The 144,179-nt window shown below is 41.6% G+C and overlaps 5 protein-coding genes across 14 annotated transcripts in view; 1 reads left to right on the forward strand and 4 right to left on the reverse strand.

The window, feature by feature from the left end:
• Positions 1–7,486: 7,486 nt before the first annotated feature.
• On the reverse strand, positions 7,487–35,694 carry LOC133397328 (alpha-protein kinase 3-like). Of its 6 annotated transcripts, none has more exons than XM_061668082.1 (16): positions 35,611–35,694; positions 34,751–34,889; positions 34,403–34,597; positions 25,819–25,965; positions 24,997–25,118; positions 24,202–24,319; positions 23,189–24,065; positions 16,692–19,422; positions 13,146–13,293; positions 12,941–13,068; positions 12,822–12,857; positions 12,474–12,748; positions 12,307–12,395; positions 10,567–10,784; positions 9,628–9,676; positions 7,487–9,477 (listed from the first exon to the last, which is right to left on the reverse strand). In XM_061668082.1, exons 2-16 carry the CDS (start codon positions 34,885–34,887, stop codon positions 9,180–9,182), a joined length of 5,568 nt encoding a protein of 1,855 aa, XP_061524066.1. In that variant the 5' UTR covers positions 34,888–34,889; positions 35,611–35,694; the 3' UTR covers positions 7,487–9,179. The 6 variants fall into 6 exon arrangements, 5 of the variants coding, with proteins under 5 accessions (XP_061524066.1, XP_061524056.1, XP_061524075.1 ...); XM_061668072.1 differs by lacking the exon at positions 35,611–35,694 and adding an exon at positions 35,537–35,594; XM_061668091.1 differs by lacking the exons at positions 25,819–25,965; positions 35,611–35,694 and adding an exon at positions 35,537–35,594.
• A 2,868-nt stretch (positions 35,695–38,562) lies between these two features.
• Positions 38,563–90,904, forward strand: LOC133415486 (FERM domain-containing protein 5-like). Its single transcript, XM_061701602.1, has 14 exons — positions 38,563–38,807; positions 71,395–71,499; positions 73,644–73,686; positions 74,771–74,849; positions 77,325–77,422; positions 82,607–82,730; positions 83,450–83,537; positions 83,731–83,819; positions 83,918–83,981; positions 84,609–84,700; positions 84,782–84,856; positions 84,944–85,012; positions 85,461–85,567; positions 90,058–90,904. The coding sequence occupies exons 1-14, from the start codon at positions 38,706–38,708 to the stop codon at positions 90,618–90,620; spliced, it is 1,698 nt and encodes a 565-aa protein (XP_061557586.1). The 5' UTR covers positions 38,563–38,705; the 3' UTR covers positions 90,621–90,904.
• Positions 90,905–94,387: 3,483 nt separating this feature from the next.
• Positions 94,388–110,517, reverse strand: wdr76 (WD repeat domain 76). Of its 5 annotated transcripts, none has more exons than XM_061668144.1 (16): positions 110,325–110,517; positions 109,625–109,729; positions 106,510–106,647; positions 103,740–103,823; positions 103,580–103,666; positions 101,281–101,342; positions 100,961–101,078; positions 100,786–100,878; positions 98,353–98,393; positions 98,120–98,273; positions 97,867–98,025; positions 96,570–96,685; positions 96,387–96,485; positions 96,155–96,307; positions 96,010–96,063; positions 94,388–94,862 (listed from the first exon to the last, which is right to left on the reverse strand). In XM_061668144.1, the coding sequence occupies exons 1-16, from the start codon at positions 110,361–110,363 to the stop codon at positions 94,607–94,609; spliced, it is 1,758 nt and encodes a 585-aa protein (XP_061524128.1). In that variant the 5' UTR covers positions 110,364–110,517; the 3' UTR covers positions 94,388–94,606. The 5 variants fall into 5 exon arrangements, with proteins under 5 accessions (XP_061524128.1, XP_061524116.1, XP_061524107.1 ...); XM_061668132.1 differs by having other exon boundaries at positions 106,510–106,623; positions 109,625–109,753; XM_061668123.1 differs by having other exon boundaries at positions 109,625–109,753.
• A 3,903-nt stretch (positions 110,518–114,420) lies between these two features.
• Positions 114,421–123,216, reverse strand: ctsh (cathepsin H). Its single transcript, XM_061701613.1, has 12 exons — positions 123,128–123,216; positions 122,157–122,188; positions 121,795–121,900; positions 121,641–121,711; positions 121,468–121,572; positions 120,247–120,333; positions 119,631–119,686; positions 119,450–119,531; positions 119,299–119,367; positions 117,169–117,275; positions 114,865–114,993; positions 114,421–114,801 (listed from the first exon to the last, which is right to left on the reverse strand). Exons 1-12 carry the CDS (start codon positions 123,204–123,206, stop codon positions 114,726–114,728), a joined length of 999 nt encoding a protein of 332 aa, XP_061557597.1. The 5' UTR covers positions 123,207–123,216; the 3' UTR covers positions 114,421–114,725.
• A 4,898-nt stretch (positions 123,217–128,114) lies between these two features.
• LOC133415497 (ras-specific guanine nucleotide-releasing factor 1-like) overlaps positions 128,115–144,179 on the reverse strand; it is a 46,174-nt gene continuing 30,109 nt past the window's right edge. Inside the window, exons 15-27 of the mRNA XM_061701628.1 lie at positions 140,383–140,756; positions 138,861–138,977; positions 134,712–134,882; positions 134,097–134,203; positions 133,907–134,019; positions 132,386–132,446; positions 132,202–132,308; positions 131,167–131,251; positions 130,883–131,080; positions 130,117–130,196; positions 129,900–130,017; positions 129,706–129,774; positions 128,115–128,731 (exon numbers count right to left, since the gene is read on the reverse strand). Of these exons, the coding sequence (XP_061557612.1) occupies positions 128,639–128,731; positions 129,706–129,774; positions 129,900–130,017; positions 130,117–130,196; positions 130,883–131,080; positions 131,167–131,251; positions 132,202–132,308; positions 132,386–132,446; positions 133,907–134,019; positions 134,097–134,203; positions 134,712–134,882; positions 138,861–138,977; positions 140,383–140,756 (1,693 nt within the window). The 3' untranslated portion in view covers positions 128,115–128,638. The remainder of the gene's footprint in view (positions 128,732–129,705; positions 129,775–129,899; positions 130,018–130,116; positions 130,197–130,882; positions 131,081–131,166; positions 131,252–132,201; positions 132,309–132,385; positions 132,447–133,906; positions 134,020–134,096; positions 134,204–134,711; positions 134,883–138,860; positions 138,978–140,382; positions 140,757–144,179) is intronic.

A 144,179-nucleotide genomic window follows, 5' to 3' on the forward strand; every position in this document is an offset into this window, starting at 1 on the left:
CAAACATTTCCAATCCAAAGAAGATAAAATAATGAAGATTGTGGTGTGTGATTATAATGAGCCAGCAGTATCATAGAGCAAATCTAGTGTCTATAAAAACAACAGTAGTCAAATAATAAATGATGTCAGTTTAATAAAGTGGGTAATGGAATACAGATCATAAATGTTCCTTTATACAAATTTGATCTGAGAAAGGGAAAACAAATGTAGTTGGTCATGTTTATGTTCACTTGTGATATGGTGTAATTTCCTCGAGGGAGTACAGTGAGGTGACTACATTGATATCATTGTTTGTAATCAAGCTGGTGCTCTGTTTCATGGTTTGTCATATATGTCACACCTACTCCCACTGTCATTATTACACGTGGTGTATGTTAGTTTAATATGACTCATGCGTCTCTCCTAAAATGGGACTGTTTTTTCCTCTGATGCACTTATATGAATCAGCATCTTTTTGTTTGCTTTTCTATAGACGTGCGAATGTAATACTATACCTGATGGAAATATATTTTTTAAAAGCCTTCAATATCTAATTATTCACATAATTTCCTTTGGAAAGATATTTATGACTAGTCTATCAGTTCAATTGAATTTTCTCAGTTGCATCTTTTCATTTTTATTTTTTAATTGACAATGCCATAGAGGTTCTCCCCATGCTTGCGTGACTTTTCTCCGGGTACTCAGACTTTCCTCCACATTCCAAAAACATGCATGTTAGGTTTATTGAAGACTACACATTGTACGTAGGTGTGAATGTGAGTGCAAATGATTGTTTATCTGTATCCACCTTGCAGTCATGGCGACCAGTCCAGGCTGTACACCACCTTTCACCTTTTGAAATATATATATATATATATATATATGTGTGTGTGTGTGTGTGTGGACGGATGGAAGGGCAAACAATAGAATGTTTGTATGGCTGTTGTAAATCATTAAGGTGAGGTAATTAAATCAACATTATGTTTGCTCCTCTATTTACTGCTGTCCTATTAATACTGTTATCGTAAATTAAATGTTCTGGAGAGAGTACATTACAACTAATATGACACGTTTGCAATTAATATGATTCATACTAGCCCCCCCTCCCACACATGTAGTGTTACAAGATTAAATTTAATTTGTGATGATAGCTTTCAAGGATATTTTGTGGTGTTAAGCATCTGTTGCCTTTTTTTGAATTTCAAATACATTATGTTTTAGTTGAGCTTGATTACATTTACTATAAGGCAGGTCTTATAGTTTATGCATCATTACAGTCTTATTACAACTCAAAGGAGATATGTTTTTGTCATTCTTTTGTGCGTGTTGATAACTTGGACATTAAAGAACCCATTACATTTAGTGCAGAATGGGATGAACATAATCAAGTGATTCAGAATGTTTTTTTTTAATGTGTGTTAATTGCAAGACCTCCGCTACACCCCAATTTGGTGTGAATAAAACATGAATTATAATGTAAACTTTCCCGACATATGTGGTGGCTTTAGTGTCTGTATAATCTAATGAGTGCATTTACACTACATGTGCTCAAACGTTTAAAATAGCAATTACAGCATTATTAAAATGTTAATACAATGTAATAACATTGTAACTTCTGCCAATGAAGTTATGTTTTCATCATTCAGGGGCCAAGAAACACATTTGTTTTTTGTTGCAGCTTTGGATAAAATTGCAGATACATTTGATACATTGTGCATTTTGCGGAATGATGTATGAATGAAAATCAAAACATTTTATGAGTAGGAGGGGTGTATCAAGGAATGTACTGTATACTGTAAAAAAAAAAAAAAAAAAAACACTTCCAAATTAGAACTGTTTAACCTTGTCATAAATATACCTTATGTAAATGGTTAAAATCAGACATGTCCAGAGATGTATCGGTCATGCACCAATGCTCTTTAAATGCAGCTAATTCCATGTGTGTTTATGACGTAACATCTGTTAAGTCCGGCAATGGGCTACCACATGTGAATGTGTGAACATGACAACGTGAACAGAATTTCACAGTCAGTTTGTGAAAACACTCCATTAAAATCGCTGTCATGTTTCATTAAAACACTTGAGCTCCATGTCTCATCTACAGCATGTCATGTTAGCTGTTCCTCCAGCATCCAACCACAAGCCTCCATTGAGCATGAAACAAAGTATTTGGTCACTGTCTAGCTACAAAATAAAATAAAATAAAAGGCTATAATGGATAATAATAATAACAATCCATTGTTTAATAGATTCAGTTTTTATTTTATTCAAGAGGGCAAAGTTTCGATATATATATATATATATATATATATATATATATATATATATATATTAGAACTGGTTAGAACGTCTGCCTCACAGTCCTCAGGACTGGGGTTCAATCCCCGGCCCCGCCTGTGTGGAGTTTGCATGTTCTGTGTGGGTTTTCTCCAGGCACTCTGGTTTCCTCCCACATCCCAAAAACATGCGTGGTAGGTTGATTGAAGACTCTAAATTCCCCGCAGGTGTGAGTGCGAAATATTGTTTGTTTAAATGTGCCCTGCGATTGGCTGGCAACCAGTTCAGTTCAGTTCCTCCTGCCCGTTGATGGCTGGGATAGGCTCTAGCACTCCCTTGTGAGGATAAGCGGCTCAGAAAATGGATGGGATGGATGGATATTTATATGTATATATAGCGGGTATGGAAAGTATTTAGAGCCCCTTAAATTTTTCACTCTGTTCTATTGCAGCCATTTGCTAAAATCATTTAAGTTCATTTTTTTCTCATTAATGTACACACAGCACCCCATATTGACAGAAAATAATGGAATTGTTGAAATATTTTCAAATGTTATTAAAAAAGCAAAACAGATATATAAGTATTCAGACCCTTTGCTGTGACAGTGATATATTTAACTCGGGTGCTGTCCATTTCTTCTGATCATCCTTGAGATGGTTCTATATAAGACCTTACAGCTCAGAGTGCATGTCAGAGCAAATGAGAATCATGAGGCCAAAGGAACTCCCTGAAGAGCTCAGAGATAGAATTGTGCCAAGGCACTGACCTGGCCAAGGTTACAAAAAAATTTCGGCTGGACTTAAGGTTCCTAAGAGTACAGTGGCCTCCATAATCCTTAAATGGAAGACGTTTGGGAAAACCAGAACCCTTCCTAGAGCTGGCCTTGGTGAGAGAGGTAAAGAAGAACCAAAAGATCACTGGAGCTGAGCTCCAGAGATGCAGTCGGGAGATGGGAGAAAGTTACAGAAAGTCAACTATCACTGCAGCCCTCCACCAGTCGGTGCTTTATGGCAGAGTGGCCCGACGGAAGCCTCTCCTCAGTGCAAGACACATGATAACCTGCATGGAGTTTGATTAAAAAAAAAAAAAAAAAAAAAACATCTGAAGGACTCCAAGATGGATTATTATTATATTATTATAATAAGATTATCTGGTCTGATGAGACCAAGATATAACTTTTTGGCCTTAATTCAAAGCCGTATGTGGGGGGGAAAACAGGCACTGCTCATCACCTGTCCAATACAGTCCCAAGAGTGAAGCATGCTGGTGGCAGCATCATGCTGTGGGGGTGTTTTTAAGCTGCAGGGACAGGAAGACTGGTTGCAATCGAAGGAAAGATTAATGCGGCCTAGTACAGGCCAACCAATCGCATAATATTATTTCAGTATTGTTATTTCAAATGTGTGTGAGTGTGTGTGTGTGGGTGGATGCAGATTGCAAAGGTGGTGGTGTAACCAACATGACAACCACAGAGATGGGTGAAAAACAAGCAATTAGGAAGAGAAGATGTAAAATCAATCATAGCTATTGCACAAACATTGGCCATAGCCACGCCTCACTGGTCAATTACTTTTGGAGGGAAGTATACGTCTCAAAAATAATTTCAAAATGGTTACATTCCAAATTGTGAGACCAGTGTAATTAATTCGTGTGAGAAGTACTAGTGAACGACTGTTGCCTGAAGGAGGTTCATCACACACATACATGTACAGTGAGTGATTAGGCGCTCCATTTGAGGCAATGATGTGCGAATATGCATCAACGTTTTGTATTCACCATGGACAAAAGCGACATTTTGCAGATAAAACTTAGTGGAAATGCCAGCTCGTCTGTGGCATTTAGGCGAATCGTGATGCTTTTCATATCGTCCGCCTAAATGCTTACACCTAGGGCTGATTGAGGTCAGGGATTTGGCAACAATGTGAGGCGAGGCCTTTGGAGAGGTCTCTCATTACAGCACGCTGGTCATCTTGTGAACAGAACGTCTGCTACCTCCTTCCTGTCGGTGAGGCTTCGTGCATCTATTGCTGGTGTTATCTGGTTAAAATAAGAGTGTCCAAATGACATGCAAATAAGCTCAGGGTATTTTCACCACCTCATAACTTGGTATGTCGCAAATGTGTCTAATGATGTGCTCAGAGTGGCCAAGTCCACATTAAGCTTGTTAAACATAGAATGTCTTCAGTTGATGACTGACAATTCATTCATTTGCTGCTCTTCTAAAACTTAATGCTCAGATTATCCCGAGTGATGCCTTTATTGCATTCCGCCAGAGCTGCTTGTGCCACTGCAACTTTTTGCCTTTAATTTCCTCCACTTCACTTACAGCTTCCTACGTAATGGAATGCGGGAAAATTATTCCAGATGTCTCATAGTTTGACGATGTTCCACTCAGACAAATGGGACTTGTTTAAACAAAGACACTGACAATGTGAATAAATCTTGTGAATGGAGTTAGTAGGAAAATATATTTATTATTATAAAATAAGTCTGCAGTTTTGATTGCTAGTCAGAGAGGTATTCATTTAACAAGTTCTGGTGCATGTAATATGGACTACTTCCACGTCTCCTGTGGCCAATAATCTTTTATGAAGTCCTGCTCTCAAAGATGGAAAAGATGGACAGATTGGTCAGCTCATACACAAGGTAGGGGCTTGGCCTTCAGAGGTGCCTCAGCGGCAAAGGGATGTTACACCGGGCCATTTCCGGTCTGGGAGAGGAGTACAAGTGCACCAAATTCAAACTGGAGATAATTCAAACTGGAGATAATGCTACTAGATATGAGCATTGCTGGGATTAGCTGCTGAACCCTCTGGAGGTGTCGTGGGCCTATAAGCGAAAAACCCAAAGGATACCATCACTCATTTGAGCACCCCAAAGAGTCTCATCAATGCTTGTATCTATTGATGGATATAAACATCTAATCCTACACAACAGGTCTTATTGGGGTTGGATAGTTTGTGGTGCACTCTTGTTTTTAGACCCTTAACTCGCTAACCAAAATATTAGAATACACACACACACACACACACATATATATATATATATATATATATATACACACAATTCCAATAATACATTTAATAAAGAATCAAAATGTTATTTACTAAAAAAAAAAACATATGCTCTAAAAAAAGGCAAAAGACTCTTGTAATATTTGTTGCATTATTTTAAAAAGTAAAATTTGTTGTCCCCCTCCCTTGTTTTGGGGGCTTTTTTCCCACAAAATAAATTAGCTTTTTTAAAAAAAACAAAAAAAACTTGTTGGGTGACTGTATAAACAGTAGGTGGCAGGAGTGTCTTATTGTCTCAATCACATTACAATACAGTACTGTATAGTCATGCACAGGATCGTCTTATAGTAGATTTCTACTCCGTTAAAACATGAGCATTTGAGTAAAAAAGACTAAAGAAAAGGTTGTTGTGCCAAATATGAGTCTGTTGTGTTTAAAAGATGTGACACTTATGCGCCTGGACATCATCATAAACGACAACAAATGAACTTTGCTGAACTTTGTTTGTCAAGATAACATTATGTGGTCACTCTGGAACGCTGACATAAAGGATGACTCACTAATGCCCAATGAATCACAAATGATTATCATGATGAGGTTAGCCTTTTGCATTGTAAACACACACTGGACCCAACACCCCAATCTCCAAATTTAGCAAAGGCATGCCACTGGCACAATATTGGTGCATCTTCATTGTCTGGATCCCTATGTGCAAAATATCTCATTCTGACTCATTCATTCCAATCAAATATTCCTGATAATCATATTTTGTTTTAGCTCTTCCACTACACATGAGAGCACACATTTTCTTCATATGAATTGATCTTATTTTCAACAACAGACCTTTATGATCAAATTCAAAAGCTACTAAAAACTGAAAGAACAGAATGGCACGAGTACAGCCCCCACAACCGTAATTTAGGTATGATAATAAAGACCCACCTGCATAAAATTTTATGATTAACTGTATAATGTTTTCAACTTCCTTTAACCATGTAAAGCCTTTTGTGAATAGTTTCCATGTGAGAAGTCATATCCAGTATAAAATGTACTGTAATGACAGTTTACCAAAGCCAAAGAGCCTGTATTGGGAATATCTAATATTTTTGTGTTACATTTGTGAGCTTCTTCAGAGGTGGAGGCATTTTCAAGTAAAGGGGGTTCTCGGTTTTACAACTGAGTTCCATTCCTAAGACACCCACATAACCCGATTTTGTTAACCAGCTAACTTGAGCTAATGATGTAGTGAAGCATAATTACAGTCATGAAAAACACTTCTAGGCCATAAGGAATTAAATGAAAAGCAATAATCAAAAAGAAGAACAATTCCTTGTGTTTACTGTACTGCGTTTGGCTTTCACACTGGCTCATGATACGTTGTTTGTAGCCACGCAGCATAGAATACGTCAGAACCATTGTAAACTGAAGAGCCCCTGTAACATGCAAATTTTTTTGCTAAGTGTGTCTTCATATAAGGGTTTATTAAAAAAAAAAAAGGATTACATATCCAAAAAGTCCTTATCGTGGGCTTTCATATTAGGTGTGACTTGCTGTGGTTTGTTAAAAATATCTTTTGGACCTTGTTTACCAGTCAGGTTACCTTCCCTTGGCTTTTAAAAGTGATTGAATTTTAAATTTTAATCTGTGCAGCACTTTGGTCAGCATCTGTAGGTTTTACTTATAATTATACATACAGTACACATCTAACATGATTATTGGTGACAATTTCAAGCAAACAAACAAACATGTTTTTGGTAAATATTATGGAAACATCTGGAAAGCACTCACTCAGAGTTTATAAATGATCTATGACTTAATGATTGTGTTACAAATTAATGTAAAAAATTACAGCAGCATCTAAATATATTACAATATTGTGGCAAACAATTGTAAATAGTATAATGTCAATAATATTGTAGTTTATTGAGATGCGCCTGTATATAAAGTATAACATTTTAATATTATTACCCCCCCCAAAAAAAAGCAACAAAAAAAAGGAAAACTCCCATCTGCAGTTGGGTGAATACGCCAAACCATGAGGAACTACAATGTGTGTAAAAGTAAAACTTGTAAAAAGTAGGGCAAGTGGTTTATGAGAACTTTAGGACTGGGGGAGTCCTTTTTCGCTGATATTTTCAGAAGATGATAATGAATGAATCCAAAATATGCTCATTTGTTTACATAAAATACATGACACTCCCTCTCAAAACCACTCTTTATACACACAGCTTTATTTTATTTTAGTACCAGTCACATTTAGCATGATGTGGTTATAATATAAAATATGTATGTCACTGTACATCTGTGTCATGTGACCACGTTTACATGTCCGCTTGGTTTGCTTCTTGCGGTTCAAATGTTCACTTTATGCTCATGATGCAAAACATGTTCAACATTTATGAATTTTTTTTTTAATCCAAAGCGAATATACCAACAGACTTCTACTTTAACGGACCTGGAACTCAAAATGCCCCTTTGTAACGGACAAAGTCTGTTCGTTCCAGAATTGACCACTTTTGTTCACTGGGACAATAGACAGGCAGAAACTAGTACCTTACCTGTATTTCTGGGTTGAGCCGCTTTTGTTACAAATATGAAGACTAGATACACGGCCAGGCTAACCGACATTCCAAGTGGGGGCCATGTAGGCAGGGGCGACGTTTCCATCAAAGGCAACCCTTGGACATTAGCTTAGCGTCGCCGTAGGCATGCAGCTCAAAAGGGACGTGTCGTATCTATTTATTCATATCTATGGCTCTTGTTTACTTGGGCACTCATCGTGTACACATCTCTCGAACATGCTGATTTTGGTACATTATACAGTTGCTTTTTGTCAAGCCCTTTTTTATTCTATTAAGTCGTAACAGGGCTGGGAAAAGGAAGCGTGCTAACCTCATGAAAGCGACCCTTGACTCGCTACCACGACAACTTTCTCCCACCAGCACACCATTATCACCCGTCCCAAGCACCAGTATTTGGATTAACTTTACTTACTTTTCACAGCAATGATTAAAGGTCAGTTTAGAAAATCCTTAAAAACTTTTTAAACATTTTCAAGCTTTTTTTTTTTTTTTTTTTTTTTTACATTTATTTACAATAATTTTTTACTCTACTGGGTGTTTTTAGGCCACAAAAAAGTAGAAAACAATAATTTTGTACGGTACTGGGTGTTTTTAGGCCACAAAAAAAGTGCTTCAAAATAACCGATTAACATCTTTAACAGATGACCCTTAGCACCGATAAGTCCATTAAATCGAGGTACCACTGTACAAGCCATTTTACTCTGTGGTTCTCACGTGGAATGCAACGATACTATTACTACTTCTAGTAATTATTCTTTGTAATTTCCAGCAGTCTGCAGTCCCTGCGTCACACTGCTGGCTCTAGTAGGTCAGTCGGTACTACGTTATGTTTGAGCCTTCTGGTTAGGGTAAAAACTCTCACACTCTATAATAGGTTGGCAATTTAATGTCATGTGTGGGTCTGTCACGTTAAAATAAAAACATATATATTTAGCTACAGTATGTACCCCGCTTAAGCCGACGGGACACCTGTACATAAAGGAAGTGAAAATATGGGCTTCTTCTGGGAGGACTTTCTACAAGATGTTTAAAATCTCTGGGCTAGTTTATTACAAAGGTGTTGGATGGGTTTGAGGTCAGGTTCTCCCACATTAAACTCATCCAACCTTGCTTTATCCACTGCAGACAGAAAAGGGCAGTGCAAAAAGTTGGAATCATGTCTTGGTAAGATGAAGATTCATGTTGGATAAAAGGGTCTAGTAAATTGATTCACTAATTTAAATAGGTATAACCCCTTAATATAGTGGACATGTGCAATGAAAAATGAAGGCTTAAATCTACATAAAGGCAAGGAATGGTTACTGGTAAACTCATGATCTGTAATGCCTCACAATGAGACTTCAACAGCGTCCTTCAGGTTCTTTGTGGCATCTTGCTCAGCCTTCCTGGGCACCCGGGGGCTGTTTGCTGCTCTCCTGCTAGTCTGCGGGCTGCAGGATCCAGAAGCCTGACTCTTGCGCTGCAGTGATGGGCTCCTGGAGCCTTTTGTCTTGGCCGGCGCGGTTAAAGAGTCCAAAAGCTTGAGCGATCTCAGGCCCAGCAGACCGCAGAAGTAGTTACACTGGTGCTGTGAGACAAAACCCTCCAACACTTCAGGCTTGCCTTCCATTTGGAGACCTTGATGTCTGCAGTAACAACAACAAAATATTCTGATGAGTCTAAAAGATATATTAGCATTATTATTTTACAGTATCATTATGACCCCAGTGAGGAAAAGCGGTACAGAAAATGGATGGATTTACTGATACAACACAATACCATAGTAATATACTAACCCAGTAGATTTGACTGTAATTCCAATGTTGGTGATCTTTGTATCAACACCTGGAAAAAAAACAACAACAGCACAATGTAGTTTTGTTATTTTCCACAATTTATTCAAATGTGACAGGCTTTATGTGATAGTCTAGATATCAGTGCAACCTATTGTGCAAAACAATATTCAAAATCAAATGAAAGTGATGATCAAAGATGTTTAAAGTACAATTTTATCTGGTGCTGTGGCAATAGTTTATGTATTACTGTAATAAAACTGGGAATCTCAAAGAAATGTTTCTTTTGAGTTGATTTCTTGGAAGAAATTACAGAGAGAAGATGCACATCCGACTAACACAGTAGCTAACAGTACTGATGGATTGTACTAAAGATTGATCCTCCTTGTGATCATAACATTTTCTGTATTTGCTTAAAGTTACTTGGAACAGAACGTACAAGAATAACCTTGGCTAAGGAGCCGCATGCTGCTTCACCAAGTATAAAGACAGACATTATCATCTGATCAAATGTAGAAGCCTGTTTAGATATTTCCATTGCAGGTGGTAATGATAACGCATTTGTTTTGCGGTGTGAAATCCATTTATCTAACATCTGATAGAAGCAGTCTGGATGAGGACAGTCAATTTGGAAGCTGATTGGATGACGATAATTCACACAGCTCGCTTTTTGGTGCTCAATCTTCTTTTATTAACTGCAGTTGACTTCTATATCAACCTCACCGAGGAGTAAGGATGTACAGTATGGACATTTCTTACGTCACAATTCGTAATTTACTGTTGCATGGACTGCATTACATTTTTTCTCTTTGCCGGCATTGGTAGAAGAGGTGTTATTTGGACACTATCTACAGTATTTCTGACTTCAGAACTGGATTCTTATTTGTGGAATTCTGAAATTGTTTAACTGTTAGGTTTTAATGTACCTAGTCCCCGTTTTACCTTCGAGCCGAGTGATGAGCAGATTTCCGTGAGTCCATTGAAAGATCCAGTGCTGCAGTGCGCAACACTTGAGCTCCACCTCAGAGGCCATTCTCATCTCGATCCTCCCCATATGGTCAATCACTACATATTTCTGATAGACTCCTACCAGGTCAGCCTCCACCGTGGCATAGGGGATTGTGTTTGCTGGCCGGTACATCAAGTAGACTGGGATGACCCTGATTTGTTAAAGATCAGCGTTAAGAGAATGACACCCCAAACCAAAAATAATGAGTTAAGACAAATAGAGTTTCCACCAAGTAGAGTGGTTCAGTTCGGGCCATTATGGAATACATTTATCGATGATTCTATTGTCGAAGGTGTACAAATAAAGTGGTACTGTCCTCCTTTGTTGAGGTAACAAACACAGTGGTATAGTACACGTGTAAGGTGGCGCTGAATACACTGTTGTGCAATGATCACAGTAGTTGACAGAGAACGTTACAATAGAATGTGGGAAAGAGTGGAATCCATCGCATCCATCTTCTTCGGCTAATCCGGGGTCGGGTCGCGGGGCCAGCAGCATAAGGAGGGAAGCCCAGACCTCACTCTCCCAGGCCACTTTGTCCAGCTATTTCGGGAGGATCACAAGGCGATCCCAGGCCCACTGGGAGACATAGTCTCTCTAGCGTGTCCCGAGTCTTCCCCGGGCCCTCTCCCGGTGAGACGTGCCCAGAACACCTCACCAGGGAGACATCCAGGAGGCACGCTAAACAGACGCCCGAGCCACCTCATGTGGCTCCTCTCAGCGCAGAGGAGAAGCAGCTCTACTCTGAGCCCCTCCCGAATGACAAAGCTTCTCCTCCTATCTCTAAGGGAGAGCCCAGACACACTGCGGTGGACACCCATTTCGGCAGCTTGTATTCACGATTTTGTTCTTTCGGTCAAGACCCACAGCTTGTGATCATAGGTGAGGGTAGGAAAGTAGATCCACCGGTAAATCCCAGGACTGGTGTCACAAAGGATATACAGGTTTTTCCAACCCAAACTAAAGGTTACAGTTTTCCCCTTCAATGTGGGCCAGACGATTAACCGCAATGTCTATGAACAGAACCTGTGCCTTTTGCTTTGTACAGTGTGCAATTAGAGGCAAGAGTTGTGGCAGGACAATGTGTGGCTGCTTCACCATGACAACATGCCTGCATCAGCCCATAATGTAATAATGGCTCATACCGTAATAACAGCCCATAACTTGATAAAAGCCCTGAACCTATAAAGTAATAACTTTTGTCCAATAACATAATACAGCGCCTGGTCACAATGGGCCTTATTCACTCATAATTTTTTTTGCACAAGTTGAGCGCAAACACAAAATCACCGTCAGATTCATGACACATGCGTACTGGCCAATTTTCTTTGCAATCTGTATAAATATATATAAAAGGAATGAATATAGCCCAGCAATGAGGCATTTGTAGTTGATAAAATTCATGAAATTAGTGTTGGAAGTGTCAGAAAAATAGATGAGACATGCCGATCACAAGCAACCATGCCAGTGGCGATGTGTGTGTGAATCGATCAATTAACATCACATTTGCAAATACAGAATCACAAAAATATATATAAATCAGATTATCATAGAAATTAGAAGGAATAATGAAGCCTTGGAAAAATTAGGAAATGTGTCTCAACTGTGAGGCACTTCTTGTTGAGACCGTGCCACGACTTAAGCACTTGTGGAGACTCCATGGTCAAACTCACTCGAGAGGAGGCCCAAAGTTCTCGGTAACTCTCGTCTCCGCAGAAAATATTTTGCAGTATGCACGAGCCAGATTCTGAATCTTACAGTTCTGTATGCAGAACAATAAAAAATATCCAGTTAGGATTACTTACGACACCAAACTTTTCATGAAGGAATTGAGCCATACCTCCTTGACAAAGTCCAAATTCCTGTCCGTGAGGCAATGTTCCTCCTTGCCGCCATAAGCGATGTGGCGTTGTGCTTTGATGATACACGTGTGACCAGACTCAAACACAGGCTCCAGGCCGTAGATGACTTTAGCCCTCCAGACCTTGTGGGCACAGCCTTCGCTGATACAGCATTTGTGCACCATTACACGACCAAACAATTTGTTGCCCCAGACACTGCTGTCAGCCACGCCCTTGCTGAACATCAGGGGTGCCATTTCTATCTCTTCTCCAACTTGATGACAAGACAAAACAGTTGGAAAAGCATTCAACTTCTGGCTATATTACATGTTAACATTACACCTTACCACCATGGTCCTCACGGAGCGAAATCCCTGATAAAGCTGCAAAACATTGGTAGAAAAAACACAATTGCTTCAGCTAAATAGACTCTAATAAAATATTGACGTGCCAAGTGAGTACATACTGTCTGGACCAAGCAGAAAGTCAGTGGAGTCGCTCCCATAGTCATTTGTGATAGTGCATTTGTAAACACCAGAGTCTTTGCTTGATGCTTGAATCACGGCCAGATTGACCTGGCTTTCATCTGCCGCACTGAGAGACAAATGGGAAAAATTTAAGAGACAGAATCGGCATTTATTTATAAAAATGTATCCATGCTAGGAATTTACCTTCTCTTAATCTGGGCGATCTCCAGTTGATTTCTGTACCAAGCAATGGTCGAGTCGGTGAGAATATTGAAAAACTGGCACCATAATTTTAGGTGTCCTGAGGCATCCGGAAAGCTTTCACTGCGGATCTTACGGATAACTTGAGGAGCTAAAAGTGGAGAGACGATATAATGAGAATCGTGTTACCACAAGGGTGGTAATCACAGAGTAATTAATGACACAACCCTACTATCACAATATTTTGCCAATATTTGTGCAATAACATAACAATGTACAGTGCGATAATACATTTTCTTTAAAAAAACACCTACAATATTACAGTACCAATTTAACTTAAGAGGGAACAAGTTTTTTTAAAATTGAAACTAGAACATAAAGCAATAAGTAAACAATTACACGTCCATATTTGAAGGACCTTTCTTTCTGAAAAAGATGTGCTTTTTAAAAAGCATGTCACAATAAAACTTTTTTCTGGACAATTTTTCATCTGTAACGGCTATAAAGAGATGGCTTGGGGACCCAAAGGTGGTGGCTGAACCATTCAGATGGGACTGGTTTAGGTGTATGATGGGAAAATCAAGTTTCACTAAGCAGTAAAGCTCAGTTTTGCTTGTCACGGTACGGTTCTGAACGGCAAACCTTGACTTGAATTTCTACCACACCGTGTGGGATGATGCGACATAAATATGTAACATTTTAGCAGCAGGACAGTATGTAACTTGCCTATGATTTGAGTGACGATATTGAGTCGTTTGAAATTATTTTAATTGTACAATGGTTGTTCTCTTAACATAGAAGATACAATTTGAATCTATCTCTGTGTTTAAAAAAAATATATTTTTAATATAAAATATTCTATTCTTTTGGAATGGACAATTTGCCCAATCAAGAGACCTAAAAAAAAAGTAGGGTCAGGATATTTTGAGACCTTCATAAATGCTTTGGAAATGTTCCCTCGCTATATGGCGGTTCACCTATTGCGGATTCAGTACATTGTGGATTTTTTTGTATGCTGTAATATTTTTGTAGTAAAATAAACACTTCCTAGCCTAAACGATTAAAACTGTTAAACAAAATATAAATAAATAAATAATTTATTAAAGCACATTCCGTAATTTCTAGCAAATTAAGCAAACGTCCTTGCAGGCCCATGTTGATATTCAGGACAGTAAGATCCAAAATATTGGGGATTTCATTCTAATATTTTCTGATGGGGAAGGTAAGAACAATTAGAGACGTTAAGCTTTTTCTGTATAGTTAGTGGCGTATGGGGAGGAAAACACTTAGCATCCATAACATAAAAAATATAAGGGATTTCGTTCTGATATCCCCTCCTGGAAGCCATCACCTTATCATGGTGGAGGGGTTTGTGTGTCCCAATGATCCTAGCCGCTAAGTTGTCTGGGGCTTCACATCCCTGGTAGGGTCACCCATGGCAAACAGGTCCTAGGTGAGGGACCAGACAAAGCACGGCTAACAGACCCCTATGATGAAAACTATTAATGGATCTAGGTTTCGCTTGCCCGGATGCGGGTCACCGGGGCCCCCCTCTGGAGCCAGGCCTGGAGGTGGGGCTCGAAGGCGAGCGCCTGGTGACCGGGCCTGCAACCATGGGGCCCAAAAGGGTAACGTGGGTCCCCCTTCCCATGTGCTCACCACCTGTGGGAGGGGCCATAGGGGTCGGGTGCAGTGTGAGCTGGGCGATGGCCGAAGGCAGGGACCTTGGCGATCCGATCCCCGGCTACAGAAGCTGGCTCTCGGGACATGGAATGTCAAGCTGAAGGAGTCCTATCGGGCCTTTTTGGCCTGTGGAACTCCTGAGGTAGCTGATGGGTACCGGCTGGCCAAGCGGAATGCAGCTTTGGTGGTCGCTGAAGCAAAAACTTGGGCACCCCCCACACGACCCCCCCGAGGGACACGGTCCCTCGGGGGGGTCGTGTGGGGGGTGCTTTGGGAGTATGGGGTACAGAACCCCCTGATAAGGGCTGTTCGGTCCCTGTCCGACCAGAGTCAGGGTTTGGGCCGCATATCCGGCAGTAAGTCAGAATCGTTTCCGGTGAGGGTTGGACTCCGCCAAGGCTCCCCTTTGTCACCGATTCTGTTGATAACTTTTATGGACAGAATTTCAAGGCGCTGGGGGTCCGATTTGGTGGCCTCAGAATTGCATCTCTGCTTTTTGCTGTTGATGTGGTTCTGTTGGCTTCATCAAGCCGTGATCTCCAACTCTCACTGGTGCAGTTCGCAGCTGAGTGTGAAGCGGCTGGGATGAGAATCAGCACCTCCAAATCTGAGAACATGGTCCTCAGTCGGAAAAGGTTGGTGTGCCCTTGCCAGGTGGGGGATGAGATCCTGCCCCAAGTGGAGGAGTTCAAGTATCTTGTGGTCTTGTTCACGAGTGGAAGAATGGAACGGGAGATCAACAGGTGGATCGGTGCAGGGTCTGCAGTGATGCGGACTTTGAATCGATCCATTGTGGTAAAGAAGAAGCTAAGCCGAAAGGCAAAGCTGTCGATTTACCGGTCGATCTACGTTCCTACCCTCACCTATGGTCACGAGCTGTGGGTCGTGACCGAAAGAACAAGATCAAGATACGAGCTCCCGAAATGAGTTTTCTCCGCAGGATGTCCGGGCTCTCCCTTAGAGATAGGGTGAGAAGCTCGGTCATCCGGGAGGATCTCAGAGTAGAGCCGCTGCTCCTCCACATCAAGAGGAGCAAGATGAGGTGGCTGGGGCATCTGATTCGGATGCCTCCCGATGCCACCGGGAGGAGACCCTGGGGACGACCCATGACACGCTGGAGAGATTACGTCTTTCGGCTGGCCTGGGAACGCCTCGGGATCCCCCCGGAAGACCTGGATGAAGTGGCTGGGGAGAGCGAAGTCTGGGCGTCCCTGCAAATACTGCGACCCGACCTCGGATAAGCAGAAGAAAATGGATGGATGGATTGTTCTGATATTTTCAGATGTTGAAGTGGGTATACGGAGAGATGTCCACATAAATTGTGGTGACGATTGATCACAATTTTGTGACATTAAGCAACATTAATATTTTTTACATTATGTGTGGACTGTCCCGACACAGGGATAAAATAAAACAGAATTATGTCAGCTATTGCGGGGTTCGTCCGGAACATAACCCCCATAATAAATGAGGGATTATTTTATAAAGAACTGAACCAAAATGGAGGATACTGGCCTGTAGAAGTTGTTTTCAAGCAATCACTCAACAAGTTTGATATTGGATTTCATTTCTGTGGGCTGGTAGTGGGCAGATCATCTGTCTCACAGTCTAGAGGTTGTTTACTCCGGCTTCCTCGTATATTCTAAAAAAAACTATGTTTAGGTTCATTGAAGACTCTAAATTCTCCATAGGTGTGAAGGGTTGTTTGTCTTCACTGTATGTGCCCTGCTATTGACTGGCGGCCAGTCCAGGGTGTACCCCGCCTTTCGCCCCAAGCCAGCTGCAGCTCACCCGCAACCTTAATGAGGGTAAGAGCTATAGAAAATAGATGGATGGGAAATAGTTTGGATGTAAAAAGCATTTTACCTTTGCATGGGTCCCATCTGTCCTTCTCACTTTTCTCACTTTGGATGTTCTCATCTGGTGGTTGGCTTGATGCCTTTGTCACAGCGGTTATCTTTTTTCTTCCCACTATTGACGATCGCTTCTCTACAGGAGAATTTCTTTCGTCGTTGGGCTGAAGAAGAGGAGGTGACTGTCGTGAACACTTTGGAGATGATAAGATTGACAGAGGACTGGTGGAAAGTGTGCTGTCTGGTGGAGAAACCTCTTGCTTCTCAGGATGGGGATAAGGTGGTAATTTGGTCTCCTCAGGTTTGTCCTTGGAAGAAAGGATCTTAGGACGGGCCCCTGAGGCCAATTCTCGAGGAGTTGCAGAAGAAAGATAAGAATCAAAATCTCTTTTCTGAATTAATGGAGTTGCTTCGGGACTTGAATTTGGTAATAGAGTTGCTTCGGGACTTGAATTTGGTAATATATTATTCCCTTGAATGTCTTCAACCATCGACTGCCCTTGGAAACAAAGGGTGTTTTCTTGTGTATCTGCACGAAGGACACTGGGCAATCTCAGCACCTCCAGTGAAGAATTGGTTAGATTGTGTTCAACTTGTAGTGTTTGAGAAATGTTTCCAGTAGTTCCGTGTTGCGTTTCAGTGTTGAATTTAATATCTGGTAAGAACTTTTCCACTTGTCCCAAGTTTTTACCTTGGGTCCAAACAGTTTTGGTTCTTGATGTATGCCTTTGAATTACTTCCTCCTTAGGAATAACGGGAACAGAAGGGTAGTAATTTTGAGAACCTGCAAGGGGAATGGCCTTTAGATCTCGATTGCATTCTAAGCTAAGGGAAACAACAACAGATGAAGGACAGGGACGAGTATCTTCTTGAAAAGTCTGACTTTGCTTTATAAGCTGTTCCTTTGGAGAGGTTTGTTGAATACAATTCTTAGGCATGCTATCAGGGACTGACTTCCTCCCTTGAGTTGCTTTCTCTTCAGGATGCATGGGACCAGAAGTATAGTTATTTAAGTAACCTGCATGGGCAATCTCTGTTACGTCTCCATGGCATTCTATGCTAAAGGGATCGATGACAGCGGAAGGACAAGGTCTAGGATATTCTTGAAATGTCTTATTCTTTCCCAGATGACTTTGGTTTACAAGAGTTTCGTTGAGAGAGATTTGATCAATGTGACTCTTAGGTATGCCAACGGGTACTGACTTCCTCCCTGGAGGTGCCTCCTCCTTAGTATTCACGGCAACTGAAGGGTAGTTATTTGAAGGACCTACACGAGGAATGTCTGTGACATCTTGACTGCATTGTGTGCTAAGAGGATCAACGACAGAGGAGGGACAAAGATGAAGATCTTCTTGCAAAGTCCTATTCTTTCCCATTTGACTTTGGTTTACAAGAGTTTTCTCTTGAGAGATTAGATCAACATGATTCTTAGGTATGCCAACGGGTACTGATTTCCTCCCTGTAGTTGCCTCCTCCTTAGGATTCACAGGAACAGAAGGGTACGTATTTGAAGATCCAGCATGGGGAATGTCTGTGACATCTTGACTGTATTGTGTGCCAAGAGGATCAATGACACAGGAAGGACAAGGACTAGGATTTTCTTGAAAAGTACTATTCTTTCTGAGATGACTTTGCTTTTTAAGATGTTCCTTTGGAGAAGTTTGGCCAACATGATTCTTAGCTATGCTATCAGGTGCTGACTTCCTCCCTTGAGTTGCCTCCTCCTTAGGATTCACCGGAACAAAAGTAAAGTTATTTGAAGAACCTGCATTGGGAAAGGCTGTGACATCTCGATTGCATTCTATGCTGAGGGGATCAATGACAGATGAAAGACAGGGACTAAGATTCTTTTCAGAAGTCTTATTCTTTCCCAAATGGTTTTGCTGTACAAGATGTTCCTTTGGAGAGGTTCGACCAACACTATTCTTTGGTATGTCATCAGGTGCTGACTTCCCTCCTTGAGCCGTAGATTTACCTTGATCATTTCCAAGGTTTTGAGATTTGTCTGCAGCAGCAGGACATGCTGCCAAGTCTATAGGGATGTCTTTAGTGGGACTTAATTCCGCGGAATCAAGAGCCATTATTTGGGCTCTCATAAGTTCTGCAACAGATATAACCCTGGACACAGGTTTAGAGGTTTCTTGGATGTTTCTGTACTGCTGCTCATTTAAGCTGAGAGTTTTTTGGGAATGTGGGCAAGCGGTTTCAACTTTAGTCTGTTTATTAGTCTGGAACTGCGAGTTGGCCTTTAAACTAAACTCTTTCTTGCCATTATTAGACACAACAATGGGATTAGTGACAGTAGGTACTTTATCGCTTGTGTGCTCTGGTTGTTGAACCTTTGGTGTAACAGGGGTTACAGTCAGCCTTTTAACAATCTTTTCATTTGGTACTACTGCCTTCCTAACATCACTGTCATCTACCTTTTTATTAGGGTGTACTTCCTGCCCTCCAACAGACTTTACCACTAAACCGGCTTGGCTTTGCTTGTCTGCAGATGAAACGAGTTCCGACTTTTGCGGGGCCATGTGGTTTTGCCTTGATCCCTTGGAATGATGCTGTCTGTATAGCGACGATTCATGTGGTGTGACAAAAAAGGGTTGGGCATCCTCTCTTGTAGCCGCTTGTTTCAGTGGAGGTTTCCGCTGTGGTCGTGCGATCGCCACCGCCAAACGCTGGTCAGGCGGAGGTTCTGGGTTGACAGGTGCATTATTCCCACTCATCCATGTTGGGGCTTGTGTCACCTTGGGAGACAATACAGGCAAATGTTTCCAGGCTGTAAAAACGAATGATACTTTATCCCTAGCTGTACAGGACATGGGTAAACGTATAATTCCAACAACAGCAACAGTGTAACCAGCAAAAAATAGAAAGACTTGGAAATACCTACAGACGCCCATGTACATTCTCAATAGTGTTAGTGGGGCTGTTTGTTTACTCAACTGCAAACCACCAAACATTTATTTCCAGGAGGCTTCTAATTGAGAACAGACATTTATTATACAAATTCTATGATAGTAAGATGAGGCAAAATGAAGCTTTCCAAAGTAGTGAGTAAACCGAGAGGTGTCGTTGAATCACTTTTACTAACATTGATTTAGATGTGAGGTGTTCAGATTTACACTTGTTGCACGGCTGTAATAGACCATCCTTTGTATTTTTTTCTTGTTTGTTTTATACATTTTGTAATTTGTTTATTTTTTAACACAATTGTTGTGTTTTGTCTGTTTACTCGGCTGCAGACAGTATCAGGCGTTGGTTTGAGGGAGGTGTCTATTTGAGAGGAGGCTACCACAGTAAGATGATAAGATTCAGCTTTCCAAAGTAGTAAAAACCCAAGAGGTATGTTTGAGCTACATTTACAGGGTTAGGTATTACACTGATTAAGATGTTAAGGGTTAGGTATTACAGTGATCAAGATGTGAGGTTTTCTGTGATGTCTATTCAAATTTGCACTAGCTGCACATCTGTAAGGCCATGTTGATGTGTATTTTTGTCTGCTATTTGGCATGATGTAATTATATTGATTAATATCAGAGGTTAGGTTCGATTATAAAAAATCTGGTTAATTAAGGGATCTGTAATTCACTAATCTTGATGAATCACGTTTTAATTGTATAATCATATTTGCCCTAAAAAGCAACATGGTTTAAAGACCCCCAAAACAGAGCATAAATATGTCTTATAAATTTGACACATTATAGAAGAGATTCTTGTCAACATGCTGGACAATGAATGATAGGATAAAAAAAAGATAAATTATATGAAATCAGGCTTCAAAATGGTCAAGAATTGAGACATTCTTTAAGCTTCCAGACACTGTGGGCGTGTCGCTGAGAGCTCTGAAAATCCCGCCTTTCAGATGTAAATGAAATACACAGAGGCTACTTCATTCGCTCATGGCTCGTAAACAAATTTCCAGTGACGGAGATAGCACATGTTTTCAAGGACTGCAGAGAAGCAGCCTCTGAGCCGGCCGGTATAATGACCATAAGCCACGCCGCCAGGACAATGTGCCCTCCAATGAAATTCAGCGAGACAATGCGCTTCTGTAGGCACCGAAGGGCCACATCATGCAACGAGCACCGGTCCCTGTGGATACATTTTCCCCCTCCTCCTCCCTCCTCGCTCTGCGGTTGGGCAACTGTGAGGCTGACGGCATTCTCTCCTCATGAGCATACTTTTCAGCCACACTCACAAAATCAGGAAAATTCAGAAGCTGAAAAAGAGCTTTAAACCATATCTCAACAAATCAGTACAATATTGTTCTCAGTCTTTGCACATGTTTTCAGCAAAACAGGAGAAACATTAATAGAAAATATCCCTGGCCAAAATTAAACTGACCCAAAGTTGGTGGCCAGTTAAGGGTGTATTTGAACCTCTCGCCCAGAGTAACCTGGAATAGGCTCCAGCTCGCCCGTGACCCTAGTGAGGATAAGCGGTACGGAATATGGATGAATAGAAGTTCAAATGCCATTTTAGGACAGTTTTTTTTTAGAACAGTATTGCCTTTAAATGGGTTCTGCGTGGCAGTCGAAAGTTGGCTCACGTATCGGAGAGTTGAAGCGCTTCTGTGGTACGAAAACTCTTTTTTTGTACAATTTGCAAAAAATAAACACATTTATCAAGGCTTCCACCGGTTACTTTTTAAAAATGAAATTTGGCTCCCATCAGTCCTAGCAATGCTGTTTCGTCCAATTCCTCTATTTTGGTAGCTGAGCTCTGACCCAGTATAATCGGTGAACCAGGAAATTGTGCACTGACAAAGATTCTGCGTTGTTTGGAACAAAAAAGTGATTAAAATTCATTTATTGAACTAATTAATTTGTTTGTCATTTATTAATCACACAATTAATGGGTTAGAGTCCCACCCCTAATTAATACATATTCATAAAAAGTACAATTTCTTTTTCAACACTGTTCTCAAGGTTTGTAATTATTATACTAAGACTGTCATTCTGCTCTTAATCCTTCACACCCCCTGATGGGCGCTCGTGCACCCCCACCCTCTTTCCAGAGGCCACATATGAACTCGTGACAGAATCCACTCATGTAAACACTGTAATGGAAACATAGTCTCATTTAGAATAGGCCGAACAGTTGGGTTCTTTTGCTGTCAAAGTAAGAGGAGAAAGTGAAGACGGTCCACAAATGTAACTTGTGTATTTAATAGATTAGCATTGGTATCAATGGTAAAAGATCATAGGTTTTATATTATAGTATTGACCAAGGAAATAGATAAAACACTCCTCTTCTGACCCATTATCACCAAACATATTGCTTGTGCACCATTTAAAACACATTCCTGTTACGTTACAACAGGGTGGGGAGTTCACTGTATCAGCTCACTGATTTGTGGTGCAGACAGTGACAAATCCACTTTACGTCTGAGCATGAGCTGTACCCACTTTTATAATTAGCAAGAGATGTTCCCTAAATCACATGACATTCCATAATGGATGAGATAAACTGGGCTAAATATGTTCTCTTTGGCCATTTTGAGCTGCAAAAGCTGACCTCAAAAGCCTTTAAAAACATTAATTTTGTATGTTCAATTTTATTTTGAAAGAAGTATGTTTTAAAGATGACTAAAATGAGCATGTTTTACTTCCTTCAACTCTAATCTGGACAGGCCAAGGTCTGCTCACAAGCTGTGTGGCTATTTTGCATTGACGTGTTGTCACAAAGGAATGTCAATTTTGAGAGGCACTTCAGTCGAGTTGGGTCTTGTCACTGTGATGCCAGTAGCCTTGCACATTGTTGCCTAAGCCCTTGTCTCTAATGAGCATCCATCATCCCACACAAATAAAAACATTTGACTGATAATTGCAACAACTTTTTTGCACCACATATGTGTTTGTGAAGTCACATTTTGACAGACCAGCACGGAAACAAATAAAAACAAATGATTAAATGTCTAACTCACCATGACACTGAATATAGTTGTTAGAATTAGTCAAAACCCTGCATTTGTTTTCTTCAATACGTCTTATCTTGTGTTCCATAGCACAGTGCGTTGTAAAATGTCACATTGTAGCCTAGCTCTAAAAAATGAAGCCTTTCACTGTTTCACTGTTGTTATTCAACTGTTGTTATTATTGTGCTGTGTTACCGGTTTCCTTTTTTGGTCAAATACAGTATTTCCACACGCTTGTAGCATCGTGCGTACTGGAACAGTATCAAAATATGCTCAGTTTTGACTGATGCTGTCATACCCAAATAAGCTATGCAATGTAACGGTTCTCAGAATGATGCAATACACTGTACAATTTATGGTCCCCGAGTTCCTATTTTCACAGAAGCCCTGAGTCTCATTCATTAAAGAGGGTCTCATAAAACTATAATGAGCTTTTTAAATTCATTGCCAGCCTGTTGCATGTGTAAACACGAGGGGCTCATGCAGCTCCAGTGGCACTGCAGTCCGCTGACATTGTTAATAATAGCAGGTTGCTTGTGTTGCCTGGCACGATGCCCCCCATGAGCTCATGGGAGAAGAAAACAAAAGCTCACCTCACAATGAACGGACGTGTTCCTTTGCCTCACTTTCGTTTCTTGTTGTGGTGACTGATCTGAGGTCTGCTCTGGTAACGCAGCCCTGCTCTGGAGGATCCCATCCACTGCTCCAGAGTCAGCCATGTGCTGCATCACTCGGCTTGAGGGCCTTTGAGTTTCTGGGGCACTCGGAAGTCTGGTGGACATGCGAGGATTTTTCTCAAACACTTTCTCATCACGTTTGCGGTTACTTTCCTTGTCTTTCCTCACTCCCTCTGGAGAACGAAGCGCCTCTGAACTTTTTTTCCTGGACAATTTTCCAAAAGGTGCTCGGTTTTGATGTTCTGCCATCTTTCTGCAACGTTCCACTTCCATGAGCTCCTCCGCGCTGGCCTGTCTCATCTCCTCAGGCGTCCTTTCATCTCTGGGGCAAATCTTGATCTTTTTCTTGACAAAGGGAGTCTTGGCAATGCCACCTCCAACTCCGCTTTCATTATTTGTTTTTGCAGAAGTCTTAGTCAAGGGTGTCGGCCTCTCCTCAACCAGTTCCTCTGCAGGTTCCTCCAACCTCACCTTTGAATCCTCACCAACAGATGGAATTAACTCCTCAGTGACCTTGTTCTCTGTGGAGCTGGGCGCACGCAGGAAGGCCTCCATGGTGGAGCGCCGCTTCCTCTGCGAGCGTTCCGGGCTGATGGTACGAAACGGCACCTGGTTCTCCTTGCCGTCAGCCTCTTTGCCTCGGCCCTCCGCTTTCTGCTTGAGCTTGGCAAAGTAGCGCTGGTGGATCTTGTACTCGTTCATTCCGCCCACCTCCAGAACCCCCGAGCACGACACGATACCTTTGCTGTTACTGGCCGATGCCTGGTAGATGGCTGCGTCCTCCAGAGTACAACTGCAAGGAGAAGACCATTAAACATTTTGACAAGATTGAAATTGGGAAATGGGGCCCGATTCAGATAAACTAAACAGATGGCATATCGATGTTGTTAATATCTTATTTAATACTTCAATACATACAGTATACATACTCGTAAATATGCAGGGAATGGTTTTGGCCGTTGCGAAATATTTCATATTTAGGAAGGCCGCAGAATCTGTCCAACTGTTTATCATCCTTATACCAAGTAAGTTGAGGGATAGGATAACCTGAAAGACACGAAAGAATATTTAAAAAGTTAGTATAATGTAAGGTATGTTACCTTATATTCTGAATATAATTTTGAAAATCTAGACACGGAATACTACAACATGAAGTCACTAAAATAGTAGCGATTAAATTCAATTAACTTTCATTTTATTTTATTAATTTTAATTATTCAAAAATAAATTTTCTGCATTTTATTTGTGCTATTTTCTGTTTCTTTATTCATTGTACGAGTTTCCTTGTAAACATTTATTGCATTTACTTGTTGTATGTATATTTTGCAGTATATTTAGAACAATTGCCACTAGATGTAGCCTCAGTTGAGCACAACTTTTCAGGCATTATAAAATGTGTGCATTTTTTTCTGTGTAATTAAAATATAACAAATATTAACTAATTAATAATGTATATTAAAATCAGTAGGCCTACAGAACATGGTTGGATGGATCATTTTAATATACAGTCTATATTCATCGAAAAATGTATGTACAGCTCCAAATAGCACATAAATAGTGTTGATAGTAAAATATCAAGTAGTCTAGTCTAAAGTAAAACAGTAAGGTCCTTGAAAACAGTACAGAGAAAGGTTTTCACATGTGAATAATGTTAAGATCTGACATATTGGAGGTGTGTTTTTGTCCCAAGATGTCACACTTGACAAATCGATGGAGACGCTCACCAGTCACCACACAGAAGAACTTAACGTTGCAGTTCTCTGACACAGCTCTGGACTTGAGAGTGGTCACAAAGGTGGGCTGTGTTTCCTGTGTCAGTTGAGCTATCACGCTGCACAGTGTGCTCCTGCACAGAGAGATGTATTGTAAAATTTTAAATACATTCACTACTGTAGAATGGCACTTAGCAGAGCTCAGACGTCCACCAAGGCGGAGCAATCCTCAACATATCCATCTGACATGTATGATGAGAATATATGATGAGAACACACCTGCTAATACTTTCCACTCCATTCTGTGGGTGACAGTATTGCGCAGTACAAATTTACACAATGGCATTTTTTTCACTGCAGTATTATCTACTCGATCTGGTGGATCACAGTCCCACGTGGCCCCAATGCAAGTGGACCAGGCAAGGACCATAAAATTGAAATTGTGAAAATAAATTCCTCATTCTGTATATTTATGCTTGCCGATTGGAGTGAAACGATATCCAACAATGTGTAGATGGAAGCAAGTTTTTATCTCTACTGCATAATCTGATGGACCTACACTATTTTTTTAGGTTTATGGTGTTGTTGTTCTCATCCAAAACACAACAAAAGGGAAAACAAAATGTCTTTGTTTCAAATAATAATACAAAATTAATTTTAAAAAACTTTTCATTGAACAAAAATGATATGATCACATGCCAAACCTCTCCATATATCCATCCATCTTCAACACCGCTTATCCTGGTGTTTGTGGGGACTAATGTGCAAGACAAATAAGTGGCCCATGTCTCCCTGAACTGATGTAAAGTGCACAATGTCACCATCACACTGTACCTGTTCTCTGGCCTGACGTTGGAAATGTAGCTGCAGCCTCCAGGCCGGCTATTGCCAACAATTCCGTTCCCTTGGCCGGCTCTTCCATTGGCCGATTGGGAGCGTGACGTTGTCCGCCGTGAACCCATTTGAAAGTATGCAAAAGTTCTCAAAGAAAAAAAAAAAAAAAAAAAATTGTATTTAAATTCCTTCAAGCTACTGTAGATGGCGACTGCAAGAGAATAACACACATGCTAACTGAGGCCATCATAATATTATATAACGTAAACTCAGTGATATGTGCAAATATCCTTAATGCAGTGCACTCACCGTGGATGAGGTGATGTTACTCTTTGACAGATGCCCCACAGCTCTGACTTGAGGCGCTGTGATTTCCAATCAAACAAGAGCATGCGTGTACACAGGCTGCTACTGTACTATTTTTAGTGGGGCCCTCAAATAGGCACAAGAGTGCATCACACTCCCCCCTCCCCCAACCTGTCTGCACACTGATTGTGTACAATAGGAAGCACTGGGTGGCCAAAAAGCACGTCAACACTGAAGTAAGATACACTGATCTGAAGAGGAAAGAATGATTTAAGCGTGGAAGTCAAGTAAAGGTCATCACATATTTGGTGGCTCCCAAAATAGAACAATAGCATTTGTAAGCATTCTATGTTTATTGTATGTCTTTAGAAGCTATGGAACCATATTTGGTTGCCTAAAATGGATGCTACATACCTCACTATAAGGAAATAATTTCTCTAAAACAATGAGCAAATATGCTGATGTGCCCGTAACCTGAAGGATAAGTAGGTACAGAGAACGGATGGATAGTTTTCATGTAACATGTATATTGAGAGGTTTTTTGTAGATACCAGGTTTCTATTCAATATATATATATATTTTTTATGTATTTATTTATTTTTCCTGATTAAAAAGGAAAACAAAATGTTTGCAATGGAAAGCAACACAACAATTTTTAAACAGAGAATTCAATAAAGTACAGAGTGGATGAAATTACTTTAAAAGAAAAGTATTTTGTGAAAGAAATTAAGATGATTTAAAAAAAAAAAGATTAACAATGCAGTAACAACAGGCTTCAACCATTATGGTCAGTAATGAATTAAAAAAACATCTGCTCTTTTTAAAAAATGTAAATCTAAGATTTATTTGAGTCTGGGATCGATTAGCTTACCTGGGTCGGTAGATTTTAGACAATATGAGCTGAACTTTCTCTTAGTTGTTGGTTTACACAAGGTATGGAAGTTCAGCACAGTACAGTATACAGTAGAACACAAGTGCGTAATCATCATCATGGGCAAGGCCACTGCGAAGGTTTCATTGTCCACCGACAATCATTTTGTATCCCAAAGGAAAGAAAAGTGGAAATAGAACAGCCCTAGAAGGGCACAACTCACTAATGACTGCATGCTTCTCATCTTGACACACACACTCTTTTTGGACATGCACACACTACATGATGAATCAAAGTCTCCCTTTCTCCCTCGGCCATGTGTGTGTGTGTGTGTGTGTGTGTGTGTTCTAAATGAAGTTGTGCGATATCCTTGTAAACTTACCATTGTCACATGCCAGCATAAACTCTGCTCAGTCATTTTCATTTCTTTTGGGCCAACAATCCAAGTCAGTGGACAGAAGCTCTCAAAATTTGACATGCATATGAATGTGACTATTTTAAAATAATAAGTACAATAATACACTTTATGGCCCAGCTCACAAGGAGTCACAAATGATGACCTAGGACATATTTAACATCATTTTCTGGACTTCAATGACGAGCCCTCACTACTAAAATATAATAACTGACACTAAAATGACAGTGAGTGGTTCACGCTGTGGCAAACAGCTGCCACTTTATTTTATGAGCACAGTTACCTCATCATGGTCAGGATATTTCGGACAGGGTGTGTACTGATGGATCAAAGTCCCCAGAGTGTGGAAACATTATAGATGTAACGTGACCCCCCCCCACCGTTTCTAAACAAGGGTAGAGTACCACAATCTATCCCATGGGATATCATCTGGCTTTTTTTGCAGCGATACATAGCAATCCCCAGATACCAAGCAAATATGCTTCCTCAATTTATTTTGGGGAATTAAGAGTGTATTTGCTCAGGCAGATTTTTTTCTCTCTCTAAAAAAAAAAACTTTTTGAGTGAAAAAGGATATATATATACTTTTTGTTTGCTTAAAAAAAAAAGCATGGGTGCATAGAGAGAACACAGTCAATGTTGCCCAATTAATGAATTAACAGACAACATGAGCGGAATCATTTTCCATTGTTTTTTGTATGACAAGAAAGGATTCTGTTTGAAGGCAATTACAGAGTCAATCGAAGTAAACATTGCCAAAGACTTCGTGCCCATTTATATGTTGCACAAGCCATGCTTTATCGACATGTTGGATTTTTTAAATTTTATTTATTTATTTTACCGAGGGTATGCATTTCCAAGTCGCAAATATTTCATCACCTTGGCTCACCTGCCTGTACAACTCAAAATGAGAAAACGACTAAGAGACCAGGAGAGTGTGTGATAACAGATATACTTTACAGACCAACCAGACGAGCCATGCAGCTTCATGATTCATTTTATGTTAAATAGTTCAACATTTTAAATATTGATTTATTAAGGATTGTGTTTGCATATTTTATGCTTATTCTCACCAGGGTTGCGGGTGTGCTGGAGCCGATCCCAGCTGACTTTAGGCGAGAGGCAGAGTACACACTGAACTGGGCACCAGGCAATATCAAGGGCAGTACAGTAGTATTTGTGCCAACTTCCATGGGTCTATTTAAAATCTGTACTGAAATTTCAAATCATCATATGTAATAAATAATAACGTTGAGATATTGCAAGAGTTCATGAGATACTAAATCCCCTTTTACAGTAACATGAACAATGGTTGAACAAACTATTATGCTTGACTTCTGATTTCAACTAGTTATCCATCATCCGTCCATTGTGATGCAATACTATGATGAGGTGATGAAACATTTATATGGTTTTGCAGTCATAACGGCCCTCTCCGGGAAACCGTACCTACAAGGTGGCCCGCAACAAAAATGAGTTTGACACCCCTGATAGAATCTTTATTTACCCAACATGGATGTTTGTTTTTTTTGGGTGTGGGAGGAAATTGGAGTCCCAAGACAAAACTAAAATGGGTGTCTTTGCTCAAAGTTTGGGAAACACTGGCTGAGTAGGCGCGATGATCTTCCAAAATTCCATGCAATATCCCCCGTAGTGGCTGTGTGCAACATAGGAATGACATTTCAGCAATCTGAGTGGACGTTTAATAAAAGCTGTGATCTTGTGAATGAAGCGTTCAAATGAGAGAAAAAAAATCCAATGAATTGAGTACTTGAACATGTTTTAACATCAATCATCATTATAGGGACTCCCCAGAAACCCTAGTCGATGGGGACGTTAAGTGTATTTTTCCATGTTTCTCTCAATAGAGCTCACAATTTCTATATCACATGGTTGTTGCCTCATGATCTACTATGTATAGCCCTCGCTCCAAATCCCACTGTGGCTTAGCGGAGCAGATTTAAAGGGGAGATGACAGACAAGACCACGTTTGCAGGGACTGTTGTTTGGGATGTGTGCAAAGGTCACATTATCTCTACATTTTGGTGGACACGCCATGGCCACTTTATGAGGTACAGGTACCTGCGCAATATGATGATGACCAAAATGTATCAAAAGACTCTTTTTCGATTGGCCCTCGGTAAAGGTTCACAAAGGAAAAAAATCAAACCACATAGAGCCATGGCTTATATTCAAGGCCTTGATAAGGGCTTTCCAGATATGTTGTCAATCATATTGTCAATTAATCTTGAGATGATGACACAATTAAAGAAAAAGCATGTTTTTCTTACTTGAAAATGTTACTCGTAACAAGGTCAAAAATCAATTTGCAACAACCCACACAGAACCATACCTCGTATTGATTGTCTTGATAAGGGTTTTCCAGATCTTATATTATACTGTGGAAAAAAAAACAAAAACCTACGGTGTCATAAATCATAAAGTTATATGATTACACAATTATAAAAGAACATGTTTTTCTGGTCAAAAATCAGCAACAAACCACATCTCGTCATACTTCATATCAAAGGCCTTGACGTGTGCTTTCTAGATCTGTAAGAATGTTGCCCGTAGGAAATATGTTAACAACACACTGAAACAATCACAAACATCTTAACACTAACTGCATATATCAAGTGTCAACCTGCAGCAAACTAAACTCTTTTGACCTTGACACGTCAGACAGAACGAATGTCAGCGTGGTTTCAGTTTTCTGTATGATTTAAGCGGTCCAATTTATCCTTGTGTTGGACGATTGACTCCCCTCTCTTAATGCAACTTTAACTGAATCAGTGTGATGGACTAGCTTGTTTGCAAATGCATTCATACACTTTAATTTAATTAAATAATTCGATTTTTAATAATTAATTAATTACACTTTATTCAATAAGCTTTAAAACAGTGGTGTCTAACAGGCACTTGGAATTCCCCCACCCCCCCCCCCCCCCCTGTGAGTAATGATGTTAAGAAAGCAGAGGGGTACACTAATCCCAAATGTCTGCCATACACGAAACAGCAGCTGCCTGGGGACACGCTGTCCTGCTGATCCGGGCTGTTTCAGAGCTACACTCCCAAATGTTTGCAATTGTGAGGTGTCGACGCAGATAAACGGGGAGAGCAAAAAGCAGGAAGAGGAAGACGGCCACTCACATGCACACACACAGCTTGAGTGTTTGATGAGTCGCTATGGAAACGGAGCTCAGCTTTGTGCATCCGTCAAGGCTGTTACATCATCTTCTGGAAATTCACACCCGTGTCAGGTCCAAGGAAACGGCAACGGGAGAACGCTTGACTTGCCGGGCCAGCTGACGCACGCATACATGCACACAGGCACGCGCACGCGCGCACACACACACACACACACACACAAGGGATGCCTGCACAGTCCTAATGATTGCCTCACTGTGGTTAAAAAAAGCAACAGAAGTCTACAGACTTTCTACACCATTGCACCTACCTTTCTGACACTGGTACAACTTGCTAGGCTTGTAAGTTGTAACCTAATTTTACAGCCAGTGGGTGAACAAGCCCTTTACAAATAATCAATAAAAGTCACAGCTACTGGAAATGTGGCTGCTCACTTAACTCATAAAAGTCTGAATAGCATGAGTTCATTTTTTTAATAATATTTTTTTTTTTTTTTATTCGAACCAGTCCAGGGCATTCAGTGGACTCCTGCTATTCACGGGGGTCAGTGTCTGGGGCGAACTGCGAATAGTAAAAATGTGCGAATGTTGAATTGATTTTGAGGGGGGGGGAGGGGGGACGACGACGACGACACATGGACTGGACAAAAATATAAATGTAACACTTTTGTTTTTGCTCCCATTTTACGTGAGCTGGACTCAAAGATTACAAAAAAATTCTACATACACAGAAGGCCATTTCCCCTCAAATATTGTTCACAAATCTGTCTAAATCTGTGTTAGTGCGCATTTCTCCTTTGTCGAGATAATATCAAGACGCTGATTAGACAGCATCATTATCACACAGGTGTGCCTTAGGCTGGACACAATAAAAGGCCACTCTGAAATGAAAACACAAACACACAATAAAAGGCCACTCTGAAATTTAGCTGTATTGTGAGGGTCTGGGGGATCAGAAAACCATTCAGTATTTGGTGTGACCACCATTTGCCAACACATCTCCTTTGCATAGTTGTTGTGGCCTGTGGAATGTGCTCCTTCAGAACTTGCGATATCTGGGGCATTGTGCTGTGTGATAAAACTCCACATTTCAGAGTGGCCTTTTATTGTATTGTATATATCATTTTTCTTTTAAACCCCCAAAAATTCTTGAATAACCGGGGCTTTTTGGGATTATTTTTGTTCCTGAGCCAACGAGACAATATCCTTGACACAATGATGCCAGTTTTTAATACAGTGCCGCATGAGAGCTCGAAGGTCATGAGTATTTAATGTTGGTTTTCGGCCTTGCTGCGTCAGTGCAGAGATTTATCCAGATTCTCAGAATCTTTTCATATGACCGTAGATGATGAAATCCCTCAATTCCTTGCAATTGTACATTGACAAAAGTTGTTCTTAAACTGTTGGAGTGTGTGCTTATGCAGTTGTTCACAAAGTGAGGAACCTCACCCATTGCTTGCTTGTGAACAACTGAGCCTTTCGGGGATGCTCCATTTATACCCAACCATGACTTTCAAATTCCCAATTTACCTGTGGAATGTTCCAAACAGGTGGGTTTTAAGCATTCCTCAACTTTCACAGTCTTTTGTTGGCCCTGTCCCGTTTTGGGAACATGTTGCAGGCATCACATTCGAAATGAGAGAATATTTGCAGAAAAACACATTCATCAGTTTGAACATTAAATATCTTGTCTTTGTAGTGTATTCAATTGAATATAATTTGTAAAGGATTTGAAAATCATTGTATTGTCTTAATTTACATTTTACACAACGTCCCAACTTCACTGGAAGCGGGTAAGATTGATTTTACAGGGGAGGAAGATGTCAGACATGATTAAAATAATATTTTCAGGTGCACTTTTCAAGAAAAACTCGACTTTAAGAGGCTTGGTCAACTAACGGTTGTTGATTGTGAACTGCTATAATGTAATGTATAGACTACAACCTCAATGAAGCTTTTGGTGTTGTTTGGAGGTGATGTATTGGAAGATAAGTTTCTTGCTGTAGTAATAATGGTATTCATCCTCAAATACATGAAAATGCAACTACCGTATGGCTTCTTTAATGCCACACATAGTTCTATAGCATTCTTGCACATTATTGTGCGAGGTGATGGTGTTTTTAAGAGGTGGATAAGGTCACTGAAGGCCCAGTTCCGAAACACACTGTCAGCCACTGATATTCAGTTCATTGAGATTCGAGTTAGCTCAGTAGAGTTACGGTGTCCTCTTGTGGTACTTTTGAGAAGCTTCGGGGTTTTAAAACGAGTCAATTGACCATCATGAAATGCACTTACTTGCCCACGTAAAGATATTCACCTCCTTATTGAACATGGTAAAAAGTATGTAAATCTCTTAATACAAATGTGGACACAAACAGAGTATGGAGAGAATAAAAGAAAACATGATATGAACACGAACATGAAAAGGCCTCCCAACTAAAGAGCTGGCCTTCTGGCACCAATTTGTCACAAAACTCCCAAATCTAATGCTTCTTATAGCACCTTTCTCACAGGTGTCTCTGTTCCCAAGAGTCCTTCCATCTGACCATGGATGGCCTCACAACTATGGATCCCACTTCTGAGGCTAACTTGTCACATAACTCCCTTTCCCAATGCTCCTAAAGCCTCTCTTTTCTCACAGGGGTCACCTGTCCCATACAGTGGGTACGGAAAGTGTTTAGACCCCCTTAAATGCAGCCATTTGCTAAAATAATTTAAGTTCATTTTTTTCCTCACTTCACTTGTAACACTTGCAGTTGCTCCAATCAGGAACAAGTTAAGAATCACTTCATTCACCCTGCACATGCTTAGTTTAGTTTAGTCCTTCCTCCACAAACATATGAATCAGAATCATCTTTATTTGCCAAGTATGTCCAAAAAACACACGAGGAATTTGTCTCCGGTAGTTGGAGCCGCTCTAGTACGACAACAGACAGTCAATTGACAGAGAACGCTTTTGAGACAGAAAGACATTGACAAAAAAAAGAACAGTCACTGAGCAGTAAAGGGTTGCTAGTTATCTGGTAATGCCGGTAAAAAAATTTTTTTTTTTGACAATTATGCAAAAGATGCAGAGTCCTCTAGCACTTAGAGCATTTCAAATGACTAATATTGCAATATTCCGTTGCAATGACCATTGTGCAAAGGGCGCCGAGACTTCAAGGAGTGTATGCAGTTTAAAGTGACAGGTAGTGCGATAATGGGACAATGTTGGTTGTGCAAATGTTACAGATACTCCTCAATCAGTGTGCAAATGGAGCAGATGCTACTCTGGCTTGAGTGGCCAGTATTGGTCAACAACAGATATGCAAATAGTGCAGCGTGGCGAGAATACTACAGTGAGTGCACGAGTAATGTATAATTGGCCCCACAGAAATGTGACAACAAACTCAGACAAAAACAATGATACAGATAAATTGAACACTGGAAATTGTTTTATAAGGCCAAGTCCTACCTAATTTCTGTATTAACAATCATTTTCGTTGTTTCTCGTGTAATGCAGTACAGTACATTATATTGTTCTTATTTGTTGGGGTGGGTGAATTTTGGGTATTTGTTAGCTGTTAAACTAAATCTTCCAAATTATAAAAATAGTAAATGATGAAATATTTTACTCTGTGAGCGGTGAATATACAGTATATTAAATGTGTTTCCCCTTTGTTCATCGAATTACAGACTTACAGTAACTGTAGTTTTCCCCAATTTCTAATATAACACTGATCAGACATCTAATCCACAGAAATATTTTCCACAGTAGGGTCTTGGAAAGACAATTTAAAATCGGAATGATTATTTCTCTTTGTTTAATTATAAGAACAAAATAATAATAATAATAATAATAATTACCTGTCAATGTCATAAAGCGTGTGGGACACTTTGTAGAGGACTTCCACACTATGTTCTTTGGCTAGAGCAGCCACCTTCTGGTCTCGGGACACGCTGTAAGGCCCTGTGTCAAAATCATATGTCAGCTTGGTTATTTTCCAATTGCTGAACAGTTGGGGGAAAATGTCTTCTGGCTTTCCTCTCATGACAAACAGCCTAAAAGAAAAGTAAACACCTTAGCGACAATAATGTACTTTAGCATGATCATGATGATATTGCTATGAGTGTCAACCTGGAGTTGAATTTTCTGAGGCTGCAATCCAAGTCATTGAGCGACCCCAGGAGGAGCCTCCAGCGGTTGATGCCCACCTGTGTCTTGTCGTGGAGATGTGGATCCAGGATGAAGGCAGGTAGAGTTCCTTGCAGTCCGTTAGAGCGGCCATCAGCGCCGGGTTGTCGTGCAGCCGCAGACCCTTACGAAACCAGTCAATGCACCTGTGACCCATATCTGCAGTCACAGGATAATAACGGTCGAATAATGACAAAGTATACTGGAGCAATTTTAAATATGTGTCACTGATTGTGTTGTAATAACCATAACATTAGGTAGACTACACCTGCACAATCTAATGAGCTCCAAAACAAACAATTGCCGCATTGCAAAAGTATGAATGTCTAGTAATGCTCAGTTTTCATTGACAGGGTCATTGAAATTTTAATGCAACATGTAATATGGTTATTGTCGTGGGTGTATGCAGTTTGAAGTGGTGTAGAACTACCTACTTCTGACATTGTAGTTGCATTATTTAGTTGCATTTACATTAAGTTAAAATAAAAGAAATTTAAATCAATAAATACTTTTTTTTTCAGCTGCAGATGTTCCGATTCAGTCACTAAATTGTTTTTAAATTTAAAGAAAAACATCGGGATGTTTTCAGTTCTTATCGTTTCTCGAATGTGCAATTTCAGCGGCCCAAAAAATATACAATATACTCACATGCTTAATTCATCGTAGTTTGTGCACGTTTAACATAGTGCAGACGTCAAAATTTTAAATACATCGACTTGGCAAGTAGTTCACCACGAAACTAGTTTGTCAACCTACACATTTACTGAGTCTTGGCAATAAACATAATACAAAGTCGAGGAATTTACCTGAACGGCGTCTTTTAAAGCGCAAACTGCATACACCCACGACAATAACCATATTACATGTTGCATTAATTTACCTGAACGGCGTCTTTTAAAGCGCTCGACCGACGATTGTAGTTGCTAGATTTGTTTTTGTGAACAAACACGTTGGAGGAGTGACGAAACAGGAAGTGGGCCGGCCAATCGGAGTGCGACAGAGGCGGGGCGTCAGATGAAGACGCATGTGCCGCGTTGCGATGTACTCAACGGCCTCTAGATGTCGCCACAATGCAAATAATACGCGCGAGGCGAGCCTCAACGTGATTTATACGCTACGTTAGATTTCAGTCGTGTAGGGAGACAGGAGACAGTTGAAAGAAAACTCACTTGTAACACTTGCAATTGCTCCAATCAGGAACAAGTTAAGAATCACTTCATTCACCCTGCACATGCTTTGTTTAGTTTAGTCCTTCCTCCACAAACATATGAATCAGAATCATAATCAGAATCATCTTTACTTGCCAAGTATGTCCAATAAACACACGAGGAATTTGTCTCCGGTAGTTGGAGCCGCTGTAGTACGACAACAGACAGTCAATTGACAGAGAACACTTTTTGAGACATAAAGACATTGAGAAAAACAGTCACTCAGCAATAAAGGGTTGCTAGTTATCTGGTAATGCCGGTACATTTTTTTTTTTTTTTTTTTTTTACAATTATGCAAAAAGATGCAGAGTCCTCTAGCACTTAGAGCAGTTTGAATGACTAATATAGCAATAGTCCAGTCCAATGACCATTGTGCAAAGGGCGCCGAGACTTCAAGGAGTGTATGCAGTTTAAAGTGACAGGTAGTGCGATAATGGGACAATGTTGATTGTGCAAATGTTGTGAAAGTGTCCTTTTCAAATCTGCAGTAGAAGGTATTCAAGTCGTTGAATATGAAGAAGTAATATCTTAAAGCAGACGCCACAAAATTTATGAGGGAAAACATAATTTTGAAAATTATTTGGGGCTAAAATTATTTTTGTGATTACTTAGTCTGATTTTTAGTTGAGCTCATCAAATGTGTATCATGTTAATTATTTTTCTGTCGAGGTATATTTCATTCAGATAGTTTGTGGTAATATTTTATCTGTTTGCTGTCCGCAGGTATGTTACTAAATCCAGATGACCAGCCGCCATCTTCTTTAAATTTTGCTGTGCAAGATTTCCTGAACTTGGATTTATCAGAGGTCCACCAAAATCTAGTTTTTTTTTTCTATGAAGTTTGATGTAGATCTCACGACTAGCTTGCTCTCGGCACGGTCCGGAATGACATATTTAAATCGCCTGCTATTATTACCAGCCCATAATGTATTTAATCACGTTGCCTGTTGTCACATTGGCCAAGAGCAGTGACAACGCTCCAGTCATGCACAGGAATAGGCTTCAGCTACAGAAAATGGATGGATTAAAAAAACAATATTTATAATATTGATGAGCGTGTACATACAATAAACAACGATGCTATAATATAATACACTATATCATTACATAGTGCAGAATTTTAACAGTACTTGGACAATTATACATTACAATTTATTCACCTGTGTTGCCAGAATTCCACTGCATTTGTACTGTTAAATGTGGTTACCATTGATCTTATGGTCAGGGACTGATCCTGTGCAATTGATACAGTACACAAACAGTATACATTTGAATAATTTTACAAACTGATGTTACATAGTATGTATTTGTTTTCTTTTAATATTTTGTGTGTTGAACTTGGACTGCACAACCTTTTACGTTAGTCAATTATTAACGCTTTATGGGCTACTATTATGGGTATTGACAAGAGTCAATACCCATAAAAAGCCAATATTGTACGTCTCAAACTTGCACTCACTGTACAAATGAGAATGAAGCATGTACCTATCAGTCAATTTACAGTATGATAGTCTACACATTATTAATAGGCATGCACCGATATCAGTATCAGTGCCAATACTGTACATCTATATAGTACTCGGTGCTCGTAAAAAAGGGTCCGATAACGCACCAACACTATAAGGAAGACAACACTTTTAGCCAAAATGGAAAATAAACGATGGAGATGGCCCGCTCCACTCCATCCTCGTCACGAAGCTGTGGCGGGCGAGCGTTGCGGCATGTCGAGGAAGAGAAGGAAGCAATGGTGTGGTAAAGTATTACTGCAGTTGTCCTGTCATAGTTTTATTTTATAACGTGCAGTATTGTCAAGAAGCAGTCTTTTATGTCTTTTTATTCACTTTATTTTGTAGTTAACACACAGAGGTAACATGGCATTCATATATTCCTATCTGTTTATGTCCACCGGACTGGACATTCTTTATCTCTTATCAATTGTATGCACTTCTTTTACATAGTGTCCCATGGCGTTCGGAGTGAAACACCACAAACCTGAAATGCCTTTTGTCACAAGCAGCATTCAAGTGAAATAAAAAAATAAAAAATGCAACTGGATTTTAAAATGTCATTAATGACAAGTTGTTATTCCGTAAAGCATTTTCAAGAAAAGTTTATTTCGTGTTCGAATAAAACACCTTTTCATCCATGCACGATGTAATGGATTATTAAGTATCGGTACTCCGTATCAGTGAGTAATCAAAGGTAAGCACTTGTACTCGTACTCGGCCTGAAAAAAAAAATGGTGTAGGGAATCCCTAATAGTGATCCACTGCAGCAAACTTGACATAGCACTTTAATTTATGGGCATGCATTACATGTTATTGTTTAATGCCTTACCCAAATAACTCATCAGCGAGTTCTGAGACGTCACGTGTGCATTTAGATGTTTGGGTGTCGGCTCACTCCTGAAAGCACACACCGAAATATGTGTTGTTATTGTTATTACTGGCATGCATGTGGCTTTATAGTCACGACTGGTTTCCTAACGGGAGCTCTCCGATTGGCCGCTGCAAAGGCGCCATTCAATCGCAGCGTGGTGAGGAGGAGGGGACGGTGTGGTGGGAGAGAGAAAAAAAAAAAAGAGGTGACACTTGGACGTGGATCCAATCTCCGGTGCTCCTCAGTCAGTCGGAGATGCTCCATCTGCGGCGCCGTTCACGGTCGCCCCCGCCGACCAGGTGTTGGAGCACGGTGCGGGCGCGTCGTTAACTCGCATGCATGCGCCTGGCGTCGTCCTCCCCGGTCCGGTTCGCAGACCGCTGGGAAGATGCTGAGCAGACTGATGAGTAGCAGCATCCGGAGTCTGGACCGGGAGTGCAACTGCACCGTGCGGCTGCTGGACGACTCCGAGTACACCTGCACCATCCAGGTCAGTGCAGTCATGAGGCAGCAACACGTCCTTGACTTCAACAAGGCATGGCCAGCACTTGACGCATTTCATTGACTTGAATGGGATTTAAAAAAAACAATTTTTGGGGAGGGGGGCTCAGAATGTCAGTCAGAGGATGATTGGGGATGGGTGGTCAATGACATCACCGGTGTGGGCATCCCATCACCAGTTCTGCAGGAATGCTGGACACTGGCAAAACTGACAACCGCATGCAACAAAACCGTTTCCATCTTAATTGGAACATGTCAGTGCTGCTCAAACGGGATGAGACAAACACGCTTTTTTTTTTTTTTTTTATAAACGGGATTATCATGCAGGATTAAGGGGATTATTTCTTTTTTTTTCCTTTTTTTTTTTTTTTTTTTTTACGTTTTTGTGTATTGGCCACAAATCTGTTTGGACTGCAACACATATGCCGATACAATTTGTTTGCAATTGATCCCCACTCACTGAGGTGTAGCTATATGAATCATGTTTGGTTACTTTTATATGACTTGTAATGGCTGTCACGTGCACAGCACGGAGATGTAGTGGCGAACACGTCTGCCTCACAGTTCTAAGACGCGTGGTGTTGGCATGTTCTCCCTCCCATTTAGAGACAAACAACCAATTCGCACTCACATTCGCAGTTTTGGATAATTTAGTCCTCAATTAACCTAACATGCATATTTTGTGGGTGGTATCTGAAGTATGCAGAGAAAATCCACACAAGCACAGGGAGAACATGCAACCTTGCACACAGGAAGGCCTGAGGCCCCCCCCCCCAAAAAAAGTGTGAGGTGGATCTGCTAACTACACATGCTGCCAAAACAAAAAGAAAATTTCACTTTTATATTAATAAAGTTATGATTTTACAATTATTTAATGGTTTTGCTCAATTCTTACATGGCTGGTCTCACAATGTTGTGATCACTCATTAAAATGACCACTCTGTTCTCGTAATAGGATAACATCTTTCTTGAAAATGTGATTTTACAGTTGTGATATAGCAACTTTATTTTAAAAATAGCACTTTATTTTTTGGAGAATATGACTTTATTGTTGTAATATTGCAAGTGTATTTTTATTTAAAAAAATGACATTATTGTCATATTCCTTTTTTGTCTTGGAAATATTTTTTCTAGTATTCAGCATTACTCTTCGCAACATTACTAGTTTTTTTTTCTCAGAATAATTATTTTAACATTATGACTTTATTCTTGTAACTTTATAACTTTAATACACTTTTTAAAGTCCTGCATTGCTGAGCAATGAATGAATTTAATTACTGAACGTTGGCAGTGTTCACTTGACAGCGAAGACTATTTTCGGTTCCTAGTAGGATTTAATTCATTGTTGTGTGTCATTGATGTGACACATTTGAGGCTAGATCAAAAGGGTGGCCAACATGGTGCCCGGGGCCACAAGGTAGCCCCCAAGGAGCACATGAGTAGCCCGTAGACCTGTTCTGAAAAATATCAAAGACACATTGCAGACGTGTCTCAAACTGGTAGTCCTTTGCGTTAATCCATACCCAAGAAGTAGCTCTCAGTTTCAAAAAGGACGGTGACCCATGCAGCGGATTAAATCGTAATTTGTTGTGGCGTGGTGCTTGATCGAGTTATTCTGTTGTGAATGCATTTTCCTCCCTTTTTAATGTTTCTGAAGAGGCTTCTGCGTTTTGTTAACAGCGACTAATGGCACAACACTGAAACCAGCGCAAACACACTCACTTATTCAGGCCTTAGTTTAAAGCATTCCTCCTTACTCCTTGCGCTTGACACATCAGCGAAAATCAATAGCGTATTGACGTGAATGAAGACGTGCCACAGTATATTTAATATTTAATTTAATCTGTGTGCGCAACATATATTGAATTATTTGTATTGGTCATATTTAGCAGCCAGACTTTTTCCGATGTCGGCCACCGTGCCGCCGCGAGGAGAAGTCATGTGAGTGTCTTATCTGCTGTGTGTTTTAAGTCACGTGACTTTAGCGGGGCTTCGTCATGGAGGTGTTTGGAGCTTCCTCGCTTGTTGAGAGATTCGGCTTCTATGCTGAATTAGAGATGATGCCAGCACACAAGACCATGGCCAAACGCTTATTTCTAACATCTAACGTGACGGCAAAGCAAAAGCCTTTCAACCACTGACAACTCCAAGTGCCTGTTACTCTAGGGACTCTTGAAAGGCTGATTTGAAGTCACCTTGAGTTATTTTCCTACTCATCCCTCAGTTTATCAACACGTGTGAAGGAAATGATGGTTGTACAGGAAATTCCACGCAAAGAAAACCCCCTGAAAATCAAATGATTCACTTTCTTCTCATAGAAAATAATGTAAATAGAAATAACATATTCTAGGTTGGCAGGACGGTGGTATACAGTGGCAAAGCTGCCTCACAGTTGCTTCCTGCGTGGGGTGAACCCTGTATATCGGCAGTAGTACTCCAACATACTGTATCTTTACATACTGTCTCCAGCATTCGTTTATAGTAACAGCTTGTTATGAGGAACAATAGTACAAGACTTGAAAAGAACCATTTGGAAGAAAGCTAGCATTGAGAGGCTGCTTCACCCAATCAAGATGTTAAGTTTGAACATTAAAACTTGCTGATTCAACAACAGAGGACAGCAGGGAAGAAATATTTCATTTCTCTGTACATATTCAGTTATTTCCATAATGGGAAAAAAATTGAAAAAGTGCAATTTTACACAGTGGGCGTCATTACATTACCAAACTGGTGCAGTTGTTTACAAAAGGCTGCAGCATTTCCATAAAAGGCTTCATCTATTGATAGTTTAAAAAAGTGTTAACATTTTTTTGCTGTTCTGATTAAACATGACGTCTGCGTTACACCTTGGAGATGTGGCCCAGAATAAAATGTGCTAATTGTGGCTCATTTAGTTCAATTAGTGCACACATGGGCTACACAGGATACTCATCATCAGGGAATAATGATGAATTTCAACCATTACGAATGGAACCACATTAAGTGGTGAAATGCCAATATGTCATAAGTGGGCATTAAACGCACCAATTGCAGCAATTAGTGACAAACAGATCTCAATTCTCCTCCAACAGGAATATTATGAATAATAAATAATACTAATAAATATTATAAATCAAACTGAGCTCTCTAAGTACCACCTTTATGACCATTGCATCAATTTGAATATTAACACTGTGCTTAAATATAGGGGGAACTTAAATAATTCCATTTTTTTATTCCATCAAAAATGGAGCTTCGCTTGACATACATTAAAAAAAATAAAAATGAAAATAACATATACATTTTAATAAACAAAACATGGATGATTTGTGGGGCACAGCCAGCCCTGCCCCTAATGCAGTCAGCACTGCTGGACATGAAAAATCGCACATCAAAGTGAGCGATTTCAAAAGGCCAGTCCATAGTTCAACATAATGTGCTCAGCTCTTTTCACCAGTGTGGGAATTTGTACAGTCACGTCCTATGCTGTAAATTGATATACTTTCCACGTGCAACCAAATTCATGATGAAATAACATTAACCCAGAAATGAATTACATACTGATTTTAAGAGAGTGGCTCAGTCACTTGGCACTGTTTCAGATCCTGGCAGGAAGGTGATACACTTCATCTTTTTTTTTTAAAAATGATTTTAAAATGCCAATTCTTCCGGTTTCTGGAAATGCCCTTATTTCTAAATCCACTTTCTTTTGTTGTAAGATTGTGTGTGTGTGTGTGTGGGGAGGGGAGAGGGGGGGGGGGGGTGTCACACAAGCAGCAAGAATCTGCTCCTTTTTTCTGGGCCGCCTTCACCTCGGCACTAAATTAATGATAATGCCTAAATTTAGCATAAACTTGCTTCCAAAACCATCCAGTCAGGCAAGGACTGGTGTCCAAGCCAAACCTCAGGGGTCTCACCGGAGTATTTGAAGAAAGGCAGTGATGTCGTTTGCTCTTCGCAGGATTTGTTTATGACTGCTCCTTGGTGCATCATTTTCAGCACAGTATATGCCTACTTACTTGTAACGTGTTAACAGACTTCTAAAATGTGACATATCCCACACATGATGAGGAAAAAAACAGCAAGTGTGTGCTTAATGCTCATAGAGGGCTCTTAACTTTGCATTGTATCTCAATCTTTAAAGTTAAGATGGACTGCTTTATTGTTTTTACAGATTCATATTCATGTTAAATGGCTTTTTTTAAATGTTAAAATGCTACTTACAATCGTACCCGAGGCTGTACAGGTATTCAAAGTTTTATGATGGCAACACTGGGACACATTACAGTTGGTGTCTTGAAATATGAGAGACCCATAATCCTACAAAAAAGAGGCTTCAAGCTGTTGAAGTTTACTGTCAAACTAAATATAAAACAGAGAGAATTACACGGCGTGTATTTCAGACAGCCACATAGCTTTGCCTAAAGTCTGCTTATCTTAACGCCAGCAAACAAAGCAAGAAGCGATAGAATGGAGAATAAATTGCATCGCTGTCATGATCTTGTAACAATTTAAGCAGCAAATATTTGAACACAAATTGTGGCGCAACACCACTAGACAGATAATATAGTAATACTCACAAACATATATTCTTTATCCTCTGCCAAAAACAACTCACATTACTGCGTCTTACTGAGGACCTGAAACGTCTACATGTATAGCTGTATATCTTTGTTATACTAGCCCCAGGTGGCTAAACTGACTAGAGGGAGCAGCACAATGGCCATTGAATTGAAACAAAAAAATGTGGTTTAAAAAAAAACACAGATTTAATTATGTCCCGGATTAATGGCATTTAGATATACAGTATTTCAGTAGGGAAAGAGGATTTTAGATGTGAGTGTTTTGTATTACACTCAAATCTATATTTGCTATTTTCATATTTTTCTGTTGGAAAAAATTTTTTATGGTTTATGGCACATTGTTTTGTGCTGAGACTCGGAGGGTTTCATTGTGAAACATGAGGTCATCTTCCTGTCATATTCGGTAGGGCATAATGAGATTGTGGTTAAATGTGTGAACTAAATCGCCCTGCTGAATGTCCGATATGGGAGCAGTTACATTTGTGTGATGATGGTTTAGTGGGAGCGCTCCAAAAGGAGTCCAGAAATGGATGCCCCTTAGCCCTCTGTTGATGTGTTGCTATTCGAAACACAACCTTTCACCTCTTGAAAATGCACTGCCGCTTTTTACCAGCAAGAGAATTCTCCTCACAGGAGAAATATGTCCTCTTGTCCGCACTCTCTTGACTTGAAACGTTTGATTAGGCGAGGAGAGGTGCAAGTAGGTTTTTTGTCTGTGTGTGCGTGTGAACCAAAGGCATCAGAGGAGTATGTGAGGTGCTGGTTAGTGGTTCTCTGCCACTTGTGACGTGAACTTGGAAAAGGGCAGTGTTGAACCTGCAGCTCAGGCATAGTCCTCATGTGTTTTTCATGATCCCTGCAGGGTCGTGCAGCTGATATTTAATCACCAAACTGGAGGTGTTTTCGCACAGGTGAGCCTAATCACTACCGTGTACTGTGAGGCACTCCTGTCGCGATTGTTGAGGTGTTTTATAGCCCAAAACGTCACAAAGGGATTTTAAGCTCTTGTACTGTGTACTGCGTGTGTGCATGTGTGTGTCTGTGTATGTGTGTGTGTGTTCAGGGATTCGAGAATCCACCTCGTGAGGACCAAAAGTCAGGTCTCCATAGGAAAAAACCCATAACATGAATTCAGGAGCGGCGGCACGGTGGCCTACTGGTTAGAGCGTCAACCTCACAGTTCTGAGGACCCGGGTTCCATCCCCGTTCCCGCCTGTGTGGCGTTTGCATGTTCTCCCCGTGCCTGCGTGGGTTTTCTCCGGGCACTCCGGTTTCCTCCCACATCCCAAAAAACATGCATTAATTGGAGACTCTAAATTGCCCGTAGGTGTGAATGTGAGTGTGAATGGTTGTTTGTTTGTATGTGCCCTGCGATTGGCTGGCAACCAGGACAGGGTGTACCCCGCTTCCTGCCCGATGACAGCTGGGATAGGCTCCAGCACGCCCGCGACCCTAGTGAGGAGAAGCGGCTCAGAAAATGGATGGATGGATGGATGAATTCAGGAGCGCTTCTGAATCTATTTTTTTTTTCTTGCATGAGTCATGTTTTTTCCAATGGTGTGTATTGGTATTTATTGCTTTGTTGGGACAGAACTCTTTTTAAACAATATGAGGTCATGTGGTGTGTGGAGACCAAAAATCGGAAAAGCTCATAATATGAATCCAGGAATATGCTGAAGGTACTTCACTCATTCATTCATTCATCTTCTGTTCTGCTTATCCTCACATGGGACACGGGGGTGCTGGAGCCTATCCCAGCTACCTTCGGGCAAGAGGCAGGGCACACCCCGAACTGGTCGCCAGCCAATCGCAGGGCACATATAAACAAACAACCATTCCCACTCACATTCACACTTAAGGGCAATTTAGAGTCTTCTATTAATGCATGTTTTTGGGATGTGGGAGGAAACCGGAGTGCCCGGAGAAAACCCACGCAGGCACGGGGAGAACATGCAAACTCCACAAAGGCGGGGCGGGATTTGAACCCCGGTCCTCAGTACTATCAGGTGGATGTGCTAACCAGTCGTCCACTGTGCTGCCTCTGAAGGTACTTTTTAATTAAAAAATATATATTTTTTACATATTTTTCCATTTGCGGATTATTATTATAGTATTCAGTACTATTTGGGTACCAAAGTCTGTATACACAGTCACATCGTGGGGACCAAAAATCAGATCACCATAAGGGAAAGCCCACGAATTCAGGAGTTTGTCCAAATTTCGTATTCTGGTATCCATTGCTTTGTGTGTAAAAGCCTGTTTACACTGTAACGTCATGGGGGAACCCCCCCCCCCCCCCCAAAAAAAAAACAGGTTTCCCGAGGGAAACCCCCATAATATAAATTGAGGAGCTATGCTGATTTTAAAATGTTTTAAATTAATTTATTTATTTTGCATTCGGTATGTTTCTGTGTCCGTGTGTGTTCTAGTGTTCATTGCTTTGTGGGGACAGAAGTCTGTTGGAAACATTTTGGGGACTTCTTGTTGTGTGGGGACTGGAAATTAGGTTCCCCATAAGGGAAACCTCATAATACTTTATGAATGCAAGCGCTATTTTGAAGGTATCAGTCAAGTTTTTTTTGCATTGGGCATGTTTTTTCATCAGTCTGGGTGTCTTCTGGTATTCGCCCCTTAGTACGGACTAAAGTCTGTTAACACAGCTGTATTTTGGGGTCGTCTTGTGGCATTTCTCATAAAGGAAATCCCATGATGCGAATAGAGAGCTATTATGATGACAAATTCTTTGCACTGGGCATCAGTGTGCATGTGTGTGTTTTGTTAGTCATTGCTTTATTGGTATGAATGTCTGTTTACACAGTCACCTCGTGGGGACAAAAAAAATCAATACTGCATAATAAGGAAAAACAATGAATATTTGGGAACTACCAGAATTACATTTGTTTGCATTGTGTATGGTTTTCCTTCAGTGTATGTTCTGGTATTCATAGATTTGTGGGGACAAAATTAAATTATACAGTAAGACTTCTTGTGGTGTGGGGACCAAAGATCAGGGGCCTCATGTACAAAAGGTGCGTACGCACAAAAACGTGGCGTACGTTCTTTTTCAAAGTTCAGATGTATCAAGCGTGAAATGACCATGGAAATGTGCGGTGCCTCAGATCAACTGCATGGCTGGCGTACGCACGTTTCGGCAGCTATTGGTGCTTTGGCGACCCTTAGAGGTGATGCTGGGAAACTGTTATAATAAATCTGCACATCAGAGACACATTGAACAGTTAGCACAGATGAACAATAAAAGCCCGACAACATTTGATTTCAACAATGTAAAAGAGGCAAGGACTCGGAATTCAATTGTTAGCCAGTTTATTAAATGAATCACTGATATTTGTGAAGAGGCCTATAAATTGATCAAGGCGATCATTTATGCTGCCTATTGCCCTCACACTCTCCTCTTGTGACTCCAGCACAGCACGGGTGAGGACACAGCCAGTCTATCTGGCAGCAGTTGTCGGAATGTAATTGCGTCAGAGACGCTGGGAATGCCGGAGGAGACGCCAGGAATGGGGCATGAATCCTCTGCGTCTGTGACACCAGTGATGCCAGCACTGAAAAAAGAATCCTTCGAATTGAATTTGAATACACGACAAAGACAAGATATTTAATGTTCAAACTGATAAACTTGATTGCTTTTAGCAAATAATCAATAACTAAGAATTTTATGGCTGCAATACATTCCAGAAAAGCTGGGACAGGTGGCAAAAAAGGTGGCACGGTGTTTAGACTGTTTCGAGCGTCTGGCTCACAGTTCTGAGGACCGGGGTTCAATCCCCGGCCCCGCCTGTCTGGAGTTTGCATATTCTCCCCGTGCCTGCGTGGGTTTTCTCCGGACACTCTGGTTACCTCCCACATCCCCAAAACATGCATGGTAGGTTGATTGACAACTCTAAATTGCCCGTAGGTGTGAATGTGAGTGGGAATGGTTGTTTGTTGTATGTGCCCTGCGATTGGCTGGCAACCAGTTCAGGGTGTACCCCGCCTCCCGCCGGATGATAGCTCTGATAGGCTCCAGCACTCCCGCGACCCTTGTGAGGAGAAGCAGCACAGGAAATGGATGGATGGATGGATGAGATAGCAAAAAAGACTGAGAAAGTTGAGGAATGCTCATCAAACACCTGTTTGGAACATCCCACAGGTGAACAGGCTAATTGGGAACAGGTGGGTGCCATGATTGGAAAAAGGAGCTTCCCTGAATTACTCAGTCATTCACAAGCCATGATGGGGCGAGGTTCACCTCTTTGTGAACAAGTGCGTGAGAAAATTGTGGAACAGTTTAAAGACAATGTTCCTCAACGTACAATTTCAATTGTTACCTCATCTATGGTCCATAATATCATCAAAAGGTTCAGAGAATCTGGAGAAATCACAGCATGTAAGCGGCAAGGCCAAAAACCAACATTGAATGCTCGTGACCTTCGATCCCTCAGCACTGCATCAAAAACCGACATCAATGTGTAAAGGATATCACCACATGGGCTCAGGAACACTTCAGAAAACCAATGTCAGCAAATAGAGTTCGGCGCCACTTCCGTAAGTGCAACTTGAAACTCTACTATGCAAACCAAAAGCCATTTATCAACAACACCCAGAAATGCCGAGCTGGGCCCGAGCTCATCTAAGATGGACTGATCCAAAATGGAAAGTGTTCTGTGGTCCAGCGAGTCCACATTTCAAATTGTTTTGGGAAATTGTGGCCGTCATGTCCTCCGGGCCAAAGAGGAAAAGAACCATCCGGACTGTTATGTGCACAAAGTTCAAAAACCAGCATCTGTGATGGTATGGGGCTGTGTTAGTGCCAATGGCATGGGTAACTTACTCATCTGTGAAGGCACCATTAATGCTGAAAGGTGCATACAGGTTTTGGAGAAACATATGCTGCCATCCAAGCAACGTCTTTTTCATGGACGCCCCTGCTTATTTCAGCGAGACAATGCCAAACCACATTCTGCACTAGTTACAACAGCGTGGCTTTGTAGTAAAGGAGTGCGGGTACTAGACTGGCCTGCCTGTAGTCCAGACCTGTCTCCCATTGAAAATGTGTGGCGCATTATGAAGCGTAAAATACGACAACGCAGACCCGGACTGTTGAACAGCTGAAGCTGTACATCAAGCAAGAATGGGAAAGAATTCCACCTCCAAAGCTTCAACAATTAGTGTCCTCAGTTCCCAAACGTTTATTGAATGTTGTTAAAAAAAAAGGTGATGTAACACAGTGGTAAACATGACCCTGTCCCAGCTTTTTTGGAACGTGTTGCAGCCATAAAATTCTAAGTTAATGATTATTTGCTAAAACAATCACGTTTATCAGTTTGAACATTAAATATGTTGTCTTTGTAGTGTATTCAATCAAATGATGATTTGCAAATCATTGTATTCTTTTTTTTATTTGTGTTTAACACAACATCCCAACTTCACTGGAATTGGTGTTGTGCATTGGTTGCACATGATTAAAATCTGTTCAAATGACATTATTTATTTATTTATTTTTAGGGGAAGAGGGATAAATTATGTCATTTTCACACATTTTAATCATGTGCAACTGATGTACATGTTCAAATTAAGTAAATTCAAAGGACTCTTTTTCAGTGCGGAGGAATCCTCCACGTCTGTGACACTAGAGACACTGGGGACAGTGGACGAATGCCCGAACTTGTAGCACGTGGCTGCGACAGCGTGTCCTCTCCTGTGTTTTAAAATAATAAATTGAGTAATCAAACAGGAGTCCAAATTTTTGTTATCCTCTTCGATATGCTGATCTGCTTCTATTTGAATTGAAAAGATTTATTACAGATAGCATACATACAACATTTACACATGAACCTTTATCTCGTAGGGCTGAGTGTAGGTTACTGTATGAACACATTTGTTGTGAGTTATAATATTACATGGCATTTACCTTGGGGGTAATCAGAGTCAGCCACATGTGAAAGTAGTGTCACCCATGATTGCAGCGATTCTCTCCTCGAATGGGGTGAGGCCCTCTGCGCCGGTTCCTCCGCCTGTTTTGGCCACACTTTGGCAGTGGGCAGCTGTCTTCCCTTTCACATCCACCTTAATGTCTGATCACTTTTTTTTTAGTTCAGCATGTGTGCGCTCTTCTGACTCCACCGCATTGACAGCCGCACACACGCTGTCCCATTCACTCCTCTTTCGCTTGTTCACGCTGAAGGACAGCGTGCCAAAAGATGATTTTCTTGCGCACCTCCACTTCATTGAGCAACTTCACATTCAGAAAAAAAAAAATTCTTCATTACCTAGCTCATTTTCCTTTTTTTCTGATCATGCAGAGATTGGTCCCCAAAAAGGGATGTTCATGATTGTTAGTAGAGCTTGATAGAGTTCATCAGTATTTTTAAAGGTATGTGTAACTTTTTTTTTTTTTTTTTTTTGCATTGGGAAGGTTTTCCCATTCGTGTGTGTTCAGGTATTCATTGCCTTGTGATGACAAATGTCTGTTTACACAGTACTACAATTTTTGGTGAGCCTGCGTGTTGTTTGGGGACCAAAAACAAAAAATCAGGTTCCCACTAGCGAATTCCCTTGAATGCAGGAGGTATTCTGAAGGGCTGTAAGGTGTTGCTGTTTTTTTTGCATTGAGCATGTTTTTCTGTCGATGTGTGCGTGTGTGTGTGTGCGCGCGCGTGTGTGTGTGTGTGTGTGCATGCGTGCAAGTGGTGGAAATGAGGAGAAAAGGGAATATTATGCCATCCATCCATCCATCCATTTTCTGAGCCGCTTCTCCTCACTAGGGTCGCGGGCGTGCTGGAGCCTATCCCAGCTATCATCGGGCAGGAGGTGGGGTACACCCTGAACTGGTTGCCAGCCAATCGCAGAGCACATACAAACAAACAACCGTTCGCACTCACATTCACACCTACGGGCAATTTAGAGTATTCAATTAATGCATGTTTTTGGGATGTGGGAGGAAACCCACACAGGCACGGGGAGAAGATGCAAACTCCACACAGGCGGGGCCGGGGATTGAACCCGAGTCCTCAGAACTGCGAGGCTGACGCTCTAAGCAGTCGTCCACCGTGCCGCCAATATTATGCCATGAAAGTGCTAATTACGCTGCGGCAGTGACAAAATGCAAATGCACGAATGATGTCACCAGAGACTTTCCAGTACATTAGTGCAATGCGGCACTGTATATTCAATAATGCCGTGTGTGTGTGCGCGTGTGTGTGTGTTTGTGTATGTGTGTGTGTGCGTGTACACTGAGTAAACACATATTTGCAATTCAGCAGTTATTGTTCCGCTTCATGATACCAGCTAATTTGCCACTGTTGTTATCGAGGTCAATTTATGCATAATTTCCTTGAAGACATAAAATAAGAAACCTTTGGTGAGTTTTGCCACTCTATAAACTATCAACAGTGATTCACTGTAATTAGTTGATTTTAAAAAAAATAAAATTCACATAGCATTACTGGAAAATAATCCACTTTGAATAGAATATATTAACTCTTTGTTCCATTTCTTAAATTCTCCAGAAGAGAATGTAAGAGAATGTAGGATTGATGATTCCACAAATCACAAACATCAAATGTACTGTAACTGTTGTCCCCAATCCGACTAAAATGTTAACTGCTAATAAGACAGCCATGTGATCTTATTTGCTTTGTAATTGTAATTAAACACTTTCCACTGTCACATGTCATTCATGCAATGAAGTCCTGGCATGAAACTCAAAGCTGGAATACAACATTAGGGACACACCCACAATCCAATGAGATCCGAGAGGTGTAAAACAAAAATGTTTAAGGTTTAAAAATGTCTTTACAAATATAATGACAAACATTGATTGATATTCGACGAAAATAGAGCCACGTCTACTGGCAGACTGTGCGATGGTATATTTCCTAACCCTGCAAAATGAAACAACTCCTGCTGAAAAAAACTAAATAAAACAAAAATAAAGGTTGTATTTCAGAAACTGACAAGTGCCATACGCATTTGATTATCTCCACTGAAGTCAATCACAAGCCCATATTACTGCATTTACGTACTTCATCATAAACTCGTCGCTCATCACGTACGTCCTCAAAAATGTCTCCGCCTGTTATTTCTTGCAGACCTGCGTTTATATAGTTTCGATTGCGATGACATTTCAGTGTAATTTTATAGCTATGTGAAAGACGTGTTTGAAAGACGTTTTCAAAAAGTCTTTTATTTTTTTATTTTACTCAATTCACAAAAAAATGGAGAGTGTACTTTTGCTGTCTTGGTTTGATAAAGGTTGGGAAACACTGTTTTAGACAATCACTGCGCTTGAGGCCTGCCATACACTGAGCGACACAGCCGATTGTGACTGAACTGGACAATGGTTAAAAAACGTACAGTCGGCGACTCACACCCGCACAAACTTGGCACATGACCCTCACACGTATGATCAACTAGCTGCTGCAGAAAAATTGTGACCCCTGGTTTTCTTATTGGGATACAACGATTTGAGGCACCACATACTGTATACTACAGTATTATTTATTGACTAAACCGCAAAACATGGCGTGATTGTCAAGAAAGAAGCTTATTGCCCTGGCTGCTGTGGCTATATTGTAATAATATTAAGAGAGGAAATTGCCGAGAAATAAAGAACAGAGTCTGGATATTTGAGATGCTGTCAGCAATGATCATTTTGGCAACAGAGACGCTCCACCCTTTACTTTATAGCCACAAGTACAAATACAATTATCAATATGGTTATGTATTATTATGAAAAACAAAATGTCTGTATTCTGTATACACTGTATTGGAAAAGTAATTTTTTTGTCTCAAAAGCTCGCGTGATACGACATGGCATTTTTGATTGGCTGTTATATTTGCAACGTTGCGACACCATTCACCTGCAATTCAAGTTTCAAACTCGTGAAAACTTGCTGTACAACCCGCATACTCTGTAACAGTTCAGTCACGTTAGCCTGTGTCGCTCGATGTGTGACCGATCTGTCTCACGAGATTTTTTTTTCAAGTCTTACGTGATGTGGTCCTCTGTGTTCTGCATTCTTTGCAGTTTTTGTCATTTTTCCTGAAACTACTGAATAGTGTTCTTTTCAAATACTTATTCCATCACATGTTTTTAACTAACCAAGGTCAAAACCATTCAGTTCACTTTCCAGTCCAGTCTGCCCTCCCCAAACACTGGTCCTATTAGCTCAGTGCATCGCAGTCTATTTTTAAACTCTTGCTATAGTGGAGCAATTGTATGTGCATGGAATATTAAGCACTCCTCTTCGATAAGCCGACCGTTGTCTTTCCAGTAGCAGCCAACTGTGCTCTTCATCATCTCATTTGCAGTTCTCATACATACACTTTTCTTTATGTGAAGTGAAAATAAAAGGGGGAGAAGGAGGTGCCCTGCGGGAGCTCTTTATTCCTCTCGTCAGTTTTTTTTTAAACACGTCTTAGAAGTGAGCATGCTAATGACTGATATGCTCGCAGGACATCGACATCAAAAAGCTGCTGGAGCTTCTCTGCGTTCTTAACCAGCACACTGCAGAGCACACACGGAAGCGAGGTGCTTGAGGGATTTCATTTCGATGGATTGCAATTAAATCTGTCAAATATGTGCTTATCTGCACACAAATGGCAGGATCAGAAAACTCCCTAGTTTCTACATGATAAAAGTTCAGAAGGAAAATTTAATGGAACAGAAGGTTAAACACAATCTATGAAATGACGCAAATAATGTAAATCTAAATATGTTCTAAAGTCATCATAAAACCTTTATTAACTGCACCTGCAATAATTTAGCACAACACTGTGACATTCACAATGGTCAAAAAAAAAGAACAAAAATTCACTGCCCTATTGCAAAATAATAACAAAAAATAGTGTACTCACCTTAAACTTAACACTCCTTGAACTGTCTGAGGAAAGTGTGATGAACATGCAGCAGGAGCATTATTGTGTGTGTCTGGGATGTGAGGCACTTCACATTAACACAAAACACAACTAGCAGCTTTGTGGTGTATTGTCACTCATCACTATATTGTACTGAGCAAGCAGAACAGGCAAGCAGAACAGAGACAGCTGTTCTAGCTACGCTACAGCTACGTCGCTAAGCTACATTTCCGGTTCCGTCGTCATCACCACCTTTTCCCCCTTCGCCAACCCTGGTAATCTTCTGAGGTGGCAACACAAAACAAAGACGGAAAAAGCAAAACATACTTTTGGAGATCATCATTTATATGTTCACTAAAATGGCGCCTGACAAGATTGGCTGGTGTTATGCAGAAATTGCCGATATCTCACAAGGAGTGCTAACATTTTGAAAAGATTTTCTCAAAAGGTTTGTTAAAGTCTCATGAGATTTGCTCAAGTCTCTCAAAAAGATGCCCTGATACATTGCAGGATTTGAAGATGTGTCACAATATTTGTTGAAATTTGAGTCAAAAGGCTTTTGTCTTCCGAGACGTTTTGTAAAGTCTTGCTCATGGCTTGCAAGATTTGCTGAAATCTCACTAGATTTTCTAAAGTTTCAAAAGGCTTGGTGAAGTCTCATGAGGTTTTTTGAAGTCTTGTGAAGTTCGCTGAATTCTCAGATTTGTTGAAGGTTTGCATGATTTTCGAAAGTTTCAAAAGGCTTGTTGAAATCTCATGAGATTCGCTGAAGTCTCCAAAAAAGATTTGCTGAAGTCACACGAGGTTTTCTGGCGTCTCCGAATATTTGCTGTGGTCTCAGAAGTTTTGCTTTAAGAGGTTTTAGAAGATTTCCGAAAGTTTCAAAAGTTTTGTTGAAGTCTCACAGAATTTGCTGGAGTCTCACAAGATTTGCTGGAGTTTCGCAAGATTCTTTGAGAAGTGTCAAAAGGTTTGTTGAAGTCTCATGATATTTGTAGCAGTATCTCAAAAAGATTTGTTGAAGTTTCACAATATTTTTTTGAGTCTCACGACAAAGTTTACCATAATTTGCTGAATGAAGCTTCTCAACATTTTTCTGAACTCTTTTGAATTTTTTAGCAACTTTTGAGGCAGACTTTTCACAAACATTTTGGTTTTCAAGGTGCACAATGTTTCGAGATTTTGGGTTTTGAGGTTCCACTGTATAGAAAGCTACATGTACTGTGCTGACCGAATTCATCGCCGCTTTCCATAAAGCTTGTATTGTGGCTCGAAAATATTACACTTTGAACCTAATTTAAGACTTTTTTGTGCAATCTTGTGTATTCATGCTGGTCACATTGCTTAAGGGAATCAGTCCATAATCACCAATCACTTGAGGTAATGGGACACATAAATGAGCAAACAGACGCCCACAAACAACAAGAGTAAATATGAACGTAATGTATGTAAGGCATTCAATGCTAATTCCAAGTGTCTGACTAGCATGTACAATCTGTTTAGTTTTGTACTTCACATCGAATTTATTATATGAAAAATGCATTAGACGGATGTAATAGTGCCGTGGAAAAGCAGCTTGTCAGACATGTTTATGCGAGTGGCTGCGTCTCATCTCCGCACTGTGTCCCAGCCAGCCAGCCAGCCAGCCAGCCAGCCAAGCACAGTGACTTTCCACTACCCTTGGATTTTTTGGGAACCTCAGGTCTCCATGGTAACAAGATTATTGCATCACTACTCTCAAGCTGCTGTCGTCAGGCTGCTGTTTGGCCAAGCTCTGCAGCAGCCACAGACGCGCAAACGCACACATGCACGTGCTTCCGTGCATGCTAATAACCTCACTCTGAACTCTTATTAGAAGGAGCCACCGTCCCTTGTCGGTTTCTTGTGGCCCAGTTTAGCGTTCACCCCTGGGTTGGTGGGTTCTTAAAGCGTTTGGTACTTTTTAAATTGGGGTTAATGGTCCTTTTGGAGAGGGAGAGGGGGCCCCTGTGATGGATGGTCGCTCAAAAACAGCTCACCTGTCTTGTACTTAAATGCGCATGGTGTTTTATGTTTTAACAGTTACTAAAATGGACCCATCTCTTCCCCATCATTCATCCTCAAACAGACAGGGGGGGGGCGTCTCCTCCTGCAAGGACTTGTGCACTTGCTGCTTCACTTGAGGCCAAGGTGACCTTGCTGCCTGGCTGAACCTCACTCTGCTTTCTGAGTGCCTTTGCTCAGACAGTAACAAGCTTTAATCTGTGTGTGTGTGTGTGCACGCGTGCGTGTGTGTGTGTGTGTGTGTGTGTGTGTGTGCGTGTGTGGCATACTGGATGATGGTCGCACTGTGAGGAGGGAGGAAGGAAGAGACGAAGGGGAGGAGTGTGCATGTGGCTTGATGGAAAGCTCTAAGTAGATGTGGTGCAATGCACTTAACTGGAATTTAACAGCATTCATCTAGAAGGTACCAATGATTTTAAGAAGACGTTTTAGCATTTATAAAGTCCTCTGAGGGCCATACAAAATTGCTGAAAAAACAAATTATAGACAGGCACATCCCAATAAATTAGAATATGCTGGAAACTTTTAATTCAAGTTCCTTTCTCAGCATTATACTGGTATGTTGCTCGACGTACTGTAGATTCCCTAAGAGTAATATATGACTTGAATTTCAGCCATCCAATTTCTGAGCCGCTTATCCTCACTCGGGTCATGGGAGTGCGGGAGCCTATCCCAGCCATCTTCGGGCAGGAGGCGGGGTACACCCTGAACTGGTTGCCAGCCAATCACAGGGCACACATAAACAAATAACCATTCGCACTCACACACCTATGGGCAATTTAGAGTCTTCAATTAACCTACCATGCATGTTTTTGGGATGTGGGAGGAAACCGGAGTGCCCGGAGAAAACCCACGCAGGCACGGGGAGAACATGCAAACTCCACACAGGCGGGGCCGGGGATTGAACCCCAGTCCTCAGAACTGTGAGGCAGATGCTCTAACCAGTCGCCCACCGTGACGCCTGACTTGAATTTATTCCTAATAATTTAGTTTAGGGCAGGGCATTATTAAGAATGTCAAGTATGGCGGTGAAGGTGGCAAAAAGGGTGACCCAAATGCAGGGAGGTTAGGCAGGAGTGTCAGAATCTCAAAATGATATTTTATTTAAAAAAAAAAAACAATAAAGGCAAACAGTGATCACGGAGGCAAAAAAATATAGTTCAAAAAGCAAGGTTCAAAATAAAGAAACAAGAGGTATAAACTCACCAAAACCACAAAAATAACATGACATGGGGAAACATGACCTACAGCGACAGACGACATACAACAATGAACCAACAGAACTGAAAGAAACCAGGGAACTAAATACGAGCAAACTGGCGAGACAGCGAGGAACACGTGGACAAGACACGATTGGCTGGAGGGAGCTGATCGGTTGACACAAGGTAGAAGGCTGACGACAACAGGTGGAGACAATAAGCAAGCAAGCAAACGAAACATGAATAAAATAGGACACAGGAAAACATGAAACAAAACTCAATATAATCGAAACTAACACGCAGACCATGACACGATTCTATTCAATGTTGATTCTTTGGGTTGCAATTTTATTTGATTCGATATTGAGTTAAATGTTCCGATATCGATTCAGTAAAAAGTAGAAGTACACAAATAATTAAGAGTACATTTTGAAATATTTATTTTTGATGCCATGTAAAAACATGTATATCACGTCACATTTTTTTTAGGCAATAAAATGTCAGAAAATAAAAATGTGCACATAACGTATTTGTGCACATGGAGTATAGAAGTAAAAAAACATGACAGTTTTGTATAAACAAGATGGTAAAGTTCATGTGGACTTCAATAATATTTTATATATTTTGTTTATGCCCTCTTGGAAATTGTAATACAAATGAAGAAATGCACAATAATAACTCATTTGTGCATTACAAAAGTAAGCACATTTAACAAACAGCTCTGTATTGAAAAAAGATAAAGGGCATGTATACTTAAACACGATATCTTTACTTATGAAATGAAATAATGAAGAGACAGTTACATACGTAGGGGTCAGTCGCTCTTTCTGCCGACTTCAACAATTCCAAAACCGCTAGCGTAACTGTGACGGCGACTTTTCGTGTTGTATTGTTGAATCGTGGAATTTCCCGTGCTGCGGATTTACAGGGGAATCCAAAATGACCCCAAACATCAGATTTCAAAGCAGAAGTCGCTCGCTTCAAGTTGGCAGTACGGTGTTGTCGTGGTTAGCACGTCTCCTGATCCATTTAAAACCCTCAGGCAAAAGCCGATTCACCCCAAGGACAAAATCCCGAGAAGCAAACTCAGCAATGTCGCTTATGCACTGCAGTGTAGTGAGGGGTGCCACACTGGACAGACCGAGCAACCCCTACACAAACACATGGCACAACATAGGAGAATAATTTGATCAGGTCCAGAGTCAGCAGTTTACTTGCATCTTAAAAAGAAGGGACATTCCTTTGAGGACAAAAACATCCAAATTCTGGATACAAAGGAAGGACTGCTAGTATGAAACAGGTGAAAGAAGCCATGTATGTCAAATTCGAAAGCCCTTCTCTAATAGATGAAGAGCTTTGCCTTTCGTCTGCTTACAACAATGTCCTGACAACTCTCACCCTAAGATTTTGGCATTCCACAAGAAGAGGGAACACACGAGATATTTTACCGCCAAGCAGTTATTCACCAGCCACGCCTGACAATAAAAAGAACCCTAAGAAGAGTCCAGTTGTCTGCACCCTTTGCAAATTTCATCAGATGCTGAAACTAAATAAGTGTATAATTCAGGTACATTTCAGGTAATAGTAAAACAAAAAATGGAATATCAAAACATAATCCTATGCATCGGTGAAGCTAAAACTAATGTAAATTGAATTCCTCATCAACAATTGAGAAAATGGAGGCTTATGACGCATTTTAGTCTAATTAGGGCTTTCCAATTTGCTCTCCAATGAAACAAGCAGGTCTAAACAGGTGTTTCGAGCTGATGCCTTTGCAAAAGCTACTTGCTTATGCACCATTGTGGTGCTCTCCCCAGTCCCGTATATAAATGAGTCAGCTCATTAATTAGTCAGTGGCTTTAGTATCTCATCTGACTTTGCACAAATGTTTAAACACACTCCCTTTGTCAGTTCTCTGCTCTGCGACAGAAATTCATCATCATATTGCGTTGCTGTGTTTTCTAGGTCACACTTCGAAACGGCGGAACCCAACAGACAAAAACATTCGCTCAAAATGTCTTGTTAAACTGAAACCGTCGAGTTTGGTGTCATTCAAATCTTTTTCATACAATGTTATGCAGTGTGCCTTCAAACATTGGACAAGCAATACTAGGGATGGGCAGAACAATCAATTAACGGATAGCTAAGCATTCTGTACCGTGAGCAGAATGGGGGCAGAACAGGGTCTGACAAAATTTTCCACATAGCACCCTCCCTGGATACCCAACTAACTAAAGTTCAATCATGTGCTGCCACATCAACATGTCGTACGTCATATCGTAAAAACCTCCTTTGTATCGGTAGCGCAATTCAAAAAGTGAAACTCAAGAAGGCCAATTCCCACCTAATTTTCTATTGAAAATAATGTTGATTGTTTCTTATTTAATATTCACATTCGTGATGCTCGTGAAATTTGGGCTGTCGTTAGTCGTAAGATGTAATCATCCAATTTAAAGAAGATAAAATCGTTCAATATTACATTCTGTGAGTATGGAATCTACATTTGAGTGATACTTGTTGAATTGAACTGCTGAAATAAATGAGTGATGAGAGAATAAGAATATTTTAATAGGTTTTCCCTGCTATTCAAATCTATTGCGATCTACCTGTAAAAAATAGAAGCTTGGGACTACATCAAATCATGGTGGTGTTCTTTAACACCACCTACATGAATATACTACAACAAACATGAATCAAAAAGCCTTTTGCCAAGTGTAGGTGTACCTGCTTGGTGATCAAGAAATAATTTGCAGTGTGTAAATTGTGGCTTTGCTTGTCACTGAAACACTTTCATCGTACGCTATCGATTTCATTCAAAAGATGTTGCATTACGGTGACGGACAACAGCGCTAACGTTGGCATCTTAACCAATTTTTCAACAAAATTCACTTTGTTTTCGCTGATCTTGTGGTGTGATGACCAACACAGCACACCAAATACATAATGATAATTCCACCGAACATTGCCATAATTCCCCCACAAACCGGATAACTGAAGTAGTACAAAGATTGACCTGTGAGAGGCAGCATGGTGCCACAGGGCATCCAGACTGCCGGAAAAAAAGAAGAAGAAAGACAAAAATCACTCTCAACACACCCCACACCACAGGAGAACCTTTTTAGAGACACCCCCGAATCAGGTTTCGCAGACTTTGATAGCAAAGGAGGGAAAAAGCTCCAATTTGGCCATATTTCCAGTTTACTCAATGACGTTTAGAATGTTTGTCTTAGGAAAAGTATGTTGAATAAAAGGCCCTGTCTTTTCACCGGTGAGGTTGTGTGTGAGCAGCGTGTTGTGTGACACGAATAAAAAGGACTCGCGGTCGTGCTCTCAGGGGCTCGGTGAATCTCTGCAACTAATTGTCTCCGCCACTGTGTTTGAATGTTGCAGCAACGTTATTAACGTCACTTGCTGCTGTTCGCCTTCTGGCGCTACTGGACGAGACGGCCCCACCTCACCTATGAAGATTAAAATTGCATTTCATGTTTTTGTAATGACACCGCACAAGTGTACTTGGAGTCTTTGCCACGGCCAAGTAATCAGAGTCGCAGAAACTTCCGTATTCATACCCAGGCAACGCAGGTTCGCTCGGTGTGCAGTGGGCCTTAGAGACATCCGATAATCAGGCCTTTGGCGACTTTAATTAGAAGGATGGAATCAGGCTCATATTATGCCCGTTAGTGGTATGTCTGTACTCCAGTTTCACTGTTGGCATCAAACTAAAGAATCAGAATGTAATTTTGTAAGACGCCGTCATGCCAAAAACAAGCATTATTACTTTTTTTTTTATTGTTAAACTTGATTTTCAAAAACAGGCTCACAGTTTTAGTCATGGATTTTTAATGAGGTTTACTAAAAAAAAAGAATAACTTACTGGTAATTATTATCATGTGGTTTTAAAGACCAAATTGTATCCTCATCATGTAGCATCTTCCAATTGTTAATGATACTTATATTTACATTAAAAGTTTCCAATAAATTTACATTGAAATAGAAGAATTGTCAGATCTCAAGTATACTGTTATTAACACACAAAAATTAAATGCCATTCAAATAACACTGACCTGTGTTGCGCATAAAATATCCCTGAGGCGGCGGAGAAATGACTATGAATCAAGTTTATTCGCCTGTGGGATAAATCCATGTACGATAGATTGAACAAAGCTTTACAGACCACATAACAGATTTTCTTCGGGGAAGATGTTATGACTTTCTCTTACTTGAACCCTGAGTGAGTGCAGGCTCAAGGATTGTTCCACTAATGGGATCCTGCAGGCTGAATATATGGACGTGATGAAATGAGACTTTCATCCCGTTAGTCGAGTTGGTTGGCGCTAAGTCTTGTCACTAGCGATAGACCAGCCTCATGTCGGAGTTAGTCACGTGACAGAACTGGAAAACTGAAGATTTGGCAAAGAAAAATCATGACCAACATTCAAATACAGTAGCATAGTAGTTCCAAATGTTCATCAAAAATGAGGCGGAAGCTGTATACCTAAAAATGCTATTTCATATTTGTGTAAGCCACTGTAACGTTATGCACAGTTTGAACAATAGCACTGCAATAACATACAGGAACATGTTTTTGTTTAAAATTCTTATTATTTTAAACTGTACTGGAATAGGATTTATTTCAAATGCATTGCACAGAAAAGTTAAATAGAATTTGTACCTCAATAAATGTTTCGAAACCAAGTTCTTAAAGATTAAATGCAAATGTATTGAACTTAAAAGGTAAATATAACGGAACTCGTAGCAGCACTCGTGGTACTGGTATCACATAACATATACAGTCATGCTCAAAAATAACACCTAATATTAAAAGAAAGATTTTAGCCATGATTGTATAATTTTCGTTTTTTTCCCTCTGACTGTCAGACATGAAATCTGACTAGATAGACAATAGACGGACTAGTAGACAATCAGACAGTCATTATGTTTTTGAGCATGACTGTAGCAAGATAGCGTCCTGAGTACAAAAAGCGCAAAGGCAGATTGATGCTATATTAAAAGTCACCCTGTACTCATGCACAATAAGTTACAAAGCCATTCTTCCGATCTGATCGCAATGTCGAAACAGTTGTAGTGTTCTTTCCGTATTATTAGTTTCCTTTGGACCAGTGAATTCCTTGTGTCAGCACACACAAGAATCACTATTGAACAAGCAATGTTTCCAAGTGTTTGTTGTGCGTGTGTGCAGCATTAAAGGTCCTGAGTGGGTGGTTAATCACTGCTCATGTGAGATGAATACCAAAGTGGGTCCCTGCAGGATAGAAAGGGCACAAAGAATACATCAGCTAGGATCTACTTTTCTAGGTACACATTTTTTAGGACTCCTTTAAAACATAATTCACAGGCAACATTTGAAGTCAGTTAACATTGTCATGAAACAAGTTAATAAACATTTTCCATCTACACTGTGATGACAAGTCATGCACATGGTCGTGAACATTTTGCCCCTGAGGTGAATCTCTTCAGATAAGGCAGCTCACGTTCTGGTGTCCAATACCCCCCCCCCCCCCAAAAATAAAATAAAATTAAAAAACAAACAAACAAATAAACAAAAAGACTATGGCAACCAGTTACACAGAATTGTATTTTGTTAAACTTTGTGTGTATTTTCACTTAGCCCATTCTCAACATAAACTGACAAATACTTGCTTGCCGCTATTTTCCGTGACTTAAATTTGTTGTTAAAAATATGTAGACTAAAAATCAAATGCAAGGGCAATTCTGTATCTGTATATATATTCTGTCGTGATTCATATCAAATTGAAATCAATTCAAATGTTATTTATAGAGCACTTTTCATACGATAAAAATGCAACACAAAGTGCACTGCAGAGATAAAAACAGACAATGGGAATAAAAAAAAAAAAAAAAAAACACCCCTCCCATCCCCACATGTAAACGCAAACACACCCACGCGAACACATACACCCACACGTACACGCACACACACACATGGCAAGGCACTATGGTTTTCACAGTCACGCCCCTCTGAGGGAAACCATAACTACGATGTCATGCTGGAGTCAAGGCCCCTCAATGAAAATGTGTTCATGACATGCAAGGTTGTGTCTAATACAGTATGTCACGTCTAAACAGATACAGTACATTAGTTCACTGTACTGTGCTGTCTGTCCATCGATTTTCTGGAGTGCTTGTCCTCGTTAGGGAAAAGCTTCCCACATTCCAAATTCTTGCATCTTAGGTTCATTAAAGACTATACATTGTCCATACTAGTTATGAATGTAAGTGGCAATGGTTGTTTGTCTATATGTGCACTGCAATTGACGATGACCAGTCCCAGTTGCCCTCCTTTAGACAACAAACCACGGGAGACTGAATCAACAAGAACAAATCAATTGTACACAATCAACTAAATTCCGAACCATCAAGCTGAGACAAAATGTATGCAGTAAGTTACGACGTGAGAGTGAGGTAGACAATTACTTTTCCATTTATGGAAAGTAAAGTCTCTCACAACGGGGAGCAGTGCTCCAGATTTTTGGCACTGATTAGTGGATCCAGTTAAGAGAATCCTCATTTCTTAATGAGGTTCGTTTTGGAGAAGAGAACATTTTCATGAGCATGGCTAATTATTTATTAAGCCCCTAATATTCTCTCCTGAAAATGACACACAGGAGCAATGATGACAGTATAGCTTGACAGTGTGACAGTATAAAGTACAATAATCTAGTTCAATGAGCTGCGCCTGTAACTACACAGTATATTTAATCCATCCATCCATTTTCTGAGCCGCTTCTCCTCATTAGGGTCGCGGGCGTGCCGGAGCCTATCCCAGCTATCATCGGGCAGGGGGCGGGGTACACCCTGAACTGGTTGCCAGCCAATCGCAGGGCACATACAAACAAACAACCATTCGCACTCACATTCACACCTACGGGCAATTTAGAGTCTCCTATTCATGCATGTTTTTTGGGATGTGGGAGGAAACCGGAGTGCCCGGAGAAAACCCACGCAGGCACGGGGAGAACATGCAAACTCCACACAGGCGGGACCGGGGATTGAACACGGGTCCTCAGAACTGTGAGGCTGACGCTCTAACCGGTCGGCCACCGTGCGACAGTATATTTAATATTTAATTTAATCTGTGTGCGCAACATATATTGAATTATTTGTATTGGTCATACTTAGCAGCCAGACTTTTTCCGCTGTTGCAATTTCCTCTTCACCATCACTGGTCACGTTACAAAAAAAACTGGGGGAAAAAAAAAAAAAAAAGAATTGGTTGAACTTTGTAAACTGTACTTGGGAGCTGGTTTGGCATTGAGAGATGTAACTTTCTTTGGAGACCGACTGTGTGAGTTTCCTAAACCAAGATGAAAGCGTGTTATAATGGTTTGGAGAAAGTGCAGCTTCACACAAATTATATTTATTTTTTTATTTTATTTTTTATTTTTTTTGTAAATGTTTGGCAGGGAGCAATTGAAGAGCTGGGCATTTTATTGTCAGCCAAGTAAAAAGTGATTCGAGGACATAATGGCACAAGGCAACTGCAATGACAGATAGAACAGAAATAACTAAGAGGAGTTTAAAAAAAACCTGGAGAGTAAATATTGCTATCATAGGATTCCAAAGAGCCATAAGTATGAGAAGTCGATCCTGTTTACCGGAGTACAGAAAAGCGAGAAAGGATCATTTGCTTTGTTTTTGCAATTTCCAGCCTGCAGCTTTAAAAAAATGACAGCATCATTTATTGATGTGGTGTTTCCCAAGCTGCTATTGAACCCCTCTCAATAATTAAACTGGCACGAGGCCTGACTGGGCGGAGAGAGTGGCCGAACATGTGCAAAACAAAAAAAACAACAACAACAAAACTACAAAAAGCATTTGGGCTGTTTTGAGTTTATTTTCATCTCTTGGTTTATATGACTTTCATTTATGAATGTAATAAAAACACAGCACGAGTATCTAATGGGCCGTTATTTATTGAAGACATTTTTCTCTCTCTGATTGTTCTGCTTTAATATAGTTTTAGTCTTTGGTGGATAAAACTGCACACACAGAGTCTTCATTTACAATTTCTTTGTATTTTTTATTTTTCTTTAGCATTGCCCATGGGTTAGATGACCACCAATTAGCAAAATTATTAATTTAGGGAGCATTTTCAGTGAAATGGAACCAGCATGCATGTAATAGTAATTTAAAAAGTTTATTAATTTATCTACGTGTCGCTTTTGATGCTTATTAAACACCATTTTGAGAGTGACACAACTGTCACCAACAGGACAATATAGAGAAACAGGTTGTCATATTAGTATGTTGTAATAACAACAGTACACGTATTTACTTAAATCTTGAATTATAAAACCTTATACAGTAATTAACATTCATCAACATTGCCTTCATGGTGATGGGTAGTTGTTGTCTTTGTTTTTTCTTTTGCTTCAAAATTCCCCTGTACAAGACATAACCCCGTCTCTTATTACGCGGAGTTACCACGCGTTTCGCTTCCTTATTGAAGCAGTTTTTGCGGCTGTTTGCTTCCTCTTTCTTGATGTACCGCACTGTAGATTCATTCCCGCCATAATGGCGTGCCACAGATGCATAACTTCTGCCCTCTTTAATCATATCTAAAAGTTTCACTTTTTCGCTGATGGTCATCATCTTTTTCTTCCTCTTGGGCGCCCCGCAGGAAGCTTTCGCAGGGGCACAGCGCTTAGGCGGCATTGTAAGGGCTTGCTTAACTCATCAGAAAATGATCGCTTAAACAAAAAAAGTTATTGCGAACACAACAGCGTGGACGAGACTGGCGAGACACAACAAGGGAAGATGCTGGCTCAAAGGATAAATCCACTCGTGCTCTCATTGGTCGATGTCTCGCCGGGAACCAATCACGCGCCTTGTATGATCTCCTTGTTTGGCACGCAGGGAAACCTTCTCTCGCGCGCATCAACATGAAACAACGTGTCTTTCCGCAATATGGCTGTATTTTAGTTTTTTTTTTTTTTAATTTATGAATATTTTGGAAAAACCTGCGAAGCACTGAAGCCGCAAAACGTGAAGCGCGAAGTGGCGAGGGAACATTATATTACGTAACAATGGGCCTATTTTACATCATAATAGCCCCCCACATCGGGTTTCTTCGCCCATGACATACAGTAATCAGCTAACCTGTGTGAAGAGCCAAAGAGACCGGACGACACTGTCTAAACACGGTCAATGCGAGGCACTTTCATGGAGAAACACCCACATGCCTCTGCTGTCATGGCAAAGCCAAACGGTAAGCAGAACTGCGACGAATTTTGACGGATGCACAGATTACCTTTTTGTGTAAGTGACACATACTTCATCACTCGGGGGAAATTTGTTTGATGATATTTCCATGTGCCACATACACACAATGTAGTGTATCAGCTGCTGCCTCCATGAGTGATAATAAATTACTTTGTAGTAACACTAAGGTAAGATGGCATCCATATTCCCACTTGTACACCCACCAGATTCTACTTTCTCTTCATCTCTTATCTTTATTTCATCTCTTATCTACTGTTTGTGTGGCAAGACTGTTAGAAAAGCATGTTTCTGGATGTTAAAATGTCCGACATGATAAGGTGTTACTCTAAAAAGAGTTCTATTTAAGTGAAATGTATGCCATGTTCAAGAAAACTTGTTTTGTTGTTGAATTGTATTTGTTGAAAAGAAAAAGTCAGCCGCAGTCCCATCACAAAGCCCGGTCGGTCGCCCGGTTGCTTGCATGCACAGTGGTGAATCGTGTTTTGTACTTTACGGTGTCAAAGCACTAGTAATCGTACATTTTCAAGAGAGATGTTGTTGATCGCCCGCTGCTTTTTCTCGTTAATAGTTTATTGCACTTCTTTTTATTCGAGAGCACAGCGTGTTGGCTGGACCGGTCACCTTCGACATTGCTTTGTGACGGAAGCGCCTCTGGCTTGACAGGAGCCGAGCAGCACAATGTAGGGGCGGGGCTCAAAATGTGCTTATTGGACAGCTCGCGGGGCGCCCGCCTGTGCCGCGGCTTCGTGACGGGAGCGCGGTCACCGCTGGAGCAGAATTAATCATCCATTCTGCAGTCGCCTATCTCCAAACTGTTGACATACTGTAAGTCATGTGGTATGACTGCTAACGCTCGCCGAACCAGTCAACGAAATTGAAAAAAAAACACCCGGACTCACCCCTCATTGTTCTCGGGGACTTTAACAAAGCTAAACTCAACCACGAACTCCCTAAATACAAGCAGCACACCGACTGTCCTACCAGGAAAAATAACATATTGAACCACTGCTATACTACGCTAAAAAATGCATACCGTGCCAAACTTCATGCAGCACTGGGCTCTTCTGATCACTGCTTAATTCACTTAATACCGACGTACAGGCAAGAACTTAAATGCGCGAAGCCTACAGTGAAAACAGTGAAAAAGTGGACCAACGAAGCAAAGATGGAACTTCAAAGCTGTTTGGACTGCACAGACTGGAGTGTCTTTGAAAGTTCAGCTGGCAGCCTGGATGAATATACGGACACTGTCACATCCTATATCAGTTTCTGTGAAGAGGTGTGTCTTCCAACAAAGTCATTTCGCACTTTCAACAACAACAAGCCGTGGTTCACTGCTAAACCTAAGCAGCTTCGCCAAGCTAAAGAGGACGCATATCAGAGCGGGGACAGGGCCCTGTATAATCGAGCTCGAAATCAGCTGCCTAAAGAAATTAACATTGGAAAGAGGAACTTTGCAGCAAAGTTGGAAAAACAGTTTAGCGCTAACGACTCTAAATCAGTCTGGCATGCATTCCAATCGCTGACTAATTACAAGCGACGATCCCCCCAAGCTGAGAACAATAGCACACTAGCCAACAACTTGAATACCTTCTACTGCAGCTTTGAAAAGGACACTTTCACACCCCACACCCACCCGGCCACACCACCGAACATAATCACACCTCTGACTTCTGCGTTAACCATCCATGAACAGGATGTGAGACGCATCTTCAAACAACATAAGATTAACAAAGCGGCAGCCCCAGACCATATGTCCCCATCCTGTCTCGAAGTCTGCGCGGACCAGCTCGCACCAGTCTTCACTCAGATCTTCAATAGATCTCTGGAACTGTGAGAAGTTCCATCCTGTTTCAGACGCTCCACCATCATTCCAGTCCCCAAGAAAACTGCAATCTCTGGTCTAAATGACTACAGGCCTGTCGCCTTGACATCTGTGGTCATGAAGTCCTTTGAACGTCTCGTGCTGGACCACCTCAAGAGCGTCACAGGTCCCCTGCTGGACCCCCTGCAGTTTGCCTACCGAGCGAACAGGTCTGCGGATGATGCAGTCAACATGGGACTGCACTTCATCCTAGAACACATCGACAGTGCAGGGACCTACGCGAGGATCCTGTTCGTGGACTTCAGCTCAGCGTTCAACACCATCAGCCCTGAACTCCTTTCATCCAATCTTCTCCAGCTCAGCATCTCACCTCCCATCTGCCAGTGGATTTGCAGCTTCCTGACGGGCAGGACACAGCAGGTCAGGCTGGGAGAGACCACCTCCACACGCAGCATCAGCACTGGGGCGCCCCAAGGTTGTGTCCTCTCTCCGCTGCTCTTCTCTCTCTACACAAACGACTGCACCTCAGCGAACCCGACTGTCAAGCTCCTGAAGTTTGCAGATGACACCACTGTCATCGGCCTCATCAAGGACGGTGACGAGTCTGCATATCGACAAGAAGCGGAGCGGCTGGAGCTGTGGTGCGGCCGACACAACCTGGAGCTGAACACGCTCAAGACGGTAGAGATGATCGTGGACTTCAGGAGGCATCCTTCGCCACAGCTGCCCCTCACGTTGTCCAGCTGCCTTGTGTCAACCGTCGAGACCTTCAAGTTCCTGGGAATTACAGTCTCTCACGACCTGAAGTGGGCGACCAACATCAACTCCGTCCTCAAAAGCTGAAGTCTCATGAGATTTGCTGAATTCCCATAGGACGACTCAAATGATGATGATTTAAACTCTTGAGTTTTTATTTGACTTTTTTGTCGGTCGCCGTTGACGGTTTCCCCAAGAGGTGAAAATTTTTCTCACTGCATTAATAATGTTTTTTTTATTAACAACAGTGGGGAACAATGATGCAGACACACACACACGTACGCACCTACACACACACACACACACACACACACACACACACACACACACATATACATAGTAATAGTAGCATTAAGGAGGCAGCAGCCAGTAGCACTGATGACGAACTGAGAAGGAATGTGTTGGTGTCAAGTGTAAACAGCAGATGGGGAAAGAGATTAATGCAGAAGAAATACTGTGGATCAGGAGATTTGTTGAGAGCAAGAAAGATTACAACTCGGTGTGTGTGTGTGTGTGTGTGCGTGTGCGTGTGTGCACGCTTCTATTTTTGCTGCTGGGTGAGTCAGCAGGTCTGTCCTGGAGAATAAGGATGCCATGACAATGACAAAGGGATACGCTGACGGAGTCGCCGTCGTCCTTCAATGTATTTTGCAGTAAAGCTCTACTCGACAAGATCCCACCTTGAGAGAAGAGAAGTAGAAAGATGTTTTGGATCGCGCTTGTTGTGGAATCCTAATTACAGTGGAACATCTAAAGTCCAATGCCCCTGTAGTCGGACAATTCAGAATCTGATATAAAATTGTCGGGATGATTTGACCTCGAAAGTAACACAAACATTCTAGGTTGAAACACTATCGTGCATAAATAGCAACCTGACATTAGCAAATTTCCTGATACAAGATCATTTTTCATTTGGTTAAACGGTGATAACCCATCCGTCCATTTTCTGTACCGTTTTATCCTCACTTGGGTCGCGGGCGTGCTAGAGCCTATCCCAGCTATCTTCGGGTGAGAGGCGGGGTACACACTGAACTGGTCGCCAGCCAAACCCAGGGCACATAGAAACAAACAACCATTTGCACTCATATTCACATCTACAGGCAATTTAGAGTCTTCAATTAATGTTTTTGGGATGGGGGAGGAAACCGAAGTACCTGGAGAAAACCCACTCGGGCACGGGGAGAACATGCAAACTCCACACAGGCGAGGCCGGGATTTGAACCCCGGTCCTCAGAACTGTGAGGCAGATGTGCTAACCAGTCGGCTACCGTGCCGCCATGATGATAACCAATAATAATAATAACAAGTAAGATTTACATTTCATTGCGAGGGTTCACTGTGTATCACTTCGTTTTAGCCTTAATTGATTGCATTATTTTGAAACATTTGTCTATTATTTAAACGACTTTTCAAAGAAACGTCAAATGAGCTAATAATTAAAGACTCTGTAAAGAGCATTCAGAGATTTGTTTCTAAATACATATTACACGTTTAAAAATAATTGCTGAAAACGTGAAAACATGATTTTTTTTTTTGGTGTACGGCTAAAACAGTGCCTAATGCCGCACTTTGACTTGGCTTGACTCGTTGCTTCCCCCATGTAATGAAAAATGTAGTGCCTTTGTTTGTATCAGTCGTTATCCGCCACAATCACGATGTGTGGTTCGCTAGCTAGCGAGCTATGCCCACACCCCGAAAATACATCTTCCCTTCAGATTGCCTGCTGACGTTGCTGCTTTAGAGTGCCTCGTTGTCAGCTGTGAGTGCACACACATCACTTAGAGAAAGATAGGAGAGTGAGGAGAGGGGGAATTATTATTTTTTTTCAAGTGCAACTTGACTGTCAGCGTGTGGAGTGGAGGACCGGGGTTTCGGGCTGGCGTGGCCACCTTAGAGTGCCTCGTTATCAGCCGTGAGTACATGCACATGGCGCAAAGAAAGTCAGAAAATCAAGGAGGAGGGCCTTTTTCATCCTCTTAAAATCAAAATCAAAGCACGACTCCAGGGCAGCTGCAGTACATTCATTTATTATCTGAACAGTGTATTTCTCCAGCTCGTCATAAATGAATGTGCATTTTGCAAAAATCAGCCAAAGAATGTGGTTCCAGAGGACCCTTTTCCTGGCACCTCCTCCTCATTTATCTGCACCTTGACTCTGTTTCTTCTACTTTTTGGCGCAGCAGCCAGCACAGATGGCTGCTGCTTCAATATGAATATTTGATCGGCCTCATATTCCTCCCTGGAGGGCGGTGAAATATTTAAACAATGTCTGGTGGCTGTTTTTTCCCTTAAAAAAATATTGGATAGGATGACAACAAAATTACCTTGTGATTCTTCTGTGTATTTCTGGGTTATTTATGTTGATGATATTAAACTTGATATATTAAACTTGGACTTGCGGAGTGTGGGGGGGGAAGCAAGCACCTGTAAAGACAATAAAATCATCTCATTTATGGAGGCAGCAGTTCATACTCTATGCTTTGTGTACGTATGTGGCACATGGACGTATCACTAAACGCAAATATCCCCACATCCACCGCATCAACAACTTCACGGAGTGATCTAGTACGTGCCCCTTATCTGAAGCTAACGCTGTTAGCTAGCGCTAGTCTGTGCACCCAACAAAACCCAACTCTGCTTACCTTTTGGCATTCACATGATAGAAGGGGCGCTGTACCAGTAAGAGATACTGGTGTTTGTGCATGAAGATAGTGTTTCAGACTGTGTAGTCAGTTGTCACTTGAAAGTGGCTTTAGATCTTAAGCAAGCCTAGAATGAGCAGGTCATGGATGGAGAAACTCAGTGTGGGGGTGGGGGGGTTATCATGTAAATTATAAATTGTGACATCATTTGGTAAAATTCAGAATTGCTTGTTCAAAGACACATTTTCAGAAAGAGGCAGATTTAAAAAACAGATTTACTCGGTTGTTTAATTTCACAATAGATGGCTGGAACTTCATAGGCACAACCATTTGTATACAAGCCACTAAGGAGGGATTTTTCCATATACTCTCCCCTTGAATAAATGGGCACAGAAGTAATAATGCCAATGTCTTTCTCTTGTAGCGGGACGCAAAGGGACAGTACCTGTTTGACCTCATCTGCCACCACCTCAACCTACTGGAGAAAGATTACTTCGGCATCAGATATGTGGATCCAGACAAGCAGCGGGTAAATAATAACAATAACAATCTTATTTATTCATTTTTTGCAGATACCCTTCAAAAAATATAACTGGCTTCTTGATTTCTTGAATCTTGAATCTCTGAAATTTGGAGACTGTGATGAGCGATGACACTGCACATGCAACTTCCACTGCTCCCAAAATGTTACAGATACGAGGCTTTCGAAATTTCAGGATGACCTTACATGCACTAAAAACCCATCCAGCCATTTTCTGAGCCGCTTCTCCTCACCAGGGTCGCGGTCATGCTGGAGCTCATCCCAGCTATCATCGGGCAGGAGGCGGGGTACACCCTGAACTGGTTGCCAGCCAATCGCAGGGCACATACAAACAAACAACCATTCGCACTAACATTCACACCTATGGGCAATTTAGAGTCTCCAATTCTTGCATGTTTTTGGGAGGAAACCGGAGTGCCCGGAGAAAACCCACGCAGGCACGGGGAGAACATGCAAACTCCACACAGGCGGGGCAGGGGATTGAACCCCGGTCCTCAGAACTGTGAGGCTGACGCTCTAACCAGTCGTCCACCGTGCCGCCACACTAAAATCCTTCCTGCTTAACTGAATTTGGCCTTCTCTAAACTTTTGATTGCACATCCAACTGTTCAGTGTTTCAATACCTTTTGCACAACTTGCTGTTCTCTAACAAAACAGCGCAACTGCAAAATGTATGAAACACATTTCATACATATGAAGCACGCACATCACTTAGAGAAAGATAGGAGAGTGAGGAGAGGGGGAATTGTTATTTTTTTTTCAAGTGCAACTTGACTGTCAGCGTGTGGAGCGGAGGACCGGGGTTTCGGGCTGGCGTGGCCACTTTAGAGCGCCTTGTTACCAGCCGTGAGTACATCCACATGGCGCAAAGAAAGTCAGAAGATCAAGGAGGAGGGCCTTTTTCATCCTCTTAAAATCAAAATCAAAGCACGACTCCAGGGCAGCTGCAGTACATTCATTTATTATCTGAACAGTGTATTTCTCCAGCTCGTCATAAATGAATGTGCATTTTGCAAAAATCAGCCAAAGAATGTGGTTCCAGTTCACCCTTTTCCTGGCACCTCCTCCTCATTTATCTGCACCTTGACTCTGTTTCTTCTACTTTTTGGCGCTCTAGCGCCCCCCTGTCTTGTGGTCTTGTTCACGAGTGAGGGAAGAATGGAACGGGAGATCAACAGGCAGATCGGTGCAGCGTCTGCAGTGATGCGGACTTTGTATCGGTCCGTTGTGGTGAAGAAGGAGCTCAGCCGAAAGGCGAAGCTCTCAATTTACTGGTCCACCTACGTTCCTACCCTCACCTATGGTCACGAGCTGTGGGTTGTGACCGAAAGAACAAGATCCTGGACACAAGCGGCCGAAATGAGTTGCCTCCGCAAGGTGTCCGGGCTCCCCCTCAGAGATAGGATGAGAATCTCGATCATCCGTGAGGGGCCCAGAGCTGCTGCTCCTCCACAGTGACGGGAGCCAAATGAGGTGGCTCGGGCATCGGATTTGGATGCCTCTTGGACGCCCCTGTTGAGGTGTTCTGGGCACGTACCACCGGGAGGAGACCCCAGGGACGACCCAGGACACGCTGGAGACACTGTCTCCCAGCTGGCCTGGGAACGCCTCGGGATCCTCCCAGAAGAGCTGGATGAAGTGGCTGGGGAGAGGGAAGTCTGGGCTTCCCTGCTAAAGCTACTGCCTCTGCGACCCGACCTTGGATAAGTGGAAGAAAATGGATGGATGGATGCATGGATGTATATTTTCCGTAGAAGTGAATGTGAGTGTGTATGGTTGTTTGTCTATATGTGCCCTGCGATTGGCTGACGTCCAGTCCAGGGTCAGTCAGTTGGGATAGGCTCCAGCACACCCGTGAGACTAGTGAAGATATGCAGTATATACATTTTTAGGTCAGTGCCTCACTTGCTTTCATTTTAACACACCATTATCTGTTGGCTGTCATGCTTTCACCAGCATACTCTCCTCCTGGCACAGGAACTCTTTTCACTGAGGTGTACGAGAGTGACTCCAATTTGTTATTCTTTTTATTGATCCTATGTCAGCATGTTTACTTGCTGAGCATTCAGACTGCGGAATGAAAGGACAGCAGTCTTAATAGTCCCCATTTAACTTTCCTTTCTCCCTTGCAGCACTGGTTGGAGTTTTCAAAGTCCATTGCCAAACAAATGAAATGTGAGTATTTGAGGAATGATGTGTCACATTCATTCATTCAGAAATTATGGAGGAAAATATTGAGGCCACAGAAAAGGAACATAATAAATAGTAACACTGCCCTAAAAATCTCATAAAAGGAAAAAAAAGATGAAAATAAAGGCATAAAAAAGTTTTTGGACATGAATTATGATGAGGAATATTGTACTTCACTCGTATTCGTTTCAGAAATATTGAAATTTGAAACATAACACTTTTACAATAATGGATGTATATTTAATTATTATTTCATCCTACTGTATCAAATGCATCACATCTGTTGTGTCACATTTGTGGAACTTGTTTTTCATGGATGTTTCATTTTTTTCCTCTCACTATTTTCACTTTGTTTTCTTGCAGATATGACTTTTCTCCATTTCTTGAAAGATTGTACTTTTATATTTTTGCTGCAAATGTACAGTTTTTAAATAGATTTTTACAACTTCTATAACGAAATAAAAAATAATTTATTTATTATTTTTTCAATAGAATTTATTTATTTCTGTCTATAGCTGTATTTCGACTTTATTATCTTGTAAAACTAATATTACCTTGTCTTTTTTCCTCACAATATTAGGTATTTTTCAATTCATTTGTTGTGAATGTACAGTTTTACAGATTTACAATTTTTACAGTTTTGCAATTTTTCTACAACTGAATTGACACTTCGCAAACAGATTTCTGAATTTTTTTCCTACACATTTGATTTTTGGGTATAAAATATGGATTTCATTTTATTTTAAAATACAAACAAAATCCTCACTATATTGTAATTTTGGTCAAACATATTGATGTATTTTTGTTGTGAAAAATTTGTTGCAATAATTATAATTCTCCCTTGCAATATTACAGTTTTATACTCGTAATTTTACATGTATTGTCTCATAAATTGACATTTATTTTTCATAAATATTTTTTTACCCTCCCATTTCCACAATATTATAATTTATAATACGACGTTCTTTTGAGTGTGGTCTGAATACTAATCCTCATACTAATGGCTGCTAAATGCACTAAAAAAATGACTATGCCAAAAGTCAAATGTATGTGTTACGTTGCTTCCCAGCTCAGCCTCCTTTCACCATGTGCTTGCGTGTCAAGTTCTACCCACCTGACCCTGCTGCCCTCCGAGAGGAAATCACCAGGTAGGACATGACGAGATGACACTTCTTGCATGCCAGCTCGCTTTTTTCTCACGCGAATGCACATTTGAACCAGAGCGATGTGACATGTTCACGCCTCGCTGGTTCCATTTGCAGTGGAGCTTTGCTCAAATACACTAAAAAAAAAATGTCTTCATAATACGATGTGGGTGAGCAATGAATTCTTATTTTGCATTTTATTTTTGGGTGCAGGTACCGCTAAGATGTTTACTTTCCATGAAACTATGAATGTGCCTCACGCTGGGCTGCTTGATTGTCTTGAGCACATTTAGATTCAGTTAATTGTACCTTGAATGATTAAGAAAGGCTAGTGCCTGTAAGACTTCAAATTTTGGTTTGGTTTTCCATAATGTAGCCTCAAAGCAGCACTGTGATAAGTGGCTAGCATGTCTTATAGTTCTGAGGTTCTGGGTTCAACATTCCGATCAGGCCCTCCTATGTGGTGTTTGCATGTTGCCTCAGTGCCTGTGGGGGTTTTCTCTATGGGTTTTTCTCCCACTTTCCAAAAACATGTTTATTACATTCATTGAAGACTCTAAATCATCCATAGATGTGAATGGTTGTTTGTCTATAGTATATGTGACCTCTGATTGGCTTGTGAACAGTCTAGGGTGTACCTTGCTTCTGGCCCAGAGTCAGCTGTGATTAGGCTCCAGTTAACCCGCAACCATAATGAGGACAGAAAATTCATGGTTGGGATGGGTGGATCAGTGGAAACTGTTGTAACTCCAATAGGGTGGGACACATTCCATATTTTCACTACAAGTCAGGTGTCCCAATACTTTTGTCTGTGTAGTGTTGAAAACAGAAGCCAATGTCTATTCCATTGCTGCCCTGTGTGAGGCCTACCTGACAACTTAACAAATGATGCACACAGCCCACGAGACCCCCCCCCCCCCACACACACACATCCGTCCACTCGCAATAAATCTCATTAAAATACTCACAGGCCGGTTCTTCCTTGAAGGAGCCAACAAGGGAAAGCAGCTCCCCCACTTGGATTGACTTCACTAACACCAATAAAGGCCTGAAAAGTAATTAAAGGAAAGTAACACTATGTCACGTAAAATGATTTCATATATGCACTTCTTATGACTTCTCTGCTCGGAGAGGCACAGTTTAATGAACAGTCTCCCAATGCACATCCATGTCAAGCTGCAATCGTATTTTGCATTATTTTCAAGTTCTGGTTTTGGATTAACACTCAGACATGTTTGTAATGCAAAGGAAGTGTGAATTCTGTTAAAACGTGGCAAATCTAAGGCTGAACAGTCACTTCAACCTGCAATCTGTTTGCATGTTTAAACATATTCCCATTTGGAGATAATGGAAATAATTTCTTTCAGGGTCAAACTGTGGCCATCCCATTTTGACTGTACAGGTAATTTTTCATTTCAGATTTGAGATTTGAAGGCAGGATTTCAAATTGGACAGTGAAGGGGCAGGGATCCCATAGTCTGGGACCAGTACCAGAAAAAACCTCCACCCCCTTTGTGCTTCCACTTTGTCTTCGGTACTCCCACGAGCGGTTGCTCAGCTCACCTGAGGCACCGGGCAGCAGTGTAGGGATGGAGCGGTTCAGCGAGGTAAGGCGTTGTAAGGCCATTTCGAGATATGAAAACAAAAAGTAGAATCTTAAAGTAAACTCTAAAGTCTACAAGCAGCAAGTGGAGTCAGAGGTCAGAATAGGAGTTAAAAGTCTAAATAAATTTGGCACACAACAGAGGAGAGTGTTGTTAATAACCCTGTCTAATTTGAATGATAAAAAAAAATAAAATAACTACAAAAATGTATGGGCTTCAAGCGAAAACGAGACGCAGCTGGCCGGCGGCTGAGACGGCACTGCCAAGCCATACCAATACTGTATTTACTGCAGATATTGTTTTACAATAGTACTTAATGATATTGGGAATTTCCTGTACCTGCAAAGCGCAGTGTCTCTGTCACAGAAAAACCTGATACAGGTTCAGAGGGCCAGTGGGACCAAACACCATCAGTTTGATTCTCTTTTAGTTTAAATTTAAGAAATTCAAGTTTATACAATGTAAAAGCAGAGGTGAACCACTGTACTGTATAATAGAACTAAATAAAACTATAAATGAAAGTAAAATGGCTCAACCTGAGTCACTCTCATGTAAGTGTAAAATTAAGTCAACCACTATATAATGAAAGAAATGGACATTATGAACCCTTTGGAGATGTGGAACTGTCAGACAATGTGTAAGCCTTTAACCACTGCATAAGAGAACCGTATGATAGGTGATTCAAACTCCCAAGTTTTGTGTGACTTTAAAGCCATAGTCTTCGCCAAATTGTACGGTTTTAGGGATATTGTATTCCAGTTTTGGGGATTCCATTGTGACTGATTACATGGAGGTCCGTGCAGTCATTCAGTATCAGGGAGGCAGTGTATGCATGCTAAATAACAACTCCAACCTGTCTTCTTCCATGCTGCAGATATCTGGTCTTCCTGCAGGTGAAGAGGGACCTCTACCATGGCCGCCTGCTGTGCAAGACCTCGGACGCTGCTCTCTTGGCTGCGTATATCTTGCAAGGTAACAATTATAGGGTTTATGTTAAGCAATTATGCAAATTCAACAATCAAGACATGCATGAAAAGCCTTCAATGAAGGCTTCACAGTGATGGAACGATTGAGCATGACGGTGGAACCTTCACATTTCGATACATTCTGACGTTGACCAAAGTTCCAAGATGGCGCCTACCAGTGTGGCCGCCTCGGTAACGCGCTCTCTAGTATTGTCTTTGTTTTTGTGTTTTTCGTCCGTCTTTGGAGACCTTCCACGACTCACTTACACAAGGGGAGACCTGCTAACCATCAAGGAGGCTACTCCGGACTTTCTGTCACCAACTTTCGAAAATCCGCTCAGTTTTTTCCCCGAGTTACTCACCGGAGCGGCGTCCGCGGTTTTCGGCGCATGGATGCGGAAGCGGCGCCACAGAGGAAAACGAGCCGGAATTCAGGTGAAACTCCGCAAGAGAGGACACAGATTGGCGTTCCCGTCGATCCACCTCGCGAATGTACGCTCCCTACCCAACAAAATGGACGAGCTTCATCTTCTGTTAAAGACCAGTAAAGACTTCGGACGTTCCGCGGCCATGTGCTTCACGGAGACCTGGCTTTGCGACGCTGTACCCGATGGCGCCGTCACGCTTCCCGGCTTCAACATTCATCGAGCGGACCGCGACATGGAATCATCGGGAAAAACGAAGGGCGGCGGGATATGCCTCCATATAAACGAAAAATGGTGTACGGACGTCACGGTGCTCAGCACACACTGCAGCCCGCATTTGGAGTCGCTGTTTCTGAACTGTAAACCATTTTACGCGCCACGTGAGTTTGCATCGTTTATACTGGCTGGAGTCCATATCACACCGCAAGCTAACACGAGCGCCGCATTGCTAACGCTCGCCGAACAAGTCAACGAAATTGGAAAAAAAACACCCTGACTCACCCCTCATTATTCTCGGGGACTTTAACAAAGCTAAACTCAACCACGAACTCCCTAAATACAAGCAGCACATCGACTGTCCTACCAGGGAAAATAATACTTTAGACCACTGCTACACTACGGTAAAAAACGCATACCGTGCTATACCTCGTGCAGCCCTGGGCTCGTCTGATCACTGCTTAATTCACTTAATACCGACGTACAAGCAAGAACTTAAATGTGCGAAGCCTACAGTGAAAACAGTCAAAAAGTGGACCAATGAAGCAAAGATGGAACTTCAAAGCTGTTTCGACTGCACAGACTGGAGTGTCTTTGAAAATTCAGCTGGCAGCCTGGATGAATATACGGACACTGTCACATCCTATATCAGTTTCTGTGAAAAGGTTTGTGTACCAACAAAATCATTTCGGACATTCAACAACAACAAGCCGTGGTTCACTGCTAAACTTAAGCAGCTTCGCCAAGCTAAGGAAGATGCATATCAGAGCGGGGACAGGGCCCTGTATAATCGAGCTCGAAACCAGCTTACTAAAGAAATTAACATTGCAAAGAGGATCTATGCAGCAAAGTTGGAAAAACAGTGTAGCGCGAACGACTCGAAATCAGTCTGGCGTGCATTCCAATCGCTGACTAATTACAAGCGACGATCCCCCCAAGCTGAGAACAATAGCACACTAGCCAACGACTTGAATACCTTCTATTGCAGATTTGAAAAGGAGAGTTTCACTCCACACACCCACCCGGCCGCACCCGCGACCACAACCACACCTCTGACTTCTGCGTTAACCATCCATGAACAGGATGTGAGACGCATCTTCAAACAACAGAAGATTAACAAAGCAACAGGACCGGACCATGTGTCCCCATCCTGCCTCAAAGTCTGCGCGGACCAGCTCGCTCCAGTCTTCACTCAGATCTTTAACAGATCTTTGGAAATGTGCGAAGTTCCATCCTGCTTCAAACGCTCCACCATCATTCCAGTCCCCAAGAAACCTGCAATCTCTGGTCTGAATGACTACAGGCCTGTCGCTTTGACATCTGTGGTCATGAAGTCCTTTGAACGTCTCGTGCTGGACCACCTCAAGAGTGTCACAGGTCCCCTGCTGGACCCCCTGCAGTTTGCCTACCAAGCGAACAGGTCTGCGGATGATGCAGTCAACATGGGACTGCACTTCATCCTAGAACACCTCGACAGTGCAGGGACCTACGCGAGGATCCTGTTCGTGGACTTCAGCTCAGCGTTCAACACCATCATCCCTGAACTCCTTTCAACCAAGCTTCTCCAGCTCAGCGTCTCACCTGCCATCTGCGAGTGGATTTACAGCTTTCTGACGGGCAGGACACAGCAGGTCAGGCTGGGGGAGGCCACCTCATCCACACGCAGCATCAGCACTGGGGCGCCCCAAGGTTGTGTCCTCTCTCCGCTGCTCTTCTCTCTCTACACGAACGACTGCACCTCAGCGAACCCGACTGTCAAGCTCCTGAAGTTTGCAGATGACACCACTGTCATCGGCCTCATCAAGGACGGTGACGAGTCTGCATATCGACAGGAAGCGGAGCGGCTGGAGCTGCGGTGCGGGCGACACAACCTGGAGCTGAACACGCTCAAGACGGTAGAGATGATCGTGGACTTCAGGAGGCATCCTTCGCCACAGCTGCCCCTCACGTTGTCCAGCTGCCTTGTGTCAACCGTCGAGACCTTCAAGTTCCTGGGAATTACAATCTCTCAGGACCTGAAGTGGGCGAACAACATCAACTCCGTCCTCAAAAAGGCCCAGCAGAGGATGTACTTCCTGCGGCTTCTGAGAAAGCACGGCCTGCCACCGGAGCTGCTGAGACAGTTCTACACAGTGGTCATCGAATCGGTCCTGTGTTCTTCCATCACAGTCTGGTTTGGTGCTGCTACAAAAAAGGACAAACTCCGACTGCAACGGACAATCAAAACTGCTGAAAGGATTGTCGGTACCCCCCTACCCACCATTGAGGACTTGCACGCTGCCAGAACTAAGACAAAATCCTCTCGGACCGTCTGCACTCCGGTCACCGGCTCTTCCAGCTCCTTCCCTCAGGTAGGCGCTACCGATCAACGCAAACTAGAACTAGTAGACATTCCAACAGCTTCTTCCCTCTTGCGATCAACTTCTTAAACACCTAACCTATAATTCCATTACAACAAGCTGGCAATTTTTTGACTTGAGTTCGTTGTCACATTTCTGTGGGGCCAATTATGTATTACTTGTGCACTCACTGTAGTTGTCTCGCCATGCTGCACTATTTGCATATACTGGCCACTCATGCCAGAGTAGCATCTGCTCCATTTGCACACTGATTGAGGAGTATCTGTAACATTTGCACAACCAACATTGTCCCAGATGATCGCACTACTCGTCACTTTAAACCGCATACACTCCTTGAATTCTCAGCGCCCTTTGCACAATGGTCATTGCACCGGACTATTGCAATATTAGTCGCTCGAACTGCTCTAAATGCTAGAGGACTCTGCATCTTTTTGCACAATTGTTTTTTGTCAATGTCTTTATGTCCCCAAAGTGTTCTGTAAATTGACTGTTTGTTGTACTAGAGCGGCTCCAACTACCGGAGACAAATTCCTTGTGTGTTTTGGACATACTTGGCAAATAAAGATGATTCTGATTCTGATTCTGATTGTTCTAATTTCAAAACCACCTTCAGGCATATGGATATTGCACCCAAGGATTAACCAGTCTGGTGCAAGGCCACAATTCTCTGATACATTGGCTGATTTCTTTCAACTTTCCCATGATGTAACACAAAGAAGCGGTATGTTTCAGGTGTGCCGAGTTCAAACACATCCATAAGTGTTTTTTTTTTTTTTTTAATTAAATCAACTGTCATCAATAAACCTATCCAAAGTTTCTAAATAAATGACATAATCTGGGTTTTCCCAAAATCTTTAACAGCATAGTAATCTTACTGTATGTAAACATCTGACTTTAAATAAAGTAATGAAAACTGCCTTTAAAAACAGCCATTTAGCACATAGAAATAATTCTAATAATCCAAACTGACCTAAACAGGAAAAGTTTTGTCTGCTTTCAAGTAAAAAAGGGAGAGAAAAAAAGCGTGTATTTTTATATACCGGTAGGATATGTATACATCTGGTTTCAAGTGTATGTTATAACTGTGCTTGCTTGCGTTTTCTTGAGATACTCCAGCTTTCTCCCACATTCCAAAAACATGCATGTTAGGTTACTAACTCTAATTAAAATCTAATAGATGGTAATGTGAATGTTTGTTTGTCTATATGTGGCCTGCGATTGTCTTGCATCCAGTTCAGGTTGTGTCCTGCCTCTTGCCCAAAGCTCACCCACAACCCTAATGAAGACAAGCAATAAATGGATTCTTGTATTGGATTTCAGTAGATGTGCGATGTGAGATCAGATATACAGTGGAACCCTGCTATTTGTGGGGTATAGGGACTTGGCCTCACTGCGAAAAGTAAAAATCTGCGAATAATTGATGCTCCTTATAATTGCCGTGAAAAAAATGTATGTTTAAAAAAATAATCCCCTGAAAAAAAATGGTGGGGATTGGGTGCAAAAAAAAAAATGCAAGTAAGCGGGGGTTTCCGCGAATAACGGGAGAGGTTCCCCCCCCTAAAAATCTGCAAATAGGTGAATCTACGAATGCTGAACCATATGTGGGGGTCCACTATACATTGTTTCCCCTGCTTACTCGCGATCCACTAATCACGGATTCACATATTCACAATTATTTCGGGGTGCCTATCCAACATTATTGACAGAAAAACTCACATATTCACTGTTTTTACTGAGGCCAAAGTCTTGTCAAATATAATAATGCTTTGGCACCATCTTGTAGGATCTTTGTGACAAGGAACTATGTTGAAGTAGGAAGTGGAGCTTTATGTAGTAATTTTTGGCAAATATAAACTTTTGTAGGGGTGGTGTGAATTCCTTGAGGATGTAATTGCCTATGGAAACCACGAGATGGTGGCACAGCTTTCTATTAGACAGGGCTATGGCAAGACTAAATGAAGCTCCTCCCCTCACTTTAACATAACGATTTGGCACCAGAATGCCACAAGATGATGCCAAAATAATATTAGATGGGGCTTTCAAATTGAAGAAAGTTTTTCACCAAACAAAGATAGCATCACCTCCCAAAAACAAAATCTGAAAATTATAAATACGCGTGGCAACACTGTATACCTAATCGAATGGCGATCGACTATTTATCCTCCATATTTCCATGTCTCAAATTTCCAGCTGAAATCGGCGACTATGACCCAGGAAAACACCCCGAAGGCTACAGCTCAAAGTTCCAGTTTTTCCCTAAACACTCGGAGAAGCTGGAGAGGCGGATCGCCGACATCCACAAGACAGAGCTGATGTAAGTTGACTCACTAATATTTTGGCAGTCAGTGTGTGGTGTGTGTCCTCCTGCCATGTTTCCGGAGACGTGGCGTGATATATGGAGAAGGCCAAAGCAGCAGCCGTACCCCTGATGTTAACTTTAACCTTGTCATCACACCGCGCCTTCGCTTGTCAACCTTTATGGATGATGCATCAGGTTACAGACAACATCACTGAACTGGACACACAGCAAACCAGCACTCTTGTACAGTAGTGGGTGCACAAGGACACCTGCAAAGTTGCACATATTACAGTTTGAATTCTTTTTATTTCTAAATGTTCAAATTTATAAAGCGTGAGCATGTTTTCATCAGAATCAGCACCTCTTAATCTGAGACCATGCTACTCAGTTGGAAAGGGTGGCATGCCCTCTCCAGGTCAGGAATGAGATCCTGCCCCAAGGGGAGGAGATCAAGGATCTCAGGGTCTTGTTCGCAAGTGAGGGAAGAAAGGAGCAGGAAATCGACAGGCGGATCGGTGCAGCGTCTACAGAAGAAAATGTGGAAGAAAATGGATGATGTATGGATGGATGGATGGAGTAAAGAATGATAAAAAAAATCATATATTTTTTTTCATGACATTCAAAACTTACTTTGGGTTCAGGTCCTCGACTGTCATCCCTTTCAAATTAACGCCATGTGCTTCCAAGACGATACAGTGTGAACTGATGGAGGCTGTCTGTTATTGTTTTTACAGAGGCCAAAGTCCTGAAACATCAGAGCTCAACTTCCTCCAGAAGGCTCAGATGTTGGAAACGTATGGAGTGGACCCGCATCCATGCAAGGTGTGTATCTGCTTATGTATTCATCGGGGAACTAAAATGTCTATACATGGACTTATTGCGTGCAGATTTTGAACAAATTTGACATGTAACTAGATGATTATGACCAATGACACATTGGTTTTAAATTCCTGTGCTGATTCCTTATGATCTGTTGTCAATTGTTTGCTGTTTTTCTTCCCTTTTTTGGTGTCAGGATGTGTCTGGAAATCCAGCTTTCCTGGCTTTCACTCCATTTGGATTCACCGTGCTGCAAGGTAATAGGAGGATTCATATCCTTACGTGGTGAGTGGCACTACTGTACGACAATGAATGATGCTTAATACCAAATACAAACTTCCAGCTTTGTGTGTTTTCATGCATCACACTCATTGTCTTGTCAGGGATGAGGTGACCAAGCTGAAGTTTGAAGCCAAGACATTCCATATATATGCAAATCAGACTGAGGTATTGTACGCATGATATAAATGTTAAGTGACAGTCGAACAACATCAAGCATCTTCAGATCTGACGTCATAAAATTTTTTTTTAAAATAAATCCAAAGGTCAAAATCAGCCCTGGAAGGTTGAAGACCAACATTTTACGACTTAAAGTGTCTTGGATGTTATATAAATTCTAGCTCTAAAATTTGGAGAAGACCAGTTGAAAAAGTGGAATTTTTTTTTTTTTTTTAATCTTTAGCATCTTGGATGATGCAACAATATTTAGGTTTTTAGGTTTTTGAAATTTGAAGATGACAGTTTGGAAAGTGTGTGAGGTTTTGGACCCATACCACCTCAACAAACATCTTAGATGATATGCTATTCTAAATCAATAGGATTGCATCATAAAAGAAAGACAAGTTTGGACAGTGGGCGAGGTTTTTCGAAATCACAATCAATAGAGTTCTTGCTCTGTTATCATAACATTCCTGCCTGACTGTTGTGAATGCTGTTCTGTCAAATATTAAGACAGTGGACAAATTCAGCACAACCAATCATTAGTGCTTCGTATTGAACGGCATGTAGACTGCAAGAAAACAATGATATAATAAAAATGTCATATTTAAAGTACTGTGCGCATGTGTGTTCTAGGATCAGAAGATCATACTGACTTACTTTCCGCCCACACCTGAGGCCTGTAAGCACCTGTGGAAGTGCGGTGTGGAGAATCAAGCCTTCTACAAGTGAGTCGCGGGACCTCAACAAATTGTATACTGTATGTCTTTATGACATAATAAGCCGTATTGTTTGTTTTTCTCTATCAGATTGGAGAAGTCCAGTCAAGTTCGCACAGTGTCCAGTAGCAATCTCTTCTTCAAGGGCAGTCGCTTTCGATACAGGTACTATAAACAGCACCTGTCTCTGTATGTATATTTCATGTATTGTAGTTGTAAATATAACGATGATGTGAAATCATGTTTTCTCAGTGGAAAAGTTGCGAAAGAGGTGATGGAACAAAGTGCCAAAATTAAAAGGGACCCGCCTGAAATCCACAGGTCAGAACTGCTAACTGTTTGGAATTTGTATGTCACGTACATAGATAAGAAGATACGATATTTTGTCAACGTACAATTACGACAAGCGAACTGGGAGTAACCTTTCGCAGGTAAACATATTTTTTGTTTTTTATTTTCAATGTTATGTAGTGACAGCAATCAATCAATTGCCAACCATGGCCGCCACGTAGGCACGTCGGTTAGCTGGGCTACTACAGCGTGCTGGCATATCTCGTCTTCATATCTTCATGTTATGTATTGATAGCACACGCTTTGGCTATCAATACATAACATTTAATATATCTCTGATATTTTACCCAAAAGCCGAATATGTCTAACTTTTTGTGAGTAGTGTATGATTGCTTGGTTAGATTCTACACGTGTAATTCATGTTGTGGCCTGTAATGTGTGTGTGTTTGCATGCTATGCATGTGTTGTGTTTGTCCAGGACGGGCATGGTGCCAAGCAGGAGCTGTCCGTCCATCACGCACGGCCCTCGTTTGACAAGCGTTCCGAGGACACGACGGAGGGCAGTACACATCTCCATCATGGAGGGTAAAGCACGCACGCACGCACACACATAAATGTGCTCGGTGGGGTGGTGATAAAAGGATTTGAAACATTTGGAGAGCACAAAGCCATTAAAGTCATGTATGATTTTAAAAGAGATCTAACCCTCACAGGCACGGGGAGAACATGCAAACTCCACACAGGCGGGGCCGGGGATTGAACTCCGGTCCTCAGAACTGTGAGGCAGACGCTCTAACCAGTCGACCGCCGTGCCACCATGCTAAAAATCTTTAAAAAAAATAATAAATACAATTATTACTTTTCAGGTTTAAGCAGGCCGGCACTAATTGTTGAAGCTTTGTAGGTGGAATTCTTTCCCATTCTTGCTTGATGTACAGCTTCAGCTGTTGAACAATCCGGGGTCTCCTTTGTCGTATTTTACGCTTCATAATGCGCCACACATTTTCAATTGGAGACAGGTCTGGACTGCAGGCAGGCCAGTCTAGAAGCCGCACTCTTTTACTAGAAAGCCACACTGTTGTAACACTGTTGTAGCAAGACAATGCCAAACCACATTCTGCATATGTGGTTTGGCATTGTCTTGCTGAAATAAGCAGGGGCGTCCATGAAAAAGATGTTGCTTGGATGGCAGCATATGTTTCTACAAAACCTTTATGTACATTTCAGCATTAATGGTGCCTTCACAGATGTGTAAGTTACCCATGCCATTGGCACTAACACAGCCCCATACCATCACAGATGCTGGCTTTTGAACTTTGCGTCCATAACAGTCCGGATGGTTCTTTTCCTCTTTGGGCAAGTGGACACGATGTCCACAATTTCCAAAAACAATTGGACACATGGACTCGTCGGACCACAGAACACTTTTCCACTTTGCATCAGTCCATTTTAGATGAGCTCGTTTCTGGGTGTTGTTAATAAATGGCTTTTGCTTTGCATAGTAGAGGTTCAAGTTGAATTTACGGAAGTAGCGCCCAACTGTATTTACTGACATTGTTTTTTTTAAGTGTTCCTGAGCCCATGTGGTGATATCCTTTACACTTTGATGTCGGTTTTTGATGCAGTGCCGCCTGAGGGATCGATGGTCACGGGCATTCAATGTTGGTTTTCGGCCTTGCCGCTTACATCCAGTGATTTTTCCAGATTCTCTGAACCTTTTGATGATATTATGGACAGTAGATGATAAAATCCCTAAATTCCTTGCAATTGTACGTTAAGGAACATTGTCCTTAAACTGTTCGACTATTTTCTCACGCACTTGTTCACAAAGAGGTGAACCTCACCCCATCTTTGCTTGTGAAAGACTGAGCAATTCAGGGAAGTTCCTTTTATACCCAATCATGGCACCCGCCTGTTCCCAATTAGCCTGTTCACTTGTGGGATGTTCCAAACAGGTGTTTGATGAGCATTCCTCAACTTTCTCAGTCTTTTTTCCCACCTGTCCCATCTTTTTTGGAACGTGTTATAGCCATGAAAGTATAAGTTAATGATTATTTGCTAAAAACAATCAAGTTTATCAGTTTGAACATTAAATATATTATCTTTGTAATGTATTCAATTAAATATAGGTTGAACATGATTTGCAAATCATTGTATTCTGTTTAAATGTATGTTTAACACAACATCCCAACTTCATTGGAATTGGGGTTGTAAATTGGACCATCTGCTATCACTGCGTTATCGGGACTACAAGTCCTGACCTTGAACTGAATCTGATCCTTGCCTAGTGTGTTGTCATGTTGCTCTGTCTGCGCTGGTATTTTCACTGGCAATAATAACCGTCCAAAAATAGCTCCTACCGTGAGAGGGCTGAGCTGAGTGTGTCATAGTCAACACGAGAAGTGGGGGGTGGAGTGGACCACATTCCTGGGCCTTGTCTTTTCCATCAGTCCGTCAGTCCGACTGCTGCTCTCAACCAGGTAGTGAGAACACGAGTAGATGGTCGCTCAGCTCCATAGTCGTGACACGGGACGTTAGAGAAGGCGGGACCAAGTCAGCGGGAACCCTCAAGGTCTTAACATATCATATCACTCACCTTCAACCATGGTCAAGTGTCTGATCCGCATCGAGACCAAGGTGAACGTTCACTTGCGCATGGTCAACCACTGCTATCGCGATGTGAAGGTGCGCGTCTTGTCTCTGGGACCGCGGCTGCTGGGGAAGGCTCTGGGGGCCCTTCCGCTCTTCCCTTCCCTCACAGAAGGTCCTGTTTCGGGACAGCGGTCCGAGGCTCCTCCCCGGCTAGCTGTCCCCACAAATGGCCGTCCAGGTAACTCCAAGGCTGCTTTTTCGACCTCTTGGAGATCTTCTCGTGGTCCCTAAATGTTTATTGATGTACAATAGTGTGAAAAAAGTGTATGCCCCCAACCTGATTTCTTTTTTTTTTTTTGCATGTTTGTCACACTTAATTGTATTCCCATCATAATGTTAGGCTTTTGGGGGTCTGACATGTCATTTACTCTTGGAAGTGCATGGCGTGTCGCTGGTCCATGCGCTGTAGGGTATCCACCCTACTTAGTAATTGATTGGTTTCTTAAAATGACCATTAAATAATAATCCTGCTTCTCCTCCACCCGAATGAGAATTAAGTCAACACGTGCATTGTGACGCAAGACCCGTTAATCCCACTGCTGCACAGGCACAATTACCTTTCATCATTCCCCGATTAGATTATTCAAACGTACAGAGCAGACAAGAACAATTTGTTAGGAGGGGAAATTAGCTCCCTAAAGTAGCAGTATGGAACAATCATCCTATTTTATATTTTTGTGCAAGGGCTCCCGCTCTATAATTTCATACTTGTATGGTATTGTATGCTGTGGATCCCTACTATATAGTTAGGGTCTGAGCTCGACCGCAAATAGCAAAAACCATGAATAATTGACACTCCATATAAAAAAAATTTGAATAAATCGAGGATTGGGTAAAAAAGAAAATGCAAATAAGCAGGTGATACATTTTTCTAAATCTGCAAATAGGTGTGTGCAAATATGCTGAGTCCACTTAAAGGTTTGTGTTTGAAAAAATGTGTACAATTATTTCACACAACTTCAACCTTAACTTTAGTGTGGATGTTAAAGATCATCTTAAAATCTTTTCATAGATTTTTAAGTTTAAGGTTTTGAATTTTCAAATGAGAATTTTATTTTTGTGCCTAAAATATATAAGAACTTGCCATTGAAATAACCGGTTTCATTTTGTTATCAAAAACATTCTGTGCTTATAAAGATGATTCTTATTCTGATTAATTTTATTTAAAATAAACAGTTTAATTTTCATTTGTTTTCATTTAAAATAATTTGTTTTAATAATAATCAATTTGTAAAATATTTATTTTTCTAATAATTTAAATGCTCTGCTTTTGAAATAATTAATTTTGTTATATAAATTGATCTGTTAAGAATCAATGCAGAAGAAATTTGTCATTTACAATAAAAAATCTGAAATTGAAATTTGCAATTGATTTTGTTATTTTGGAAATTATCTGAGTGTTCTGTGTTTTGAAAATATCCATCCATCCATCCATTTTCTGAGCCGCTTCTCCTCATTAGGGTCGCGGGCGTGCTGGAGCCTATCCCAGCTATCATCGGGCGAGAGGCGGGGCACACCCTGAACTGGTTGCCAGCCAATCGCAGGGCACATAGAAACAAACAACTATTCGCACTCACAGTCATGCCTACGGGCAATTTAGAGTCTCCAATTCATGCATGTTTTTGGGATGTGGGAGGAAACCGGAGTGCCCGGAGAAAACCCACGCAGGCACGGGGAGAACATGCAAACTCCACACAGGCGGGGAAGGGGATTGAACCCCACTCCTCAGAACTGTGTGCTTTAACCTATTTGGCCACCGTGCCGCCGTTTGTAAAATATTTATTTTTCTAATAATTTAAATGCTCTTCTTTTTAAATTAATTAATTTTGTTATATAAATTGATGTGTTAAGAATCAATTCAGAGGAAATTTGTCATTTACAATAAAAAATCTGAAATTGTAATTTGCAATTGATTCTGTTATTTTTGACATTATCTGAGTGTTCTGTATGTTTGGAAAATAATTGCATACATTTCATTATTTAAAAAATAAGCTTAAAATTTTATTTCATTTCTTTTTTTAAAAAAAATCAAAATCCACTTGTATTATTTAAAATTATCTTTTAAAATATGTTTTTATTTTAAATACAGTAGTGATTACAAACACATTTTAAATAATGAGTTTGGAGACTGGTTCATTAATTTTGTTATTTCAAATAATTTGTTTTTAAAATAATCAGATAAATTTGTTACATAAATTCTGTTTTTAAAACAATACAATTTTGCCACTTGAAAAAAAATCCAATTTTAGAATAACTTCAATATTTTTGCATTTTCAAATTGAATTATATTTTCAAAGTCAGGTTTTAACATCGTGAATTTTTTTGCATAATTATTGTTATTATTTTTAATAAACTGTATTTCTTATTTAGTCATATCATTTTGTTATGGCTCATCTTTCGCGTCCTATTTCCCGCGTCGTCAGGTCTGGAGTCCCTCCGCGACAGCGCCCACTCCACGCCGGTGCGCTCCGTCTCCCACGGCGACTCTTTCCTGCCCTCCCGAGGCCGCACGGTGGACCGCGGCGAGGCCAGCGCGTCGGCGGTCATCTCCGACGAGGCCTACAGCCCCTCGGACAGCGTCCTGCCTACGCCTGTGGCCGAACGCGGGATAGAGACGCACCTCAACGGCGCCCCCTGCAGCCGCGACGAGGACGAGGGCGGCGCGTCGCTGAAGGCGGAGGACAAAAGATCCGGGAGGAGAGCCCCGCGGGCGCTTAAAAGCCGACCGTCGCCCCCTAGCGACGTGGAGGAGCTGCACAAGTTCATCCTGAGCGTTCTGCGCTTGTTCCTGGTCACCATCGGACTGCTCTTCGCCCTCCTGCTGCTCCTCATCGTGCTGACGGAGTCCGACCTGGACATTGCCTTCCTGAGAGACATCCGCACGACGCCCGAATTCCAGCAGTTCCACTTGGAGTACTTCTGCCCGCTGCGGCGCTGGTTCGCCTGTAAGATCAGATGGATGGGAGGGCTCCTCATAAGCAAGTAAAGAATTGAAAAGAAGATGGCCGTCCTTCACCCAGTCAAAAACAGTCGCAAGCCACGGATTGTCCCACGTTTATTCGTTTTCATTTGTCAGCACTCGAGATAGCACTCGTTTTACTTCATGAAGAGTTCTATAAACGATTTTGGACACTGGAAACGTGCTTTTCTCAATGAAATTACAATATAGTGACAACCAATACAAGTGCTGTTCGGAAATGTAAGAAAAGATTCAAATGCCACTTTTGAGTAACAATAAGTACTAAGTAAGTAATAATGAAAGGAGAGATTTCCCAAGTGTGGGGCATTTTGCTTGCCCTAAATGTTTTTTGCTTTTTTTTTTATTTGTTTGTTCACCCCCCCCCCCCCAACGCCATTTTCTAAAAATAAAATCAAAACACGACCTGTATCAAAACATTACAAAGGAGGATTAGGGCCACACTGGAAATATTTTTTAAAAAATTAATAAAAAGAATTTACCTGCATCATACTGAGAGCTATTCCTAATATTTTGATCATTTTAGTAACTCCAAAATAAAAATAATAGCTCTCAATGTGATGCAGTGCAGTTGAACACAATATATTACAATAATAAACATATTGATAAATGAATGCCTCTCTGACAGTGTCAAACAAAACCGAGCATTATTATCATTTTTTTTTTTTTTTTTTTTTTTTTTTACAGTTTGTACTGGATCTCCTCAGATTATGCAGCTGTACCTAATGTTGTGGCCAATGAGTCGAGATATTGTTGTAGGTTACAGAGCTATTTATTACAAGTTGACACGGAAGCCAATATAAGTAATGCTGTGTTCTTATTCCAAGCAAGCAATTAGGAAGATGATGAGGGTGAGAGAAAGTGTTAGATGAAGGGTATTTTGGTAATAGTAAGTGTAATACGATTTAGTTTATACAATTTTTGGTGTAGCTGTATGGAAGGTTTTATGTGCCACAAAAGAATCAATTCAAAGGTAAAATAAATATACCTGAATTAATCAGTGTGAATAATGCACATTTCAGAAGGAATTCCTTACCTACCATGTGAAATTACTGTTTACCCATTGTTTTATTTTATATACAGTATATATAACGAATACATAAAATGTCAAATTTTAATTCATGAAGTAAATTAATTAGAAAGAAATTCACATTTTACGATTGTAACTAAGTTCCATTTGAATCATTAATTACATTTTATTTTATTTAATTTTGGCACTAAAAACCCTCCATAATGACAGGATGAGGACCGTCATATACAGTCAATAAATGTAGCACTACTGTTCAAGCCTGTCAATTTGTCTGATATGGAATATTAGTATTTTTTGGTGCACTTCTTGCCATCCACTGTTACCATCCAAAGGCTTTTGATGAAGATTGTCGATGAACGAAAGTGGTTTTTATTTTTTATTTTTTTATTTTAACTAGCAGCCAAATAATGCTCACGAATATAGTATACAATCACCTTGTGTAATCGGTCAATGTGAGCTAAAGCTAGTTGTGCTAGTCAAGTGACTTGTCTTATCTTACCTTATCTTGTCTTTGACTTATCTCAATGTGCAATACTGTACACAATGCAGACTAATCTGACATTGCAATGTGCACAGGTGAGTAGAAGAGCAGCTTTTTGTTTGTGTTACGTGAAGGTTTATTTTTTCAAATTTTTGCTGCAGTGACTTTGAATGGACTTGCAATAGAGCCTCACATAAATCCTGTTTACTGTACTGCTACTTTCGTCACCGCACCAACCAAAGAAATTCAATTTGTGTTGCTTTAGCCTTATAGCCTGCTGTGTCTTTTACTGGACAAATGAAAATACGGTATTTTGTGACGACTATCTTTTGTTCCTCAAATTAAGCGACAGTGACATCATTGATTGTGTAGATTGTGTCATTTATGCAGCAATAGGAACGGCCCAAGATGCACCATGTGGCAAATGTAATAACACACCTCTTATGCACCTTCACGTCAATACTATGTATGCTTCCAACTTTTCCGTTCCCACAAAGCAAGGTTCATAAAGGCGTGCTTGAGTTTTGATGTAAATGGTAAATCTGTGGAGGAATTTGCCCCACTGGGGCCCACGAATGAAATTCAGACGGACACACGCCAACGTACGTTAGAAAAACTTCCCACACTATCGGAAGCGACTCCATATTTGGCACTTCCTTTGAACTGGCCAGGTGTCCCATTACTTTTGTCCATACAGTGCATGTTCAAGCTGTCGTGGGTCAGGGTGATGTGCTCATTTGCAGTCAAAGTCGAGCAAGCATCGTATGAACTCCCTAATCGCTAGCCCTCCCATAATGCGTTGTGTTTGCTACTAAAGGAAACAAATGAGGAAACGACGGCCTCTGTTTTTGCCTCTTTGTGGTGAGCAACTATGTATGTTTTCATCCCATGATGCATTCCGTCACTGGGTGCAACACCAAGGGAAACAAAAAGATCAATGGTTATGCTTTTGCCTCGCAATAGTTGTATTTCTATGAAAAAGAGCAATAAAGAAAGCGGGTTATGTCATAAATATGAAGCCTAATCTTCAGATTATGGTTTTTGTGCTTGCTGGATTATTCTCAAAAGGTCTGAGGATGTGTTATTGCAGTGTTATTTCCTGAAAAAATGGAACTCATATTTGCTTGTTGCCGCATCATTGACTTGCTTTGGCTGCAAACTTGGAACTGGACACAAGACAATGGATCCGCTGCTGTCAGAACGAGTGGCAAATCAACTCCAGGACTTCTTCCTTGAATGCAGTTGTTTCATTGGTGTTGACATCACCGCGGAGACCAGACAGTATGATTGATGGGTTAGGGTTGGTTGATCTTTTAGCGTGTGCTTTCTCCTATCCGGCATGGCGCTGCACATCGTACAGTGTCTGGAAGCACTTCTTCTGCATTTATTGCCTCCCGACCAGACCGATTCACTCAACTGAAGACTGGTGTGCTCTGTTTATGAATAAATATATATTCTTGACATGCAGTAACTACTGTAGACTCCATTTTAAATCACACGAGAACACTACAATGAATAACAACCAGTGAGGAAGAGCTGCAGATTACAAAAGTGGCATTTTAGTCAATCAGAGGCCTTAAGAAAATTGTTTTTGGAGCAGACAGTTTATCATGTATTGTGATGTGCAAAATTATTCCTGAAGATGTAGAGCTAGATAGATGGATTAAAATATGCAGCAATTAAGAAGTAGATAAAAGTGTAAAAAGATGAGCCAAACAGAGGACTGATGCATTCCTCTGTTTGGCTCATGTTTTGCTCAACTTTCTTCAGCCGGAAAAAAAAGACAACAATGCCCAATCGTGTAATCATGTCTGGCCTGATCAGGTAATTACGTCTGGAAAGTCATCGATGGATGAAAACGCTGAACAATGAGGAAGCGATACAGGTGACAAAATAAATAATTTTAGCCAATCACTGGCCAGATATATATATATATATTTTTTTTTTTCCAGATAAGACGATGCTTAATCATGCAACCATAGGAGTAAATTTCACCTTATATATATATATTTATCAATTGATGGATCAATAGATGAAAAATATTCAATATTTAACAGATATAGGTTACCAAAGAGATATATTATTTTCAGAAAAGACAACGATGCTTTATCATGTATTAATGTGAAAAATTGCTTATCTGTCAATCAAAAGTGAGCATTATCTTTGAAATGTTTGAAGCCGCTCTCATGATTGCGCAGATGACGACGCTGCCATCTTGAGGCTGTCAATGGAAATGAATGCCACTGACAACATTTTATTCCGAAATTTATTTGACCAGTTTCAAAAGGAAAAACTTTGAAACATGCAAATGCAACACATCACAAACAAATATTTCTTTACAATGATAAAAGTAATTAAAAAAAACAAATACAGTACTAGGTCTATCTTAACGTAACGTTTTTGACAACTAATTATTTATCTTTGAACTATTTCCAACCATTGTTCTTGCTGAAACCCCGAAGGGAGCACGCAGCGGCGAGAGTGTCAGTCTGAGAAGACGTGCAGGCGTCCGGACGCGTTGCCGCCCAGGATGGCGTTTCGGGCGGGGTGGAAGGCCGTGACGGACAGCACCGTGGTGAGGCGTTCTTCGTCTTTGAACATGTGTAGCCAGCGGCCGCTCTCATGGAACACGTGCACATTGCGTGGCCTCGACATGCCGCCTACCAAAAGGCAGTCCTCCTTTTTGGGGTCCCACACGGCCGAAATTTTGGACAGCCAGCGGCCGGTCTTCATGAAATGGCTGCGAATGGACGGGGGGGAAAAAAAATAAATCTTCAGAAAGGAGAAATCACAAATTTTCCACCGCCGACAAGTTTGACAAAGGGTACCGAAACTACAAATGCATAGTAGTAGAAAACCATAATGCATCCCTTAAGACATATTTTGGATTTTTTTCCCCCATGCATTCCAACACTCAAATGAATGGGAGCATGGCTATGCCAGCTTTCCACTGCACTGCATCTACTCCACTTGACACAGCTCAACTCGCAAGCTTTTTTATTGGCACTATTACTAGTACTTGTGAGGATACACGGCGAGAAAGGAAAAATATAAACAAATATGCTAACGCTAGCTTACCCTGTGCCTTAGCTCTGGACACTGCAGTGTTACAAGTAAACTCCAGTCCTGTTGACTTGCCCTCAGCCTTGGAGGAAAATTGTAGAACAGGAGGAGCTCCTCGGTTTGAGACACAGTTTTATGTGCGGCAATGTAACCCGAATTTGAACTTAAGTTGGAACGTGCAGTTTTCCATCACTAACCTTTGCTAACGCAGTACTAAAGTCATGATTTTAGTATTCATATGGAAATAACTCGTCCATAAATACAAACAATCAAATGATTAACAGCAAGTACAGCAGAAAATGAGCAAGCGTTCCGTACTCTTCCAACTCTGCTGCACAAACAAGTTCATTGTGTGGCATGTGTAACCTGGAAACGGTATGTCAGGATGGCCAGAAACCGAGACCATCCCATTATGTAGTAAATACAGGAAAGCCCCCCTTCCATTATTGTTTTATTATTTTTTGTTGTGGCATATTTTCTATTTTACAGTTTTCTACTGAAAACAGTGTCTTCTTACACACTAGCTCTCCAGTCAAGGTGAGACAACTCCACTTTAGCTGCAATCATTCATCTATCCAGTTGGTTTTTTAAAAAGACTGAGTTTTGTTTGTTTGTTTGGTTGGTTATGTGTCCATACGCCACATACACAGGTTCATTTCAGCAAGACAAGAAACAGTGTGTGTAAAGTATGTTGGAATTCTTGATTTTGGGGGTATTTGGACAAACGCATTACATGTTTTAAAGGCACCGCAGAACTGCTTTAAATCGTGAAATTGGTCTCTTTTAACGGTAGAAAACAGTTGTAATGGTTGCGATGTACCTACCTAATGGATGTCAGCAGCGGGGCTTCAGTCCCCATGGTGGACGTGTCAAATATCCTGTCCACAGAAGCAAAAAAAGAAATTGCCATGAGAAGAGTCATTCACCATAAGAGCAGCAGGATGCATGAATGTGCTGACGCGTGTGCACCTTATATAGTTGTCCATACATGTAGTGACCACTCTGTTGCCTGTACATGGAGAGAAGTAACAGCTGGATACAGTTAAAGAGTGACCCGGCAGCTGCGAAACGGGTTGGCTGCTGGACTTCTTCAGACACCGCAGGTCGTAAATGCTCACCTGCCTGCGGACCGATGACTTGATGAGAAAAAGCAAACCCAATGCTGAAGCGTACACAAACGCATGACATCGACCATCCGCACCTGCTCTTAGCCACGGCAAAGTATTGTTGTTGTAGAGGGTGAACGCTGACACATCGCAGAACATTGGGGTCCAGCGAGTGGTGGGACTCGTGTGAGGTTCTGCTCAGCCACAAAAATGTTTATTTATAAACGACTAGTAGTAGCAGCACAGTGGGTAGATTACAGATCACAACGATACAATACCCTGGAGTACGTCGGTCTACAATTGCGAGGTTTCCATACCAGTCCCCCACCACTAGTGTCGAACAGTCATGTGACAGGAAGTCAAAGGTTTTCAGGCCGTCTTCAATGTTGTAAACCTACAACAACAACTCTCTCATACATACAGCCATTTTCTATGAAGATTCATTCTTTTCATGGTCACAGGGTGAGCAGGAACTTATCTCAGCTGACTTTGGTGAGAGGGCAAGTAAACCCTGGAGTTACACATTAGAGACAGACAACATTGACACCTACTCGCAATGGACTCTTCCATACAGTGGACCCTCTCTTTGTATTCAAATATGAGCTGGTCTCAGATTCATTCTGAGTTCTATCGCTACAAACAAATCAGTGGCGATTCAGAATGACTCAGGAGTTTGCTTAAAAAAACAAATCACGAATCTGAATTTTCGCATTCAAATCAAAATGAATCAAATATAAACATACTGTACTACTTTATTCTGAAAAGAGCTGCAATGCACGCCGCTTCCTTTGTTTATGGCCGGCCACCGCCATTTTGACTGACTACAATTATGCATATGCGCAGTTGTACAGTTAGCTACTTTAGCCGATCCGATGAGACATAGCGCCGTCTCCCCTGAGACGATATATCTCAGTGGAAGTAGGCGTCCGACGGCCGTGCCCGAGGAGCTGTACGGATTTTCATGGCAGACTGCGACTGCAGCAGAAAAAGTTGTGCAAGATTTATTCAACACATCGTGACAGATGATTGATGAGAGCTAGCCAGCTATAGCTAACGAGCAGCTAACTAGTACTTTCAATTCGGAGTCCATCAGGAAGCACTATCACGTCAAATCCCAAAAATTTGTGTTAGCATGGTTAAATTAGCAAGTGTGAGCTTCACACAATTGCCATTCATTTGCAACATGTAAGCAAAGCTGCTTTGAGTATTTGTTGGATGTACAGATTAGCCTGAATTAACAGCAATAGCTTCTGAGACGCACCACATAATTGCTCTGTTTCTGGATTTTTTTCACCAATTTTGTTCCTCAAAATCTGAAGTCGAGTTGTGAGGGCTCAGAAAATTGTTTTGGGAATGCGGGAGGAAGCCAGTGTTCCTGTGGAATACTCACAAAAAAGCACCAGGAGAACATGCATACTGCACCCTGGTAGGCCCAAGCCACAGTTGAAACCCAGAACCAAAACGGTAAAAAAACAACTGCGCGAATGTGCAAACCAGGAACAACTCAAGTGGAGCGTCTTTGCCTAAACTGTGTTGTAGTTCAAATTAAAAAGGGACAAAAACACGATGTCTCACATCATCAAAGGCGCCCTTCTCCACATCCATGCAGCGCAGGGATCCATCGTAGCTGAGACTCAGCAGCTGAGCGGGGTGCGACCTGGAGAAGGCTAAGCAGCACACCGGGCGAGTGTGGGGCTCAAACAGGAGAACGCCATGGTCACCCCAGTTGCCAACCTGAGGGAGGAACCACAGTGGGGGAAGAGCAGACTTCAGTCAAAAACACACCGCGGCTGATATGAACAACTGAATAACTAAAAAGAAAACACACCACACTCCAGAGGCCGACATTCCCACACTTGTCTCCAGCAGCCATTAGGAAGCTAGTGGAAGTAGGGTGGAAGGCTGCGGAGAAAATGCGCTCTTTCACAATTTTGACCACCCGGTCTTCACTTATAGTCATCTTCTTCAGCGAAGAGCAGTACCTTCGACAAAGAGTTCACTTCTCAGTATTTGCTTTATCAATGTGGTATCACAAGAGTAAAAAAATAAATAAATGTGTACTCTTCCAAATCCAGTTCCACTCTTCTTTCTTTTGAAGACACCTGAAAAGATAACTGTATTTCACTGACTTTTCATTATTTCAAATTCATTTGGAAACAAAGCATTAGACATTTTATTGCCAATAAATTACCAAAACAATATAGTATAGGTGAGGTGGAGGGATGAAGACATGTCATGGTGTTAGTAGGGGTGGAATTAATGGGCAGTAAATTAATAGGACATGCTTTGAAGTTGACAAAGTAAATCTCGTGAAAGTCAGTTTAGAAATGAGCAAGTTCTGATTTATTTTCAATGTACATGCATTCCCTTTGATAGGAACGTTGCCCCTGCCAATGTGGCCGCTACAAAGTCACATCCCTCAGCCGGCCTGCAACAGCACATCAATCTTTTATTCATATATGTAGTTACATCAAACACATAAACTGTGTGCTTAGGCTAAAGAAATCATCACCGTTAACCTCAAAGTAATTTTAACATTTATAACATTGAGCAATTAGCTCCCAGCCGTTGACAGTAAAATTAGCAGCTAACTAGCCAAACATCAGCTAACAGCTTACCAAAAGGATGATACCTCATAATCAGAAATTGAATCAGCCACAACGTCCTTCCTTTTCCGATGCTCGTGTATCACTGTCGTGCTGCCATGAAAGGCGCGTTCTGTCTCGTAAGTTTTGCAACGCATTCCTCTTCAATATGCTCAAAGTTTCGAGCGCCATTGCTAATGAGTTCCCCCGGGTACGGCACGGCACAGCTGACCCAGAAGTAAACTCCTGCGCATGTGCATCATAATAACGACCCCAAATAACCACTATTGCACGTGTGTGTGATACCACGAGCAGACAACAGACCAGCGCATCGAGCAGTGGGCGGATTCAAGCGCTTTGGAGAGCAAAACAAAGCTGCAAAAAAATAGACCGACGAATAAATTAAATGTTGACGATTGTGATTGTTGATGTCGTCGTGATTAGTCGACTTATGGTGGCACCCCTAGTTCAGTGTTACCCTGACTTATGAATGCCCCATCTTACGAGCTACGAGCCATTGCTTGGTGGATTTTTTTTTGTTTTGTTTTTTTGCTTTGTGTTGAGAACCAAAATTGGATGGAGAGGTATAAGCAAGCTTATGGAGAAGGCGTTCGACCATGTCCCTCGGGGAATCCTGTGGGGGGTGCTTTGGGAGTATGAGGTAGCAAACTCCCTGATGCGGGCTGTTCGGTCCCTGTACGAACGGAGTCAGAGTTTGGTCCGCATATCCGGCGGTAAGTCGGACTCGTTCCCGGTGAGGGTTGGACTCCGCTAAGGCTGCCCTTTGTCACCGATTCTGTTCTTAACTTTTATGGACAGAATTTCAAGGCGCTGGGGGTCCGATTTGGTGGCCTCAGAATTGCATCTCTGCTTTTTGCTGTTGATGTGGTTCTGTTGGTTTCATCAACCTCTCACTGGTGCAGTTCCCAGCCGAGTGTGAAGCGGCTGGGATGAGAATCAGCACCTCAAAATCTGAGACCGTGGTCCTCAGTCGGAAAAGGGTGGCGTGCACTCTCCAGGTCGGGGATGAGATCCTGTCCCAAGTGGAAGAGTTCAAGTATCTTGGGGTCTTGTTCACGAGTGAGGGAAGAATGGAACGGGAGATCGACAGGCGGATCGGTGCAGCGCCTGGAGTGATGCAGACTTTGTATCGGTCCGTTGTGGTAAAGAAGGAGCTAAGCCGAAAGGCGAAGCTCTCAATTTACCAGTCGATCTACGTTCCCACCCTCACCTATGGTCACGAACTGTGGGTCGTAACCGAAAGAACGAGGTCCCGGATACAACCGGCCGAAATGAGTTTCCTCCGCAGGGTGTCCGGGCTCTCCCTTAGAGATAGGGTGAGAAACTCGGTCATCCGGGAGGATCTCAGAGTAGAGTCACTGATCCTCCACATCGAGAGGAGCCAGATGAGGTGGCTGGGGCATCTTATTCGGATGCCTCCTGGACGCCTCCCTGGTGAGGTGTTTCGGGCATGTCCCACCGGGAGGAGACCCCGGGGACGACCCAGGACACGCTGGAGAGACTGTGTCTTTCGGCTGGCCTGGGAACGCCTCGGGATCCCCCCGGAAGAGCTGGATGAAGTGGCTGGGGAGAGGGAAGTCTGGGCGTCCCTGCTAAAGCTGCTGCCCCCGCGACACGACCTCAGATAAGCGGTAGAAAATGGATGGATGGAAAAATAGAAAAATCGTACTAGGTGCTAAAAAGCCCTTGCATGTGGACAAGGAAAGCTCACAATTTTTAATGGCTGTCTGCCTTTGACAAAACAAAATGTTTGTATTTATGTATTTAATTCCAAGGAAATTTTCCAATTTGGAATGTTTAAAAAATTCCCCATATTAACTTTCCATTGAAATTTTCCAGGACTTTATACTGGAAATTTTCCACCCCTTTGAAAATTGTGAGTCTTTACCTCCATGCAGAGTTGGAGAAATTGAGGCGGTAGCTTGCTTCCTTCGGCCATGTTGACTGGTTCCAAAGGTAGAGGCCCTGCAGGCTTCTTGGGCTGGAAAAGCATACAAAACAAATGATGTCAGAGGGGGAGAAAAAAAAAAAACACTGCAGAGAAAGCATTTTTGCGGTGCTACCTGTTTTCGGACATCTGTTTTATTTGGTTCAGGGGGAAGTGTGAAGACCTCTGCTTCTTTGTTTTGGAGACGCAGGGACTTTCGAGATGGGAGGACTTCTTTTACCACTGCTATTGACCTGCCACCAGAGAAGAGCAATGAGATTACACTTGCTCAAATTTACACTTGCTTTGCTGGTTTAAAACCGAATCAAGAAGCAAATTGTAAAGTTAAGGCAAATTCATTTGGATAATACATTTCATACACATGGTAACTCAATGTGCTTTTCATGATTAAAAGACGATATAACCCGCTGAAAACAGCTGAGTCAGCAATCGCACCTTGTCAGACCTCGCTGCGATGGCGGCTGCTTTGCTGACGACTTCTTTAAGTCCTCTGATGCCTTCAGGGAACAAGAGCAAGATTAATACCAGGGGATGTTCACAACAATGGATGCTAGTTGCTGTACATGTGTCATGAAGGACAAAACCCCAGAAAAAAAACCAGGTCTGATTGAATAGTCTGGCAACGCAAATTCATCCACATATTTTTAACCTTAACTTCTCAATAAACTGCAAATTCTGATGACCACTAATTCACGCAATTTTAATTTAGATCACTGCAGTGTCACGGGCACCAACATACATCAAATACTGTACTGTAATGATTTTGGTGTCATTCAATTTATTTGATATTTTTGTACATTCAAGATGGGTCAAATATAACCTTATACATGGTGAAAATGCCACATTTCTTTAAATTGCAGGCAGGGGTGTTTATTTACTTCAAGGAGAAATGTATGAAAATGTACTTTTTAATTGCTTCAAGACGAACAGTTGGGTCTCTGAGTGCCTGCCTCCCCAACCTTTACAAAATAACCACCTCCAAACAGTTACTCCACGGCGGCGGTAGATATTCGTGTTTGGTGATCCGTCCATGTGTCACATGCACAGGTACTGCCTCCACAAGTGAAGATGTTTTCACTCTTTAAGGACACAACGCGCGCCACTTCAGCAAGGAGAAGCTGATTGCTTGTTTTGTTCAATCGCCTAACACCACCCCAGTTTGTCCAGTTACTCATTTCCATGAGACAGGGGTACGCCCTCAAAATAGGCTAATTTCAGCAAAACAAGAAATAGAATAATTCCTTGTGGTATCATGACAAAGGCATGTCACAGATAGCAGGATATCAAGCTCCACACTTAAATGAAAGCCTCTCAAATAAAGGCCTTAAAATGTATGTCTGCTTCTCTCTGCAATTTAAGGCCAATGCCATTTTTGTCACAACTTAAAACAGTTCCCAGGAGTTTTAATAATATGTAATGTTGAACGGTCGACTAAAATTGCCTTCCGCATTACAATGGGAACACAATGGAAACCTGAATCAAATTAGCATTTTCTACTTTAAATGGTTCAAACCAATAATGTCGCTCTGGTTGTTCCATGCTTAAGTTTGGACAACGTTACAACTAACCAGAGATTCCAACACCCATCATCACCTCTCAGGAACATTCGGGATATTTTGTCAGGAACATTTGCATCTTAGCCCCAAAAAAAAAAAAAATTTAAAAATAAATTTAAAAAAACACGCCACAAACAAAAATATTTTAAAAACCATGAGTACTCTATTGTGCACTATATATGAATATACTTTTTAATCTTAGAGGCTCCCTCCTCTTGGCTGACATAACCTGTTAAATATATTGTAGAAGTTATAATTTATTTGCTTAGCTTGCATTAGTATTATGGACGATTTTGATAAAGGAAGATGTCTCGCCTTCAAGAAGATGACTCAGCAGGAATCATCAGAGAGAAGGACGTGGCAGGTGTTGGTCCCATGTTTTCACCTTGAAACCCTACCCTTAGTGTGTTGTGTCTTGTAGCTTAGTACGTTATGTCTTGTAAACTTAGAAACCTCCCTATTTTCAAATAAATGCAGGAGCGACGGGAGAGATTGTTTAGAGCGTGTTGAGAGGCTGTAATCTGAACAATCTCCCATACGCCCTCCTCATGAGAAAAAGAAACCAGCGTCTTCATTCCTTTTGTGTCTATTTTTTTATAATGCTGGGTAAGATAAATCCAACATAACCGATACCTTCTTAATTCTTTTTCGGTTTTCGGACTGTCCTGTCTGTGGCTCTGCATTATACTTCCTCTCCATACTTATTTGCCGCCATGGAGGCGATGATTAGTGACTTTTAGAGGAGCAGCGTGTTACCCACAGAAGCTAGCCAGCTGCAGCCACAGAGCTGCAGGCTTGAAACCAATTTATTTTTATTTATTTTTTTTGACAAGAGGAAAATGCAATGACATCATCAACATATGTAACCGTGATTGGTTAGTAGATTCCAAATATTATGTCAGTTAATCAGTTGCTGCAGTACTTAGACGCCAAGCACGTGATAGCCACTTGTTCACAATAATAATAATAATAATATATTATATATAATATAATATATATATATTATTCACTCACATAGATATATTATTATTATTATTATTATCATCAAGTTTCATCTGTTGACATTTGTTCTTGTTGCACGGCTGCGAAAGCATGCTGGCGAGCGTTTTGTTTGCATGTTTTCTAATGAAGTGATTTGTTTCTGGAAACATCCAGTTGGCTTACTTGCGTTGGTTTACCTGAAACAGATTGATAGAGGAGAGGAAGGCTTGGTTCTGCCTGATGTTCTCCAGCCGCTCCAGTTCATACGCAGAGAGTCTTTGAACCTGTATTGTGACAAATATGACAAACACTGTGCCCAAGCGTGATTCAGCTCGAGCCCGTTTGATTAATACTTACATTTGTAACCTCTGTGTCAGTGTTGTCAACATGTGAAGAGTCCTTTTCTTCGTGTTGTATGTTTTCTATGTTGTGCTTCTTGCGCTGTTGGGCAAATATGACAGAAGGTCACTTTGAACAAGATAATGGATTTTTTTTTTTTGTCTAAACCCATCCATCCATCCATCCATTTTCTACCGCTTAGCCGAGGTCGGGTCACGGGGGCAGTAGCTTTAGCAGGGATGCCCAGACTTCCCTCTCCCCAGCCACTTCATCAGCTCTTCCGGGGGGATCCCGAGGCGTTCCCAGGCCAGCCGAAAGACATAGTCTCTCCAGCGTGTCCTGGCTCGTCCCCGGGGTCTCCTCTCAGTGGGACGTGCCCGAAACACCTCACCAGTGAGGCGCCCGGCAGGCATCCGAATCAGATGCCCCAGCAATCTCATCTGGCTCCTCTCGATGTGGAGGAGCAGCGGCTCTACTCTGAGCTCCTCTCGGATGACCGAGCTTCTCACCCTATCTCTAAGGGAGAGCCCGGACACCCTGCTGAGAAAACTCATTTTGGCCGCTTGTATCCGGGATCTTGTTCTTTCGGTAACGACCCACAGCTCATGACTGCTGAAAGGATTGTCGGTACCCCCCTACCCACCATTGAGGACTTGCACGCTGCCAGAACTAAGACAAGGGCGTGCAAAATCCTCTCGGACCGTCTGCACCCCGGTCACCGGCTCTTCCAGCTCCTTCCCTCAGGTAGGCGCTACCGATCAACGCAAACTAGAACTAGTAGACATTCCAACAGCTTCTTCCCTCTTGCGATCAACTTCTTAAACACCTAACCTATAATTCCATTACAACAAGCTGGCAATTTTTTGACTTGAGTTCGTTGTCACATTTCTGTGGGGCCAATTATGTATTACTTGTGCACTCACTGTAGTTGTCTCGCCATGCTGCACTATTTGCATATACTGGCCACTCATGCCAGAGTAGCATCTGCTCCATTTGCACACTGATTGAGGAGTATCTGTAACATTTGCACAACCGACATTGTCCCAGATGATCGCACTACTCGTCACTTTAAACCGCATACACTCCTTGAAGTCTCAGCGCCCTTTGCACAATGGTCATTGCACCGGACTATTGCAATATTAGTCGTTCGAACTGCTCTAAGTGCTAGAGGACTCTGCATCTTTTTGCACAATTGTTTTTTGTCAATGTCTTTATGTCCCCAAAGTGTTCTGTAAATTGACTGTTTGTTGTACTAGAGCGGCTCCAACTACCGGAGACAAATTCCTTGTGTGTTTTGGACATACTTGGCAAATAAAGATGATTCTGATTCTGATTCTGATGACCATAGGTGAGGGTAGGAACGTAGATCGACCGGAAAATTGAGAGCTTCGCCTTTCGGCTTCGCTCCTTCTTTACCACAACGGACCAATACAAAGTCCGCATCACTGCAGACGCTGTACCGATCCGCCGGTCGATCTCCCGTTCCATTTCTTCCCTCACTCGTGAACAAGACCCCAAGATACTTGAATTACTCCACTTGGGGCAGGATCTCATCCCCATCCTGGAGAGGGCAAGCCACCCTTTTCCGACTGAGGACCATGGTCTCAGATTTGGAGGTGCTGATTCTCATCCCAGCCGCTTCACACTCAGCTGCGAACCTCTCCAGTAAGAGTTGGAGATCACGGCTTGATGAAGCCAACAGAACCACATCAACAGCAAAAAGCAGAGATCCAATTCTGAGGCCACAAAACTCAACTCCCTCTACGCCTTGGCTAGAAATTCTGTCCACAAGAATTATGAACAGAATCAGTGACAAAGGGCAGCCTTGGCGGCGTCCAACCCTCATCGGAAACAGGTCTGACTTACTGCCGGATATGCGGACCAAACTCTGACCGAACAGCCCATATCGGGGGTTCGGTACCCCATACTTCAATATTTTTTATTTTACTATATTTATTGCATCAGCCTTGTACTGGTGGACGCATTTGCACCCAAATGACTTCTCACGTTCTTTTTGGAATTCCTGTATCCACTACTGCTGCTGAATTAATGCATATTCCCCATTGTCAGACTAATAAAGGTTATCTTATACTCCAAATATTTATTATATTAATGTTAGGGGTGTCCCAATCCCATCCTTGAGATCAGAAATCGGTCCAATGTCAGCAAAAAAAAAAAAAAAAAAAAAAAAAAAAAAGTACCGCGGCAAAGCTATGAGTTAGCAACAATAAAGAACATGTTATTTTGTCCGTTTTATCTTGGTGACAAAAGCCATGTCGGTGCGAACCCGAAATGCACTTTTGGCCAAAACATTGGAGAGCTGCCGAAATTTCAGTGCATCACTACAAAGAACCCCAGAACTGTGCGGCAGACATGTTAACCACTAGTACAACGTGCTGCCTTTCTACTTTCTATAAACTCAGTCTCAGAAATAGACATAAAAATGATTTTTGATTCATTAAAAAAAAAAAAAATTATGATATCTCACAAGAGGTCAGTACAAAGGAGCATTAAACAATCAACACGTTTTCCCTTTTCTTTGGCTTTATCTACTCCCAAAGGTGGAACAGCCTTAACAATAATGTGGAGCATCCTCTTTTGGCAGGCCTAAGCACAGATTCAACTCTGGGACCTCTAGACTGTGAAGCAGTCATGCTAACCACTAACAACCAAAATGGCCCTGTACCATCTAATGAGAGCTTGTACAGAACAAGAGCTGTATTAGAAACTATTTCTCCATTTTGGTTCCCTCATCCCAGTTTGTAAGGTCACGTTAATGAAGATTCACCTTCCTCCTGGTTTGTTGTAGAGCAGAAGGAAGAGAAGCGGAGTACAGAAGGCGCTTGGGTGCAATTCGAGATGATTTGCGGACTCCTTCCTCGCCCTGGACCGGCGTCCACTTCTGCCAGGTGAACAACACCACATGCTGTTAGTAGGAAGGTGACAAGATTTTCCAAAAATGACCATCTGTCAAAATGAAAAGTCTGGTTGGAATGGCCACTTCAACGCACCAAAAATTTGAAAACGCACCAAAAATTGGAAAATCGGATGACGGGTTCCGGAGAAACTGAGCTTTCTGTGTGGGGTAAAATGGACTTTTTGGGGGAACACTGAAATTTCTGGTCAACAAAACCCTTGAAACATTACAGCTTAATTATTTTAACTTATGAAGATGCTCATTTGAAGGCCCTAATTAGCATAAATTGACAAAAAAATGTTTTTCACAAGGTCACTTTTTTTAATTTAATTTTATTTTTTTAAAAGGGATGGTCTGGTTTGTTTTCCAAAAGGAAAACAATGACACTAAGCTATTTCAAATTTGGACATAGTATATGGACCCATAATGTACTTTTAAAAATATAGAACATTTGAACATGTCAGCATTGGTTGTCATGGTAACAGGAATTCCGTCATAGAATTACATAATTTCACTAGTAATGCTATTTCCCAGCATTAAGTATCATGCACAAGCTGTGAATATTTAAAGCAGTTATCTTGAGTAGACTGTACAGTATACAGATTATATAATAGGTGCAATAGTCATGCTACGGCCTTCCGGTTTCAAGAATTCCGGTCAGTTTCATTGTGTCTGTCCATGCAAAATAACTCCATCCATCCATTTTCCGTACCACTTATCACTAGGACACGGGCGTGCTGGAGCCTATCCCACCGGACTCTGGGCAAAACACAGGGTACACCCTGGACTGATCACCAGCCAATCGCAGGGCACATATTAATAAACAACCATTCGTAGTCACATTCACACCTACGGGCAATTTAAGAGTTCTCAATTAACCTAACATGCATGTATACTAATGAAAACATAATGGCCCCTTACACCTAAAAACTGCCTGGGCCATCCTCAGCAGCAAGAACTGAAATTAAGCGTTTTCTAAGACTGGCACTGAGTCTTTATCTCTGTGGAGATACTTTGGCCTACTCCTCCTTGCAAAATTGTTCGAATTCAGCACAAAAAAAAAAAAAAAGGACGATTTTCGAGCATGAACACAGTTTTTAAGGTCATGGCATAGCATTTAAATCGGATTCTGGTCTGGACTTTGACTAGGCCACTCCAAAACCTTCATTTTGTTTTTTTAAGCCATTCTGAAGTTGACTTGTTGGTGTGTTTTGGATCGTTATCCTGCTGCAGATCCCAAATGCAAGAGAGAAATACAATGGACACGGGATTTATTTTTTTTATTTTTTTTGCAGCACGGTGGACAACTGGTGAGCACATCTGGTTAGTACATCTGCCTCACAGTTCTGAGGACCGGGGTTCAAATTCCGGCCCCGCCTGTGTGGAGTTTGCATGTTCTCCCCGTGCCTGCGTGGGTTTTCTCCGGGCACTACGGTTTCCTCCCACATCCCAAAAACATGCGTGGTAGGCTGATTGAAGACTCTAAATTGCCCGTAGGTGTGAACGTGAGTGTGAACGGTTGTCTATTTGTATGTGCCCTGCGATTGGCTGGCGACCAGTTCAGGGTGTACCCCGCCTCTCGCCCGAAGATAGCTGGGATAGGCTCCAGCACGCCCGTGACTCTAGTGAGGATAAAACGGTACAGAAAAATGGATGGATGGACAAGATTTTTTACTGGAATTGTCAATACATTTTCATTGTTGTGGTAACACCCGCCACGCCACTCACTACACAGCAACCCGCTGGCAGAACCGCACTTACTCCGTAGATGTACACAACTAGGAAACTTTAGGGAAAGTTCGCTACAGTATTTATGACATACGGTAGCCTGCGAGCTAACGACCTGGCACGCTAAGGAGCTAAACAACTCACTGGACTGCGGCAACATTGTTTAAAACGTCAGCGTTGTGTTATGTATTACACACACACACACACACACACACACACACAGGAAAGTTAACTGTTTATTTACCAAAACGGGACACATTATCAATATTCAATATTCATCGAATCGGTCCTGTGTTCTTCCATCACAGTCTGGTTTGGTGCTGCTACAAAAAAGGACAAACTCCGACTGCAACGGACAATCAAAACTGCTGAAAGGATTGTCGGTACCCCCCTACCCACCATTGAGGACTTGCACGCTGCCAGAACTAAGACAAGGGCGTGCAAAATCCTCTCGGACCGTCTGCACCCCGGTCACCGGCTCTTCCAGCTCCTTCCCTCAGGTAGGCGCTACCGATCAACGCAAACTAGAACTAGTAGACATTCCAACAGCTTCTTCCCTCTTGCGATCAACTTCTTAAACACCTAACCTATAATTCCATTACAACAAGCTGGCAATTTTTTGACTTGAGTTCGTTGTCACATTTCTGTGGGGCCAATTATTTATTACTTGTGCACTCACTGCAGTTGTCTCGCCATGCTGCACTATTTGCATATACTGGCCACTCATGCCAGAGTAGCATCTGCTCCATTTGCACACTGATTGAGGAGTATCTGTAACATTTGCACAACCGACATTGTCCCAGATGATCGCACTACTCATCACTTTAAACCGCATACACTCCTTGAAGTCTCAGCGCCCTTTGCACAATGGTCATTGCACCGGACTATTGCAATATTAGTCGTTCGAACTGCTCTAAGTGCTAGAGGACTCTGCATCTTTTTGCACAATTGTTTTTTGTCAATGTCTTTATGTCCCCAAAGTGTTCTGTAAATTGACTGTTTGTTGTACTAGAGCGGCTCCAACTACCGGAGACAAATTCCTTGTGTGTTTTGGACATACTTGGCAAATAAAGATGATTCTGATTCTGATCTGATTCTGATTCAGGCAGAGTCAGAAAACTCATTTTCAGCGTTATTTGATTGACAGGTGAAGGTCTCACAAATCAGCAGCTCGAGGGCGTGCCTTATTTTACATTTCATTTATTTAACCAATTAAAAGTTGTCCCAGTTGTAGCAGGCCACAGTAAAGTAGACTCACCTTCCTCCCGTGTTGTGGTCCAGCAAGAGGAGGAGAGTACCGAAGGCGCTTGGGTACCATTCGAGATGTTTTGCGGCCTCCTTCCATCTGGACCGGCGTCATCTTCTGCCAAGTGAACAGGACCAGATTCTGTCAATCACAAATTAGCTTGGAGACGCTATCTCAAGACTGTTCGGCACCCTCTAAAATCCCGCATCTCTTTAAAAGTACATACAAAATAAACATGCATTAAGAATACAGTTTTACAAAACAGTAGCAGTGTGATCATAAACATCAGTACCATCCATGCAGATACAAAAACGTAATAATGTTAAATAAATATCGAAACAGAGGATTAAAAACTTTGAGTGAGTGGGAAAAATGAAGGATTTTAAAAAAAAGAAGGCAATTTTTAATGTTATCTAGACAGTGGGGACTTTTTAATTGCCTTTAAGTTTTTCCTTATATTTTAGAGAGCTACGCCAAAATAAAAAAAAAAGTTCTAAGTAAAACAAATGAATATCTGACTTACATAAAATCTCTCTGAATTTGTATTTCTGGAACACAAAATTTATCAAGTTGACATAAACGTTTCCCAGCATTCTCCAAGTCTTTTTGAAAGTTACCTTATAGAAACAAGAGCATTTCTCCTTTTCTATCAGTTACAGTGCCAGTCAACGCTGTCGACTAGCAGACAGAATACACGCCACACGTCCATTACCTTCTCGGCAGCGTCGCGCTTTGAACGTCTCGTCGCCATATAGGTTTTGTTGTAGGCACTTTAACAAAAGAACAAACCGGATAAATGTACAGGTGTAAGGGCTCCACACTCCTCTGCTGGAAGTCCTGTCTGCTGGAAGTCCTGTTTCGGGATCGAAGCCTCGAGCGGGCGCGTTTTACCTTTCGTAACAAGCTCCCAGTGCCGCGTTATGACGAATTCCACGCGTGTTCCTGTCAAGACACGCCCCGGTGCAACATGATTGGCCGCTGCGTCGCAGGAAGGGTGGATGTAGCAAAGATGACCGTCCCAAACATGGATCACATTTGTACGAAACATAAACAAATAGGTTTGTTATGGTTCGGTCTAGGGGTTGGGGTGGGGCTAAGGCGGTTTATGATGGGTTAAGGTTAGGATCGGGGTGGGTTAGGGTTAGTGGCAAATGGATTCAATCACACTTAAATCACATATTTTCCTGTCTGGAAGCAGTCGGACGTGTTCAACCGAAAATACAGCAGCCAATCATAGCACAGCAGCCCGTGTCCAGGAACCAGTAATATTGGACCAGGGCGTGTTCCTGCCAAGAACATATGTGGGACTCCTAATAACACCCGGTGCTGCGTTGTGAAACAGAATCCCGGCAGCTCATTGGCCAGTTTCCTGGTGTCGTCATCAGAAAACCGGCGCTTTAGCCACATGATAGCTAATGGACGTCTCAGAAATTGAGCATCACTTCCGCATGCCTCACGTGTGTTGTGTCGCAATTGTTTGGGATAATAAAGTATTGCTAGAGCAGATTATGACTTTACTATATATTTATCCATCCATCCATTTTCTACCGCTTATCTGAGGTCGGGTCGCGGGGGCAGTAGCTTTAGCAGGGACGCCCAGACTTCCCTCTCCCCAGCCACTTCAACCATCTCTTCCGGGGGGCTCCCGAGGCGTTCCCAGGCCAGCCGAATGATGTAGTCTCTCCAGCGTGTCCTGGGTCATCCCCGGGGTCTCCCGGTGGGACGTGCCCGGAACACCTCAACAGGGAGGCGTCCGGGAGGCATCCGAATCAGATGCCCCAGCCACCTCATCTGGCTCCTCTCGATGTGGAGGAGCAGCGACTCTACTCTGAGCTCCTCCCGGATGACCGAGCTTCTCACCCTATCTCTAAGGGAGAGCCCTGCAGAGGAAACTCATTTCCGCCGCTTGTATCCGGGATCTCGTTCTTTCGGTCACGACCCACAGCTCGTGACCATAGGTGAGGGTAGGAACGTAGATCGACCGGTAAATTGAGAGCTTCGCCTTTCAGTTGAGCTCCTTCTTTATCACAACGGACCGATACAAAGTCTGCATCACTGCAGACGCTGCACCGATCCGCCTGTCAATCTCCCGTTCCATTCTTCCCTCACTCGTGAACAAGACCCCAAGATACTTGAACCACTCATCCCCAACCTGGAGAGGGCACGCCACCCTTTTCCGACTGAGGACCATGGTCTCAGATTTGGAGGTGCTTTTTCTCATCCCAGCCGCTTCACACTCGGCTGCGAACTGCTCCACTGAGAGTTGGAGGTCACGGCTTGATGAAGCCAACAGAACCACATCATCTGCAAAAAGCAGAGATGCAATACTGAGGCCGCCAAACCGGACCCCCTCTACGCCTCGGCTGCGCCTAGAAATTCTGTCCATAAAAGTTATGAACAGAATCGGCGACAAAGGGCAGCCTTGGCGGAGTCCAACCCTCACCGGGAACGAGTCCGACTTACTGCCAGATATGCGGACCAAACTCTGACTCCGGTCGTACAGGGACCGAACAGCCCGTATAAGGGGGTTCGGTACCCCATACTCCCAAAGCACCCTCCACAGGACCCCCCGAGGGACACGGTCGAACGACTTCTCCAAGTCCACAAAACACATGTAGACTGGTTGGGCAAACTCCCATGCACCCTCGAGGACCCTGCCAAGGGTCCGTCGGGAAGTCGAATCTGAATCTGAGATTCGACTTCCCGACGGACCCTCCTCTCCAGCACCCCTGAATAGACCTTACCAGGGAGGCTGAGGAGTGTGATCCCCCTGTAGTTGGAACACCCCCTGTAGTTGGGACCACCACCCCAGTCTGCCAATCCAGAGGCACTGTCCCCGATGTTCACGCGATGTTGCAGAGGCGTGTCAACCAGGAAAGCCCCACAACATCCAGAGCCTTTAGGAACTCCGGGCGAATCTCAACCACTCCCGGGGCCTTGCCAGCGAGGAGCTTTTTAACCACCTCGGTGACCTCAACCCCAGAGATAGGAGAGCCTGCCTCAGAGAACGCAGACTCTGCTCCCTCATGGGAAGGCGTGTCGGTGGAATTGAGGAGGTCTTCGAAGTATTCTCCCCACCGGCTCACAACGTCCCGAGTCGAGGTCAGCAGCGCCCCATCCCCACTATACACAGTGTTGATGGTGCACTGCTTCCCCCTCCTGAGATGCCGGATGGTGGACCAGAATTTCCTCGAAGCCGCCTAGAAGTCTTTCTCCATGGCCTCACCGAACTCCTCCCATGCCCGGGTTTTTGCTTCAGCGACCACCAAAGCTGCATTCCGCTTGGCCAGCCGGTACCCATCAGCTGCATCAGGAGTCCTACAGGCCAAAAAGGCCCGATAGGTCTCATTCTTCAGCTTGACGGCATCCCTCACCGTTGGTGTCCACCAACGGGTTCAGGGATTGCCGCCACGACAGGCACCAGCCACCTTACGGCCACAGCCTCAGCAATGGAGGCGTGGAACATGGTCCACTCGGAATCTATGTCCCCCGCCTCCCCCGGAACATGAGCAAAGTTCTGTCGGAGGTGGGAGTTGAAACTCCTTCTGACAGGGGATTCCGCCAGACGTTCCCAGCAGACCCTCACAATACGTTTGGGGTTCAAATCACAGCCCCGCCTGTGGGGATTTTGCATGTTCTCCACATGCCTGAGTGGGTTTTCTCCGGGCACTCCGGTTTCTTCCCACATCCCAAAAACATGCATGTAGGTTAATTGAAGACTCTAAATTTATATATTTAAAATATAATATATTACTGCATCTTGCAAATATTGTAAACTATTACAATACTTCTGTGTACAAAATGATAGATAGATAGATAGATAGATAGATAGATAGATAGATAGATAGATAGATAGATAGATAGATAGATAGATAGATAGATAGATAGATCATATATTGTATGCTTTATTGCAAATCCTCTGTATGTGTGGAACATACAGAAGGCTGGAATTTCTTTCTGATGGCCCATGGTCTCAAAATGATTAAAAACAATAATAATATAATCCTTTCTTCTCCATTCATACACACTCTTTGTTTTTTGAAGTGGTTATAGATGAAAGAGGAGGGAAATTAACATAAGCCTAAGGATTTAATATACACATTCTGCTTATGTTGGCTCAAAAGATTTAATGCAAATAAAATAACACATTATCTCATCTTGTAAATGTTGTAAAATATCACTATTATGTAATAACATACACATATATATATACTGTAAATTGTTATAGATAATATATATTTTAAAAATATATAATATATATTAAATAAAAAAATTGGTTTTAATACATTACATGTTTTTTCACTAAAACATCCTCTGATTTCCTAATTTCTCAGTCTTGATTTCAATGATTTTCTTTCAAATTGTCATTTCTCGCCCTTACGTAGACATTACAGTATAGTGGTATCAATGCTGCCAATAATATATATGGATGCTAGTGAGTGAATAACGTATCTTAAAATACATGCTGACTTAATGTAACAATATATATATATATATATATATACTTTTAATCCAGGGAAATTCGATTATTATTGAATAACTGCCTCTCACCCAAAGTCATGGGCTCCAGCACACCTCCGATCCCAATGAGGATAAGCAGTAAAGAAGGGGATGGAGGGATTTGTATACATGTATTTTTATTGATATATTTATATGACATGTTTTTTTCACATATGAAGGATTCATCATGGTGGTGTTGTGCAGGCATAATAGACTCAAGTGCAGGGAAGCAGGGAACGAAGGCAGAAGTTCAAGGGTATCTCAAAAAGGTTTTATTTCAAAAAACAACAAACAATGGTAGAGGGCACATATAAACAAACAACCATTCGCACTCACATTCACACCTACGGTCAATTTAGAGTCTTCAATGAACCTACATGCATGTTTTTGGGATGTGGGAGGAAACCGGAGTCCCCGGAGAAACCCCACGTAGGCACGGGGAGAACATGCAAACTCCCCACAGGCGGGGCCGGGATTTGAACCCCAGTCCTCAGAACTGTGAGGCAGACGCTCTAACCAGTCGCTCACCGTGCCGCCGCCTTGGTAACATTATATTCATATTTGCTTATTCCCTTGCGGTTTTTATTATACAGGAATTCCTGCATGTTATTTCTCAAACCAAAGGAAGTGGGTAAGAAGCGCAGGTTGCCAGTCCGCACATGTTCTTTCCTCGCTCGATCAGAAAATATCTGAGGGCGGAAAAAAGGACTAAAATGACATGAAAGAAAAAAGAAGAAAGAATGGATACTTACCCGTCCGTTCCCCAGGTGGCACCCCAGGAGTTCTTCACGATCCAATACGGTGTCGGACCGTCATCAACACCGTAACCCACAGCCAGGACGGCGTGATTGACCGAGTCGGCCTTGTTCTTACACAGAGTGCTTAAAAGACAACACGCTTTATATAACTTCATGCAGGGGTGTTAGAAAGGAATTAATGCATTAATATTGCAGTTTGCCGTGTGAAGTGCTCGGCCACCCTAAAGCAGCACTAATACCAGCAGCACTGTAGCAAATGAGGCCTGTGACATGTGACAAGACTGTGTAATGGAATTTTGTTTATACAGTTCTACATTAATCTACATGGAAAAGAAAATTATGTGATAATAATGAAGTTGTCGCAAAAAAAGTTGTTGCAAAATGTCAGTAATGGTACGTTGTTGTTGGTAAAAGTCAGTTATTCAGTCAGTGCTGTTTGAGTTCCATAATCCTTTTCCATAACTTTTTTGTCACAGTGGATTATGTGCACTTAATACTATTTTACGCATTTTTTTGTAGTGCGACAGCAAAAGAGCAAGAAAACGCAAGTCAGTTATGGATGGAGCATAGCATTTTTCAAGTAGTGTTGGACAATGACACCCTTTTGTATGACTTTGCCTTTTTACACTACAACAAATGATTTAAAATAAAACAATCAATATGTAATTAAATTGTACACCATATAGCGATTACCATTCAGGAATTAAAGCATTTTATGCACACAGTATGTATAGCTCAAAAACATTAGGGAAAAATGCGTAGTTGTGAATATAACTGTCATTTTAGAATACATGGATGCAAATACTACTTAGTAGTCTGGACTGACCAAAACATTAGATACCCTCCCATAACCTAATATAATAATAAATAGATAATAAAAGACATGTATGTCTCAGTATGATTCAGTGCAGTTCTCCAACACTGCAAACTACAACCACAATAAACATATTGTTAAATTAAAACCTCTCTGAGTGTTCGAAACACAGCATTTCTGTTCAGGCTCTATATGCTACCCTAGGGTCAAATTCTTCAGAACTTTAATTTTGACTATCATAGCTAATGCAGATGACACACAGTTGTATCTAGCAGTGTCTCAAGATGACTACAGTTCGATTACGGTGTTGTGTCACTGTCCAAAACAGATAAATAACTGGATGAGCCAAAATTTTACTTCAATGAAACCACAACAAAACTGAGATAATTGTTGCTGGCAATAAAGAAAAGAGGATTGCTGTTCGTAAATACCTGGAGTCACTCTCTTTAAAAACCAAAGACCAAGTCCGAAACCTTGGTGTTCTGATAGATTCCGACCTGACTTTCAACAGTCATATCAAATCAATTACTAAAACTGCCTTCTACCAACTGAAGAACATATCCAGAGTGAAGGCTTGCATGTGTCAAGCAGACTAGGAGAAGCTCATCCATGCTTTTATCTCAGGTAGACTTGACTATTGTAATGGTCTTCTGACTGGACTCCCCCAAAAGAGCATTAGACAGCTGCAGCCTATTCAGAATGCTGCAGCTCGGGTTCTGACCAGAACAAAGAGGTCAGAGCATATTACTCCAATTCTAAAGTCTTTATACCGCCTCCCAGTCAGCTTTAGAATTTGAAAGTTATGCTAGTGATTATAAATAACTAAATGGTTTCGGTCCTGAATACATAAGAGAAATGCTAATGGAATATAAACCCAGTCGTGCTTTGAGATCAACAGACTCAGGTCAAACAGTGGAGCGCAGAATCCAAAGCAAACATGGTGAAGCAGCATTTAGCTATTATGCCGCACACAAATGGAATAAGTTGCCAACAGAAGTGACGTCAGCTCCAAGTGTGAATGTTTTTAAGTTCAGGTTAAAAACTCTTTTTTTTTCTCATGCTTTTTAGAGGATTTCCTCTTTTAAATATTTCTTGCACTGTATGCTGTTTCAATTTTACTTTTCTTTTTTTCCTCCCTTTGTTTTAAATGTTTATAAGCTGTTTTTTTTTAATGCTTTTAATCATGTAAAGCCCATTGAGTGACCTTGTGTATGAAATATGCTATATAAATTCATTTGCTTTGGTTTATTATCCTTGTAAAGTCTGACTTTTCCCCTCTTTTTTTCTTGATTTTATTGCATTCACAAATACTATACCAGTACATTTCAATTTTGAGATTTTTAGCTAACACAAACTAAAACCACGATAATAAATATATAAAATATACTCCCTCTCTGGCAGGTTCAGACAAATGAGTCTGTATAGACATGGGTTTTCTTGTATTGTTAAAGATTGTGTAGGTGCACCTGAATGAGGTGTCTCACCTGGTATAAACACCGTCTTTGTATTGCATGAAGTCGTCGGTCACCTCAAAGCCAAAAGTCACAGGGTTAAGCCGGGCCACGGCGTCCACCATGGCCTGTTCATCATACTGCAGACAGACATATAGTAGGACCTTGACTGACAAGTTTCATTCGTCCACTGACCAAGCTCGTGACCTAAATTAGTCAGATATGAAATCGGTTTTTCTTCCATCCATCCATTTTCCTTTACCTTACTTTATCCTCACTAGGGTCACGGGCGTGCTGGAGCCTATCCCAGCTATCTTCGGGCAGGAGGTGGGTACACCCTGAACCGGTCGCCAGCCAATCGCAGGGCACATTGAAACAAACAACCATTCGCACTCACATTCACATCTACGGGCAATTTAGAGTCTTCAATCAACCTACCACGCATGTTTTTGGGATGTGGGAGGAAACCGGAGTACTCGGAGAAAACCCACTCAAGCACGGGGAGAACATGCAAACTCCACACAGGCGGGGCCGGGATTCGAACCCCGGTCCCCAGAACTGTGAGGCAGATGTGGTGGCATCAGTTTTTCTTATTGAAATGAATTGAGCCCTTAAAAGACTGGAAGTGACTTTTGGCTTTTCCCTCCGGAAAAGACTGGAAAGAAAAAAAAAAGGTTTTATGAAGTGTAATTACTGTATGTACTCTAGTATTTTGTGCCTTTAAGGGGCGTGGCCTTGTTAGTGACGCCAGGATGGCGTTGCCAACTTGGCGACTTTCTTGCTAAATCTGGCAACTTTCCAACTCCTCTTCATGACTTTTTTTTCCCCTCAAATGCGAGTAGCGACAAATCTAACGGCTTTTTCAGATGTTTCACTCTGCAGTTAATCCTCTGCCGTGAGGCCCTCCGCTCACATAAACACACAGAGATTTAAAAAAAAAATTAAAAATTAAAAGAAGAAACAGCTCACAACCGCTACTTGGTCACAATCCATCGTTCATGTTCATTCGTGAATTTCACAACCCTCCAGTCTTTTGATCAAATTTGATAATCTAACATTTAACAATGCAGAAAAACATTTATTACAATTTCAAGAAACCAAATAATTGGCAGAAGAAAGTTCATTTGCAATACATTTTTTAAAACTTGATGTTACTCCTCTCTCGTGCAGTGCCCATAGAAATCAATTCTGCAAATGAGGATACGACATCATCTAGCGACTTTTGGTAATGTTTAGGACAGCCAATAGCTACTTTCCTAAGTTGGCAACACTTCGCTCGGAGCTGGAGTCAGTTAGGCGATCAAGCGTCTGGGCATGAGTTGGTCGCCGAGAGCAGCTAGCTGGGAGTGTTCTCATTTTGTAATTGGTGCGTGTGACTGTTTGTCCTGTTCAGTAAACAGCTGAAAATGCATTGAGGACTGTGACTGTCCTTGCACATGTATCAGCTTACAGTTGCTTCATTCTCTTTTTTCACTTTACTTTTCTGATCCTCGCTGGTAACAAAAATTTTGCCGAGCAACACAAAGCCAAAAAAAAAACGGCAAGTGGCAAATCTTAACTTGAAAAATTTGTAAATTGAGACATTAGGACTGTGCAGTGGTGACTTGAAGTTTGGCAAGGTTATAGTCGCAGGGTTCACACATACCAATAACAGGGGCCAAATCCGAGCGTTTGTCAAAACTTCTGATCAAAGTCAGTGGTGTGGGTTATGCTAAGAGTTATTTTTCGTACTTTTGATGTGCTAAGATAATGGTCGGATCGACAATTGCAAATATTAAACCTATATCAACAATGGACCCCCTTGGTTTTGGCGCGACAGATACCCAATCGGGATACCGAAGTTAGACTTGTTAGTTCTATTTCTTCATCTACTACTCCTCTTCATTCTTTGTATTTTCCTGCAGTCTGGATGCCCTGCGGCACCATGCTGCCTCTCATATGTCATTCTTGGTATTTTCACAGACATCTGGTTTGGAAAAGGAGACTCATGATTGCCTGTGAAGACCATACGTGTGTGTCTGTGTGTGTGTGCTGTGTTGGTTACATCGACTGCAAGAGCAGTAAAATCACACTTGTCGACATTTAAAAGTCTGTTAAGATGTCAAAAATCTGTGTGTGTCAATTTCGCTTCAGTCGTTCGTTGGAGCTTGTTTGAAAACTCACACTTGTAATGTTGACGACATCGTGGACGAAAACGGCGGCAAGCGCGGGGTGGAAGTGGCAGGTGTCATCCTGAGGTATACAACACAAAAGTTCCTAATTGAGAGAAGTTCTGTCGAACAAACTAGATTAAAATAATACATGATAATCATACATAGCCTTTATAGGGATAGTCCTCTTCTGTCATGAGACCCTTGCTGTACTTGATGTACTCAAACGCCTGACTTGGAAGCCCACTGAAACGAGTGGAGTGTCCCGAGTATAATAAGCACGCTGGTACAAGGACCATGACAATTCATTTACAATAAAATGTGAAAAAAATAAAAAATAACTACCCCATGCATCCTTGATTGTTGAAGCCCTGCGCACAGTCTATCAGCTGCTGCTCCGACTGAAACAACAACACACCCGTTGAAAATAACAGTTCATCTCCATGTCAAAAAAGCTTTATTAGCCAACCTCTGACAAGATATCACATCCCCGAGACAAATCAGGGAAACACAATCTTGAATTTTAAATCAATGTCCATGACAGACCAAAGCTACAGAAAGAAGAAACTAAGCTGAAGTCTTGAATGTTACATGAGCTCCCTTGGTATGCAGAACAAGGCATTTTTTGTGCGTGTGTGCTTAAAAGACAGCGGTATTATAATATTTGTAACTCTGAGTGGGGGCTTAGGGGAGTATTTATCTAGCGTTTCCCCACACCTGATGAAAGTTTTTAATTGGGCCCGGCACCATCTGTGTGGGAATATGTATATGTATATATATATATATATATATATATATATATATATATATATATATATTTTTTTTTTTCATATAACTTTAAATAGTTGTATAATAATCAAAACAGTATTGAAAGGATTGAAAAAAGACACCACATTGGCATCTTCCAAACTGATGAATAATGTGAAGACGAAGTGAGGTATTTATCATAAAAAGGTTTTACCAGAGATATTAGCTTTTCGGTGGCAATGGCGTTCACTGACTCCAAACATCCCGTCGCAGAGAAGGTCCAACAGCTTCCACAGTGACCCTCAACAAGGAACAAATGAATTATTTATCATCCGGTCATCATCAAATGAGAAAATTCTTATTTTTTGAAAATATTTAAGACAGAGTTTGCACCCATGCATTTGTTGTGTACAGGTAGTAGTTGCATTGGAACACGGTGCTTGTGAATTGGGGCCAAGTGTGGGAAAATCACTGTGAACCACTGCACAAGAATCGTGATTCCATTGTGAAACTACTGTGTACAAATGTCTTTAGTTTGATTTCCTAGTGTACCAGCCTAACTTTCAAAACTCAAAATTTCCCGTGTGTAAATATGAGTGTGAATTATTTTTTGTTGGTATGTGCCCTGTGATTGACTGGCAGCCAGCCCAGAGTGTACACGCCTCTCGGCCTACAGTCCTAGGAGAGGCGACAGCTCACCCTGATGAGGGCATGCGCTATAAAAAAAAATGTTTTAAATTGATGGATGCATAATTTTCATGTATTTGTCCAGGGGGTTGGGGGGTACAAATTCCCCCTTTGAATGAAAAAGCATAATCGGTACTTTAAACCTTCTGTAATCAAAGTATGAGAATAACATACCCTTAGCCAAAGTGCTATGACCTTATTGTAAAATTATGTAAACAGTATATAATAGTGTAGAAACAATTGGCATATACAGTGGGTGTCAAATGTCTATACACCTTTGTTCAAGTGATAGGTTTTTTGTGATATAAAAAACAAGACCAAGATAAATTACTGTATTTCAAAACCTTTTCCATTATTAGTATGACCTATAACCTGTACAAGCCAATTGAATTCTTCTAGTAGGCTTTTCCTGTCATTTTTTTGTTTTCTAGAAGAAGCCTGAAGGTTTTGTGCTATTTGGATACCCAAAGCATGATGCTGCCACCACCATGATTCTATTGTGTTTTTTTGGTGACTGGTGGTGTTGTGTTAGCGCCAAACAGACATTGGCATTATGGACAAAATCGTTTCATCAACCATGACATATTTTCCCACGTGTGTTTGAGAGAGATTCTTTAGTTTTTAGAAGTAAAAATCGACTTGAACCTATCTGAAGTTAGCGTGAAGTTGGAAAAAGTGTTTTTTTCTTTTTTTTTTTTCTGAAGCTGCTGATTATTGCTCCAGACTATTCACATCTGTGCTGTGGTACCTGGTTCTTCACTGGTGTCACAAAGTTGCCCTTAGTCCTCCAATCTACAGATTTGGGATAAGGGCCACGCCTGCCGACATGATTTCCCCTCGTGGCCGAGCAGTTCTGCAACACACCACAATCCCGTAATGTTCTTTAACTGCAAATCATTCTGAGTATGAAGAGGAGCATACCTGAGGCTCCTGCAGGAGGAAGAATTTCCTAAATTCTTCAAATGTCATGTCTGAGAACTGGTTCAGGCCCACTAGAATGCAAAGAATGACCCGCTGAGTGTGAATGTCTGCATTTGAATAACTTTATCAAAGCTGTTGGTTTTATTGACTGTACTCGTGAAGGAGTGAGTCTCGGCATTGTGGCCATCAACTATCTCCTTGTTCTCAGTGAAGATGCGGAGGCGACGGAAGTACTCTTCGGTGTCATACACTTTGTTGTGCTGCACAATTTAAAAAGGATACAGAATCGATAAGACTAAGTGTTAATTCTGTACATATTGTAGTATTTACAGTATTGTGCAAAAGGTCACCACTAGCTCTGATGTCACACTGACATAGAAAAGTAAATCAGAACAGGACTGATATAGTTACTGTGCCTGTGACCTTCTAGTTACAGTATATATGGTCATTGTCAAAAATCTGAATCTAATGGTGACACAAGACATTTTGCACAGTACACATGGTGTGTATACGTACATGTGACATCCACTGTTTGAACTGATAGTTCTCTGACGGAACAAGGAAGGAGTATGTTAGTTAATTCTACTTTAAACTCCCAATTTACCACAATACATGGGCATATACTGACTGTATGTACCGCCGCCTTCACTATACTGTATTGTAGCTGTTTTTAACTTAAATCTATGTACGAAGATCCAATTTAGAAGTTTTTCCACGACTGTGTGTCTGCTCCTTTATAGGGCCAGGAATCGTATTTGGTCATTTGAAATCGAAATGGAAAGACCTCACTATAGGGCTGTAGACCCATGTGACTTCTCTCAGCCAATCAAAAGGAAAAGTACTGTAGTGATAAGTTTTAATCAAAAAATAATGTGCTATGATTATGGTATTTAATTATAAATAACAATAATACATCGATATATTCGATTTATACGTACAATTACAATTTCCTCATAAATAATAGCTACATGTTTATAGCAAATTTCTTAACTAAAATCTTTCAAAAAGAGACTAAAGTTTAAAAAAAGTGTAGTAATATACTACAAGGGTGGTTTCTGGTGGGTCGTAGACAGCTGTTCAAAAAATACATTATGCATGAATGAAAAATATGAAATATGTATTAACTGCCTTTATAAATAAAGGTATGTATGTGTAGCACTGATGTTGATTCCACTTTTATACAGTTGTCATCCACCTTAGCTTATGCTCGGGACAGAGGTATGAACAACTGAAATATCTCATATCATTACATTATCACATTCTGTTACATAAGAATGTAGCTGCAATAATTTTTATTCGTTATTTAAATTTAATTTAAAGGGTTAAAAATGCGAACTCGTATGAGGGCCCTATCTTGAACCACTTACAAGAGTAAAATGCAGTCCTTTATATTCAGTTTGGGCATCTCGCATGAAAAGCAGTTTAGCCTCAATGCCCTGTTCAAGCCACATATTGAAAAATATATAGAATTAAATATGACAACTTACCTTCCAGTAAAGACAACGGTTGTAAATAAGCAAAAGCAAACAGGCTGGTGATGAACAACGTTACCAATGTGAGGGCCATGTTTTCCCTCAAAGCATCTAGGCAGCTTTGTGAGCATCACATGACCAAGGCTTCTTTTCCACCCCTGAACAATGCTCCACCTCTGAACATATCCTCCCTTTGACCTCCCCCATACTTGGGTGTGAGAAACACACACAAAAAAAAACTTTCTCCCCCTGAGAAAGAAGAAATTTATTCACAAGAGGTAATCAGGAAAGAATACACTTTTTTTTTTGTTTGTCCCCCCCCCCCCCCCCCAAAAAAAAATAAATGCAAATACTGACTCAAGCTGTTGGCACACAATTGGTCATCATAGCGCTGCGTATTGCAAATATCTCATGTGCCTTTTGGGAGGGCGACTGTGCTGCTAGATATTGATTTAGAACACGTGAAAAAGTGGTACATGCGTGCCACTTAAGCTTCAGGCGCTCGACTATACAAAGCCTGTAAAAATACATATAGAAATATCCCAAGAATAAACACAATTTTACTACTTTATAGGTCCTGCTAAAATATGGCAATAGTCAGGATGTGTTACACTGAGAAGTATCATACGCAGAGGAGTTATTACATTATGCTGTACACAAGGAAAACATGTACATCAGCTTCATTGGCAAAATAGTACAACAAAATAGTTGACATAATGTGGCGTGTACACATATAAATATATCCATTTTCATGATTAAGGCTTGAAACGATGATACCCTGGCCAAAGAGGGTCATTTTCCATGAAACACTGGGAATTAAACTTGCTACATACATTGCGTTCTGTCCAAAGTGGGAAGAAGCAAAAGCCAAACCGTGTTTTTTTTCACACATAAAACCAAGTTTACCGTTCGGCAGCTACATGAAACATCCCAACGTTCCATTTGGTAAGCAACCAAGAATACTGTGCAGACCGTATTACCTCATGTAGTGGCTAGGAGTGTTTTATTCAACTGGCAACTGTTAGGGTAAGGCATTAATTAGGGCGAGGACTTTGGCTAATACAAATACATCATATATTGCCATTGTTCAGTGAAAAACGTATCAGAAGCTAACAACGTGGCTCATGCTAATGTGTGCGTCCAACAAAGCTCAGTGCAGCCCTGCTTACGTTGAGATTTGACATGATAGTGTTTTATCCCTTGGCCCCCAGATTGAAAATGAATGACGCTTGCATGCATCCACCACTGGTAAATTTGGCATACCATACCAAAAAAACAAAAAAAACAAAACAACAACTCACAAATATTGGCTAACCAGTACATGCTTTTCTTTGGTACAGTATATACAGGACTTAACAAATGTAGAAATTATATTTCTTAATGTGAAAATATAATTATGTACCGTTACTTATTTCTGAATTTCCAAACTTACAGTAAAAAAAAAAAAAAAAAAGAAACAAAAATGTTAAGCATGTAATTATTTCTGAAGATGTAAAATTATAGTTCTAAATTTTTTTTTTGTAGAATGTTATGCTTGATTCCTTTCTGACTTCTCAGAAAATGCACTTCATAATGATGGATGCTCTCCTCTCATTTTCGTGTCAGGTGGTGTGATAAATTTGTCCGGACACTGCTTTTCAGACACTACTCGTGTGTGTTTGTTCACATGGAATATATACACTCTAAATCCCCAGGGTACATCTGAAGACAACAGGGTTTAAAACCAATCTCTGTCCACATGAAAGTACATTACTTGGCGAGTAATTAGCCAGTACAATTGTTTAAAAACACTGGAGTTATTGCATGACAAGGAATCATGACACATAAGGCAATAATGACATTAGATACATTTTCTTTCTTTTGTTAAGTGGTTAAAAATCTATTTCAAATGACACAAGCCAAAAATGTTTTCCAAAGTCTGCATTTGCATGTGGATGAAAGGCCAAATGCATAGAAAAATCAGTATTTTTTAGAAAATATCTGTGGTTGAAACCAGATGTTTAAAAACACTATGTAAAAAGATGACTATGGCTTTAAACAATTTTGGAAAATCAAGATGAAGATATCATGTCTTTGGAAGCTTCTGATAGTTTTATTTACAACGTTAATTAGAGACATAACCTGTGGATGTACTGTATTTGAAGCAAAACCTGAAATACACTGCTTCTTTGTGTATCATGGTGGGAAATTGCAAAGAAATTAGCTAAGCTATAAGGAAGAATATTGTGGACTTGCACAAGTCATCCTTGGGTGCAATTTCCAGATCCCTAAAGGTGCCTTGTTCATCTGTCCAAACAATTATATGCAAGTATAAACACCATGGTAATGTTCAACCATCCTTGCGCTCCGGCCGGAGATGGGTTATGTGTCCCAGAGAGGAGCATGCTTTGGTCCGAAATGTGCATATCAACCCCAAAACAAAACAAAAAGACCTTGTGAAGATGCTGGCTGAAAGTGGTAAGAGTGTGTCATGATTCACAATGAAACAAGTACTATACGGAAATAGGCTGAAAGGCCAAGTCATTAATCTAAAAGAAACATTAAAAAAAAAAAAGCCATATAGCGGTTCACACATGCACACAGGGACAAAGACCCTAATTTTGGGAGGCATGTCCTGTGGTCTGACAAAACTAAAATTGAGCTGTTTGGCCATAATCAAAATTGTTATGTTTGAAGGGAAAAGGTGGAAGCTCGCAAGCCTGAGAATACCATCCCAAACGTGAAATATGGGGGTGGCAGCATTATCTTTTGGGGTTGTTTTGCCCAAGGAGGGACTGGTGCACTTCACAAAATAGATGGCATCAAGAGGAAAGAATGTGGAAATACTGAAGCAACATCTCAAGACATCAGCCAGAAAGTTAAAACTTGGACGATGACCCGACGCATACTGCCAAACTGGTTACAAAGTGGCTTCAGGATAACAAAGTCTCAATCTCAATCTGATCTCAATCCAATTGAGAATTCATGCACAGACCTGAAAAGCCATATGTGAGAAAGGTGGCCTAGAAACTTACTAGAAACTCAGTTACACCAGTTCTGTCAGGAGGAACGGGTCAAAATTCCTGCCAACTATAGTGTGAAGCATGTGGAAGGAGATACAAAATGTTAGCCCCAAGTCATACAGTTTCAAGGCAATGGTAACTAATACTAATGAAATTGATGTATTTATGTATCTTCTGGCTCTAAAAAAGTGATGAAAAATTGCCTGGAAAAATCCATTCATTATTCTGGCATTTAAAAAATAGAAATAATTTTGGTAATCCTAATTAACCTAAAACAACAAATGTTTAGTCTGATTTCGAGTCAGAAAGTGAGAAAAAAGCATACAGTATATGTATTTTTAAATAGTGTATGAAAACATCTGGTTTCATCCATATGTTTATTTCAACATTCTTACTGCACAACCCACTGTAAATGTCAATCTACAGGTGCCATGTCTGCTGTGCAGCTGAGTGTGCATATTGTAACACATGGTTTTAGCAAATGCCATAGCAAAGATAAATACCGCACCTTGGCGGTACGCATTTTTTCTTTCTGGAAAGGGAAAAGGGCTAATCTAATTGGAGGTGCGGCAGTCATTTATTCAAGCAGACTATTTACTGTGGGATGGTGTCTATCAAAACGGAGGCCACTATCTGAGGAATTATGGTAACTCCATTTTTCGGCTTCAGTCCATTTATAGTAATTTCTTTTGTAAATGTAATAAAGGCTCATGCAATTATTAATACTGCACTGGTATTGATCATTGATTTGATGATCACTTCAGGACACCTCGTTAAAAAGGCAGCTGTACTTTTAAGGCAAAACTTTTGTTTGGGGACGTAAAGGCAACTGATCAAATCTTGGATTTACACTGCGTGGTTCAAATGACAAAATTCCGATTTCTTTGCTCTCAAGTGACACAAACGCATAGAAAAGAATATCTTCAGATCGGAATCGGGCCTATTCTAAATGCGATAAACTCTGATACGTATTGGATGTGAGTACACCGTAAAACCGCAAATTGTATATACTGTACCCCAATGCAAGCTCCACATTATTGAAATCCGTTGATCGTTGACATATGCACACCTGCGTCTGCTCAAACAATAACAACAACAAAAAAAAACTTAAAAACACCTGTTGGAAATCTAAACTACAGCAAATGCATAGACAATTAAATACAATCTAAATACAGTATGCTACATTAGAGGAGATTAATTATGCAAAATAAGAGATTAATTATGCAAAATAATTGTCAGTGGAGAAATGTGGAGGTTACCCTCATTTAAATCAATGGGAAGAATAGGTTCAGGCCAACTAAATGCTATGTAACGTTTAGCCATCCATTTTCTGAGCCGCTTATCCTCACTAGTGTCACGGGAGTACTGGAGCCTATCCCAGGTATCTTTGGGCAGGAGGCGGCGTACACCCTGAACTGGTTGCCAGCCAATCACAGTGCACACATAAGCAAACAACCATTTGCACTCACATTCACACCTACGGGCAATTTAGAGTCTTCATTTAATGCGTGTATTTGGGATGTGGGAGGAAACCGGAGAGCCCGGAGAAAACCCACGCAGGCACGGGGAGAACATGCAAACTCCACATAGGCGGGGCCGGGGATTGAACTCCGGTCCTCAGAACTATGAGGCAGACGCTCAAACCAGTTGTGCACCGTGCCGCTTGTAACGTTTAATTTTTTAAAATTATTATTAATGCATTAATAATGTGGCGGCACGGTGGACGACTGGTTAGCGCGTCAGCCTCACAGTTCTGAGGTTCAATCCCCGGCCCCGCCTGTGTGGAGTTTGCATGTTCTCCCCGTGCCTGCGTGGGTTTTCTCCGGGCCCTCCGGTTTCCTCCCACATCCCAAAAACATGCATTAATTGGAGACTCTAAATTGCCCGTAGGCATGACTGTGAGTGCGAATGGTTGTTTGTTTGTATGTGCCCTGCGATTGGCTGGCAACCAGTTCAGGGTGTACCCCGCCTCCTGCCCGATGACAGCTGGGATAGGCTCCAGCACGCCCGCGACCCTAGTGAGGAGAAGCGGCTCAGAAAATGGATGGATGCATTATTGTTTACTTCAATGTCACTGCCCGGTGTTGACGCTTGTGGGGTTATTTGCATACAATTTGGGCGCATGCAGTTTTTTTCATTCATTCCATCATTGCAAAGTGGATATGTGCCATTTGAAATGTATTACGACTAAAAGGAAATCTGATGTACTGTAGGCATTAAATCGGAATTGTACACTTGGACCTGCAGTGTATATCAAGCCTAAGATATGTGAATTATCACATTGTTATACTCTCTCGTCTGTTGAAATAATAATCAAAGTGTAAATAAGTCCATAAATAACATATACGCTGTCAACTATACGAATAAAACCTTTGTGGGTGTCTACTTAGCCTGTATATTTGACATTGAGGAGAAAATACTCGGAGGGCACAGCCTATGTTGTCTAATACAAACGATAGCATATATACATTATAATAGAATATAACGGTCCTGTACACTTCATATGAAAGTTGAACAAGCCTCTTCACGATGACATTTTGGGTTCGATTCTCAAGGACGCTTCGTACAGACTCTCCTCGTCCAGCACGGAGCTGTTGTCTAGCAAGTACCTTGCCACCTATGACAACAACAACAACAAAATGTGTAATTATGTCTGTTAATTGAGCATAGGCAGAACACAAGCAGCACAGACATGTCTCGTTTAGGGCTCTACATTCAAGTAGATGCTGTTCAACTCAGCAGCGACTCTCCTGTCTGCTTTGACTTGGATTTTAGATGAGTTCAATTAGATTTTTATGTAAAGTTTGTACTGTTTGTGCTATACTGACAGCTTTACCATTTCCTCTTTTAGATTAAGAGGTCAAATAAATATGGGCTTTAATGCCAAAAATAAACTTTACTAAGGTTTGATAAAGTACAACTGTTTTTGTTTTCATTGTTTTACGTTTTGTTTTTGTAATTCACCCCACTGCAATTGCCCTAACTAAAGATACAAAACAAAACCCAATTTAATAAAAACATTTACATTTTGGTGACACCATACACGATGTATCTTGATGTACTGTGTGATGGTATGAATATTTTATCTTCTTAATGATGGCAGGACAAAAATAGCATTAGTTGTAATAAGACCTTTTACACTACAGCATTTTTATTGTTTACTTATTTTAATATTTACTACAACTAATATAGTAATTTTATTTATTGATTTATTATTATTATTTACTACTCCTACACTACTACGACAATACTACTACTGCTGCTGCCGCTAGTAGCCTACTACTACTCCTACTACTACTACTACTAATACTACTACTAACAATAATGATGATAACAATAATAATAATAATAACATTTGTCAACCCTTCATTTAATTTAGGCATTCCTGACACTCTCCCCTGGAGATGTGTTTATCCCATTTAATTTCTATTTTACCCCGAATACACCATACTTGTATCTATGTCTATCCTCACTGGTGTCTGGCTTTCATGCATTTTGCTCAACCTAACTCCAATACCGTCAGAGCACACAGCGTGAAAAGTGCATTCTATCTATGTCAATCTGCTCCAGAGAAAAAAACAATACATTCACCTTTGGTTGATAATCAATCTTGTAGGCCGTCTGCTGGAACTGCCGAATTTCTCTGATGATGTGAGATATCTGGCGACAAACAGGAGATGATGATTACAGTCATTTCTTATACCACAGACATGAGGTTTTCTGTCGTTCTTACAGCACATAGTAGATGGAAAACAATAAGACAATTCCATGAAGGTGTCTTTTACCATTCTCATCTTTGAAAAGTTGACCAGGTTGTCCTCTGTATAGTTGGGTGTTCCTTCTTCAATGAAGGCCAGGTCAGTCAGGTACATACCCAGGTAGGGAACGCAAGGCGGGTCGCAGCTGAGGACACACACGCACACACACAGTCATGATAACGAGTGATAAGTATGGAATATTCATTTTAAAAAATATAAGTTGTGGGCCGTAAGGGTGACTCACTTCTTGAGCGCCTCCCTCAGGTTTTTGAAACGGCCTTCTGATGACACCAACTTCTGTAACTTGTCAATCACTGTCTTAGTCTAGGAAAATTAAACGGAGAACTCTTGTTATGACCCAAAACACAGACAATTGGATGTAAAACAAGAAAATCGTGCCTATAGAAGCCCACCATGCATTCAATTGGATATCCTTGAACTTTGACATAACAAAATTAGTGCCATTTTCTCTTCCGAACTGTTTGATTTTTACCTTTTAGGCTTCCGACAAGGGACAGCACAATACACATGGTAATGGTTGGCACGTCGGCCTCCCAGGATTCGAATCTTAGCTTTGGCCCTCATGTGAGGCGTTTGCATCTTCTCTTCTTCGTGCTTGCGTAGGTTTCCTTTCTGGATTCTTCCCGCATTCTAAAAACATGCTTCTTGTGTTCATTTAAGACTAAATTGTCCACAGGTATGACTGTGAATGTGTTAGTTTTTCATAAAATAATGGATGATGGGTTTAAAAAAAGTCAGCATATAGGTGAATTAACGAATGCTGAATTGTGAATATGTGGAGGTTGACTATATTCATTTGAATTGTGCAAATGAGGTAAGACTGTATAAGTGGTTGGAGTGCCTTCAGTGCAGAAACACAATTTACCATTTACAATTTATAAACTTAAAATGTGACTGTGACATCCGAGTGTTAATCACTATGAACCAATGTGTCCCATTGATACTGGGTTTCTAAGTGAAATACTGCAAACTGGGCTTTGCGCCCCTACCTGCTTGGAGACCTTGAGCCAGGTCCTCTTGAGGCGGAAGATGGCGCTGCGATTGAGCGAAGACGTGATCTCTAGCACGGCGTTGTAGTTGTGCAGGCAGCGACAAATGTCCGCCGCCGCCACCCACTTCTCAATGACCGCCACCCGCATGTTGACGTCATCCCACTGCAGGATCTCCGTGGCAATCCTGTCGCTGATCTGATTCAAACCAAGCATAGGGGGCGTGATCCCCTTTTTGAGCATCTAAGTTATTCTGCCTGTTATTGCTCTTTGCGTGGACGGACCTCATTGAAGTGCTTGGTCGTCTTCATGATGTACGGAGTTCTCTCGTTCTTGTCGTTCTTCATCCAGCCTTGGCCAAAGAACTCCCTGGGTAAACATCAAGTTAGTAGAACACACAAACAACTAGTATTACACTACAGGGAAACAAAAACAACAACTAACAATAATAAGAGAACATGTAATTTCTAACACTATTTTATAAAATGGCATGCTGCGATTCCCAGTGTCAACTTCCCTAACACTAAAACAGGAGTTTAAGCTGCCCTTCCCAGCATGCCTAGTGGCATTTTGTAAAATAGTGTTAGAAATATTTATTTATTGTTAATCTAGTTGTTGTTTATTGTTTCCCCATAGTAGTAGTAGTAGTAGTAGTAGTAGTTATGTGTGTGTTTTACATACGTGCTGTCATTTTGTTTGTACTGTGAGTAAGTTTAGTCGACCTATTCTGTTTAGTCACCACCTTTTTAGTTTTCATTGTTTGTTAAGGATGGGAACAACAGGTTTTTTATTGATTCTGCTGACTCACCAGAATCAGATTATTATAAAAATTAATCATAAAGATTGGTTCATGATTCAGTGTTTGCACTTAATTCCACATTCACTCATTCACTCAGTTGCATGTGCACATACTGAGACGATGTGTCACGATACATCTGTCCTCGTACTCCTAAAAAGGACCCTTCCACAAGGGGGTGCAAATTACCGATACAAATGTCAATGTTTAACGGGTGATGCCTTTACACAATGGAAAACCATTTCAGGTGTTGCAATGCCGCCTTGTGTGGCTGCAAATATCGCACATGCCAGAAATCTTCACTTGGTCCATGAAAGCATTTAATATGGGCCACATTGCATCCATTTATCCAATTTCTTTTCTTTTTTTTTTCTAAAATAATATCCACAAATTTCAACGAAACTTTCATCAAATGACAAAAACAAAATATTCAAATATTAAAATTTTTATACATTTGTTTTATCAGCGCATCATATTTTGTCAGGACCAACATAAGACCACGAGTGTATTTTGCTGCACTCACTCATACGGGATGACCTTGAAGACCAGGTGATCGAGCAGAGTCAGCTGCTCGGCGATCTCCAGGGCAGAGTGGCTCTCAAACGGCTCATTCCTGCACTCCTCCATCGCCTAAAACACGCATACACGCAATATGATAAAACAAGTGGCAGTGACACAAGGCAAGCCGGCTGGTTCTTTCCTCTTACCGTGTGAATGATTTCTTCCAGGGTGACCTGGTTATCTCCGGGGTCCTCCTGTGCTAGAGTCCTGCATGCAAAGTGAGAAAAGTGTTTGAAACATGTCTGTGTTTTGACAACAGACATGAGCCTGTGTCACCACTTCTTTTTTCCCCCCCCTCTGGTAAAGCATCAGTATTGACAGAGGGTCCTCGGTTTATGATATAGTTCCGTTCCTACAGTAGCAACATAACCCAAATTTGTACTTAAATAATTAGTTTGAAAAATACTTAATACATATATGTAATGTAAAACAACCAAATGAAACAGATAGTAAAGTGATCACCGAGCAGGTCTTTTTTTGCCGTGTGAGTATACGTCGATTCTTACTCTGCTGTTTATTGTGCACCCGTCATAACCTCGAAAATTCGTATGTCACAAATCGAGGACTCATTGTCTCCTGTACAGTAAATCCCTGCATATTTGTGGTTCGGCCTTCGCCTATTCGTAGATTTTTTTAGGGGAAGCTATCCTCTGTTATTCACTGAAAAACTAAGTCAGTGTTTTTTTGCTCAGTACAATACCCTGTTTAATATAAAATAATTTATTTGCCGCCACCTTGTGGCATTTTGGAGCAGACGGCTAGCTGCACTACACTTCAAACGTCCCTCGCAGTTATCTGCTTCATTTTGGCGCCAAGCGGCGACCTGGCTGGCCACGGTGGGCAGACCCCCCCAGCCAACAGGCTTCTCTTTGATCGATTGCGAGGCTCGGGGTCTGTCCGTCCAGCCGGCAGCGAGCGGCGCCACCTCCGCCCTCGGAAGAAAAACTCCAGTAAACTAATGCCCAGCCCCCCCCCACCCCCTTTTTTTTTTTTTTTTAACACACACATACATTGGGCGAGTCTTGTTTAAAAATTAAAAAAAAAAAAAAGAAAATCATACGACAGATTTCAGGCACTACGCCGGAGTACTTTAAGCCATTAATAAATAGTTGACTTTCCCTAGTGTCCCACTTGTGTGCATCTACGGAGCCAACACCGTTCCGCCAGTGGCTCGCTGCTTCCGTGAGCGGCGCGCCGGCTGTTACCACAACAATTCATCGAGTCCGGAAAATAGTCTCCCTTGTATTTATGGAATGATAACCCACCCTCCCCTGTCTCTGATTGGCTACTGGCTACCACCAAGACAGGACTCGTACTATTAGTGGATAATGATTTGCTGAAGCACTTCAGCAACACAAACACATACGTGTGTAAGCAATGCTGTGCGTCTCTGGACGCAGATTCACCATGCTTTATGCGTCCCTGCTCATTTTTGTGTTTCAGACGCGGGATGCACATCAAAGGAGATCCCTGTTATTATAAGTAAGTTATCGGAGTGATGTTGGTGAATGGACAATGGTATTGTGAACCTTAATTTGTTGGTGATGAATTATGTGTTATGGAGTCGACTTTTTAATCACAAAAAGCAAAAAGTACTGAGTATTTTTGTAAATAAAATATCGGTATCATATCAATGTGTAATCAGGTCTTTAAATACAGAAACTCACCTAATAATGTTAGCAGCAGCCTTTCTTTCCTGTGTCAGGAGCTCTGGGTCATGCATCACCTCCTCAAGAAAGCCAATTACTCTCATTTTCAGCTCTGAGTTCAGCTCAAAGTCCTGCAGATCAACAACAAGTGTCATTGCAGAATTCATTTTTTTTTTTTTATAAAGGTAAAAATTGTGTGTGTGTGTACCTGGGAGTGTTTGGAAACCCAGTGGCGCAGCACATTTAGGACACGGTTTGTGGCTGCTCTTCTGATGACAAACTCTTTGTCTCCATTCCGCTGGTCTGTAGGGAAACCTGCCACCAGGTTGAAGATACGGGTGTATCTTAAAAAATTACAATGTCATGGAAAGCTGAATTTATTCAGTAGTTCAATTCAAAATGTGCACCTCATATAGTACATAGATTCACTCCACACCGAGTGAAATATTTCATGATTAAATTATTCATAATTTCGATGCTCATAGTTTACAGCTAATGAAAACCCCAAATTCAACATCTCAAGAAATGTAAGTATAACGAGAAACAATAAAAATTAGTTTTAATAGTGAATTTAGGTAGGAAAAGGAAGGAAATCAGTGGAATCGAACATCACTACTGCATACTACAACCAATAAATAACACAATGGTAAAACAATACCTCTCACTACCTTTGTATTCTGTAAAGACAGAATCTTCCAGTATTGGATTGCATTTGTTTGTATATGTAGTTGTGATGCATTGATGCATTCTCCCAGAGAAACAATGTTAAGGAAAAAAAACCTCCATCTAACCATACATTACATATTTCTGTAGATTATTTGACCTGTGCTGGCGAGGGACATGCGGCGGTACTTCTCCTTGGTCGGCGTGCCCTCGTTGGCACCGGCTGTGGCAATGGCGAAGGCCGAGGCCGCCGAGAGGGCGCTCCGGTTATTGTCCAGCTCCCGGCAAGATGACACCACCATGGTGTTGTTGAAGGAGAACAGCGTAAACTCTGTGGGCGAAGAAGAATTTTATTTGAAAACTGCAAGTAAAGGTGTTTTTTTTTCAGTTATTGAGAAAAGCGGAGTACTTGGAGGAGAGATTTAAACCCCTCACGTCAGCAATGTGAATCAATCATAAAACCTTTATTAACTGCATAGTCAATGTTTTAAGTAATATATGAACATTTTAACTGTCATATGAAAGTTAACCACTGTTAATATTAAGACAACAACATAATAAAACACAGAAGTTGGAACTTAAATGACAAATGACGGAGATGATTCATGTGGCAGATGTGCCTCAGATGTCACACTTGTGTTGAAATGTAACAGGAAGTTGGCCACTGTAGACTGTAGAAACTGTAGAGAGAAAAAAAAACTACCCAAAAAAAAACTGTCACAGTTTTGTCTGCAAGTGATGTCTCAAGTTATTCTCTTCTTAATACTGCTTGGTAAGGTTGCTACTTCTTTTGGAATAAGTAACCAAAGGAGAAAAAAAAACAACAACAAAAAAGCCAAAGAAAAAGCAAAATGCGTGATCATCCTTGGATGCTCCTCAAACTGAGCTCTCATGACGTTACATATTTTTTTGTCACGATCTGTCTTTTTGTTTTTGTTAGATTATATTTAGTTTTGCTTCATGTTCTGTCTTGTTTTCCTGTGTCCCATGTTCATGTCTTGTCTTCTTGTCATTTTTTTTGTTCCCCCTGTTCTCGTCCGCCCTGTTCCTTGTGTCTACCAATCTGCTCCCACCAGCCACCTGTGTCTTGTCCAGGTGTGCTTTGTTGTCTCGTCAGTTTCGCAGTTTTTAGTTCTCTGGTTTCGCAGCCGAGGCGTAGAGGGGGTCCAGTTTGGTGGCCTCAGTATTGCATCTCTGCTTTTTGCAGATGATGTGGTTCTGTTTGCTTCATCAAGCCGTAACCTCCAATTCTCACTGGAGCAGTTCGCAGCCGAGTGTGAAGCGGCTAGATGAGAATCAGCACCTCCAAATCTGAGACCGTGGTCCTCAGTCGGAAAAGGGTGGCGTGCCCTCTCCAGGTCGGGGATGAGATCCTGCCACAAGTGGAGTAGTTCAAGTATCTTGGGGTCTTGTTCACGAGTGAGGGAAGAAATTGAACGGGAGATCGACAGACGGATCGGTGCAGCGTCTGCAGTGATGCGGACTTTGTATCGGTCCGTTGTGGTAAAGAAGGAGCTAAGCCGAAAGGCGAAGCTCTCGATTTACCGGTCAATCTACGTTCCTACCCTCACCTATGGTTATGAGTTGTGGGTCGTGACCGAAAGAACAAGATCCCGGATACAAGCGGCCGAAATGAGTTTCCTCCGCAGGGTGTCCGGGCTCTCCCTTAGAGATAGGGTGAGAAGCTCGGTCATCCGGGAGGATCTCAGAGTAGAGCCGCTGCTCCTCCGCATCGAAAGGAGCCAGATGAGGTGGCTGGGGCATCTGATTCGGATGCCTCCCGGACGCCTCCCTGGTGAGGTGTTCCGGGCGCGTCCCACCGGGAGGAGACCCAGGACACGACCCATGACACGCTGGAGAGACTACATCCTTCGGCTGGCCTGGGAACGCCTCGGGATCCCCCCGGAAGAGCTGGATGAAGTGGCTGGGGAGAGGGAAGTCTGGGCGTCCCTGCTAAAGCTATTGCCCCCGCGACCCGACCTGGATAAGCGGTAGAAAATGGATGGATGGATGGTTTCTTTCGGTCTGTGTCTGTTCATTGTTTTTTGTTATTGCGGTCGTCATACGTCATTTTTCCTGTATTGCTGATTGTTTTGTTTCCACATGTTTCTTAATTAATTTGGACCTTGTTTTTTGGACTTTGTTAGTTAAGTATTTTGATAATTCCATGTGCCTTTTTTCTTGCCTTTTTATTTTAAAAAATAAATATATATATTTTTTAGACTAGTACACTCCCACCTTGCCTCTCTGCTTCCCTGCACTTGGTACTCCACTTTTGCCAACTCCACCACGCAAACCTGCATCGTAGATGACTTCAGAGGTTCCATCCATTTTCTTTACCGCTTATCCTCACTAGGGTCGCGGGCTGCTGGAGCCTATCCCAGCTATCTTCGGGTGGGAGGCGGGGTACACCCCATACCGGTCGCCAGCCAATCGCAGGGCACACAGAAACAAACAACCATTCACACTCACATTCACACCTACGGTGAACTGTGAGGCAGATGTGCTAACCAGTCGTCCACCGTGCCGGCCTTCAGAGGTTCCACTGTATAAAATGTGTTCTTGTTTTTTAACGATTAGGTGTATCAAAGCCCTGCGACTGGAAGGCAACCAGTCCAGGGTGTACCCCATACCTCGCCCAAAGTCAGCCTAGATCGGTTCAAGTTCACCTCCAACCAAAAATAAAACAAAATAACAGTGTTGCCCAATGGAGGGCAGCCTTGAGTCGAGGCAGACTGAGTTGTGTGAGTGTGTGTCCTGCAGCTTGTGTCAGTGAATGAGATGACATTGTAAACGCAGTGTTTGCCTGTGTGCCTCCCCCTCATACTTCCTCCCTGCCTTCCTCCATCGAACCGGGGGCGGTAATAGAAGAACACGCACATGGTTGCTAAGGTACAAGGTTTCCTTCCGCCTACACTCGTACACACTGGCTTCCCTTGTATCCAACACTGTGGGAGGAGAACACACTGGGGATTAATTGTGCCTGACTGCCAACGGGGTGGATGGTCCTTCTCCACGTGGTAGCAGCAGGTCCAAGAACCTGTGGGTGTTTTGTTTTTTTCTCTCTTTCCCAACAAGCCCTCGTTTGGTTTTTGAGGAACTTGATATTTTCCACATTGAAAAGTTGCTGCATGTGCACCGTTCCTGCAGTCTTTTAACTCGCTCCTTAAACAGATCACTTCGACTCAGCAGTGCTGGTGCATGCTTCTATATCAGTGATTGCCAACCACAATAGCCTGTTCAGAGAGATCATTAGGTGGGCTGAAGGAAATGTAATTTAATTGATCAGAAACTAAGACGTATCCACTACAAATAATGTATCTTTGGGCTTCTATCTATGCCAGCGACGTATCGTGCTAGGCAGAACAATTTAATACTCTTCCACTAGATGGCAGAAAGAACAAATAATGTGTGCATGCCATTCAGACAACAGAATAATAGCTTTGGGTTCAACAAGGTGGCACGGTGAGCGACTGGTTAGAGCGTCTGCCTCACAGTTCTGAGGACCGGGGTTCAATCCCTAACCCTGCCTGTGTGGAGTTTGCATGTTCTCCCCGTGCCTGCGTGGGTTTTCTCCGGTTTCCTCCCACATCCCAAAAACATGTATGGTAGGTTAATTGAAGACTCTAAATTGCCCGTAAGTGTGAATGTGAGTGCGGGTGGTTGTTTGTTTGTATGTGCCTTGCGATTGGCTGGCAACCAGTTCAGGGTGTACCCCGCCTCCTGCCCGATGATAGCTGGGATAGGCTCCAGCACGCCCGCGGCCCTTGTGAGGAGGCTCAGAAAATGGATGGATGAATTTCTGACCAGTCGTCCACCGTGCCGCCTAGTCAGAAATTATGAGAAAAACAATTTCATAATATAATTTTTTTAATTACAAGCGTAAAAGTGTTATTGTTGTTATTTTACTAAATAAATATTTTAAAAAGCCAGTTTTATTTTTTTATTTTTTCAAGAATATGTTGTATGTGTCACCACTAGTCTAAACACGGTATTTGGATTAATATTGCATTTGTGAAATAAGAATTAAAAAGATGAATTTATCAATTTTAATCGCTCTCAGGGGGCTGCCATGTTGGGCGATATCGCCCTCTGATGTAGACCGAAATTAATGTCACAACTACTCTTGCGGTGCAAACGTCACGTGACCAAACCCATAAAATGGGCAGCGTACTCTCTGTGTAACGTATGCTGCGATAACCAGCATAAACTATGGCTTGATGACAAGATGGTTTGTACCCAAACTTGCTAACATTTTGTTAAAACCATCATGTCATCAAATTGTAACTTGTGTTACTGGGATACCTACCACAGTTTTTTGACTTGACATTCTTGGGCGTTGACGGCGACTTGGGAGGAGACATCTCTGCTTCTGTCTCATCATTCTGACATGGTTCTTCGTCACGTGCCTCTCTCACTGACAGATCTGGATAGGGACAAAAGGATAGAGGTGTGGTCAGATGAAACTCTTTCCCTCTGGAGAGAAAGGGAATTTGTATTTGTTGAAATGATGCCCTCCATACATCCATCCATTTTCTCAGCGTGATAAGTGTGGGTGTTGAAAAAGTGTTGGGGGAGGGGGGGGCTTGTGGGACCGATATTCCCCATCAGTGCAACACCCCTGACAACTACTACAACTATCCATCCATCCATTTTCTGAGCCGCTTCTCCTCACTAGGGTCGCGGGCGTGCTGGAGCCCATCCCAGCTGTCATCGGGCAGGAGGCGGGGTACACCCTGGACTGGTTGCCAGCCAATCGCAGGGCACATACAAACAAACAACCATTCGCACTCACAGTCATGCCTACGGGCAATTTAGAGTCTCCAATTCATGCATGTTTTTGGGATGTGGGAGGAAACCGGAGAGCCCGGAGAAAACCCACGCAGGCACGGGGAGAACATGCAAACTCCACACAGGCGGGGCCGGGGGTTGAACCCGGGTCCTCAGAACTGTGAGGCTGATGCTCTAACCAGTCGGCCACCGTGCCGCCCTACTACAACTACTACTCCAAAAAATAAATTAGTTTTATATCGAGCTTTTCTGCAAGTAAAGAAACTATTTTCAACTAAAATACTAACAAACTTTCTCTTCATGGGCTCTGTGTCAAAGTGCGAACATATCACACATTTGTGAACATCCATCCATCCATCCATTATCTGAGCCGGTTATTCCCACAAGTGTCGTGGGAGCGCTGGAGCCTATCCCAGCTATCATCAGGCAGGAGGCGGGGTACACCCTGAACTGGTTGCCAGCCAATCGCAGGGCACATACAAACAAACAAACAACCATTCGCACTCACATTCACACCTACGGGCAATTGAGAGTCTTCAATCAACCTACCATGCATGTTTTTGGGATGTGGCAGGAAACCGGAGTGCCCGGAGAAAACCCACATAGGCACGGGGAGAACATGCAAACTCCACACAGGAGGGGCCGGGGATTGAACCCTGGTCCTCAGAACTGTGAGGCAGACACTCTAACCAGTCGTCCACCGTGCCGCCCATTTGTGAACATATCACATTAATAAACCTCATGTAAAGACTGCTTTATATTGCTCTGCCTTTGTTTCTGAATGTGGAGATCTGTTCTGTGTAGGGGCGGATCAATTCTATTGGGATACAGGGCCACGGGGCAACCTAAAATCCTAAAAAAGCTTTACCACCTTTAACAGAAATCTGTGATGTATCTGGTTTTCAAAATAATGATATATTAAAAAGATGGATTGCTTGATGGATTGGTTTGCAAGTGGTCCTTGGATCCTTCCAATTTTCTATATGCAGTTTGGACACCCCTTATATAGCATAAATGCAAGACAACAGTTGCGTTCTAACCTTGCTTGTTGAGGACAGGGTCATCAGCCTTGCTCTCGGCTTTGGCTTCTCCCTCATCTGGAATCTTACTGGCCATGGTGCTGGACACAAACAGCTTGTTGATGTCCAGGGTGGTCTTCCCAAAGGGGGACATGGCAGTGTGCATGCTCGCGTAGCCATTGGGGGAGCAGCTGACCGCGGCCAGGTCCAGCGCTTTGCCCCCAGTGATGATGGGAATGTTCAGCGAGAGCTTGCGACGGCGGTTGGGCGACGACGTTTTGGTGATGGTGAGTGGCGGAGGGGAGGAGAACTTGCGACTGGCACGTGGCGATGTGGGCGGCTCGCCATACAGGAGTTTGTTGTTCTGGCTGCTGGCGAAGAAAAGCTCCAAAGCACTGCAGCGAGGGAGAGTTCATTTCAATATGCATATCTTCTTAAACATTAAAATTTCGATTGAATGGGAATACTTTCTACAAGAAGTTTGGAGTCTGTCTGTGGTGTTTTTTTTTTTTTTTTTTAACCTTTGTGAGGTTTAAGATCTTTCAAATCTCTGTTTTAGTTCATCCCAAAATGTTTTTCACAGGGTTGAGGTCAACTTCTTCCACAATAAAGTCAAAGTAAAATCCAAATGCCTTTATGAACCTGGATTTGTGCACTGGGAACAGAAAAACATTTTTTTTTTTTTTTATGTTTTCCATTAGATGACATCATTTCTAAATTTTTGGGCAAAGGGGCAATTTCATGTAAGATTCTTAGTTTCTGAAAGAGGACCGTGTGAGTCGATATTTATTCTGTTAACTTATACATGTAACCTTTTGAGTTCTATCAATGTTTAGGGTCACATTAGGTCTTTGTTATCAAAAGTAGGACTAACTATTTTGATGTTTTAATATTGTGTGTTGGTTAACTTCTCTTTACACTTGGATGACTCCAGAGAATGTTAAATTGCTTCTTAAAACCAGTGGTGGGAAATAACAAAGTACAAATACTTCAGTAAAGTACTTTAGGTTTCGCTACTGTACTTGAGTATTTTTACTCCGTACATTTTAAAACAGATATCGCCTATAGGCAAAAATAGACTCAGTACTTTTTTCAAACTCCGCGAACGACACAAAACCTTTGTAAATACAGAGAGGTAAAGTCAACTAAAATCTTGATTGATTGATTTGTTGATTGATTGATTGATTGAGGTCTTGGGAACATACGGGAAAAACAGACATTAACATGGAAAAACGTGAAATAGGGAGCATTAACAACTATGATGCAACCGATTCAGAGAGTAAGGTATTCCCCATCCTTGGCCTTATTCAAGAGAATAATTTTGCTGTTGGCTACAAAAATGATTTGTAGTTAATGTGTTGCCTTGTTTCAGCTTGTGGCATTCAGGAATTCTCCATATAATCATTAGAAAAACACACACATAGTGTAGTTGTATTTTTTTCAGTTGTTATCAAGAGCAAATGTTGCACATTTTATGTTGTTTTGTTTTGCTCATGCAGGACATTACCAGTTCGGTCCTGATTATTCTGTCAAGATTGTCAAGTGATTATTTTTTTCTTCCCAGTTTGAGCACTATCCAAGTTAATAAAAGAAGGAAACTATTTTGTGTGCAAAAATGTTTATTTTCATTGTGCTAAGTTATCAAAATGAGTATTGACAAATATTGATGTATAATTGACAGTAATGTTTTTACAGTTTTTACTTTTGTACTTAAGTACATTTCAATCTGTACTTTTTTTAAACTTTTACTTAAGGAGTTAAATCAGTTTTTCAACTTTTACCACAGTATTTCTTTCTGTACTTCTACAAGAACAGTACTGTATACGAATACACTGTGAGTACTTTTGCCACCTCTTTTTTAAAAAATGCCTGTAGAGTTAATAAAAGTTGTGATGAAGGCCCGAGTTTTAGGAAATGATGAAAATACAGTTCAAGGGTCAGTATTTCCCTAAGGACTTATGGGAAACCTTTATTTTCTAAATAAAACAAATTGTCTATTTTAAGGGTTCTTATCCAAATAGTCTCGTCTTCTTGTGCAGCCTGCTAACAAACAGCAAAGGTGGGGATAATTAAAAAAAACTACAATTACATTGAAAATCAAAAATAAAATTGTTGATCTTTCTAATACTTTAGAGATGGTACACGGATGATACACTTGTTGTTTGTGTGCGCGCGTGTGTGTGTGTGCGTGTGTGTGTGTGTGTGTGTGTGTTGTGTACGCAGGGGAGCACATTTGGGAAATCCAGCCTCTTCTTTTTTTATGGGAGTGACATCGTTTAAGACAGCATCTTCCTTGCACTGAGAGCCACCCCCTCTGAAGACCTATAAATAGCCTGTCAAGTGACAGCGTTGGAAGGCACGGGTGCTGCCAACAGCAACCAGCCCGGGGGAGGCCCACTGAGACATTTGGAAGAGAGAGAAGGAGCGAGAGAGAGAAGGAGAGAGAGAGAGAGAGAGAGAGAGAGAGAGAGAGAGAGAGAGAGAGAGAAGCAAGGTGGGAGAGGTTAGGCTAGAGTCGGTGACATAGCGGATATGGATTCCTCCACAGTGAAGGCTGCTGTATGAGAGTGGGTGTGTGGGACGCTACCGCCACTCCTACAATATGTGCTGTGTCCACTTGCCTCATTTGTTAAGAAAGTGAAAGAGGTGTTATGATAAATAAGGAGGATAAAACAGGAAGAGGATGGACGGAAACTGCAGACAAAAAGGAGCGGGTGATGGAGTACAAAACACCACCATCAACATTTAATACTGCTGCAGATGAGAGGAGGGGGCGAGGGAGGCATGCAGGGATGGAGGAAGAGGATGAGGAGAGGGTGGGGTCCTGCAGCAAAGTAAAGGGTTGTCATAGCGACAGCACAGCAGAGAGAGGGATGGTCTGACTTGTGGAAAGAGAAATAAAAAGAGAGAGAGGAGGTTGAAGGAAAGGTGGGTGGGCTTCAGCGGAGGGTGACGTCCTTCTCCGTTCCTCACCTGGACGTCCACGGGATGGACAGTGCAAGGGAAAAATCTGGGGGAAAGATTTTCACTGCAGTGGAAAAAATATATACAGGTATGAGGTTTTAAAACTTGTGGTTAGAACTTCTGCCTCACAGTTCGGATGTCTGGTGTTTTAATCGCAGCTCTTTCTGTGTGGAGTCTGCATGTTCTCGCCATGCTTGCATGGGTTGCTCCGGGTACTCCAGTTTCTTCCCACATTCCAAAACCATCCATGTTCAGCTCATTGAAGACTCGAAGTTGTCCATAGGTGTGAAGCGGAGTATGAATTGGAGTATTGATTGCCTGGCAACCACCCCGCCGCACTCCCAAAGTATGCTGGGATAGTGCTTGTCTCCATTTGGGTCATGGAGGAGCTTTAGAAATTGGATCGATGGATGGGTCCTTAAAACATACAAGCTTTTTTCTACAATCTGGAGCATTAAACCTCTTTTACAACACTGGAACCTCGTAGGCCCGCCACACACCAAGTGACGTGGCCGAACTGAACTGTCGCGCAGTGTGCAGGATTTGGCAACTAGTTTTCATGAGTGGCCGACTGTCGGCCACTAGTTTTGCTACGATTCAGAATTTGTGAACAGTGTCACAATGTCACAGATGGGACGGCTAACCAAAAATGACATGTCGTATCACATTAGCTTTCCTAACAAAATTATACCTTTCAGGGTATAAACTAGATTCAGCCGGCCGCCAGTGCAGTGCATTGTATTTATTGTGTTTTACAATAATACTTAACTATATTTATAATTTCATATGCACCTGTGGATGAAAAAGCAAAGTGTGGCGAGTCTCTGTTGTGGAAATGCACCAGTGCATTTACT

This window comes from Phycodurus eques, chromosome 2, assembly GCF_024500275.1.
Source record: "Phycodurus eques isolate BA_2022a chromosome 2, UOR_Pequ_1.1, whole genome shotgun sequence".
Taxonomy (NCBI): Eukaryota; Metazoa; Chordata; class Actinopteri; order Syngnathiformes; family Syngnathidae; genus Phycodurus; species Phycodurus eques.

Excerpts from the sequence above, each read along its gene's own strand:
- LOC133415486 (XM_061701602.1), top strand. The coding sequence starts at position 38,706 with ATGCTGAGCAGACTGATGAGTAGCAGCATCCGGAGTCTGGACCGGGAG. Across the intron at positions 73,687-74,770 it reads CATTGCCAAACAAATGAAAT|CTCAGCCTCCTTTCACCATG; the intron begins GTGAGTATTTGA and ends GTTGCTTCCCAG. Across the intron at positions 74,850-77,324 it reads CTCCGAGAGGAAATCACCAG|ATATCTGGTCTTCCTGCAGG; the intron begins GTAGGACATGAC and ends TCCATGCTGCAG.
- LOC133397328 (XM_061668072.1), bottom strand. The coding sequence starts at position 35,588 with ATGGTTATTGTCGTGGGTGTATGCAGTTTGCGCTTTAAAAGACGCCGT. Across the intron at positions 24,066-24,201 it reads CATTCCCTGCATATTTACGA|TTGTACTCTGGAGGACGCAG; the intron begins GTATGTATACTG and ends TTCTCCTTGCAG. Across the intron at positions 10,785-12,306 it reads AACTTTGGGCCTCCTCTCGA|GGTCATCCCAGTCTACTTGA; the intron begins GTGAGTTTGACC and ends TTAACAAATCAG.
- ctsh (XM_061701613.1), bottom strand. The coding sequence starts at position 123,206 with ATGGCCCTCACATTGGTAACGTTGTTCATCACCAGCCTGTTTGCTTTT. Across the intron at positions 121,712-121,794 it reads CGAGACTCACTCCTTCACGA|TGGGCCTGAACCAGTTCTCA; the intron begins GTACAGTCAATA and ends TTTGCATTCTAG. Across the intron at positions 114,802-114,864 it reads GCCACCTGGGGAACGGACGG|ATATTTTCTGATCGAGCGAG; the intron begins GTAAGTATCCAT and ends TTCCGCCCTCAG.
- wdr76 (XM_061668123.1), bottom strand. The coding sequence starts at position 110,363 with ATGGCGACGAGACGTTCAAAGCGCGACGCTGCCGAGAAG. Across the intron at positions 109,754-110,324 it reads AGCGCGACGCTGCCGAGAAG|AATCTGGTCCTGTTCACTTG; the intron begins GTAATGGACGTG and ends TGTGATTGACAG. Across the intron at positions 100,879-100,960 it reads AAACAGATGTCCGAAAACAG|CCCAAGAAGCCTGCAGGGCC; the intron begins GTAGCACCGCAA and ends ATGCTTTTCCAG.